The 144,179-nt window shown below is 39.0% G+C and overlaps 7 protein-coding genes across 22 annotated transcripts in view; 6 read left to right on the top strand and 1 right to left on the bottom strand.

The window, feature by feature from the left end:
• LOC124411231 (dynein axonemal heavy chain 7-like) overlaps positions 1-6,055 on the top strand; it is a 10,947-nt gene extending 4,892 nt beyond the window's left edge. The window contains 15 exon segments of the mRNA XM_046890228.1: positions 1-893; positions 976-1,164; positions 1,230-2,311; positions 2,374-2,565; positions 2,642-2,868; positions 2,931-3,301; positions 3,359-3,539; positions 3,610-3,908; positions 3,972-4,136; positions 4,195-4,435; positions 4,501-4,818; positions 4,859-5,101; positions 5,176-5,327; positions 5,393-5,674; positions 5,799-6,055. The exon segment at positions 1-893 is cut by the window's left edge and continues 113 nt beyond it. Of these exon segments, the coding sequence (XP_046746184.1) occupies positions 1-893; positions 976-1,164; positions 1,230-2,311; positions 2,374-2,565; positions 2,642-2,868; positions 2,931-3,301; positions 3,359-3,539; positions 3,610-3,908; positions 3,972-4,136; positions 4,195-4,435; positions 4,501-4,818; positions 4,859-5,101; positions 5,176-5,327; positions 5,393-5,674; positions 5,799-6,005 (5,042 nt within the window). The 3' untranslated portion in view covers positions 6,006-6,055.
• A 23,545-nt stretch (positions 6,056-29,600) lies between these two features.
• Positions 29,601-31,274, top strand: LOC124410977 (class E basic helix-loop-helix protein 23). Its single transcript, XM_046889745.1, has 4 exons — positions 29,601-29,741; positions 29,910-30,154; positions 30,492-30,718; positions 30,852-31,274. The coding sequence occupies exons 1-4, from the start codon at positions 29,601-29,603 to the stop codon at positions 31,100-31,102; spliced, it is 864 nt and encodes a 287-aa protein (XP_046745701.1). The 3' UTR covers positions 31,103-31,274.
• A 2,419-nt stretch (positions 31,275-33,693) lies between these two features.
• On the top strand, positions 33,694-47,361 carry LOC124410976. 3 transcript variants are annotated; one of them, XM_046889742.1, is made up of 6 exons: positions 33,694-33,965; positions 42,436-43,624; positions 44,224-44,510; positions 44,577-44,993; positions 45,387-46,058; positions 46,693-47,361. In XM_046889742.1, the coding sequence occupies exons 2-6, from the start codon at positions 42,457-42,459 to the stop codon at positions 47,140-47,142; spliced, it is 2,994 nt and encodes a 997-aa protein (XP_046745698.1). In that variant the 5' UTR covers positions 33,694-33,965; positions 42,436-42,456; the 3' UTR covers positions 47,143-47,361. The 3 variants fall into 3 exon arrangements, with proteins under 3 accessions (XP_046745698.1, XP_046745699.1, XP_046745700.1); XM_046889743.1 differs by lacking the exon at positions 33,694-33,965 and adding an exon at positions 40,092-40,144; XM_046889744.1 differs by lacking the exon at positions 33,694-33,965 and adding an exon at positions 40,117-40,137.
• A 5,252-nt stretch (positions 47,362-52,613) lies between these two features.
• Positions 52,614-94,724, top strand: LOC124411854 (ral guanine nucleotide dissociation stimulator). Of its 4 annotated transcripts, XM_046891349.1 has the most exons (8): positions 52,614-53,497; positions 65,970-66,333; positions 69,574-69,678; positions 69,791-70,226; positions 70,993-71,618; positions 71,700-72,014; positions 72,569-73,275; positions 94,618-94,724. In XM_046891349.1, the coding sequence occupies exons 2-7, from the start codon at positions 66,079-66,081 to the stop codon at positions 73,241-73,243; spliced, it is 2,412 nt and encodes an 803-aa protein (XP_046747305.1). In that variant the 5' UTR covers positions 52,614-53,497; positions 65,970-66,078; the 3' UTR covers positions 73,244-73,275; positions 94,618-94,724. The 4 variants fall into 4 exon arrangements, with proteins under 4 accessions (XP_046747305.1, XP_046747304.1, XP_046747307.1 ...); XM_046891348.1 differs by lacking the exon at positions 94,618-94,724 and having other exon boundaries at positions 72,569-73,972; XM_046891350.1 differs by lacking the exons at positions 52,614-53,497; positions 94,618-94,724 and adding an exon at positions 60,822-60,838 and having other exon boundaries at positions 72,569-73,972.
• LOC124411853 (whirlin) lies at positions 77,683-119,356 on the top strand. 11 transcript variants are annotated; one of them, XM_046891337.1, is made up of 17 exons: positions 77,725-77,784; positions 77,958-78,225; positions 90,767-91,106; positions 91,243-91,487; positions 94,107-94,118; positions 96,465-96,595; positions 98,816-99,139; positions 99,213-99,454; positions 99,544-99,841; positions 100,271-100,330; positions 104,086-104,267; positions 106,129-106,210; positions 106,485-106,595; positions 114,959-115,171; positions 117,970-118,290; positions 118,876-118,954; positions 119,050-119,356. In XM_046891337.1, exons 3-17 carry the CDS (start codon positions 90,796-90,798, stop codon positions 119,190-119,192), a joined length of 2,754 nt encoding a protein of 917 aa, XP_046747293.1. In that variant the 5' UTR covers positions 77,725-77,784; positions 77,958-78,225; positions 90,767-90,795; the 3' UTR covers positions 119,193-119,356. The 11 variants fall into 11 exon arrangements, with proteins under 11 accessions (XP_046747292.1, XP_046747294.1, XP_046747296.1 ...); XM_046891336.1 differs by having other exon boundaries at positions 77,683-78,225; XM_046891338.1 differs by lacking the exon at positions 77,958-78,225 and having other exon boundaries at positions 77,689-77,784.
• Positions 119,357-125,026: 5,670 nt separating this feature from the next.
• LOC124411709 lies at positions 125,027-140,049 on the top strand. Its single transcript, XM_046890991.1, has 8 exons — positions 125,027-126,147; positions 127,680-127,783; positions 129,922-130,098; positions 130,208-130,390; positions 131,733-131,921; positions 138,639-138,845; positions 139,190-139,274; positions 139,395-140,049. The coding sequence occupies exons 1-8, from the start codon at positions 125,771-125,773 to the stop codon at positions 139,462-139,464; spliced, it is 1,392 nt and encodes a 463-aa protein (XP_046746947.1). The 5' UTR covers positions 125,027-125,770; the 3' UTR covers positions 139,465-140,049.
• A 1,566-nt stretch (positions 140,050-141,615) lies between these two features.
• The window catches only part of LOC124411707 (HEAT repeat-containing protein 1 homolog), an 8,044-nt gene continuing 5,480 nt past the window's right edge, over positions 141,616-144,179 (bottom strand). Inside the window, exons 4-8 of the mRNA XM_046890990.1 lie at positions 143,919-144,179; positions 143,509-143,829; positions 143,000-143,442; positions 142,407-142,866; positions 141,616-142,068 (exon numbers count right to left, since the gene is read on the bottom strand). The exon at positions 143,919-144,179 is cut by the window's right edge and continues 4,072 nt beyond it. Of these exons, the coding sequence (XP_046746946.1) occupies positions 141,898-142,068; positions 142,407-142,866; positions 143,000-143,442; positions 143,509-143,829; positions 143,919-144,179 (1,656 nt within the window). The 3' untranslated portion in view covers positions 141,616-141,897. The remainder of the gene's footprint in view (positions 142,069-142,406; positions 142,867-142,999; positions 143,443-143,508; positions 143,830-143,918) is intronic.

The following is a 144,179-nucleotide window of genomic DNA, read 5'->3' as shown; positions in this document are numbered from 1 at the left end:
CCCACATATCTGAGTACGATATATTCCAAGTCGAGATATCGAAGCAGTACGGGGTGTACGAGTGGCACGAGGACGTCAAGATAGTCCTCCGCAAGAGCGCTGCGACAGACTTGCACGCTGCATTTCTTTTCACCGACAGTCAAATAAAGGAAGAGTCCTTCCTTGAGGACATTAGCAACCTGCTGAATACCGGTGAAGTTCCAAACTTATTCGCTGCGGACGAGAAGGCGGAGATTTGCGAGAAGATGCGTCAGATCGACAGACAGAGAGACAAGACGCTCCAAACGGACGGCAGTCCGGTTGCTCTTTTCAATTTCTTTGTTCAAATTGTTCGCGAACAGTTGCACATAATTGTCGCCATGTCACCCATCGGTGATGGCTTCCGGAATAGGATTCGCAAATTCCCTGCTCTCGTGAATTGCTGCACAATTGACTGGCTTCAACCATGGCCTGAAGATGCTCTTGTTGCTGTTGCTACCAAGTTTCTTGAGAAGATAAAACTGTCTTCTAAAGAGAGACTCGCTTGCATCGAGATGTGCCAGGTCTTCCACACTTCGACTCAACAGCTTTCTAAGGAATTCCTTTCTCAAGCTCGCAGGTGGAATTACGTCACACCTACGTCTTACCTCGAACTGATTAACACTTTCAAAAACTTACTCGCAAAAAAGAGGCAGGAGGTCATTGACGGAAAGAAGAGGTACGAAGCGGGTCTCGGAAAATTGGACAACACTCACAAGCAGGTTGGCAAAATGCAAGAAACTTTAATGGCGCTTCAACCGAAGCTTTTGGTCGCTGCAAAGGAGGTTGAAAAGATGCTTGAAAGCGTTCAGAAAGAGAGCGCTGAGGCATCTGCAGTTGAGGCCATTGTCAAGAAAGATGAAGAGGCTGCGATGGTGAGAAAAAAGTTCCACTTCAACTCAAGCTGATCGGAGTTCATCATTCCTTAATGCAACTAATGCTCGTCCCGAATTTCAGGTTGTAGCTGGAGAGGCTGAAGCGATTCGCGCAGACTGCAACGCGGATCTAGAACTGGCGATGCCGATATTGAATGCAGCGAACGCAGCGTTGAACACACTGACTCCTCCAGATATCGTTATAGTTAAAACGATGAAAAATCCACCGGCAGGTGTCAAGCTCGTAATGGAGGCAGTGTGCATATTAAAGGTAAGGAGATCACCTTACGTGGTGTGGAAGAGACGAAGTAATTGTTGGGTTATGTTCTTTTCCAGGGTCTGAAGCCCGAAAGGGTGACGACAGACGGTATCCACCAGGTGGACGACTACTGGAAACCGTCACTGCGAATCCTAGGGGATATAAAATTCCTGGACTCATTGCAGCAGTTTGACAAAGACAACATACCCGAAAAAATAATGACGAAGATCCGAACCTCAATCCTCACAAATCCGAACTTTGACCCCGACAAGATAAAGAATGCCTCGACGGCCTGCGAGGGTCTGTGCAAGTGGGTTTACGCCCTGTCGGAATACGACAAAGTAGCAAAGGTCATTGCACCAAAAAAGAAGGCTCTGGCGAAGGCCGAAGCTTTGTTCGCTGAGGCGATGGCGGAGCTCGACGTCAAGCGAGCGCAGCTCAAACAGGTCCAGGATAGAGTTGCCGCTTTGGAACGCCTTCTTGCTGAGCGGAAGAAGAGCTACCAGAATATGATGGACGTGGTGAACGACTGCGAGATGAAGTTAATCAGAGCCAAGGAGCTGATTGGTGGACTGGGTGGCGAGTACACGCGGTGGTCAGATACGGCAACAGCGCTTGGACAGCGCTATTTCCGGCTTACCGGCGATGTCCTTATCGCGGCAGGCATCGTTGCTTACCTCGGTGTTTTCACGATGCAGTACCGTTCCAAGCAAGTCGAGTTCTGGGTCAAGTTTTGCACTGGCCTGAACGTCGTCTGTTCCCAGGACTACCAGCTGACTCAGGTTCTCGGAGACCCCGTGCAAATCAGATCCTGGGCCATTTTTGGCCTGCCAAGCGATCTCTTTTCCATCGATAACGCTATCATCGTCACCAACTCCAGGCGTTGGCCCCTCATGATCGACCCTCAGGGCCAGGCCAACAAGTGGGTCAAGAATACGGAGAAGGCCTCCAATATAAACGTCATTCGGCTCACCCAAAATGACTACATGCGTATCCTCGAAAGCGCTATTCAGTTTGGCCAGCCTGTACTGCTGGAAAACGTTGGCGAGGAACTCGACGCTGCTCTCGAACCACTGCTTCTGAAACAGACTTACAAAGCCGGCGGAACTCTTTGCATTAAACTCGGTGACTCGGTTGTCGAGTATAATGAAAAGTTCAGGTGAGGTTTTTGTCGGACTGAACTAATGGATTAGCTATTAATGGGACTCGATTTTTTCTCAGGCTTTACATCACGACTAAATTGAGAAATCCACATTATCTACCAGAAGTTGCGGTTAAGGTTACGCTCCTCAATTTCATGATAACGCCAATCGGCCTCGAGGATCAATTATTGGGAATTGTTGTCGCAAAGGAACGGCCTGATTTAGAGGCTGAAAAGAATCAGCTGATCGTCCAGGGTGCCGCAAATAAAAAGTAATCGACCATAGATTAGGTGGAATGAAATACAAGGTGATGAAAATCTTTCGAAAGAATGAATTACTCTTCGCAGAATGTTGAAGGACATCGAAGACAAGATTCTTCAAGTACTCTCATCGTCTGATGAAAATATTCTGGAGGACCAGACAGCTATCGGCGTTCTTAGCTCGTCAAAAATTCTTTCAGACGATATCCAAACCAAACAAGCAGCCACTGAGATCACCGAGAAGTCGATCGATGTTGCTAGACTTCAATACACCGGAATCGCTGTTTACTCCACCATCTTGTTCTTCACCATTGGTAATACGGTAATTTATTTGACCGTAATCGTCTGAATTTAAAAACTTTTCTTTGGTTTTTAGCCGTCCTGGCTAATATCGATCCAATGTATCAGTACTCATTAGTATGGTTTGTCAACCTATTCAAATCGACGATCGAAAACACGCCCCCAGTGGAAGATCTTGATCAGCGGTTAGCTGATCTGACTAAAAATTTTACGTATTCATTATACGTGAACATATGCCGCTCGCTATTCGAGAAGGACAAGCTGCTTTTCTCTCTTCTGCTGGTCATCAACCTTCTGAACAAGCAGGGTAAGATATCAAACGCTCACTGGATGTTCCTGCTAACAGGCGGTGTCGGCCTCGACAATCCTCATCCAAATCCTACAAACTGGCTACCAATAAAGTCGTGGGACGAACTCTGTCGCCTGAATGACGTGCCTGGATTCAGCGTGAGTTATTCGCGTTCGAAAACGGCTTTCGCTGATTACATATTGTCTTGTTTTTAGGGCATCAGAGACGCATTTGCATCAAACCTCGCAGCCTGGAAAATGATATTCGATCACAAGGAACCACACACTGAGAAAATGCCACCTCCGTTCGACAAGCTTACGTCGTTCGAGAGGATGTTGGTGGTCAGATGCATCCGAGCTGACAAAGTGGTGCCGGCTGTTCATCGCTTCGTTGAATGTAAGTGAAGTTGAAGATGACTAAGACGAATGGGACGAAAAACATCTTATCTTGGTTCATCGTTAATCAGCTGAAATGGGCAGGCAGTATGTGGAGCCTCCACCGTTCGACCTCATATCTTCTTACGCCGATTCGCACTGCTGCGTTCCCCTGATATTTGTTCTCACTCCTGGTGCCGATCCGACAGCAGTTTTACTCAAGTTCGCTGATGACCAAGGTTTTGGTGCCAACAGGCTCTTTTCTCTATCCCTTGGACAGGGGCAAGGGCCAATTGCCGTTCGACTGATTGACGAGGGGGTTAAAAACGGCACGTGGGTCGTACTTCAGAATTGTCACCTGGCCAAAAGCTGGATGAGCACCCTGGAAAAGGTCGATTTTTAATTTTGACATATTTGGGTGATGATACCTAAAACTTTATCAACTTCTATTCAGGTTTGTGAAAACCTCGTCCCGGAAACCGTTCATCCCGATTTTCGACTCTGGCTAACGAGCTACCCAGCTGATCACTTTCCGGTCAGCGTTCTTCAAAACGGTGTCAAGATGACGAATGAACCACCGAAGGGCTTGAGAGCCAACATAATTCGATCTTACCTCCAAGTGAGTCGAGAATTTCCTGCATATTGTCATCCATTGAACAATGATAATTTTTTTCAAGGATCCGATTTGCGATCCGGAATTTTTCGAGAAATCGAAACAAAAGGTTATTTTCAAAAAGCTGTTATTCGGGCTGTGCTTCTTTCACGCGATCGTTCAGGAGCGTCGCAAGTTCGGCCCGATCGGCTGGAACAATCCGTACGAGTTCAACGAAACCGATTTACGAATCAGCGTACTCCAGCTCAAAATCTTTCTTGATCAATACACCGACGTTCAATACGAGGCCCTAAAATACCTGACAGGTTTCCATTATTTTACCTTCTTCGTCAGACTCATCGGATCGTAAATAATCAGCATTGCTCTACAGGTGAGTGTAATTACGGCGGCCGAGTGACGGACGAGTGGGACCGGCGAACGCTGGTTACCATCCTGGCGAAATTCTACTGTCCATCCCTCGTAGAGAATGAAAAGCACCTTTTCGATCCAAGCGGCATTTACTACGTTCCGCAGGTCAGCGAGCACGCGGAGTTTCTTGAGTTCGTTAAGACTCTGCCTCTGATAACGGGACCGAGCGTTTTTGGCATGAACGAAAACGCGGACATCATAAAGGACCAGCAGGAAACGGACCTGATGTTATCCTCGGTGCTTCTTACCCAGGTGAATTCTCGCGCTCATAAAAGTGAAGACGAATTTTGGTCCAAACTTTGATTTCTCTTCTCTTGTTCTGCAGGACACCGCCACGAGCGAAGGAGACGGCGGAAGATCCCCAGATGATGTGGTCTTCGAAGTGGCGGCTGATATTCTTTCTAAGCTTCCGGATGACTTCGACCTCGTTAACGCCCTCGCAAAGTATCCAACCTCTTACGAACAAAGCATGAATACAGTGCTGGTTCAGGAGATGGGAAGGTTCAACAAGTTGCTACAGACCATAAGGAGCAGCCTTCAAAACATCCAGAAGGCCATAAAAGGTTGTCCAAATAGATGGTTTACTATTTAGAAACGTAGAAAGTAAGAGTATCAAACTGAAACTCTGTTTTCTAAGGTCTGGTTATCATGAACGCCGAGCTTGAGGAAGTCATGGCGTCAATAATAACTGGAAGGATACCTTTGGTATGGAAAGCCCGGTCTTACCCGTCCCTGAAACCACTTGGTAGCTACATAAACGACTTTTTGCGGCGGCTCACATTCTTGCAGGTGAATTTGAAGTCAGGTCTTATTTCCTGAGTACGAACTTTTAACTCTCTCTTCCTTGAAATAAGGAATGGTACATGGATGGTCCCCCCACATCCTTCTGGATATCCGGCTTCTACTTTACTCAAGCCTTCCTGACTGGCGCCCGGCAAAATTTTGCCAGGAAGTACTCGATTCCCATCGATCTATTGATCTACGACTTTATACCTCTGAAGGAAACCGCGTTTCCTACACCTCCTGAGGACGGTGTCTACGTTTACGGTCTTTTCCTCGACGGGGCAAGATTCAACTTGTCAACAATGATGCTTGACGAGTCATTGTCTAAAGTTCTTTACGACGAAGTTCCATTCGTGAGTTTATCCTTCGCGATTTTGTATCTGGAGATTGACCAATGAAATTGAAGTTTATTGCTAGATTAAAGAACGAATAATCAGATAGGAAGAATTAATGAAAATTAAATACGTTTCTCTGCAGTTATGGCTTGTCCCGATAACCAAATCGAAGATTAAAGAAAGGCCGACTTACACTTGCCCTGTGTATAAAACGAGCGAACGTCGTGGAGTTCTCTCGACTACGGGTCACTCGACGAACTTTGTTATCGCTATGTGGCTACCGACGAACCTTCCACAAGAACATTGGATAATCCGAGGCGTGGCAATGCTCTGTCAGCTTTCGCAGTAACAATTGTCGCGTGATGTCTATAAAAATTCGTGGCGTTAACACAACGCAATACTACCGTGTACATAATTTGGAGCGATAAGTTTTTTTTTTTCACGATTCGTAACAGTTGAATGGAAAAGTGCATGGAATCGATGGAACTTCTTTACGATTGCATCATTAATTCGAAAAAGTTGTATCTTTGATTTCAAAAATCTTTACAATAGTTGAAATGACATTAAGTTACTAGACTTCCAACTTGACTAAAAAAATTGAAACGATGTCAAAAATTATTGAAAGAGCCTAATTTCACTTGAAATATGACTTTACGTAAACGTGAAGTGAGTTCAAACAACGTTATAAGAATTTTGAATTGATTCATAGAAGCGGCTTTAAGTAAAATTGAAAGGCTGTACGTGACTCCAAGTGACTAGACACGTTTAAAATGACTTTATGACTTTTAGTAGCATCAACTGTTTCCAAAGTACTAAAAACGGATGACCACGAGTCAAAATAACTTCACTCGACTTGGAATCATGCAAAAGACCCATAACAACGGACCAATTGTAGCTGTACACCTGCAGACTCTGCTAAGTCTATTGAACGTTAAAATAAATCGCGTTTCTCTTTGCGGAGAAAAATCGCATAAAATTGACAAAACGGGATGACGATCATGCAGCGCATTTATAAAACCGGAGTCTTGATACAGTGGAAATTCTAAATCTAATGCAAAGAGATAAGGGCGAGGGGCGTTTACCCCTGAGGTCTCGACGCTGATGCTGGTTAAAGCAGCTAGTGTAGAGTCCACCCTCCACATTCTGCGCCCTTGTACCACACATATCGAAATCTCGCTCTGAACACACTCACACACTCCTCGGAGAGGAAGATAGGCGGTGGCGTTATTTGGCGTCCGGTTGCTCGCGCTCACTTCTGCAGCGTGCCAGGGGTGGGCGGGGGTGCCTAGGGTGCATCGGGCTCTAGGCAAGAGAAACCGGGCGGAGGGTTGCTGGCGGCACCCTGTCTACCCAGAGCGCGAATGCCGGAGGCTGGTCGCCTAGCAACCTCGTATTGATCTCCTTTCGTATCTCTCTCAACGGATTTCCCCGCGCCCCTATTTACCCTGAGTCCCTGGGTCCCTTCGTCCTGCGTGGGCTACTGGGTCCAGGACTTTGCCGTACTTCTGTATCCTGTTTTCCCAGGATCTGCTCGTCGTTGAAAGCATTCAAGGAGGTTCAGTTATTATAGTTCAGCTGGATTTAAAGAAACTTCAGGCGCCTTATACTAGTATTGTTTCAACTAAAATCAACGTTTTTAGTTCGAGGAAATCGGTTCAATTAATTGGTCAATAAATGTGAACTAACCATACTCTAGTGTGATGATGAAAATTATCAATCATAATTGCAAGTCTTTTATACATGAGTGCTGCAAAATCACTGCAATTTTCTTTTCCTGGTTACAAAAAAAAAAAAATCTTTTCAATTGACAAACAAACCAGCTTCTTCATAAGATTTGTGAAATTTTAGCATCAGCCTAGTTTTATTACTGAAACTAACCATCGAAAATTGAATTGTAAATTTTGGAATCGTATGCATCAGTTTAAGGGTAAAACCTTCTGAAATATATGTTAATTGTTAGACTGCAAGGAAAATTGGTTTACTACTGATTGATTGACTCTACGCGTGAAAAAGCGCACAGGGAGAGGAGGAGGAATAGTGGAAAGTGGACTCGGACTAGAATGAACACTGTCTGGTTTATTTTGTAGCCGTTTCAGTCAACCAGTGTTGAATTCTGTCGATGATATTGGATGAACCGAACAAGATTAGGAAGCGTAAATTGTTTTCCTTATCTAAACAGCCAAATGGATTCAATCCTATGCGTGAAAATATCTGCGCAAGGTGATCTTGATATCTGATACATCAGGTCACTATATAGATGCATACTCTGCCAGGCCTTCCAAGTTCGCGTGAAGGTCAAGAGTGCGTATTTTCAGCTCATGGAGAAGGTTCAAGCATGCAGAATAGCCGGGACGGAAAATGGGACGAGGGATAATAAAGGGGAGTGTAAATAACAGAAAATCTAGAAAATTTCAGGAGTTAGTAAAGACACGGAAGAAAGTTTGTGAGCTCTGATCTGAAATTTCTATGCAGCTAGGTACAATAATGGATCTATCACACTGTGAATATCATGTTCAAATCATTCTTCTGGTTGGACTGATATACTAAATCAGATAAAAAAAATTGTACCTAAACTCTGCGATGTAAGGACAATCAACTCTAGTTTCAACGGTAAATGAAAATAGCATCGTCAAAGAAGAAGAAGCTGGGATAGAAGCTACGAATCGAAGGTTGAATAATGGAGCGCCATGGCGTCAGGGGTCTCAGATGAAGAGGATGGGAAGGGAAACGTGGCGAGATGCGGGGTGGAGGGGATGGTCCTGATCCTCCCAGCCGGAGGGAGTGGAGGTGGTTGCCACGCAACGAGCGAACCGGTAACACCCCCGACGTCTTCCTCGTCTGAAGCTTCATCATCGCGAAGCCGCCTCTTCCAGCTCGGTCGATACTGCCAAGATTCTCTTTCGCACACGCCCGGGGATTCCCTAAATTTTCATCGCGATGGATAAACCCGGTTTAGGTCGGGTCACGACGCAGACGAAGGCTAGGGTGAACGAAGGGCGGGGAAGGAGGACCTTCGCTCTTTCACCGGACAACTAGTCGCCAAACCAGTCGGCCGGACTTTCGACTTTAGAACCCTCTTAGTCATCTCTGTACTCCCTTCATTATCCGAGGGACGCTTGAGCGATTCGTGTCCAATTTTTACTTGCGCTACTGAATATGGTCAGTGGGAAACGGACCTTCAAATTGGCCGTCCTAAGACCTTGAACAATCACTTGATCGCTAAATATCGTTACGTTTTCGAGGTCAATTTTAACGTGGATGCAAAATTAAGGCGATCTTTTTTTGGCAAAGAAGATGAGTAGCATCGAAATGTGACACGACAACTTCAGAGGAGAATCATATCTTATCACTTATTGTAACAGCGTCATAGCAACATTCTACTGATAGAGATTTCATCTCGATGGGAGATCGAGAGTAAGAGGTCATCGTCAAACTAACCATATCAATTAGCTACGGGAATTAAAGCGAGGATAACGGAGAGGTAAAATACAGAATATACCAGACAGATTAACAGTTCACCGAAGACAATTTATTACAGAGAGTTATTATATACAAAGTACGTCCAGGCTAGGTGGATTAAATTTGGATTCAGGTTCGACTATTTTATCAAACGGAGCCAATTACTGATCTATGTAATCTATTGTATAAAATCCGTTCAACTATTTCTACGCAAAAAATAGAACCAAATAAAAGTCATTAGTTTTACAGTGATAACTCAGCTATTGTGTAATGATAATAATATCGTTTTAGCTATTTTCATAACACATACGGGGGTCAACTCTCGTTGGATGTCTTGCCGGCACAACGATGCAGTGCTGACTTATGTCCGCTCTTGGCATTCACCGCGTGCCTTATGAATTTTGAAATTTTGGCACATGGAAGCCCGCAGTGAACGCAAGGAGCACAGACTCACTCGTTGGCCCACTCGTCCAATTCTTCCTCTGAATTCTTCCTCCTCTTCGTGAAACTTCAAGACCATTATCTTACTAATTTTCTCCTCCCCCGTACAATTCTATTCATCTTCGATTCCCAGATACCTGGAACAGTAGCACGCAATACTTGAACTAAAAATGCGAATTACTGCAGAAATGATTAAAGTTATTCCTTAGATATTCAGATACAAGTACAGATAAAAAAAAAGAGAGCGAGAGATAAAGAGAGAGAAAGAGAAGAGAGGGAATGCGAAAGAGAGTTGAAGGGAAAACAAAAGACCAAAAACGTGGAGAACCATGGGCATTCCGGATCCCATGAGCTACTGCCTCTTCTACCCAAGGGGATGAAGAGGGTTCCCCATGCTTTTCATCGCCCCTTTTCTCGACTCCGTTTACCATATCGACGGCCAAGGGACACGTTTACGAGCCATGCATGTATCAAAGCTGCTCGAAGGGGAGCAGCTGACTGACTAACTGCTGCTGCTGCTGATGGGAGAGTCCCTGGGGTTCGGTTAGTTCCATTGTCTGCAGTTATTCGCATAATCAAGATCCGGGAGTCCCGGCGAGGGATACCGAAAAAGAATGAAAGAGAGAGAGAGAGAGGGGAGTGGTGGGGCGAACGTTGACAGACACATATTGCAGGGTGCTATCGACGACTACACCGAAGGCAATTGAAAAAATTTTGTGGTTTTTTGATTCGAAACCGTTAAATATGTCAGGTGAAAAATTCGAATAAGAGACTTCTACTAGAAGCAGGTCAGTCTTTTACGTTTGGAATTCCATATTTGAAGGTTTGGTTAGGGTGAATGGTCATCGTCAGCTTGCCGAGCACGTTTTTTACTGTGACGATTGGTCTTCGTCTCCATAAGGCATGTCTTCCTAGTCACGGCGGAGCTGGAAAATGGAAATTCGAAGGAGTATAAAATCGGGTGAATGTGAGATAGGAAGAATGATCACTGATATCAGGAGAACTTCGATCTTGATGTGCCATAATTCCTCTTCTTGCAGAGATTTCTAGATAAGAGATCATGAAAGGCTTCCGACGGAGGAAAAGGGTGCTACACATACATGCTGAGCGAAGTGAATGGACTAGGTTTTGCCCTGCGTGGCCCTGTGACGTCACCGAGCAACCACGTGGAGTTGAAGCCACGTCACGTATACCTAAGCTTCTCTCTCTCTCTCTCTCTCTCCCGTTACTGTTGTGTGTTTGTCAAACGGCATAGGGAACGACCGGGCACACCCTCGCATCGATCCCCCTCCCTCTCTCTCTCATTAGGTGTAGGGAAAACGTCCGTCGCGCCCTTCATTCATGCGAAATTCTCACTGACATTACGTTATGTCACTCCAAGTGACCACCGAATACTGATCCACATCGTTGTTTCCAACTCCATCATCATCTTCATCATCATCAATCTGAAAATAAGAAAAATGAATTGATCATGAACAACTCGATGATGGGTTAAATTACTATGCGCTTGTTCTACGAAAAACACTAACTCAACTCTGTTTGGCACGGGTTAGGAATGTTATGATCTATAGTACACAGAAGACACTAACACACGCACAGAGTGTATGTGAAAGAGAGAGAGAGAGAGAGAGATGATAGACAGATAGATAGATAGATAGATACTAGATAGATAGATAGATAAATTGGTAGATAGATAGGTGGATAGATAGATAGATAGATAGATAGATAGATAGATAGATAGATCGATAGCTAGATAGAGGGAGAGAGAGAGATGGAGAAAGAAGGAAGAGTGAAGCGTGGCATTTGTGAAAAGACAGATAGCGTCAGCTGATTACATATTGACAGACTGATAAGGGACTTGTCCATGGTGTGATCGAGGCTCTGATGGGGCGTTGAAATAAATTTTAGGATTGAACAATATGGCTGTAGTTCGATACTAGGCTTGTTAGACGATTATATACGTAAATGTTTTGCTTTACGATTTTCATCATTAGACCTGCTTCGAACATGACTGTAAGATAAGAAAAGATTAAGGATACACCAGGTAATCATCGAAAAGCTTACCGAGCGCCCTGCGCAGGCTGCCAGGCTACTTCGTAGCCATGGCGATCATGCACTACTGATAAAACAACACCGCACATAATATGTACTCGCACGAAAGGGAAACTATCGTTGTATACCGGGTGTTTCCTGGTATCCTCGAGTCAAAATGCGATCAGGAACTGACCCTGTGCTTGGCAAGTTGAAAAGGCAATGAGGTTTGAAACCATGCAGAGAAAATACGATGACGATGGTCAAGGTTTTACAACAGGAGTATCAATCCACCTGCGCTTCCGGGCTACATCAAGAGGGAGTGAACTATTCGGACCAAGGAATAAGCGAAGTCTATGAGCAATATCGAGCAAGATCGCGTGACGACTTACTCGACCCACTGGCTCGCCGTGGAAGTCGGCGACAATCTCAAAAACTACCTGCTCAAAGTTATAGCAGATTCTACCAAGACTAGAGGTCACCGGAAGATCCTTGAGAAGAAGGATCTGAAGAATTCAGACCAGATTTTATGGTTGATTCAACAACCAACACCCACTAGGCAGGATGAAGATGTTGAATTATTTCTGAGTAGTGATAAAGCAACTTTATAAATACAGTATAGAAAACAGCCTAATTATTTTCGTCGATTAAACAACTCAACACTCATGGTGTTGAGTTGCTGATAAATAACTACGGATTAACATGAAATGGTGTTAGACGACAGTAAAAAATAATTACAATAAAAATCATGAATAAAAAAAGTTGCTGAACTTCCAATTAGATGGGGGGAGGGTGAGAATCTTCTAGGCAAGTTATATCGTAACAGCTGTATCGCGTTTCGAAAATAATTTATGAATTGTATGCACGGAATCCACATTTCTATAATATTATGACTACGTAATATCGACCGGGCTAATTGAGCACTACCAGTGTTAAATTGCCACAAGAAACATTGCGATAAGCGCTGAATGGATGAACGGATCAAAGGTTGAATAGACTCAAACCTGTTTCACCTTGAATGGTTGAAATTAATGTCCATCTGAAGTTGTTGTTTAAAATTACCAAAATTAACCCTCAAAGCATCAAGACAAAAGTCAAAATACTTCGTACAAAACTTTTTACAGTATTTTCACAGCTACTAGCATAGTTTTTAAGCAGCAAAATAATCCAGTGTTCAATTAACCTCAAAACGTATCAGCGTCAAGCTACGTAGCAAAAAGAGAAAGCTAATGGCGCGGTTAAAATAATCACAGGTGACCGGTGAACCCTTTAAAACAGGCGGCAAAAAAGAAAGAAAATAGATAAAGCGAGTATTGAATTTTTCTGCACAGTTTAACAAATTGCCAATATTACGACATTGATGATTACCTTTTCCTCCAGAACGTAGAATGGCCAGTCAGATTTTCCACGAATTTGTTATCATTCATCTTGGTCGCGTTTTGTTCAACCGTCATCGTATTTTCTTTCACCATCAGTACAGCTTTGAAAATTTCTCCTCCAGCTGGCAATTGGTCCACAAAAGGGGGGCGGATTGCGAAATTCTAAGCCATCTCGCGAATCGTCGGTTCAATCGGCGGATCGTGAATGCGTGGCATGCGATGAACCTCTGGCAGCGGGCTCGTCGCACCCCAAGCAAGGTTACGCCGCGTATTCAACTTTACAATCAATCCAGCTGTGCGGGGCGCCAGGTGCGTATCAACACCGCCGCCGGTAACGCCAGGACTAAAGAGTGCCGGTTTATTTCCCGGTCCCCAGGCCCCGGATGGACGGATGGATGGATGGTGGCTGGCTGGCCTCCGAGCCGCTCGTGTTCCTGGTTTGATGGTCGCGTCGCTACTGCGCCCTCTCCGCCGGCGCCCGCCCGGCCCTGCCCCTCGACGGCGAAAACCCCGCGCTGCCTCCCTCTGGTAAACCTGGAAAATCTATAGCTCTGTCCTCCTTGCACGCCCCGCTCTACGGCTCAGGGGTTGCGCCGCCGCCCCCCGTAATTCCGCCGTCGGAAACGACGCGCCAGCGCGTGAGTCGCAGTCTCTCGCTCTCTCCCTCTTTCTTTGTCATTCTCCTTGTTTTCGCCCTTCGTGGTTCTCTCTTTTTCTCGTGTTTTCTTCTTCTCTTTCACTCGATGTTCCCTTCATTTCGGGTATCTTTTAATTTTTCCTTCCATCCTATTCTTCATCCTCTCTCGCTCGTTTTTCGACCACCCCCCTCCACCCCCCAACACCCTTCCTCATCTGTTTCATTCCATAGGGGGTTGAACAAATCCGCCGCCGGTATCGCATATTTCTAACCAAGCCATCGGCCAGTCCCCCCCCCCTTCCGCTCCTCCGCGACTCTCCCCCCCGTTTCCCACCCTCTGGAGCCCGGGTTGGACCTTAAAACTCGGCGCACGCGCCGCCACCCTTGCCTTGCCCGGGGGCATCCGTCAAACCCCCTATGATTCCCTCCCCCCTCAGCCCTCGGGTGACCAGCTTCAACGCTTTGGTCTAGCAGGGTGACTGTACACAAAGTACACCATCCTGTGAAGTACGCGTTTGGGTTTGTGTGTGTATAGTCAGGAATTCGCAAATTGCGTTTGCAATGCCACCTCCCACTCAACCTCTCTATTTCTCTCTAAAGGAAACTCCCTCTTTCTCTCAAACTCCATCTTTCTCTTAAATTCTGTCTTTCACACTTTGCCATGTTTCGCAGTATTGAGTAAAGATAAAAAGAAGAAGCAGATGATGAAAAAGTGGACGAAGAGCGAAAAGAGGGTACGTTAAGATAATGTAAAAGGGCTGTGTGTTTTTTGGTTCACTTTCTTTTTTTTTTTTTTTCTTGCCAACTTGTGGGATAAATGTTTTGAACTCGAGGAAATTCCGTGGCGGGAGAAGACGGAAAATTGCATACAGTAGAGAAAGGCACAGCTATTTGTATACAATAAATATGTCACCCGTGGTAAGTCTTAGTGATTTTAAACTGCAGAATTTTTTTCTCCGATTCACCTCCCACCCTCTTCCTGAATTAGACAACGAATAAATGTATGGCTTGGTAGATATACGATTGATTTTGTGGTTCTCGATTTGGCTGAAACAGCCCAAAAGACGTTTATCCAAGTATGGTGCTCATAAGTCATACAAGTGCGTAAAGGTACACCTACCTACTTGGTAATGGATACATATGTGGGTAATAAATAATGCACTTATGTTGGGATAAATCGGCGATGATATGTATAACGGTACATAAGGTCACTCCCTCTGCCTGCGGACACTGCACTTCTTCACCGTCTGTCATATCAAGTGCCAAGTCGGTTATGCTCACTTGTGATGTAACAATATTCACCCCATAATCATACACGCAGACGCGGTCAAGTTATATCTTCAATTCCGACCAAAACCATCGTTTGATTTCTGTAGATCAAGAAAAAGATCGTCAAGCAGACAGACATGCCTATAAAAATTGAAAATATGGTGATCAAAACAAAGATTCCACCATGAAGATTGTAAGGAAATTTTTATGTAAAAAAAGAATATAATGATGAACGAAAAACACCCAGATCACGATACAGAAGAAGACTTTTCACTCTCACGTCCCATTCGAAGACCAAAATGGCCTCGAATATCACGGCGAAGGACATGTCCTTCGGATGTGGTGCCAAAACGGGCATCCGGATAACAAATGGATATCTTGTACGGCGAAACCGGGATCGTAAGTTGAGGCATTAAGGTCAACTGGTTAAGAGAAGGATGAAATAAACCGTTATAAGAGATGCGAGAAGGCAAGGCAAGCATGGGAGTCGGTCGGACTCTGATCGGTTGGGTAATGGCCACCTGCTGCTAGACGACCAGAATCCCTGCGGCTTCTGTGGACGACCCCTGCCTCGCCCGGAGGGTACTGATTCTTCTTCTCATTCGGCCCTGAAGTAACAAGTTTATTGCAGATCCCCCGCAAACAACATCCACTACCGCGGCCGCACCAACGGACGATTGGCTGATCGTCTAATACCCACTACTCAAGTGCTTGGCAATCGATTACGGGCGTCGCCTCTCGTCGTTTCAGATTTTTTCGCGATATTTCGTAATCGAAGAACATTCGGCGCGTTTATTTTCGACCATGAGACTAACGGTTGGCTCGAAGGCTCGGAGTTTGTCGTTTAGTCAAAGTACTTCTTCCTGCAATTCAAAAATCTTTTAACTTCACTAGTAAACGTGAATTTAGGACTGTGAACAGAAATTATTTGACTGAATTTCAAATGACTGTCTGGAGTTGAAGTTACTTAAAATGATCTTAAAGTGACTTTACACGAATGCAAGTGACTTTGAGCTACTTTACAATCCTTTTAACAAGTCGTCATCGATCGATATCAAGTAACTTCAATATACGTTATACAATTATTACAATCTGAGATTAATTGACAACATGATTCGAATGACTCAAAGTCACTTCACATGACTTTTACAACTACATCGAATGCATTTTACATGGAATAGAAATAGTTCTGTTTAATAGTACCTAAATGCGTATCAGATGTGATTTGAAGAATAGTCGATCAACGTCGTTTTGATCATCACGATCTTCATTTTCTTCGACGGTTGCGGTTGTGGTTCACTGTTTTTCACGACTTTATACAGTAAAGGCGTATTACACTGCATTCACACCGATAAAGTAAATAGACAAGAAACAAAAAAAAAAATATATCTCGCGTAAATCTTGCTATTCCGGAATTCAATGAGTTGTAAGATTTCCATTTCAACAGATTCAACCCTAGTTTGACTTTCGTTTAGCTGGCTTCGATCCAACCACGGTTGCAGGATGCATGCTCGAGGTTCACTTTCTCCAGTTGCGATGCCCTCGACTCCTAATTTTCTGGTTAAAAAAAAGAAGAAAAAAAAAAAACTATTTTCCTCATGACTTCGATAAAAACAGATCGCGGATCTAGGATAAATGAATGAAGCGATTGGCAAGGGGCGGAGTCCCAGTCCTCGAGAGATATCCGAGTCACGCTTTACGCCCAGGTCCTTCCTGGCTGCAGCCCTCAACTCGGAGGACCCACGCGAGGCTGAAGAGAGGAGATGAGAAGAAAGGAGAGGAGAAGAGGAGAGAGGATCGATAGAATTCGGGGCACAGGTTCGATCTCCTCACTCGTTTGCGGATGCAGGAGAGAGGAGAGCTCGGAAACTAGGATGCGGGACGAAGGAGGTGCGGAGCCACCGAGGAGCGGAAAGGAAGACGGAAACCCGGCCGCGAGTGACTCTTCGTCGCTAGGCAACCCATCCGACACCGGGACAGCCAGGAAACCCGGGGAAAGCCCAGATCAAGAGGCCCGGAACTCGTTTAGGCTTAGTTTAGCTCATGAACCAGCCTCGCTTTCTCCTTTTCTCATTACGCTTTTCGTTCGTTTGAGTAAAACAATATAACCTCACCAGCGGAAAACACAATTCTGTCAGAGTATCGCCTTAAACAATTGGAAAAAAAAAAAAAAAAATCGTTCTTTTACTCTCTCTAGGCTCTTCGTCCTTTGGAGTAAATCAACGGGAACTTCAAAAACATGGACACAATTGTGACACAATTTCTCGGCGAGTAATTAGAAAAAAAGAATTCGAGTCTATATAAAAATGCAAAAAACAAACAAAAAGAATCTCTCTGTCTACGTTCATCGTTCTTTCAAAGTAAAATAACATAACGTCAAGAGCAAAGAACATGATTGTGATAAAATTTCCATGTTATAAAAACTGATCAAAATTAAATATTGGCACCACCTGTGATTCGCCACTTTGTTACCTATTCAAAAATTATAGATATTTATTTTTCATTTTTTTTTACAGGTTGTGTACTCTAAATGAGAGAGAAAAAAAAAAAATTTCCCCGGAGGGTGAATATATTGTCCGCTGCCCATGCACGTACATATACAATTATTTACACACACACACACACACAATATATATATATATATATACATACAGTGGCCAATTCATCGTCGTGAAAAGTGGGAAAGGGGAGATGAAAATGGTGCGACGGGGACTCAGCGGAAGAGAGAAAGAGCGAGGTGCGCACAGCTGATCCAAAATTTTGTCAGCCCCTTCTCCTCCCTTGCCTTGGCACCCCTTCCCGCGGATCGTCGATGGCCCAGGCCAGGGTAATCACCCGGGTCGGTGGCCCTCGACCAGCGCTACGCAATACCTAGCGAGCAACGCCTCGACACTACGCAACGCGACGTAGCGCGGCGTAACGTAACGAAACACAACGCAACCCAACGCAACGCAACGCAACGCAACGCGGGAGCAACACAAACGGGACGCGATGCGGTAGACAGGGCGACGCCGTAACGTTATATTAAACCCTGAATCCCTCCCCCCCCCCACCCCCCTTCTCCCTTTACCTCTTCTCCACCCTGTTTCCATTCCCTCTGTCTCTTCAACTCCCCCATTGCCACGGCTTGTCCCGTCGGCCATCGGGAACGCAATTTGATTCACGGTAAAATACAAATAATAATAACAACAACAACAATAATAATCATGATAATGATAATAGTAATAATAATAATCAGAGCAATAATGAAAACCGACGAAAATTATACAACGTCGCTGCGAGAGGAAGAAGAATTTTTATATTACAATCGAATTTCGGAGGAACGCAAAGATTAGCTGCACAAATCAAATCAAGAAACAAAAAAAATAGACCAGAATATAAAAAAAAAAAAATAAATAAAGAAAACGTAAATTGAAATTGGAGGAATTGGATTACTGTAAAAGGATTATAAGGAAGAAAGTGATGAAAGGCAGTAGTAGAAAAAAATTTGTACAGATATTATCGATATACTTTATTTAGCATGGTACTCTACATACGTAAAAAATATTACATTTTTTAATCCAATACCATTTTATTAAAGCAAATTTTGATATGTATATTATTACTTATTTTGCGTCAATTTGCAATGGGGACGAATTGCAAGAATAGGAAAGAAAAGAAAAGAAAACGAAGTATAAAATTATTTTAACGGGTAAAAAAATTTAAACGTCAAGATTTCGCCGATATTGGCACAGGCAGCAGTGTCTCTGTATGTACAACCATGGCATGTATCTCGTCATATGTGTTGGGTGGTGTATACCGGGAGTCTCTGGTGAAAGTGACGACTTCGAGCCACGCGCACTTCGCCAGCGCCAGCCAACACACGCACAACCCTTACGTGAGTCGAACGTAGCGGACAAATGTTGCGAGGAAAATTTGTGCAAATGTTAACGCTGGCGGCACTTTCACCAGAGACTCACGGTATACATATGTGTATACTGAAGGGATGACACAACACTGCGTCCGTCTCAAAAAAAAAAAAAATATATATATATAGTCTGTAGGTACGTGTGTGATTTGAGTATGCAACGCGGTGTGCGATGAGATATTATATGTAAGAGGTCAGGATTGGCAAAAATGTGGGTGGTGAAAAAAAGAGACACACGTATAGGTATACGGGTGGCCGTTAAAAAAACGTTCATGCTCTAAATTGAAAAATTTTTAGTTCACGTTGGAAAAAAAAGATCCTGAAAATTTCAATACTCTATTTCACTGTCAAGGGGTGCCGGCAGAATTTAGAAATGATTTTGTTTTTAATTTTTTTATTCGATTTATTCTTTGTTACCATTTCGATTTGTGAAATTTTTTTTTTTAGTCTTCCGCAAAGATTTTTATTTACCAATTTCTAGGCTATGTTTTTTTTTTTTTTTTTTTTTTTTTATACGACATGTTTTTTATTCCGTCATGAAAAGTTGAAAATGTTTGAATGAAATGTATTTTTGATCCCAGATTCATTTGTTTACTGTTTGATTTTTTGTTTTTGAATCGTTATAAGGTTCGAAAAAAAATTTGGGTCTGAGAAGTAATGAAATTTTATTTTATAAGGAAAACGAATATAAAAAAATAATATTTAAAAAATTTGCCGGCACCCCTTAATAGTGAGATAAATCATTGAAACCTTCAGGATCTTTTTTTTTCCAAGTGAACTCAAAATTTTTTGAATTGGAGCATGAATTTGTTTTTAACTGTTTTTTTTTTCAAATTGACTATTTCTTTTTGTTAGTCACCGTGAAAATATCGTTCAATATGACGACTAAAAATTCTGTACAAGTTTGACCTCTTAATATTAATATTAATATTTAAATATCGAAGGTAATTTTAATTTTTTATGTTATTTTGGGATTTTATTACCCGACCACGGATCGGCGTATCGTAAAGAACATATTTTTTGTAGGGAATTGCCCGATCTACAAAAAAGATCTGTCGAAATTTTTTCGTAAATCTACTGGTTCAAAAGTTGATAAAAATATACATTTTGTACATTAATTTACGTTAAAAATTTATTTCTCGTTAAGTAATGGGAAATTTCGGGGAAAATTCCGATGTTTCAGTAAAAAAGATGACATGAACTTTAAAAAATGTTTGTTTTTTTTCATTCTTCAACCATCATTTCATAGTGGAAATGAAAAAAATTGTGAAATGTGACATAACTAATTTTTAACCTTAAATAAATTTTGAATAAATAGATTTACGAAAAAATCGCAAGAGACCTTTTTTGTAGATCGTTCAATTTCCTACAGAAATATATCGTGTTCTTTACGCTTTTTGGACGGGAAATCGAAAATCGCAAACTGGCATCTCTTAATAATAATATTAAGAGCTGAAACTTTTACAGAATTTTTATTCCGTCATCTTGAACGATATTTTCATGGTGCCTAACGACAAGAAATAGTCATTTTTTGGCCCACCCTAATATGTAATATATATACGTATACATATATGTAAAAGAAAATGATACAGATGAACCTGACGCTGAAGACTTTCTTCTCCTGCCCCGATAGGTAAAAAAAAGAAGGTGAAAAAAATTGCACAAGAAAAGAAACGAATGGAGGAGAGCACGGACGAAAGGAAATAACGGCAAAAAAGAACCAAATGCGTGTATAGAGAGAAGCGAAACGGGGAAACGAGTGATCACGATCAATCACATAAGCTCAGCTTGCGTGACCATATATATACTATACAAGACTTATATACACTATATATATATATATATGTATGTATTACATATATTGTATCGTAGTGCGCGTGGTTCGTAGTCGGCACTTTCCCCGTACCATCAAATATACAAGTTTATCTTAGGGAGAGGCAGAAATAAGAGGGGAAAATAAAATCGACACATGATCTCAAAAAATGCTTCTTACCGATTTATAATTTATTTAATCTATTTATTAATTTGTGCTGCATACAGTTGAAAAATAACTTTCTTAATATATCCACGTGCGTTTGTATTTTTTTCTGCTTCAAAATCGCACACCTGTTCAACGTGAAATTTTCAACACAGCACAGCTCGAGTTTTCAAAAAAAAGGTACATAATATAGTCCACTTATATGTTATTCGAATGAAATTATTCGATTTTAAAAATAGGATGTGACGAGAAAAGCATCATCAAAACGCGATCGTTGCATCGATTCGTTTGAATACCTCCACGTACACCTAATTTTCATCCCATAATCTGCAGGTTTTACAATAACTTTATGCATCGTTCTATAACTGCGCCGCTTTTTTTTTCTTCTTCTTCAATAATCTAACTAACCAACGCCATTGTCTTAAAGTTAGCCAATGCTTAATTCCCCACAGTTTTAAGCGCGCTATAAGCTAACGCATTAATGCATGTATATATCGATGCATGTATGCACTCGTGTGTGTCTGTATGTGCATAACGTCGCCTCGTGGTTATAACGAAGAAGGCGGAAAGTCCGCGGGTGTAAAGTGTGAAACGGTAGATATAAAATTGAATAAAGCTTACGGGGGTTGTGCGTGGGAGAGTGAGGGGGATGGGGTGGGGGACGGAGGTGCACAATGTGTCCGGGTCGTTGGCGGTCTCCATGGTAACGCAGCCTCCGCACCCCGTGACGTCACTGCTCCATCGATCTGCTAACCTTACTATAATTCCGAAACCTGTATATATATATATGTATATATATACACACTTATATATATATATATATATATATGTGTATGTACATAAAAGGCACCGCGATGTACATTTACCTGCATGTACGTACGCAGGTGGAGGAGTATATACATATATACATTATATTATGTAAGCTGTCGATAGTTTCGTACGTAATTTCATTCTATATATATATGTATATATGAACACATATGTATGTAGAGGTAATTATATCCAAACACATGTTTGATATGTTATATAACTAAGTGCGGTATAATTTATCTGTCAGATTTATTTACATGAAATCCGTAAAATACGTGTAAGAAGATGTTGCCGATTAACCCGACTAGTCACACCTTGATTTATTTGACGAGGGAGCGGATGAGAGAAAAAATCCTGAAATTAGGAAAACGAAAGAAGAAAGAGAAAAGAAAGAAAATTAAATAAAATTACTTTTTCGGATATAATAGATGTATTGAAAGAATCTTACACCGTCTAATTTACCGTTTTTCATCAATTTGTCTGCATTATTATAGACAAACAAAAAACCTTGCTAATTAATTTTACATTTCCGTTTCGGTTGATTTCTATATTAATTTTATGATTTTTTAATCTACATCGTCACGAAAAGAAACGCTTAACTTGGGTGTAAATTGGCACCCCCAACTTTTTTCTTACGGGAATTTAGCATTATCTATATATTGGGGGTGCGAATTTACATCCGAGTTGGGTTTTTTCCCGTGAGGGCATAGCAGTCAGATTTTATCAAAAATCATCACATCCAATATAGAATATCCTGTGACACATTATGCTGTATTATAAACTTATAATCAGCAATCCACAAAGTAACAATAATAATTCGATATGTTCTCATTTGTGTATTTATAATACTTGTTTCTTTTGTATCAATCGGGCGCCATAAGATAACAATACAATATTACATCATTCAAAATTCTAAAAAAAAACGGAACACCGCCACGTAATGCATCAGAGTAATGTTACACCCGTTAAATAGTTAATTGAAGTAACGACTCTATGAATGAAAAAATGAACATCTATTTCGACTGGTTAGAAAAAAAAGAAAAAATTATTCACTTGCAAAGGAACTGAAAACTTTGAAATTATCTCGTGACAATATATATCTGCGTATAGATTCCCATATAGATACACTTCGGATACAAATGATGAATCGTCAAATCTCAATATTGTCCGCGGGGTGGGGGATAAGCTTGTCCGCTGTTTTACTGCGGCCGATGCTGGGAAAACTGCTTTTCTGCGGTAACCAAGGCACTGAGATGTATAGCTGGAGGGTTGCAGGGAACGATCGTATAACAAGGGTGCGTGAAAGAAAGAGAACCCGCGACACGATTTAAGTAAGAAGAAGCACCTTTCTTCGTCTTTTTTCTTTTCCACTCTTAGGTACGTATGATGGAAGGGTGAGCAAGGGGCGCGGTTGGGGGGGGGGGGGGGGGGGGGAGGCTAAACGAAACTGGTCATCAACTAGCTCCTACTTTCCTACCCAGCATCACTGGGATCATTAATTTCATCTTCCCCATCGTGAAAAACGGCTTGCAGTCGGTCACAACCCCCCCCCCCCTTTCCCCCCTACACACACCCTCCGTAATCCTGTCGAAATCAGCGTGTCGCTTCCCCCACCGTGCATCTTTAAGCTTCCCATACACACGAACCACGTGTATACGCATATAAATATTTTTGTATAGTGCATAGTAAACGTATGTACAAATCATACAAATTTCAACGATTATTGAAATTGATATAAATTGTTGTCTGATATAGTCGATAATCGAAATGGAGAACAACGTGAGGGAAATTATGATATTAAAATTCATTTGCAATTAATTCACATCCGTTACTCAAGCAGGTCAGATGTTATGAAATCACTAATTCAGCGGTCAGAAATGTTTTTTTTTTTTTTCTTCTTTTTAGGAAATTGTAACAACGGCAACGACGAACTGGCAGTAGGTAGGAAAAGGGTGATAAAAAACACTATAAAAAATTTGATAATTTATATCATTACAATAATAGTGGTAACGACGATAACGCTGAACGTAATAACCGTAATACGATAACATCAACAGTAATAATAATAATAATAATAATAATAATAATAATAATAATAATGACAACAATAATAATATCACAAATTACGTATTTTTATAATATTAAACATCAGGAATCATTGTACTCGTACACCTATATATTATGGTCCACGTATGAGTTGACGCGTGCGTCTCTGTTGTCTCTTTCGGCATAGAAAACCTAAGATTGAAGGTCGACGAGGGGTGGGGGTGAAAAAGCGGGGTTCTGGAAGCTGGGGAGCTGATAGTGAAATATTTTTGTTTTCGACTGTACCGAATCGTGCCCCCTGATGCCCAGGCGTACGTTCGAACGTTCGTTGGTGTTCGGGGGTGGATAAAAGAAGTCGCTAGTGGTTGGGGGCGACGGTGTGGTGGGGGAGCTGTGTTTGGTCCGGGAGCTCCACTCTCCTACCGTCAGTTGCGATGCTGTATTGATCTGCCTCCCGCGCGAACTCGCGAGCCGCGCGGACCGTATTATATATATATATATATATAAACATACATATCATGTATATACGAATGTATATTATATATATATATATACATATACCTATATATGTATATAAGGAGAGGACCGGGAGAGTAAAGTATAAGCCAATGTTGGAACCCCGTTGCCTGGAAACGAGTCCCCCTCCCCCGCCCCTCTCTCCGTCGCCCATCATCCCATCCATTCCCTACCATCCGAAAAACCCACCCCATCCTTTGACATCGTGGAACGCCCGACCCTCCTCGTCCTCCATTTCCCATCTCCGCAGTGTATATGTGTAAATGCATATAAAGAGGAGAGATAATTATACATGTCTATACATACATGTATTACAAGTGTGTTATACAGATACATTATATGTATATACGTGTGTGTGTATGTGTGCATATATGTATATATTTACCACACGCATGAGAGCACGTACACGAGCGTGTAGATGTTTTACACCATACATGTATGTACACATACATACGAACTAATCAAATGCATACATGTTCATGATCCTTTGTACCCCTCTATCCCTGATCCACTACGCTAACCGTCACCTTTTCGCTTTCAGAGCTACACGTCCAGAGATCGTCGTTTACCTGTAACGAATAAAAATACATGTGTAATAATAGTAATAAGTATGAGATTATGTATTAGTCCTGTATGTACAACTGTGTACGTATACTGCAAATAGTGTGTAGATTACATATTGCGTACATAAATTATGTTATACTTAGGCATGTGTTACAAACTGCTCTACGAACCGTAGGTGGAATCCACAAGTAGGGATTTCACCGTAATAATCATCGATAGAGTAGAAAAAAGGCGCCAGGACGAGGGTCACGCTTCGGAAACTCTGAGGTCGGATACTGTAAAGACTAGCGAATTAATATTTCAGCATTTTTGTTTATTTTTGTTTATGAGTAGGTGCAACACTAACAATAAGCGTGGAACCGGTGGCGAATTCGACAAGTTACGTGTGACTGAGGGTGGCGGAGATCTTCGAATAAAGGACGACGCGAGAATACGGAGAGAACCCCAACGTGGAGCTCTGTCGCGAGGAAAACCGAGGCGGAGGAGATTCTCGTTTTTGGCTAGCAAACCGTATTAGCCGCGCCGTAAAACACCGGCGTCTCCCAGCATCGCGAAGTCGTCACAGCGCCACTGACGAATCACGGAGCACCGGAGAGTCCTGCAGCCAATCAGCGTGCCGCGACAGCGAACATCGATGTAGCGATGAGCTAGAATTAAAGAATTTCGTTACCCGAGAGCCAATTAGATCCGGGAGATTTTCGCGACTGATACAAGTATAGAATAAAAATCTACAAATTGAGCCTAAGGATGTGGTGTGGAATAAAGTTTCTTGCGTTTCCTGTTGGAGATCAGCGGAATTGACGTCCAAGAATTGATTTGGCGAAATCTTGGTGTGGTTGCGAAACGGTAAGCTCTAATTTCATTCTTCCAAACAAATTTCGAGAGTGATCTAGTTCGGCATACCGATTAACGGTTGGCCATTTTGAACTTGCAAGTAACGTGCTCGAAATTCATTTGCCGATCTTCTTGCTTGCTGGTGGTCATAACTTGAGTTTCGCGGTAATGCAGAGAGTCGTTTTTGTTTACTGAAAGCTTAGAGTACAGAGTCACGGTTTTTGAAAATCATTTAGTTTGTCAATTGCCTGCAACCTATTTTGAAAGTGTCAACTCTCGTCTAGGTTGCGTCTCGCGGTGTGTGAGGATCCGGTTCAGCTGTAAGATTGTATTTTGGTTGATGGATATTTAAATTTCGTATCGTGTTAAATTTAAGATCGTTAAATTGAAAATTACTTTTCTTTCGCTCTTGAGCATCTTGCCAGTAGAATAATTATAATCACGACATTTCAACGCGATCGATCGATATTGTTTTGTTCTATTTTTGAGTATGAGTTTTTCTTTTGTAAGATCGCGGTTAGAAGCAATTAGAGCAGTTAGAATTAAGATTTATTTTGCATTTTAGTTTGGAATCGGTAAGAGCGAATTGAATATTTCATTTCCTTTTTTTTTTTTTTTTTTTTTGTTACCCTTCTATTACAGAATATATGATTTTTTTTCATTTTGATAAATTGCGTAGCGTTTTGAGTGTCCGTTCTTTCTCTCCCTAAACTGACCCCTCCCCTCTCCGCTACTGATACAGAAGCATATAGCCGAGGATTAGCGAAGCTGACGGTCGAGAGGCCAGTTGCTCACACCAGGCGCCTAACAAAATTTTGCGATATTTTTTGCAAAGTCATTTTTTTTCAGCTTTCATCGTGGGTTGCCAAATTGTTGTGAACACGGCAAGTTCTTGGTGAACTTTTCCGATTGAGCCAAGGCCATTGAAAATCTCAGGTTGCAATATATATATACCTTTTACTGTAGGTATGGTACATATAGAATTATGCATTCTTATTGTTTATTATTATATAGAAATATAGAATACCGTAAGATCGTATGGAAGAAGAACTTCAAGGGGAAATCTTGTAATACCTGCGATCGCGTGACGATAGATACGAGGGGCGTGAACAGGTGGATTTAACAAGGTTTAGGGTTTGCATGGTCGTGTAGTGTGTAGAGTGCTTTTTGGCTTTCGATATTTTTTAATCGACGATCTGATATTATTGTGCTTAGGATGATGAACGGGAAGACAGGAGCAGATTAATACTAATCATTGTGGACGTTGGTAAAGTATTTATTCTTCCACCATGCTCAGAATTCTTCTGGTAGAATAGAAAAGTCTGCTTCATCTATAAACTTTAACTTCCTGGTGTAATAATTTGGTAAGAAACCAAACGGACAAATCCATTATAATGTATAAAAATGATTGAGAATGTGATTATAAAATTAAAAGATTGAAAAATAGTGTTCAAACATGTTGAGAAGAATTTTCTTTCCTTTGAAATGAATATTCACAAACGTATTATGACACGCTTGTATGCACAAATAATAATATTTTCAACCTTTCTTAAATAAATGCGATATGCGAATACTTGTCAAACAAATATACGACAAACATGCGTTGGTAATATTTTAGTGAAATTTCGCGCATGTTTGTTGATTCTATAAAATTAAAGAAGAAAATTTGCACGGTTCCAAAAGATCAATCTTCAAGCTCTTGGTAAACAATCCGCGTGTTTTTTCTCTTTCTCCAAGAACTTTGTATTTTTCTCTGCTTTTGATACACCTTCAAAAAAACTTAATCACCATCTCCTTGCATATAGTCAAACGTGTTCAATATGTATGTACATACATTAACGAGCAGAATAAGTCACAATCATTCCAGGAAATGGAGCGCAACTCAACCTCCACGCTGGGAGTTGAACACCCTTGCTTTTCACCAACCTCTCATAATTATTACGAGTCACCAGCTCCAAAATATTTCCGATCACTGCGGTTGTAATCACGTCAAAGTTGGACGTGAAGGAAAAGGGAAGGGAAGAGATGAAAGAGGATACTTGACGAAACAGAGCAATATTACACGTCTGCAATGTAGATATTAGGAATGATAAAGTCATTGATCCACAATGAAAAAAATGATATCAATAATGAAGAACAAATAAGTGAATAAAATGAATGAAGCAAGTGAAACAAAATCAAAAAAACATCTTAATAATCAAAATAACGGTAGTAATAATAAAAGCAATATTTTTATCAATATTTCTTCGTAAATTAAATTCCCAAGGGACATGCATGCAAATTCATTTCGCAAGTATACGTATGTGACATATGCTCATATAAGTACATATGTATAAGGGTACATAAATCTTATATATATTGACAGATGCGTGAGGAACAATGAGTAGGCATTGAACGAGCCATTCTACGATCGATTTCATGCGTATAATACAACCTATGCAGGCATATTATATGCAATTCTACATACTTTCTTCTATGTAGTATATATACTCGTGTATATACGTAAGGTGAGATTCTATGGTGCAAGAATATATTTCTGTTTAATTATCGTACGTCTGGCTACCCCTAAAGAATTATTAATTACATTTGGATTTACGGTCAACTTTCAACTCGCTTCGTATATGTATAAAGAATAAGTGGAAAAAAAAATTTAGGTGGCTTATGTGAGATGTAATAACAATAATTAACGAATAAATATTGATTAATATAGAAATTATAGATAAATAAAAATGTTATACATCAAATTATCTGAAATGACTAAAAAAAAAAGAAATTGAAAAAGAAAATTAAATCGAAAAAAGAAACACCTTTGTTTCGAGTCTTTTCGTTTCGGTGAGTAGGTGTGTGAAATTATGAGCAAGAACGAGGGAATAAAAATGCGAGTTTATCACACAGTCGGTAAGTGATCTCTGTTTCTGAATGGACATTTTGCAATGGACGGTACTAAAGTTTTAGTATAGATGACGCTAGGTGTCGGTCCAGCGCAGCTTCTCGGTGCTGAATAGCAAGCGCTCTCTGGTCGATGGAGATGATACTAAAAAGGGGGTTGGTTTACTTAATTCTGCGTCATCGATGCTGTGGAGTGGGGAAAACGACGAGGTCTGAGGGAGGGGAAAAGACACAAACAATAAACCCTGCCGTGGTGCCGCTCTGCCCGAACCTCATCTCTTGACTGTCCTCTGTAATTTACAATATATTACCATTACAATAATCATAATAATTATTTGGGTATTGAAAAATCCTTTGGAACATTATTTCCGTTTCTTTATAATTATTTTTTTTTCTTCAAACCCATTACAAGTGCGCGGTACTTAGTAATAGAATATTTTAAAATGCGTTCGATGAACCTAGGCGCGCCGCCTGTAAGGATCAGAATTAAACGAAGCACCCCGTGATCTGATTTTTCGATTTAAAAACACACAAAAGAAAAAGAATTAAATAAATCTAACGATAGCAGTAATAATATTAATGATAGTGACAAAAATTTTACGTTAAAATGAAAGTGAAGTGATATACTTAAATGTGGTACATAATATCCTATATATTAAATACATAAACTTAGCGAGGCTTTCATCCGCAAAGCGTCGCGGTTATCTTACTCAATCTATGTATCTATCCTTCTCGAGTCCTGTGATGTTCTATTACCGAAGGGTGGCGTGCGGAGCACGGATAAAATGGCTGTGATTAGCCCCCAGTAGGCTATTTCATCAGTTACAACGGTGGAGGTTATTTTTTCCACCTCATGCGAATATAATCCTGACTATTGTCGCAAATTGTAAAAGCTCACGGGTCGATTGAAAGACGAGAAAAAGAGAGAAAAGCAACGGAAAGAAATAAATAACCTAAGCCATCAGATGAAAAAATTAGGGAGAACTGGACGAGGCGGTGAGTAAAAACAAAACATTGCTGTACACAATTTCTTATTTATTGCAGATAGTATAATTCAGTTATTATTTGTGTCTTTTGTTTCAGATCAGACTGTTAACACTGGTTTTCAGAAGGGTTAAACACTACAGAAGATATTCTTTCGAGTAATTTTCGTTTTCTTGGTCTTTTGCTCCGTTTCGTTAATAATGAGGTCCTACGACGGTGAAAGCAGCTCGGGTGACGAGGACGATCGCAGGGAGGGAGGTCCTCACGATGCCCACATTCAACAAGGCACCTGGCAAAGGTCTTCGTCCCATCCAACATGGGCGTGGGATCATCGAGCCGCTGTAATTAAATTTTCAAACCACTGTGCCTGTCGAAAATTATGCTGAAAAAAGCAAGAGCAATTTTCGGCCTTACAGTTATTTTCTGTCCTGATTTGTCAGGTGTTATAAACCCTGCGAATTTAATGAAATATCTCGATCTCCATTTAATTTAAACCAATTTCTTCCCAGCACCAGCTGCCGTCTCAGGGAACAGGGTCACTTGAGTCGATGGGATATCCGCCCCCCGGGGGTTCGCACCCAAGTACAGGGCTGCCCTCGTCGACAGGCTATTCCTCGGAACACCCGCAGGGAACAGCGGGTCGACGAACACCCCTGGGAGCTGTGGGTCTCGGCGGATTTTACTTCCAGCAACAGCCGCAGCCGCAGTCATCCGCGGCCAGTTTGTCCGACGAGAACAGACCTGACCATGAAAGGTATTATGCTATTGTCCTTCAGTATTCTACTTCGGAGTAAGCCGATTAAACGCTATAGAAATTTTAAAGAATTCTTAGATTATGGTAACTGCGAGTGCGTCGTAAAAATGGCCGGCATCGTCCACCTCGCGTTTTCAACATCAAATTTTGGTAGCCTGCGATTGAGTTTTCTCATTTCTCTTATTGATTCACCATCTCCAGGACTGATAGAAAGACTTACGATGTTAGGTCGTACGGTTTTGACCTGCAACTGAAGGAAAAATGACTCGCGGAATCCTAGAGGAAGAAAGTGGCGTATAACTTTATGATACGGTAACAAAATGATACTGTTTTTCAGACCTGGTGTATCGCGGCTGAATTGCAGTCCGCCGAAAACCAAGACAACAAGACAGGGGAAAAGCGTACGCCTGAACATAAACGCGAGGGAACGACGCAGGATGCACGACTTGAACGACGCCCTGGACGAACTTCGTTCCGTTATACCATATGCTCACAGTCCGTCCGTGAGAAAGCTATCGAAAATCGCTACCTTGCTTTTAGCAAAAAATTACATACTCATGCAAGGTAAATTTCTTATTTTACTAATTTTTTTTTTCTTTTTATTATAATATTTTTCTGCAGAGAATTTTTTAATAATTTTCCCCTAGCCACAAGGGAAATAACGAAAACAATTCTATCTTTCGTCGTTGGTGAATAGGCAATGCTCTTGAGGAACTAAGACGTGTCATCGCTGTTCTCCAGTCACCGCATGCGCACACAACCGCCTTACCACCAACCCCTGCATCGTACGATCTTCTGCACGGTTTTCCAGGAAAACTCTTTCAGGGGGTTCAAGGCGTGGTTCAAGGAACCGGGACGGTGAACGTTTCCACGTCGAATTCTTCTCAAGCAGTAAGTGCTGGCGGAGGGCTGGTGGACAGTGCCGGCGGGAGTGGCGAATCGACGTAGAAGAAATATCGCCAAGAGAAATGAGAGTCGAGTCGGAAAGTAGAGCCGTGGAGTGAAGTATAGATATATTATGCGCTAGAAGTTATTTAACAAAAGCATATAACAAGATAGAAAAAATTAAAGTAATCTAAGTCAAAGACGAGAATTTTTGAATTTACTAACTATGTACGTGAATACACGTGAATTAGCTGAAACCGAAGAAAGTACTAGCTGGTAAGAAAATCTAGTCAGTAAATAACAATAACGATAACAATAATAAGAAGAACAAGAACGTATAGCAATAAGACGTCCTGCAAGAACCGTCGTTTTTAACCAATGCCGTATTTTTTTCATCCGCGATTGATATTCCAGAGAAACGATGGATAAAAAATTCTGTCATCTCCATCGAAAAAATTTTATTGAACGAGAGCTTCCATGTTGGGTATTATACGCGACAGTTTCTTCTTGCTTCTTATTCAACTATTCTATACAGAGTATAATATAGTCAAGGAATTGTTGAGTATTCTAGTCTTGCATTATTTTGATTTTGGCATTAATACCGGTGAATTGTGTGATCGATTCGAGAACGAGGTTCAAATTTTTTATAGCTTGAAAAGTAACAAGAGAGAATGAAATTGAAAGTATTATCTATTTTCTAGATAAACGTCCGTCTGCAACACGATAGTCAATATAGCATGTGATATATGTCAAAGTATTCATCATTATTGTGTATACAATGATAAAGGTAACAATACAGTATTTAATAATATATTATTATAGTGTAACGTTTTAAAGTTTAGCGATGAATATACCGAAGTTTAACGGTATATCTCCAATAGTATTCAATAAAGAGTTATCATAATTTATACATCGATATAAATAATATATATCTATAGATAGAATATTGCAACAAAAAAAAAAAAAAAAAAAAAAAATAATAATAATAATAATAATAATATGTACACGAAGTAATTATCATCGGTTGGATAAAGACGTAGATTTTAGATATAAAATGAATCGTTGTAGAATATTCTAATCAAACGGCCAACGCATTTTATATACATATTACCGTGCAACAGACAGCAGGTAAGATGATTGACAAGTATAAATATTTTCCCTTGTATCAGCCACAATTTGCTCTCGCTGTCTTTTTCCTTCCATGTGTATCGAACATCGACGATTCTGGGGCGTGGATACATATGGAAAGCGAAATAAAAATACATAAACAATAATAACCTGGTTTTCATACGAATCGTACGATAAATATTGAGTGGAAGATGTCTGCGTAAAATCTTTGAGAATCCTTTTATAGCGCAAATCGTAGTCAGTGTCGAGACGAATGCAACGAGCCGCCATTGGTCACATTTGGTTAAACCGATCGCGAGATGTCGAACGTTTCAATTTCAGATTTACTAACGTATCGCTAATTATCTAACCAAGCAACACACGATACCAAGTAGCGTAAGTCGCTCTGGAATTTCAAACTCCGATATCTCCGGATCGGCTCGTCCAAAAGCGACGAACGAGGACTCGTTGTGTTCGTCTCTATCAACGCTAACAATTTCGTAAATCATAGAACTCGAAAGCTTCCACGAGAACGCAGTTAAATTTGCCATTATTGAGTAACGGTTGATACACAAAAAATTCGATTCAGAGGAGCTGAGTAAATATTTTGGGAGTATGTAACACAAAATGCGTTAAACTGGTGCCGATCAGGGCAGTATATTCATTGACTGAAGATGTTTATATTTAAGAGGTCAATACAAAACACTGCGACAGGTATCGCATGAAGTGCAGCGACTAATACGGTGCATTCTCTCAATAGGGCCGCTTCCCCGCTACCATACTCGGCTACCGTTCCCCACGCTTTAGCTGAAGCTATGAAAATTAAAAAAAAACTCTCAATAAGACCACGCAGCGTATACAATGTTTTACATACTCGATGGTGACTGGCGGAGGATCTCCGATTCGTGGAAAATCGCTTTTCCTCTTACCCCCTGGCGGGCCTATTGAGAGAGTTCGCTGTGTAACGGTAAATATGAAACAAAGTTTGAGAAATGACTTAAATCGGATTATCATACATACATAAATAATACTATTGTTTCTAGATTGTAGTAGATTTCACTGTCTCGTGCTCAAATAAAATATATTTAACAAAAATCCGGGGCTAAGTTTAATCTCGGTCGTGACAGATATTTCTACTCTGTAAATAAAATCTGTGAACGAGTGCAGTTGTGATTTGCAATATTCGAGCTCGAATTTGAAATTAAAAATATCAGCGAGCGTCTGCGAACGGATGGAAAGTCAAAGGCGCGCGAAGATGAATAATTTGAAAATTGAAATATCGAACACGGCGACGGTTCGTCAACGCCTGCGTGGCAGCCACCGAACGTACACCTAGAATGCTGATTGTGAATTCTATTCCGATTGCCGACGTCGAACGGTGTCGGGAGGACAAGGCGGCAGCAGGAGCTTGTCGTCGACGACTCGGTTTTCGGGTCGTGGTGGTGGTAGAATCGGGACGAGGCGGGGGAGGGAAACGATCGCCAGCCGAGAGGCATGAAAAGGAGGAAACAGCGCAAGTGCGAGCGGCGAGTAGCGGCGTTGGCGCTGGCGTTGGTGGGATCCAAGATGGCCGAGAGTATCTGCGTCATGGACTGAATTCTTGAGCCCCTGTGACCGAGTAGACAAAAAAATACGGTGTTATTCAACGCTTCGACTGATAGAGTACCTGCCGTTTTTCGGCATTCGGTGGCTGGCTGATAACGGCGTAACGTCGGTCGTCTATACGCTCGAGAGTGTGTGCAAATTTATGTACACATGTGTAAATAGAAGAAAAGGAAAGATGTAACTCAACGGTGGTTACTATAATAAGGTTATAGAGGTGAGTTATGCTCCAACGATTATCGCTACTGCTAATATTTTCACCCCCTTTATTCACCGTTCGATACTGTGTTCAGCATCGTTCCGTTTTTTGAGTTAGAAACTTACGAAAATACATATCTTCGAGATTGTCCCGATAGGTTATAATAACCCTGAGCGATGACTGCGTTGACTCTGTCAGTCGCCCTTCGTTTTCCCCTTAAACTATACCGACAATCAGGAGTGTTGCTCGATCACTTATCAACTTCTCCAGCCTAATCGACAACAAAACTTTCACATATGTACCTTCCTTCAGTCAACAGGATGAGGCTCCCTCACGCTATTCCTCGCATTCTTTCCTCCTCTTCTCTTGTTCTCGTTTTTCTTGGTCCTATTTTTTCATTTTTCTTCTTCTGCATTTCACGCTGGATGAATAATGTGATCAGTGCCCTTGTTTACTGTCCGTATATCAAACACCACGCTCGATTTGTGTCTGTCTGTTCGTGTATATGTCCGTCTATCTACTATCTAGTCATCTTTTCGTTATCTTGTGCAGTTGCCATATTATTTTTCATTTATTTATACTTCTAACCGTTGTAAGAAACGATTATGACGCTCTCGCTGACCGGTATTTAGAATACATCTGCCCAAATATGTGTTTTTTGTGATCTAACTAATTTAAGAAAACTATTCATCATCGTTTATTTTTGCCAGAAACTTATATTTATAATATATGTTCGAATGCAGACCGTTTAGTCATTTTCTGTTCACTGCTTCGTTTCACCGTGTCATATAAGAACTCTATAGCAAACTTTTAATCCATTATTATACAAGTGCACAAGAAGATGATAAATATTAATAATATATTCATAAATACCTACCGCCCCAGTTTTGTTTCCATGAATCACGCCAATTGACTTTACAAAATAATAATCACAGAAGCGGGTTAACTTTTTGTCGACTGTAATTGTTGACAAAATATTTTCGACCCCGAAAATCATAGGGATTTTATTAACTGATCAGAAGGCTAATTCTTACCCTTACAAATGTTCTTTCAAGCGAAACCTGATAATTTATATGGCGTTGATAAATAGAAAGCCATACAAAAATTTCATATTTTTAACGAGAATATCACGTGACCACATTTTAAAAGAAATTTTATTTCTGTTCCGTTTGGTATTTTGTTTTTGTTTTGATTATTACCTGTATAAACAGGTGACGCAGGGACTTTCCTTGTAAAACGATGATTGTACCGAACTTGCTGACGGTATTCCGTAAGCAAAACAAATAGAAACGTATATATTGGACATAGATTTATTATTCCGAACCAAAGAAAATATTATCGTTGTTATTGCTACTGGAATTGTTATTATGGATATCTAGCAATTACATAAAGTACAGAGAGATGCCTAAAATGGATTACGAGATTAGGGCTAATAGCAGCTTCAGAAATGAGTATCCCCACGACTTAGTACATCGTATCTATACTTTTTTGAAATTGAAAGATGCATATTAGTACATTACGATATAAATCCGTGAAGTATGTGATTCTCGCAGTTTTTCGCCCCAGGAAAGTGAGGGTGACAAGTTACACATGAGTCCGAGGATCACGTCCGCGCACGCGTATCGTATACTATTTTTTTTTTTTTAACTCAGTTACGAAATTCAGTAAGCGAAGTAAATTATTCTCCATCATTCAGTTCGCTAAGTAGTTACTGCGCGTCAAAATGTGTGAATTGGGCACTTCGTACACTACCAACAGGTATCAAAAGTCGAATTTCACTTTTTCGCGCTTAAGCTACGTGGAATTCGATATTTGGAGATATATGTATACGTCAACGTCGAAATCGACAAAGGCACCCCCTTAAAGGCTTTAACTAAACCGTTGAAACTGCGGTTTGATTTTTTTTTAAATTCTGTACCTGATTCCATTGTCTAGATATCAGTATGGTTCCTTAGTAAGTGTTGAGCAGCGAGTTTCTTAGGGTTTCAAAAAAGAATGTGTAAAAAATAAAGATTCAAACATGAAAAAAAAACGAGACATGTCAGTCAAATTTTGTACAACTAATAACAGCCCTTACGGAAAAACCTCAATTTTGCGGTGAATTCGAACCCTTACCCTCTTACGGGAACTTAGCATTACCTATGGGTTTAGGGTCCGAATTCACCCGCAAATTGAGGTTTTTCCCGCAAGGGAGATTAGACTTCGGCAGCGAAGTCACCATGTACAAATAGTTTCTGACAATCCGGATGATAAAAAAAAAAAAAAGAAAGACACCGAAAATACCCAGACATAATGCAAATCAATCCTAATCAATTGAAAGAAGCAAATCCAATAACAGTAACAATTGTGTATAACCAATGTTCAAATTTAGGCGCCAAAATCTACTGCGCAACTTCAACAATCTGTATAGGTACACATGTATATTTGTATGTCCATCGATATGCGTGTGTAAAATAAAACCCATGCATGTATAACACAGTTTGGTGAATAACCGTTCATTACAGTGTTCTCTTTCTTTTTTTCTAACTTAATTCTTTCCGCTACCCCTTGTGCTTCTCACGTTTCCTCCTATCACTTGGGTCCTCCGTAGTCCAGGAGACATGCAGTCTCAGTCCCTCCAGCTTCTGCGAAAGTCCAGACGCAGTGGATAGATGGTTGATCTGGTTGCTGAAAGGTGGTGACACGCGCGTGGAACACGCTTCGTCAAAGCCCCCCCCCCCCCCCCCCCCCCTCCACCTACCCCCTGGGTGCCACCTCTCTTCACTCCGTCACGCTTCTGCTTGCGCGCTGAAAGATCGGGGCGCGAGGGTTGCCCTGGCAACCGGCGGCATTGATTCACCCCTCGATCCGCGTACCCCGCGGTGGTCACGCACCCAGCCCCCCCCCCTCAAATGAGTGCCCTAGCCACGGCGGTCCTTCGCCCTCGTCCTTGTCTACCCTATACATATACAGCTATAACCTACGTCGGCTCCTTAAGCGCCGGGAATATACATATAGGTATTTGTTTGCTTGTGTGCTTGTGTGCGTGTTTGTTGTGTGCGTTAATACATACGTCACTAGTTATATACGTATGTATCTACATTGTGTGTATGTATATATGTATTCATACATATACATTTCGTCGCCGTGGGATCGAGTAGAGTGGATTGCTCGTTGCTAGGCAACTGATATACACATTGTGTCCATTGTTGCGGTTATATGTGATGTGTCTATGTATGTATGCACTGTCTTGTGCCATATACCTTGGAATATATACAATATATACATAGATATTCGTATGAATATTTGACGCCGCATTTTTTCTTCTTATCCATTCTAATCGTAGCGGACGTTATGTGTATGAATATCATCTATACGTTACATACTTGATATACTGGCATGCATCGGTATATACACCTACGCTATGAAAAAAATAATGTTGATAAATTTAACACTACGCGTGAATTCTTGTATGTATGTACATACATGCTTTACACGCTGGGTCCTGAATCTCTCTTTGCTCTTTGATTTAACCTTCGACGTTGCGGCAAATTTGCAATTCCACCTACAAACATGTTGGAATATCAAAGTAGTATTTTATTAATGAAAATACATTTAAAAAAAAAATCTCATCCTCTTGTTCACACGCCGAGCTACTTTCAACATAGTTATTATAGGTTAGATCGGTTTTTATAGAATTAAATCGGCGTTAGATTCAACGTCACATTTCTAACATGCACACAAAAAAGATCAAAAGAATAACGAAAAACGAATACATTCTTCGAGTTTTTACGATGTAATTTTGAATTAAAACACGGGTTTCATCCCTTTTTTCACGATGTAATGCACGTAAATAAATATCAATGCTATGTGTGTGCGTATGTGTTTTGCCATTAGCATCAATTATATGCATATCATCCGTGCATGCAGGGATGGATTTGTATGCGTATAACCAGTGCACACGCACCATGAGACGCTGATATTAGGAATGGTCAGTTCCAGAAAGATAGGGCGAAGGCGTGGGTGTGAGGCAGCAGGGAAGAAGGGTGGGCGAGTTAGGTGGAGGTGGAATAACGCGGGAAACGGGATTCGCGCCGTAGCGACAAGGACGACGCTATATTGACGCAAGTCGTCGCGTCGCCGGGCTGCTACTTCATGAAGTCTCGGATGACGAATAAAAAGAATGATAAGAAAACGTAGATTCGAAAGACGTAGTCGACTTCAATATTCTATGAATGCGATATGCGATGTAATCAAGTAAACATAACCTGCATATGCAGAAAGCTAACATGCCCAGATCCGTTCGCACATTTACAAAAAACTATCGAAAATAACTAGCAAACTGCCGAGGAACAGAGAAAATGGACAAAGAGTAGTGTCTACAACAGAATCTTAAAGGGTGCATTCTTTGGATCCCTGGCCTTCCGATCATTTTCTTTGAAAATCTCATAGCATCCTTTGATTCCGTCTCTCGCTCATTCTTCCACCCTCTCTTTCCTTCCACATTTTTTTCCCTTTCTCTTTTTACCTATTTCTTTTCATCGCTTGTTGTTTACAGCCCTTCGCTACCTTGTCGTATGTATGTACCTAATATGTTTGTAGATACGTAGGTACATTAGGAAATAACACGTAAGTGTACATATTCATAATCTTTTAATGGCAAAATAACCCTAAAAATTTGTTTCCCAACTGGGATGAAGAAGAAAAGTGGCGAAAACAACTAAGTTCCGGTAATAAACGTCGATTTTTTTTCACCCTGATCTTACGTGGAAGAGAACGGACACATAAATGGAAAGGATGGAATATGGCACTGATTTAAAACTTTAGTTATCGTTCGCATGTTTGAAGAATCTTTGGATACGAAAATATGATAATGTGTAACGGCATAAGTGAGTCCGCCAAAGAGATAAGTCCCAAGCTTAAATGACATATCTAATAATACATACTTCCCTCGGTAAATGTTTTTTCAGTATCATTAGGTCCACGTACCATATGTCGTGAGCAAATTAGAAAGAAAACAATGCCACGAATGGATTGTATTTTGATATTAGTACTGTATCTTACCGTTACTCGTGTCACAGACTGTACGGAATCGATTCCAACCAAATCCTCGCAGGTCAATATCGAACAAACCCATGGCAGGATATTTCCGTTCAAAATTTTATGAGTGGTACGATCAAAGCTTGCAAGCTTCTCTGTCCGCTTGCAGCTTGCAATAGTGGCGGTCTCTCCAACCGCAATATCTGCGGATCTGTCCTCCAGAAATCGTCAGATAAGGCCTGTTGCATCCGTCTCGACACCGGCTTCAAGATGAACCGGTTAACGAATTTTCAAAACAACACGTTTCCAGATTGCCTACATTGCAAAATTCTTTCTCTTTGCAACCCATACGATACCGTGGAGTCCTCTCGATGGACATTTCACGGCTCCGTACCACCATCTGCATAATGTAGTAGTAGTGTACGACTGTAAGCTACACAGTATGACCCTGCCCATGCTGCTGAAAATAGGTCGATTCTTTCGCCGCGGGTTTTCGAGTATGCATGAGTACCAACAAGACAGATACTGTTGAAGGTGAACAGGAGTTGACAGTACGTACACCGAATATAGAATTGCAGAAAACAAAATCGCGTAATAGCGGCAATAACTGAAAACATGATCATGCGGTTGTCGAAAGGGTAAACTAAAAATAAGTCAGCGATCCTAGTATTCTGAATACTTTTCTTATCCCGTTGAACCTCCTTCCAGGTATCATATCCATGTTCCACCATCCCTTCGACAGGTTTCTCCGGCGCCTCTAGCTAGGTAAACAACTCCTTCGACCCCTTTTCGACTATGCGTCAAAGGTTCGAAGAAGGAAAGAGAGACCAGCGTATCGGTATCGCTGCGCAGCTCGTACGGTCGCTCGGTGTCCCCGTCGCCGCTTCCCCTCGCCGCTATCGTCATCGTCGTCGTTATTTTCCCCGAGCGAAGGGCAGCGGCGCTCATCTCGCATGCGCGAGCTCTGCGCATCGGGCGTTGCGCAGCGCTGGTTCGTTGACACGACACCGCGCCGCGCCGGCACTCGGGGTTACTACACGGGGAGGAAGCCCGCGCTGTGTGCCACCCGGCACCCCGTGTGCGGTGCTTAGCTCATATCACTGGCGCATTCCATTCCCGTTGCATTTCACTCCGAGATCTCGAACGCGTCGCACATAAGCCAGGAGCAGCGGTACGAAGTACGAACTCCTAGTAGTCCATACGTCCAGTAGTATATTACACCGTCATCTCGAGCCTTTTTCTCATTTCACCCCCACGTAAATCGTCGACAAGCTAAATGGAAATTTAAAACAAAAATAATCAGCCCACCAGTATCAGAATTTCGTGTTCAGGTCTGAGAAAGCGATAACTTTGATTTTATTCGGCGTGTTCGTCACTCCGTCGTTTGATTCTGACAAAAATTCGAACCGAACTTTGTTCTCAGACGCAGATCGAGATCGTGATTATAATAAGGAGTTTGTTTGGAGGCTGCTTGCCATGTTTTGTTTTTCTATTTTCATTCTCGTTTTGTTCGTGTTGCTGTCGCGGTCGGTTTTATCGATTTGGCGGGAATTCAGCAATACCGCGGCTACACTCTCTATACATGAATTATACCGGTGTATATCGTAATAATGCAGTACAGTATAATATTTCATCGAGTGACACGGTATTACGAAAATTGATTGGGAAAAAATACTAGAGAGGAATAAAAGTATAACAAGTATTGCAGAAGAGTAGAATTTTTATTTTTTTCACGTCAATTTGAAAAACAGAAAGACAAGTCCTACACTATTTTGTAAATTAGGTAATAGTAACACTGTAATAGTACTAATGACAATAATGATAACTACAATTGATCAATTTAACCCTATAAATTATACCAACATTTATTTTTTACAATATAGGATCTCAATAATAAAGCAATATATATATATATATATATATATTCTATACACACACGCACACAAACGCGCGCGCGCGCATACATGCACACACATTCAAACATACGTTTGTATAAACATATTCAATTGCGAGCACGTAACAAAAAATAACAAATGAAAGATAAGGAACTCAAAGGACGCATCGAATCAAAAAATTCCGATCTTTGATGATATTGCGCATCCAGTGAGGTAGAATAAATCTGGGAATGAGGAAAGTTGTTTATGAACTAAAAGAGGCGAGGTGATTCAAGTTCACAACGGTGTCAGTATCAAACAGCTAATAATAACGAATATTTTGGCAAGTTGTATACGTATAAAAATTCAAAACAAATATCAAAAGTACTGAAAAGAAAAAAATGAAATGACTTTCAATTTGAAAAAAATCTATGTTGAATCGCTTCATTTTGTTCAACTTCGTTCGTGTTTCTGCGCTTTAAAAAATACTTTACGTAGATAAATAAATATCGATATGTATTCCCGTAAATCAGGCTCTACGTGTTTTTTGATACTGTTTACACCACAGAACCTTGACAGAATTTTCGAAAGTTTCAATAAAAAGAAAATCTCGAGTTTAGGGGAAAAAAATATCAAAAATGAATGCAATATGTATATAAGTTGGCAAAAGAATATATTTGTTTGAGGATAATAATGATGATAAAAAGATTACTTGAAGACCAATATTAAAGTGGACAGGAAATAGGAAAACGAAGGAAATAATTAGGAGGTTCTGTATCGTGGGTTTTTAAGAAGCCGACCAGCCAGAAATTGTAACAAATAAACGAACTCCCGAACGTGCAAACAAAGAAATAATCAAATGTTCCGAATTTTGCATTCTGTCGAATCACCACTAATAAACGCGAACACATAATCAAAATGCAAAATAATAAAATCGCGAGTACGGTATAATATGCACACAGAATTCTGGCGTCATAGTACCTCACTCTCATCTTCCCCTCCTAGAATCAATAATCTCTCTCAGTCTTAGTCTCACCAACTCACCTTCTCTCTTTTCCTCCCACTCGCACACTCGTGGCTTGAATTAAAGCGCGTGTTAGTTGTGCAAACGTATTTTGATCTTCAGTGAATTGATTAAAACAGATCAAAACTATGGTCCGTATGCTCTCGCGTCCGTACATGGAAAGAGGCTTCTCCTCGTCGAGTTCCTTTCGAAGAAAAAGAATTGAAAAAGGAGTAGGAAAAACTCCCAGTGAGTTATCGATATTCTTTGTCCCCAGTACCGTGAAACGCAAAACGAAGCCGTGGCGGTGTATCACGTTAAATTCTACAACAAGAGTCTTGCCTGAGAGCAGCGGGAAACGTGCGGCAGTGCCGACTTATTGATTCCCGTCGTCTCCTTTCTCGGGGGAAAAAAGACAGAAAGAGTTTCGGTGTTTATCAGAAATTATTTTTTTCCATTTAATTCGCTAATCTTCAGAGGGAGAGAGAGAAAATCGATGTCAAAAAAGCGCTTTTCCTCACCGAGGCTCTCGTCTTTAATTGTTTCAGTCCTGAAATTTGAGGGCTCATGATGGTATTGTGATCTGTTTTAGTTCTGCGCGATCCAAAGCGATATGGAATCGCCACCGGCGCCTGATCGTGTCGTAAACGCGGTCCGAGAAGATGCGACAACATCGGAATCGGGTTCGTCTTCGTTGGGATCGACGATAGCCGAAGAGAATCCTGGAAGTGTGACGACCTCGTTGGTACTTGAACCGAGTAACGAACATCAAGCGATTCCAGTTCCAGCCGATTTCTTGCCGATCAAAATGGAGATAAGGAAAATGGGGGTTGAGATATCGGACGAGAGAGCCGAGCAGTTGAAGAACGACGTGAGAAGACTGTCTCCGGAAGTTGTGAGCCTCAGGGAAAGAACCCTCGGTGAAATATCCCTGACACCGGATTCCTCCTTCTGCGAGATAGCGGGTGAGACGAACGATGAAGAGGTTCCAACCGAGCAAAAAGTCTCAGAATCGACATCCCGTAGTGCCGAGAAACACCTGGTCACTGAGGATGACCTTCGAGTTCGGCTTTCGAGGCACCAAGAAACGGAGCATGAATCGTCCTCGTGGTGGTCGCGAAATGTAAAGTGCGATTCGGAGGTTGTTAGTGGTGAGGAACTGGTGATGGTCGCGAGAAACGATCAGAAGGTTGAGAATAGTGAATCCGGGAGTGTTGGTGAAGTCGAGAACGGTGTTGGCAGGACTGAGCAAACGGCTTCGAGCCCGAGGGCTGTGATTCAAAAGCTCGCCGAGGGTGAGGAGATAGTCTTTGCCGGCGCTGACGTCGCTCGCGTCCAACTCCAGGCCTCGCCGATGACGAATGGCCTTGGCTTTATCGTCGCCTGTCCGGAAGCCAGTCCTTGTAGCACGACCGAGAGCGCTGAGGACCCCCTGAGGGATGCCGAGACCGAGACGGACTCGGACTGCAGCTCTGAGCCCGCCGCGATTTGTGCCGCGACGGAGCCCGTTGAGTCGCTTCAAACTCGCAGCGACTCGACGGACATAATCGTCGACTGCGACATGGTTCAGTCCAACAGACCGCAGACCTTCACTGAGGACTCGGCTGAGAGTCTTGCCCTCGCCGCCGGCGCCGGGGACGAGGTTAGATCTGATGGAAGCGACTCTGGACTCGGCGGTGAAATCGCTGGCGAACCTGGGCCCGCTCCTGCCCCAGAGAGCGACTCGGAAACTTCTTTTCTCGACAGGATACCCAACGAGATACTTTCTAATAAGGATAAAGGTAAGTTTCGAGATTTCAGGGATGGCGGCAGTTGCTAAAGCAAGTGGACATTATGACGCGGCTTCTGCGCAGAGCGAGGAAATTTCTTTTGCTAGTCGTGATCTTAGTAGCTTTTGAAAATAATTGGTTAACATTGTGTTTGATTGTATCAGAATTCGAGAAGCTACCAAAACTCGGATCCCTTCTTATACGAAGATTGGCTTTGATATATTACAAGCCACACTTGCGAGGTGGGCAGTAACTTGAGTCACGTCCACCATTTTGTAAAAAAAAAAAAAAAAAAAAAAAAATGACTCAACTGCGAGTCAGCTTCGATAAATATTATATGCAACAGATAATTTTTTCCTCGATACCAACCGAATACTTATTCTGTGGTAAAGCTTCGACCATGTTTGAGGCCCTCCTCAAATTTTATTTCGATGAAAAATCAAACGTTCAACCATTATATCCCCAGCGAAAATTTTTCACATAAATAAGATGTTCAAGAAAATTTTCGTGCATTATCTCCGACACTTTACCTAATTGGCCAAAGAAATTTCTTGTGCGCACGACTACATGGTGCATATAGTATAACGGATTCTGCTTTTCTTCCTCCCAAGCGTCCGAGCAACTGGATACCTTTGAGCCAGTCAAAGGAGACGCGGAAATGATGTCTGGATCTGAGGTGCAGAGGCCCGACCTTTTGGCAATCCCAATACTCCCCACACTTCAAAGTCCGCCGAAAAGCAATCTAAAGAGGCGATTGACGGACTGCATGGAGGGCGAACCAGACGCGAAGAGGTTGAACCCTGACGAGTCACAGAAAAAAAAGCGGAACATCCAATTCGACGCGGTGACGGTTTACTATTTCCCGAGGGCGCAGGGTTTCACCTGCGTGCCGTCACAGGTTAGGATTATTGTTTTATTTCTCTTTTCGGTGAGTTACAATACCCGTGAATGATGTCTTTATCAGGGCGGAAGTACGCTTGGCATGAGCGCGGCACACACGCACGCTGAGAGGTTCTCGCTGACGGAACACGCGGCTGAACAGCGCCGGATTCACCGCGCCAGGCTGGCTCAGTTGCGATCAGAACGGGCTGCGAACAACGTTGTTGAAGCTGCTTCGAGCTCCGAGGACCCCAGCGATGACACCGACGAGGAACCAAGTGACGCCGAGGAACTCGACATCGACAGCTACTACTTCCTCCTCCCAGTTCCCACCTGGCAGAGACGGGCCCTTCTCAGAGCTGCTGGGGTGCAAAAAATCGACACTGTCGAAAAAGACGAGTGTCGTGACATTCGGGCCAGTAGGAAACACTGCGGATGTGGTTGCAAAGGATATTGTGACCCTGAAAGCTGCCCTTGCAGTAGGGCTCACGTTAAATGTCAGGTAAGTGAATTGACATTATTATACTGATGTGGTTGTCGTTTTCATCGTCAAAATATCCATGAATCATCGTCAACCCGACCGGAAATGATGTGGAACTTGCAACCCATCAAATCGATCATGACATTACTTGGGGAGTGACCTCAAACTTTTGATACTACCTCAAAATCACTGCGGGATTATCGGTGATGACGTTGGAATGATCAGATCTCATTCAATGTCACATAGCTTGAATACCTCAACAAGTGCCCAAAATTTGTGCGACATGTTTGAAGACCTATAAAATACGACTGCGAATCTGACTGCACAGGAAATCCTAAATCGGTTGAAAATTGAATGCAGTTCGAATCCCAGAACCCTAAAATAACTTCTAAATAATATTTTAACTACCCACAGGTGGATCGTGCCGGTTTTCCTTGCGGCTGTTCGCGCGACGGTTGCGCGAACAGTTCGGGCAGGATAGAGTTCAACCCAGTAAGAGTTCGGACGCACTTTATTCATACACTGATGCGTTTGGAACTGGAAAAGAAGCACCGAGACGAAGACTGCGCTGACCTCCGTGACCTTGACGCGCAGCGTGGTTTGCCAGTCAGCATGGAAAGCGGCGAAGGTTCCTGCGCCGTGAATGGAGGCGGGTTCACGACCCTGCACTATACGAACCCACCACCGGAAGTCGGCTCCTGTCAGCAACCTACGATACCGGGGACCAGGGAAGACAGTCTGGACTTGTACGCCATCCGGGATGACTGCTACCAGACGTGCGGTGAGGATACCGGTGATAGCGGAGCTCAAGGTCAGCCGCAGCATCATCACCACCACCATCACCACCATCATCAGAGAAAGCTTCTTCATCCAGCCGAGTTCGTGGATCCACCCTTCCAGCAGTTTTCCAACGGCGGAGACGCGGCTCATTCCGTTCAACAGTTCCAACAGAACACCTACCAGGACTACCAGTCCTACCAACCACTCCCGTCCACTTCCAGGGGACAATTTCATCATCAATTTCAATCCGTCAGTCACACGCCTCAAGGGTTTTCTCACTATGGCGGCTACGTCACGGATCCCATGGTGATCACCAATACAATATGACTATCAGTGTAATCGGCTGTCGTCGAGGGGGTAACCAATGCTCAGTAGCTTCGCAAACCACTTATAATAGCTATTTTTGTGGCATGCCCGTAAACCGCCTGTTTTTTTGGCAAGGATAAAGATTTCAGGACGAGCTGAAGGCGAGCCGGAAGCGAGTACTGAAATTATCCGAGCCAAAAAACGGTTTACAAGCATGCCACATAGAATATTTTTTACGGTATGGGCATTGAAAAGCAAAACGAAGAGTGAGGTTATGTCGCGATCTGTTCGACGAAGCTCCTTTATTCGGTAGTTTGGGATGCGCACTTCGAACTGCGCATAAAAACTGCGGAATAAAGACTTTATTCCGTAACTTTGTTCGCTGCCGTATAAAGCGTCACTTGACGGAACGAAAACTGCCACAAAAAGTGGACTTTTTAATGCCCATACCGTAAAAAAGAATTTTTTGATATCTTGTAAATGTTATTTTTCGAAGCTCAGTAAATTATCGAAGTTGCGAGGTACCTGAACCCGAGAAACGGTCACTGTGGTTAACCCTTCTACCAGTCCAGAAAGCATCACTTCACAAAACAGCTAGATTTCGAAACTAATCGGGGTGAATGTCATTTTCCAGGGTGCCGGTAACGTGGTGACATCGATGTCGGTCGCTTGTCATCAGCAAGCGCCATCTAATTACGAGACAAACTACGTCCAGCAAGACGAGGGCCCGCCGTCACATTATACGAACCTGAATTCTGTTCAGCAGCCAACAATGAGCTCAGTCCACCATCAGCACCACCATCAACATCACCAGCAGCTCGGAAAACTCGAACCTTTCTCGGAACTCCTGGCGGGTCGGTATTCGTACTACGGCGAAGTGGAGTCGACAAGTCACCAGGTCTCGTACCCGACAGTGCAGCAGCCTGATAAAGCAAGTGCAGAGGGTGAAAAGTCGCTGCTGCATCAGCAGCCTGAAACCAGCCAGCCGCAAATGTCAGGGCAGCAAAACAGCGGCGAGGATTGCGGCGACGAGAACTTTGGTGAAATTATAAAAAAATCCATGGTTGAAACTGTCTCAGCGTAAGGTCGTGAAAACTACTGGATATACGAAGGATCTTAGATATTTTTGTAGGTCGCGTCGCTTCGGGAATTTCGCCGCCTGTTATGAGCAAACGACTCGACACGGATTTTCTAGTATCCGATGACAAAACGTTTCGGAAGAAACAAAATTGACGTCGTAAAAATAGAATTTCAAAGGTCGTGCTTCAGATCTTGACCCCGGACGCATTTTAATGATCAAAGATGTCAGGTAAAGAATTGTAATTTTCAATCCCTGACGCTGTTTTCTTGATGTAGACATCAACTTTATTTGATAAATGAACCATCGTTGAAGTTTTCTGTAATTCCCTGCAGACGATACGATATTTCGGTATTTATTTATGTTATTTGCTTTGTTCTTTGGTATCGTATGTTATCGGCTTCGATGTCACAGTTTCGTTATTCTTCCTGTTGATCGGGTTTTTAGCGTTCTTTCGTCTCAGAGAATTACGGTTGAACATTTTGAAGTGAATAAATGTTGTGATTACCACATCACGGTATAAAATGATGAATGCACTCACGCGGTTGTTACATGGCACAAATGAAAAAAATTATATTCTGCATCCGTCAGCTTGTTCTTGTTTCTTTTTCTCCGTTCATTCGGTAAGTAGGGAATACAACAAAAATAAATAAATAAATAAATAAATAAAAGTTTGTATAATAATAACGGTAGCAACAATTAAACATACATAATATATATTATATAAACGATCAGGAGGGCAAGTGCGCAGTTTCAGCAGACCAACTAAACATACGACTTGGGATCACCATATTATAGATATATACATATGTAACACGTGTATATAGGTGCATATATACATATATTATATAGCTTACAGTTTTTTGAATTTGAATTAATATTGTACTTGCATACATAAAATACCTACCTACTGTAGGCAAAAGGTCGATCATGCATTCAGACACTCGTTGCATGATCATGAAAATTTATAAGACCGATAATCCGTTTCGCATTTGAAAAATATCGGTGTATTTTGTTTAACCGAAAAACATATTTCATTCGTTTTCATTCTTAGCCGTACGCATTCTATTTGCTCCTCAAAATTAACAAGTAGAATCTCGACAACATTTTTCAAGAATAAAAACTGGATCGTAGAAAGATTATTCTTGTTTGTTTTTGTTTTTGTTGTTTAAAAAGAAGATTTGGATTCCAATTTTTCAAAATGAAAACGTCATTACCTTTTTTTCTCGAATATCGTCGTTCCCGTTTTGGACTGGTGATAAAATTTTTCGTTTTTTTTCAAGTAGTGAAACGCAGAATCATAGGCACAGATAATGACAAACTATATTATATACATTCTATATCAATTTCCACGGTTTTAAATACCAAGTCGTGTACAATAGCAATGATATTAATAATGAGAATGGTAATTTATTTTTACTGCACCACAACTATACGTATAAAATTAGCGTGTTGTGATGTAAAAAACTAACGAAAACCAGAAAGCTATAAGAATCCAGAAAAATTTAATCACAGAGTGACGCAGTTTTATTCTCTATTTGTACAATGTGACAATCGTTGAATACTTTTTTTTTAATACTCGTAAAATATGCCACTGACAAATTTGGTCTTAAGAGGACGCTATATTCAGTCTGTACCGACCGAGTGAATTATCTCTTGTTTTGACTATTACCTACGCTTACGTATTACTAACGCAAAAAAGCTACCGATGGCGCCATTCTACATGCAATAGCAAACAGGAAGTGAACCGAAAATTTTTTCATTTATTCGAGAATAACGTTGGGAAATGTATACTTGCAATAAGTCGTACCTTTTACAGGAATTAATTTCCTGAAATTAATGTTTTGCGTAAAACAAAAGTTTTTTCAGATATTCTTGTTTCGCATTGCATGAAGAGTGGCGCTTCCGGTAACTCTTATGCGTTAGTGATGCGTAAGCGTAGGTAATAGTCAAGTAAAGACTGACTAAAGTACCTTCGTAAAATTGTGACAGAACAAGAAAACAAGATTGGTTTGTTTTCTTTTCTTTGCAGCCAATTTTTGTTCTTCGAAAAAATTTCGACCGTTTCTGTATTTCCGGAAACGTTCTCATGCATGTTTTTTTTTTTTTTTTTTTTTCTTAATTTATATCCTTGTTTCTCAAGTATTTGAGTGATAGATATTTATACGATAGAGATTTATATCTACAGTACATACAGAAAACAAAATAGGGAGAGAGTGAAATCGCCGAAAACTCGACGACGAATCAATTTTGACTTGACACGAGTAAAAATATAATTAGAATTGAATAATAATGATGATAACAATAACAATAATAATGTTAGTTATTCAAATTATATAATAATACATTATAAGTAATATTAATAGAAATAAAAACGAACAATAATAATTATACTAGTAATAATGTTACTAACTTTATACGATTCAATGTATTTACATTCAAACATGCTGCACACAATCACATTGCAAACGCATACAATATTATTATACATGCAGTGATTGTCACTCGTAGAAAAAAATTCCCATCCCATAAAGAAAATAAATACTGCAGATAATAAAATACTAATACTTAGCGCTATACTTTGCTGATCCTCTCAGCAAGATATTAATAATAATTTGCTCTGGTTCTATATAATAATAATAATAATAATAATAATAATAACGATAATATTAAAAAATAATAATGAGAATAATAATATTATGGTAATAATCGTATTAACAACATTAATAAAAAGAAAATAATAGTAACTATAGTTATAACCGTAGTGTATTATAGGTATATGTAAATTATATAAGTAGTTGTAGCAGTATAAACGATATTGTATTTATATATATATATTATTATATATATATATATATAAATGAATAATGTTACAGACAAAAAATCTCTACTATCGTGTCGACGAAATAATTCGGATTCTAATTATATAATTTTAATTACATTATATTATACTATATTGATGAATTGATGATGATGATGAATACAAATATTACATATGAAATATATAGGTATATGTATGCATATACATATAGCCTAGCAATTATATTGAGATAATTATGAAATTGAAATTATGAGAATACTGGTATGAGTGCGAAGATAACTTGAATTCACGATTTATTATAATTATCATTATTATTGTCATTATTATTGTTATGAATAAATATTAATAAATTGAGGCGGTGCTATATATAATACAATTATGTACATACGTATGTATATATCGCTCGATATATATGTGGAGTTAAAACTTTGTCCCGTGTGAATTGATAAATGAAGAGATATTGTATATTACGTGGGTATATGTATGCGCATAAACATGTTTAATTTAGGGTGTCCCTTGATGTTGGTAAAAAGAATTTTTTTTCTCTCAGCTCTTAAATTGTCTTGGAATACTAAAAAATGATTTTTAAAAGTGAAATCCGCTCTTAATTTTAATATTAATCCGTGCCCCAAAGGCATTTTAAAGGAGTTAAAATCGATTTTGTTTTATCAATTTTTTGATCAATTTGTTTATATACAATGAAATAACATTGTGTGGTAACTCGAACTAATCTAAAAGTAATTTTACTGCATTCCACACATTTATCCGAATTTTGTAAGGCGATACAGACATTAGAGCAATTTAAAGATAAAAAGCTGAATTTTTCGATTGAATCGCTAATAAATACGTATAAAATAATCAGTTTTGATTAGATAAAATGAGAGATTATTTAATTAGAATTTAAGAAGCAGGTATAAGGAATGTTTTAAGGAAAATTTTTTATGTGAAAAAAGGTGAAACTTCTGTAAAAACGAGCTGGAAATCAATGCAACATCTCCGAACATAATTATTGCCGATCCAGCGTTGTGGTTGTTTGATCCGATTATTTTTCGATTTTCTCGTAACTATTTCATGTCAAAAAATTAATGCTTTTGATATACGGATAACGGCATTGATTTTCGCAGGAAAAACTACGTAAAACTTATTTTTTTTATATTATTTACCCTCATAATCACTCCCAATTGATTTTAACTCCTTGAAAGGGCCTTTGGGGCACGAGTTAATATAAAAATTAAGAGCGGATTTCAGGTTTGAAAATCATTTTTTAGTATTTCGAGTTAATTTAAGGGGTGATAGGGAAAAATATTTTATATAACCAATATTAAGGGCCACCCTAAATTATATAAATATCTGTACATAATGAATCTAATGACGTAGGTTTTATATTTATGATGAGCTAACAGTACACACACCCTGTTCTTATTCATATATACATGTATTCACACATTATTTTCTTTTACCGCCATTCATTAAAGGATGAAAAAATCTGAAATAATCACGTTTGGTATAGAACTAGAATAGAGAAACGAAAAAAACTGAGAATTGGAAAATTAATAAATGTAATAGTATCATAATAATGTTAGTAACAATCAACCTATAGTTAAGCAATCAGCAGTCGATGAATTCGTCAATGGTGATGAAACGTACAATTGTTAGACTCTTCTACAACATTAAAATAATTATGTGTTTAGGTTGAGCCTGCGTATGTGGTTCTCGCGTTTTTTTAATATCGTGTTTTACGATGACTTCTATGCCATACGTGATTGTTTCAAATTGAAGTTATTTAATCTTTTAATGTGATAGCGGTAAAAGAAAATAAAATCCAAACAAAAAACACAATAGAAGCGAAACCAATAACGAAAAGAATGTTGATGTTTACCATGAAAATGTGAAATAAGATATCTCACACTTATTATTAGCCAGAGTTTTTCAGGTAGGTAGAAAACATTTAAAAAAACTCAAGTCAGTCAATAGCTTTATTTATTCGCTGGATTTTACTAATTACAGTAATACTTTCACAATATTTAAGACTTGGATGAGTGCTAATCGTAATAATGATCAAAACGAAGCTCAAACTACGGGTAAAACTCCGGAATTTAATCCTGCGAAGAGCTATACCCTACGGAATCGTTCGCACAAAGAATTTTGCATAGAGAAAGCAAAAAAGCAATGGATTATCGAGTATTAATTATTAATATTCCCGGGATTTGTGAGCCGTAATTGCATATTTATATATTTATACATCGGGAGAAATATGCCTCGCAATAATGTTGGTAAAAAACGAGATATCAAATCTGCGAGAAATTAAAAATTCTTTGAAAAAATTTACAATATCAAAGCTGAAGTAGATGTGACAAAAATTGAGGTTACATGCGATCGTATGTGTAAACGGACAGACACGGGTCGTTTGAGGAATATTTTGACACTACCAATCTACTGTTATCAATGTAATCAATGATCGTTAACATCAAGTATGTAACAACTCCTGAAATGTGTCGCTACATCATCGCGTACACAACCAAGAAGAAAAAAAAAAAGAAGAATCCAAGATGGCGTTGCAGCAACGCAAAATGGTTGCCGACGAAACGAAGAGATGGCGCTGGGATCGCGGAAATCAGCGGCGAGCGGTGAAAGCCTGAAAGCAGCGATCGTGCTGTCGGTCAGCAATACGAAGCGTATATAATAACGGGAACTTCTGCATAGAAAAGCCGGTGGAGAGGGAGAAACCAAACGTGGGAATGGCGTCGACGGACAGTTCGGGAGTAGCAGAGCCGACGACGGTCCGTCGACTTGAAATATCGGGCGACAGCGCCGCCAGTGGTTTTCAGTGGTCGAATTCAGTCGCGTCGATTCGTGCTGATCGAGAGTTTACAGGGTCTGTGCTGTCGTAGTGATCGAGGAAAAGCAGGAAAACGACCGACCGACCGGACTGATCGCGAGACTTGCAAGTGTCGTTGACGTTCCTCGGCCACGCGTAACTCGCATTTCGTGTACTGCGGCACATCCTTTCTTGAAAAGGTGCACAATAATTACGAGGATGGGTGCCCAGTGCTTGGCTTCCCGGTCATAGTGATACTCCATACCCACATTCGGATGACAGGTGTCACCGGCAGCGAAAGCAGCATTGATCCTCTCTCCGTATGTGCTCAACTGCGAACTGCATGCCCGTTATTTTTTCCCGATGTGATCAACGACAGTGAAATGACTGCTGACTGCTTCTCGATAGGCCACATGGAACAGCGAGGAGCAGGAGCCTCACTATCGTCGTCGCAAGAGTGAAGCAGCAGAAGTTCCAAAGAAGAACGGACGGCATCTCGCTCTTAAAATACAGTGGAATATGGATACCATTATAATGTCGGAGAGACGCAGAGTGCTAATTATTGTCGAATCGTTGAATTCTTTAAGTCCCGGTTGTTTCGGTGCAGCAGGTTGTGAGAAAAAATTGGAGGAACCTCCGCGAAGAGTCGACTGTAACAGGCGCCCGCATTTACTACGAAGAGGATCTGTGCTATGAGTGGTGAAAATGCTGACGACTCCTTGGTAATTTGATTGAAAAAAAATAATAATAAATGAATAAAACAAAATAAAGCATCCGGGAATATAAGGAAGACAACGATTATTTTTTCATATCAAGTTGATGGCGGTTCTCGATCAGCTGTTGTCACGCATACTAACGCACGGTCTTTAATTACTCTACTTCTCTTCTTTTGTACAACAATTATTTACTCCTTAGGATATTCTTTAATAAACTAACATATCCTTTATCGTTGGTTTTATCTGGTATAACAATTTCACACTGAAAATGTATCTAGTTTTTCCTTTTCATCCTTATGCGCGCTAGCTATGTATATGAATTTTTTGTGTTTGACTCTTTCGCTTTTTTTCACTAACAACTACTGCACTCACACATATCTAAACAACGAACAATAATATCCACGTTGAAAGTATGGAGGTGAACTGGAAGCGGGTATGAACTACCATAACAGTAAAAGCCTACCGCCTTGTTGGGCCAGCGTTGATTTGTCGTTCACGAATTTTGAGTGTTCATGTGTCATTCGAATCGCGAAAGTCTGCATGAGCAAAAGGAACGCCTCGAAACGAAACTGTAGGGAAAAAATCTTGATCCTAAGACTTCGGCTAGCAAATTTTCAAGGCTAAAACACACAATATATACGATTTCCATGTACTGTTCAAGTGGGACTTATTGTCAATACTCTTGACAATGAGGAAAGGAGTATTTGAGAGGAGAGAGTTGAAACGTATTAAGGGGGGAAAATACACTGAAACGTACGAGAGAAGGTGAATTTTTATGCAAAAGTATAATGCATGATATGGCCTCATGGTCGAGTCGCTGTCTCCGCAGTAAGACCTTCACCTTGAAGAACGTTTCATTCGTTTAATATCAATTATCGCTGGACGTGTGAAGCTCTGAACGGTCTGAGTATCTATCGTAGCATTGCATACTTAAATGGTGTGAACTAATTTCTCTCGAGTCCTCGGGACTGTTCGGAATTGAGATGACACTAAGATGGCCCAACAGGATAAATCATGATCAGACTTTGCCTGTCTGCCTTGCTGCGTTTTTGGAATGAGTAATCGCGAATCAGGAAAGGCTAAAGCATCGGTGCAGGATTCGGGAATTCCGTGAAATTAGGATGAACAGTGAATTGCAGGAAAGCGAGGCGGAGGATACCGAAGACGAAAAAAACTATCTAGACGCGCGTAAAATGGCATGAGAATGCGTTCTAAGGATTGCAGATTTCCTTTCTATATTCTCGTACCGTGAATATTTCTAAAGTCTGCGCGTTGTTCTCCCACGTTACGCGAATCATCACGGCAGTGAAATAAAAATAATGGCAAAAATTTGCTCAGTTTACAATATAGAGAAGACAAAACCGGAAAAAGCTGTATGTGTGCATCAATTTTTTTCAGTAATGTATGGAAAAAAGTAATCATTAGAAATTGTTTTGTTTTTATTTTTTATTTTCGTTGTATCAAGCTTCTTTCGAAAACTTGACCCGTAAAACCGGTGCAATACTGTTCCGTTATGCGGTTAAAACGATCTCTCCCACGAAAGTTGACTCGAATTTGCAATATAAATTATCACTGTCTTTTTTGCGGACGCGGAGTGTGTTCCATATAATGTACATGTACAGATACGCCGTGACCCTGATATTATAATAATATAAATAATCAGCACTCTTAAGGCCGTCTATACCTTCGAATCGTCACGAATTCAGACTGAAAGTTCACGCAATTCAACTGAAACAAACGCAAAAGTTGACGCTGAGAGCATTTCGATAAACTGATAAATGAAACAAGAAAAAAAAAAAAAAATGATGGGAAAAAAGTTTGCACCGTTCGATGATAATTTTTGTTTGAAAAACGGATCTTTATAGTAGCATCAGCTCAATGAAAAGCAAAATAGGTGTTTCCCTGAGTTTTCAAACGATTCAAAATTCTTCCGTGCCGTTCGTAAAACACAGCTGGAGTACATCACGAATGGCATATCTTATTCTAAATGTGTCAAGTTTATACGCGATAACTGTACGGTCGAAAGAAGGTAGGCGCGTCGATCGAGGAATGTCGAAGTGAGAGAATCGCGTGTATGTACATACGTGCACGCGTTGCGCACACCGACAAACCGGTGAGCGTAAACCGTGAACACCGTACGTCATACACGCCTGAACTTCCATACACTCGTTCAGACAGCAGCCGCTGAACACGACCGATTCTCTTACCGAGCAGCGACAGCGCCAAGCTGTTCGCCGAGTGACCGACACAACCGGCCGGTCGACCGCCTGCTGCCTACGTCCGGTACAGTTATGTTTTACCAGAGTAAAGGCCTAACTAACGTCGTAGCATCGACCGATCTCGAGCTAAAGATGGTTTCGATCGAGTTCTCAACTTCCGACGCGTTGCTTTACCCAAATTCTATGTGAAACATGATGCTCCAATTATGGCGGTCAATTTGGAACGGAGATGCAAAGATCAGGCTATCTGCCATGTGACTTTTCACGTTTCACATTTTCTCATTTCCAACCATCCAAGCATTCTGATTTGTTGACTAAACTTTGCAAACCAATCAGAATGCTTGGATGGTGGGAAATGTGGGAATATGAAATGTGAATCTGATCGCTTTCGACTTACAGCTGATGCTTTTAATCTAGCTTTCAGAAAGCGATGTGCTCGATTGCGTATGACTGAAGTGAATTTAGGCAGTTTCAATCTGAGGATCGATTCGTCGCTAAAATATAAAGTTCTTTTGCGATAATGGCGTAACGTTGACAGTTCTCGAGGATTAGAAGGATTTTTAATTGGTAAAGTGAAAATTTTCCGCGTCTTGGAAACGGTTCGTATTTTTTCCCTCAAACTCCTTTAAAAGGAGACTGAGCCTGAGATATTTATCAGGCATTCGGTGACGGAATTAGCTGAGTCACACTTCCCTTAATTACATATGGTATTACTTATAAAACTGTAATCTGAAGTGGAATCGCTTCCGACTAACAATAAGTCCTGTTTCCATTTCCCCGGTATAAGATATAGAATAATATTCTATCGATGGTACGTAAAGCTTATCTAATCGTGGATTACGATTTTCTGCTAAAATTTTTATTCTTGCTTTGCAATAAACCAAATCGCGAATAATCAAGTTTCATTTATGGAACACATGTATCACACGTTTTCTGTGTTCTGTTTTCTTTATTTTTTCATTCAATATAATTTTCTTATTTACATCATTATTTATTTGTTTTCTTACTTCGCTGACGAGTGTCAGATCTGGACGGTCTCGATTCAGTCCTGTTGAACAGGATCTTTCAGTAGGGAGTCCAACTTTCTCAAAGAAATGTACGACTCTGTGACATGTGAAGAAACATACATAGGCCTAACTGAAATAATGAAACGGACAGATAGCCAGACCAAGATGAGGCGCTTGACCTCCCGCTAAATTAGATTCGCTAATCATTGAATAGAAATCAGCCATCTGACCAAGAAGAGTCAGATTTTAACGTGTAGTGTGGGACAAGGAGGTTAAGATAATTACGAGAAAAGGCAGTTGAATTGCGTATCCTATTTCGCTTAAAGCCCCCCTCCCCCAACACGGCAAGAAAAGACGGTTAAAAAATAAGATCAATGCATTGTTGAAACTCTCTGCTTCCAGAAAAATCTGTCTCTATTGCTAATTTTCTGTCAAGATAATCAAGTCTCGTTACAGATTTCAATTTACTTGAGATTTATTAAAACACTTTACGATCCTTACTAGGTAATTAATATCGTATACAGTTGTTCACCAGCCACGGAAAGTCGATATTCATAATCATAGGTCATCGCCGCTATGTTTCTCTGTTATTTATCAGCAGTCGATAAATCAGTTACCGTCAATAGGATGAGATTATGAACACAAGATTATTTTTTTTCTTTTATTTTGATAAATATAACATCCTCTCTCAGGGAAATACAAATTCATAACTGATGAACACGAGAATAAAATGCAGTGTAGCCGTGTTTGTCAGAGAATTTGAATTCGTTTTTAATAATAGACTTTGAAAAATCATCAAGAATTTTATACGTTAGTGCAGTAATAATTTGGCAACGCGTAAAAGACACATGTGTATGTATATATACGTATACGACGTACATACATTATACGCAGATCAACGAACTGCACCAGCAGCACGCTCTCCGTTATAACTTTCACTTAAACTGTACACATGTAGGAATAAACCTGGCTACGGAAACTCCGTGAAACGATGCCGACAAGTAAGAAGGAAAGAAAAAAAAAAATAACGAGGAACAAAAACGTACATATACAAAGAATACGTGATTGTGAAACATTTCAGCAGACTAAGGTGTATTAAAAACTCCACCGTTGGTTTAGACCTTCGAATCCTGTACCGTAATAGAACCACAGTGTTGAGTGATAAATTATATTCTCCTTCCAGACAAAATGTGACGAGTTTAAATACCACGACCGGTGTTCGCACATGTTTGATGCTATTTTAGCCTCATGGGAATCCCCATTACACATAGGTGATGCGCATTTTTCGCCACCCTGTGTTGCTGCAGTAACCTACCAGGGTTCTCCGCGCTTGATCATGCAAAGACTCAGTCAGCGACGTCTCGACTTGGGTATTGTCAAAGGTGGATCGCTGTGTGAGACGTCACACGAGAGTTGATGCACGTGTGTAAATGAAACCGGATAACCATGTGGTGCTTGAGTTAAGGGTCACACAGAAGGTCAAGGAAATCTTTCTTTTCATCTTTTCCACTTCACGGAAATAACCAGCCGATGAATGTTGCCTACAACATAATTCAGCCACAGGCTGTATGGTTTTTAATAAACCGTAAGTCAAGTCATACCGTAGAAATTTTGAAAGTTGAAATGAAACAAACTTCTTTGTCCAATGTTCAGAGAATGTTTTTGTACTAGGGGGTGGAAAATGGAGGAACGGAAAAACTCATAATTGAGCAAAAAGAATTTACAACTTGTGAAGAATATTGAATCGGAATAGAACACTCCGTATGGAAGAACCGCACGTGTGCAGATTGTGAAATTCTTCATTTGGTGCGGCTTGTACTCCTTGCCACTTGCAGGCTCACTATACTGCAGCCCCGAATAGGGGTTGGGCTGGCCGAGGTCTAGGGGTAGAGTTACAGTTGGTTGCACAGCCAGCCCTCGCTCCTCTACACCCACGCCGAGCAACGACACTCAGCGTTGAGCAAGGGGTGACGTAAAATCGATACGCCTACAATTCTCAGCGTTGTAAATGGAACGTATACCCAATTCGTTTTATAACCCACTCCGTAGGATTTCCAAGAAAGGCAGTTGGAGAAAATGCACCGTGGAATAAAATCAAGAAGAGCGAAATAAGAAACTACATCAACGTAGCCCAGAAAAACAAGAAAAAAATTTTCACTCAGTCACTGCGATGATTTAAAACAAGTGTAAACCGATCTTTTTTATTACCGACTCAGTGGAAAGCGACTGATGGTAAAGAGGAGAGAGAAACGTGATATAAAAAATTGAGGTTCAGCTTCGGTAACTCGTCACGCAGCGCAGGATATATTCACGCATATATAAGTGTTAAGTGTGACGGTATCTACGTCCGCATTACGTCATCGAACGGTCAGCAATTACGTCAGAGCTGACCGTCAGCTACCTTTAGATGCACATCCTACGTCGTTCATATGTGCGAGGTCGAGTTGAACGGGGAATAACGGTTATAAAATTGCACCATGTTCAGAACTTTTTAACCGTTTTATATAACAATATAAAAAAAAAGCAAACAGCAGACAAAAAATTTCAAAACCGAGGTACAGAAAATGAGGAAAGTTTTAACTCGAGAGTTATATGATGAGACCAATAAAAATTTATAATTTTCTTTATCAAAATTGGCGATTTATAAAGTAAAAAAACAAAAAAAAAAAAACAAGTGGAAAGAAATAAATGTGACTCCGTAATTCGAATAGAGATTGTACATACCCATGGCATGTACATATATGCAATCGACCCCTCACCCTCAAAAGGATCGGAGAGAACGTATATATGTATTTATAGGGGAGCTGATTTGATGACTCAGTTTTATCCCTTCGACCAATAATAAATACAGAGGGGTAAAATTCAACGCGCTTGGCACACCCTCTCAATATCGTTGTGAGTTAGATGGCGTGCTTAAAACAAAGAGAAAGGAAAAATAGCTGACAAAAACGTGACGCACTCATCAATTCCCAGTGACATTGTGTCATCTGTTGGTGTTCTTCGCAATGTTTCCTCCTCGCTGGATTTTATCATCGTTGTACTTTTCCGAATTCTTAGCCTACGAAGAAACGTACAAGCGATCAGAATCATTGAAATGCTTGCAATTTCAAAGGTTCAAAGATCGGGTTTGAATCACGTATGTTTTGTTCTCAATTCTTTCTTCAGGAAAACAAGGTGAAGCAAAAGTTGCGTCACGATGAAAAAGAAACGGTGGCACACGTCGTATCTCCATTCCAGATCTTCTTTCAATATCGAGCTGTGGCCCATTTGAAAAGGCATAAAACGAACTTCAAAATGCTCTTTATTAAATTAAAATACATTTAAGATATCGTCGCGCTTTTGTCCCTCGAAACTTTCCTAAGGAGACAATGTGAAACCAAAATCCTGTTAAATTACCAGTTTTTTTTTAATTTTTTCACTATACCGAGTTACGGCTCATTTCAAGTATCAAGAACTAAACTTACAAATAAACTTTGTTCGAAAATCGTACGATTTTTACCAACCGAGATAGAGTGCGTAAAAAGAATGCAGGTGTCTTGCCGCTTTTATCCCACGAGACGTTCAGCTGTCAGTAGGGACCGCGTGCCCCAACTGCGCATGCGCACTTCGATCAGTGATAACGAAAGGTATGGGTCGGCCGCGTGGTTCGGGCAGCGGCGGCGGCTAGCAAGAGCCAAGGTACAGCAGTAGGCGTGATCAAAACCAGTACGACTCAGACGCCGGAGGCGTCGTCACGCGCCGCTTCGTTCCGACGATTCGTTTCGGGTAACCGCGTTGCAGTTCTCCGCTTTGTTTTTAGGATTTATCTGCGAGACGAGGTCGCAGTTTTACTTCGGATAAATATTCGATTCTGTGATCAGTTCGTACCGTTGAAATATTCATTCTTTACCGTCTGTCTGCTGCTCGCGTAGTCCTCGTAGAATAATTTTGCAGCAGCTTACTTCAAAATTTAACACCTTGGGTGTTTCTCTGGTTTTTTTTTTTTTTTTTTTCTTATATGGTGGACACAAATATGTGGCTAAAAGTACAGTGAACATCGATCAATTATTTGTGAATCTAAATATTGTGAAAAGTTTTGTTCTTCTGATTGATACACCGTGACATCCAGATCCAGCTTTTTGGTAATGCAATTATCTTTATCCCCATAGATATATTCTTTTCTATAGGTATGTCCGTAATTACGTTTGTCCCCTTGGGGCTCCTCCGCTTTTCTTAGTTTGAGTTTATCCTAGATTCTTCTCGTTTTATTTTGTCGGTTGTTAGTTTGTGTATCTTTTATTTCTACTCGTGGTTATTTTCATTGTACTTTCTTACACAATTTTATTCTACTACGTTTTTAGGTAATTTGGGTAATTTTCTTACCTAATTGAGGGTGATTTTAATACCGTGTTTACGAAGCGTGCACTGCTGAGTTTGCTTTGTCGTCGTTTGACGAACCCTGAGAGTCTCAAGCCGGTTTACATATATATACATATATTATAGATTTCAATCCTATATATATATGTGTTGTATGTTATTACATATATCGTGTGTAAAGACTTAAGACAGAGACAGAAACGGTAATGAAAGAAACTGAGATTTCACATGCCGTCAATCGTACCTAGGACAATACAAGGAGATAAAAAGGAAAGAAATCAAGATATGGCGTTTATTTTCCTGAGGGAAACAAAACGATTTTATAGATACTTCAAAATATTGACAACAGTTATTAAGTATTAAGTAATAAGATATTGGAGTTCGTCACACAGTAATTTTCTCTTATACCTACACTTAAACTTCAGAAAACAGAGATTGTATATTTGAATGAAGCTGGTTAATGTTAGTTCATTAGCGTAATCATTAGGATTTAAATTTTGTCCAAAGAATTTCTCTAATCGTGTTTAGAAACGTGATTATTTTAACATAACTACCTCGTGTTCAATTTCACGACAATATGTACATCAATGTTAATGTTCTGTTATTTTTTTTGTCTTTTCTTGCTGCCTACACATTTCACTTATTATTGGTAATAATATTTCTTTTTTCCCATTATTCGCAACGGATGGAATGCGATTAACCAAGAATTATTCACGTAGTTTATTGGAAAAGGTGTTTTGATTCACGTTTCGAAGGTTACGTATCGCGGATTGGAATGGTAAACAAATATTGTTTCGGTCCGGTATCATTCCTAAGAAACGATAAGAAGAAAAAACAAAATGAAAGTTGATGAATAGTTTCGCGAATAAATAGGTATCTTTCTTCACTGCTATATTATACGAATATAAACTGATGTGCGATGCTGCTAATTACCGTAGCAGCGATCATCCGTTCCAACGTGTTATGCAGCTTAGTTGTGTACAATATCTCGTTATATATACGTTGCATAAATACCTTTGTATATTGCCCATATACTTATACACGTATATTATGCATTTACGTATGTAATAGGACAAGGTTGATAATTAACGGAGTACCTAGCATACCTACATGTAGTGTGTATACATGCGTAAAACACGTGCTATTTTGTCGACTTCACATAACGATTATGTTACGAGTCATACCGGTATAATCTGGAAACTTGTTTGTTTTAATTTAAACTAATTATTTTCTTTTTTTTTTTTTTTACCCTTAATTTTATTCGGTATACTCTTCTTTTATTCATCCAGCATTTTCGTTATTTTTTCCTTGTGCGTCAGGTTGAATATTAAAATCCAATCGAACCATCGATATTGGACTAAATTTACTGCGTATCTATCGAGGAGGAAATAACTTCGGATATGAGTGACGTAATAATTGTTTTCACTTGAATTAATTAAAATTAATTTATGTAATTCAATTTGATTTTTCTTATTTCGAATCAATTTTTTCAATTCGGATTAATTGGTTTAATTCATTTTAATTCATGAATTTCAATTTTTTTCTCTCCATAGGTAATTCACTTCAAGTGAGGTAATGAAACAAAAATTGTATTGATATTTTTTTAAATTTTCTGTCAGTTGAATTTTTTTTTTTTTTTTTTTCAATTCAATTTAATTTTTTTCCCTTTCAACAGATAATTCTGGTACGAATCCAAACTAATTCATATGTACTTGACTTAATTTTCCATAATTGAATTCTTTCTGCGTCAATTCTCGTTATTTCAGTTAATTGTTATTATTTCAGTCATTTGAAATCAATTCGATTTTTTCTTATTAATTCAGTCATTTTTAGCATTATTTCATAAACTTATTGACACATCAATTCAGCGAATTATTTTCCCCTCGGTTTTCTTATCCGAAACATGAAATGTTACAAGTGAAATAACAATTTAATGACGTTTATTTAGTTGTATCTGAAGTTCACGAAAATTAGATGAACACAATATCCTGCAGAGTAGAGATCCGAAAGGATCTATCTATATATCTATATATATAATTTCCTAGTCGCATCTATCTACATATATTCATATCGTATTTCCCTTGAGAGATAATGATGAAAGGAATCGATCTCTTTTTTCCCTTTTTCTCTTATCTCAGCCGCACATGAGCGTATGTTTTCAACCTCGTGAGATAGGGAACCTCGATTATTCTTCCAGCTTCAAATATCAAGTGTATCAAACGATCAAAGTGGAACACATATACATTTAAATTCAGCCGCTGCGCCAAAATGTTGTCGTAATTCGATTTCAGTTCAATTACACGTATTTTCTGGTATAAAACTTGTTTAAAAATACAGTCGACTCTCAAGAGAGACTCTCAACAAAGCGTAGCCGCAATTTTGTCAACAAAAGTGCAATGTTGCAAGAAAATAGCGTACTTGTTATGGAATTTTAACCGCCCTATTGCGAGAGTCTCAAATCAAAGCCCCGTAAATCCACGTCGACCACGTTGGTGGAAGTGTGCTAATTCTCATAAATATCCTCCCCTACACTGTTTGAAAAATTTAACTAAACTTAATTTCCCAGCAGTTCCACTTTATGTTTGTGTTATTTATTACATTCCCGTTAGTTAATGTGACACAAATTATTGTAATTTTAACGTTTAAATTGTCATATCAACATTTAATTACTACCTTGTACTTTATTTTTCACTTTGTAATACATTAAAAAATGGTTAAATCAATCTTGAAAATTTTAGTGGACATCCTGGGATGATTTTTTTATAACCGTGTACACCCCTATGACGGCCCTATTGAGAGAGTCGATCCAAAAAACATTCGACTATAATACGTAACAGGAATATCAAAAAGTTAAATTCATAAATTCCTCTCTCTTTTTCGGCAAAGTCTTTTTGCTAAGTTCGAAATATTTCGCTAATAAATAACGCGATTCATGTCTTCTGCTTTTGTACGTCTTTAAGTTTCCTAATTTAAGTTTGTTACACCGGAATCTGTCGAATATAACAAATTTTCCACCGAAAAACTTCATCGATATCGTTTTGAATGCAAACAAAAATATTCCATGAAAAATGTTTTCCACGTCTTCCGGTCGGTATTTCGTGGATGAAGCTTTACGCGTTTATTATTACATGTATAGTCTGTCCACTACATCTTATCATGATGATAAGAAACCGCGCAATCCTCACTTTAGGGTCACTTTAAGTTCTTCCCTCTGTTCATTCGCTTCAGGCAAGCGCAAAACATAACTATACATATATATAGTGACGTAGAAAACCACGGATGAAAACGGAAGCGAACGATCACGAAGACTGTGAATCACGCTACTCATTACCAGCCCATGACGATGTTGATGTGGATTTTCTTCGTTGTTCTTCTCTTTTTGGAACAATTTGCTTTCCTACTCTTTTCACTTCTTCTATTCATTCATTACGACATTAAAGAATATCACGTCTGACGTTATTTCATTCAGAAACTATCGAGGAATTTATTCTTCATTACTCGTGTAACGAACGTCATCGTTCATGATTGTACTTGCAATTTTCCTTGTGTAAGATAATGCAGACTTTTTCACACTAGTTGTATATCTACGCTGGTAGGTATTTATACCTTATATACGCGTGAGCACGTATTTCTCCGTATTATTGTTGTTGTTTTTGTTGTTGTTATCATTATTACTATCCTCGAAACAACGCACGTCAAATTACTTGTAATATACAGGAAGTGCGTTGTTCCAACCGCGCAACGGACACGCTTACGTTTATTATGTTTGCTACAGTAACGCAAACTACAAACGACGATGAAGCAATGCTACTACTCACGCACCTACAATTATTTTTATTATGTTTTTAGGAATCGGGTTTCTCATTATTTTCAATTTTTTAGGTTAGGCCAAGTTAGGTCAAGATAGGTTAGGTTATTAGGATGCTATTGGCTCGATCAGGCTTTGATTTATGTAAGTTTCAGTTAGTTTTTTAAGTTTCTTTGTTCTCCTGATATGAGTTTTCAGTTTTTTTGGCTTCTTAGATTTCTAGGTTTATACTTGAAAATCAGTTTTTTCGTGTTCTGTTCTCGATATTTCTACAAGGATTTATAGGTGTCTATAGTTGCTTGTTCTTACAATTCTTCTATGTTTCTATAGATCAGTTATGATATTTTTAGATCTCTGGTGTTTTTAGTTTCTCGTTTTTCAATATTTTTTATTTTACAGTTTTGTGTATACTCTGATTTGCAGTTTATAAAACTCTCAGTCTCCCAGTTTTTAGATTACTCTGATTTCTGGATTACTGGTTTCTAAGTTTCACTTCACAATAATCGATCTATACGATCTTCAAGAGTTTCGGCTTCTTCGTATACACTTACAGTTAATCATACAATTCCTCGATTTTTCTCAACTCATTTTCGTTCCTAAACATTTGTTCAAACTACAAAATGAAAAACTAAGAAAAACGTATCTGCGGTTGCAATCAGAGACTGACGACAAAAAAAATATAATCAAAACTAAGTTGTAAGATCAAATTGAGGGCAGAGTTGAATGAAATCCCGTTAGAAATTGGAAAGAATCGATTTGATTGCTGCAAAGGGTTAAAATGAACTAAAATCTCATGAGAAAAATATAATAAAAAGTAATGAAAAAATGAATGTGAGAAACGTATACTATTTGTTTCAATTTTGAGAAGAGATTTTGTAATTAAATTTTTATAATTGTTGATTATTAATAAAAATAGATCGTTTCTTTGCCAATTTTAACCAAACTCTTGCTATAAAAAATATTTCGTAGGTCAAAAAGCAACGTAAATAAATGAGCAAAATAGATAATTTTCCAAAAACCGCCAAAACTTATGATACGAAAAGTTGAAGGACGGGGAAGGAATGACGAAAAAAAAATTCGATAATCAGTTTCAAGTGAGGATTGGACTGCGCCTGAACCGCAGAGGTGGAGGAAAAACCAACTGTAAACTCCATCGTCGTGTGAGTGTGAAAATCGCACAGCGATAATCCGGCTTGGATGCTGTGGCCGGTTCTCGGTGAGGATGGGCTGAGGCCTACAGGAGGAGGTTTGGGACCGCCGCCAGCGCTTCCTCCGGCTGCTCCTGCGCCCCAATCCTTGAAAGGAGTCTCGAGATTAGCCCCACTGCTATTGTGCGCCCCGTGCAAGCCCTCCTCGCAGTATAAGAAAAATCATAATTACCACACGAACAGCTTCATCGCTGGTTCGAATCTCAACGCCAACTCCACAGCCACGCAGTGGTACGTGCAGCAGGTAAAAATGATCGAGAAACGAGCGAAAAATATGAAAATTAAATACCAAAATAATTATCATGAGAAAATGCCTGACGAATAGTAGAATTGTTGTGTCGATGTCGAATTGGTTGAATTGAAACCTGTAGTCTCAACGTTTGTCTTGTTGTTGTTGTTGTTGTTGTTGTTTTGCTTTGGTTTCTGTTGTTGCAGGGGAGAGGCGGACAAAATGGGATACCTTTAGAATTTTATAAGAAAATTTTGCTTTTCAAAATGTTTTTCAAATAGTCAAAAGTTACTTCTTAGAATTAGTTAGAATTTTTAAAAAATTTTCTTTTCCCTGACATCTGAAAATCATTTGTATTTTCTTTGGCTAGAATCGAAAGAAAAAAAAATAATCGAGTCCTCGAAAACTAAGTATTTCTTTAAGTACCCCGTTTTGCCATCCCCACCCTTATCTATAAACGTACGATACACTAAAATATATCCGCTTGTAGTTTTTTTTCTTCTTTCCAAAAATATTGAAATTTCGGTTGTTATACGTTAATACGTCTGGAAGTCTTTCGGTAAGTGAGCAAATGACAGAATATCAAAGAACATGTCCGAAAGAGTTCCCCAAATAATCCTGCCAAGTTTCATCGTTTGGTCATCCCCTTAAACCTATCCGCCTGTCTTAATTATTGACTATTATCTGCTAGTTTCAACGTCATTCTGCGATGTGAAATAATGAATTTTTACAAGATGATGCGGTAAGATTTTGCATACAGAACTTTCGCATTATACGAATATAACATATCATATATTATACACCGAAATATCTCGAAAATCATAAATATTGTCGGTGAGAAAATAGCTGAGTTTTTTTTGGGTTTCGAGTTAGCCTAAATCAAAGAAAAGAAAATGATTATAGAACAAATATTCCCAAATTCAACCGCGTGACGATTTTTATTTTCTGCACAAGCTGCTGACTTTTGATATAAATTTTTTTTTTCTTGTACAACTCGATGCACGGTTTGAAAATTTTTCAGACCGTATTTATAATTGTTGAACTTTGGCACGGCTTTTAATACACTATTTATTACGCATTATAAGATAACGAGAATGTTATTACATTTAAGGATGTTTGCATGGAAACTTCTTTCTGACAAAACGGATGTGTGCAGTCTGCATTGCCAGATAAAAGTATTGCGGATTCGTTTGGAACATGATTGCAATATTTGCGTCAAACAATGATACAGAAAATTTTTATCAATGTTTAAAATTTTCTGCGATACTTCAGAATGTTCAGTTTATTTAATCATAAAATATGAATGATTTTTAAACAAATTAAGAAGCTTGTAATAATACGAGATTCGATTTGATCTTGAAAATACATAATGATTACAAATTCGTTACTGTTAATATTGGCTGTAAGTATTTCCTTGTGAAAAAAGGAAACAAAGCGATGTAAGTAAAGTTTGTCAGAAAATCTTTGCAGAACAAGATTTGAAATATTTTCTTCTCACGAATAATTGAACAAGTTTTTACTTATCTGCTTATTTTCGAGCGATTTCGCAAGTGGATTTGTATTGACGAGATTATCGCGTCACCTGCGATTTACACTTGCATCGGTGACGTAATGCTTCGTTATATTTTGCCCCTTGGGATAAACTGAGCTAAGACACTCCAATTACTACAGATATGTTACATAGAACGCGCTTACGTGTATATCAACTGCTTGCAGTATGACTCGCCACAACATATCACGTGTATGTATGACACGAAGGTGTTCAGGTCTAATGGACAAATGCTTAAAAACAACACCATGAAATACGCTGACCTGACGCAGATAAAGTAAAGGGATAAATATAGGAAACCGGAAGTAACGAGTTCACAAATCGTCTCTTCAATTTATTACTTGCTTTTAGATATGTATGTCACGTTGAAGTAGATGCATGCTGAGAGAAGATAATGAAACTAAAAATCGAAAACAATACGCAGGAAGTTCATCCATTTCATCGATTGACTCAATCACTCATTACTCCATCATTTATTCGTTCTAATAACTAATTTCCTTGCACTTAACGCTGAACTAACCGATCTAATGGAGAAATGCATGATTGATAATAATTACTGCCATGGGCTGCTGGCTGCGCACCGTTTTTCATTAACAATTTTCATTTTCTTATATATATACCTGCAGGATTGCATCACTGTAATAAAATGAAGATTCGAAAACGTTCGTTTATTCATTTTTACAGTACAATACGTGGCATCATTTGAACTTGAAACTTTCAGTTTAGAATCAAATGCGATGCGAAAGTAATTGCTTTGTTTGGTATCTCTTTTACGAAAATGAAATTTGAAAAGAGTAAAATAAACGTTAGAGAAACGTAAGGAAATAAAACAAAGTAAAAGGATTCGGATTTCAAAATTGGATTAACGAAACTGACGCATTAAACTTGTATAACGGAGCGAACGTTTCAACGCATGTGTAACATTTGTATATCGAGTAATCCGCGCCTTGTCTGCTCGTATATTACACGTTAATTTATTTTTTCAATCTACGGCCAGATGCATTCCAAACTATTTTCCTATTGCACGTATACATTATGTTGTTTAAATAGCTACGCATACGTGCGTCGAATAGAATGTATATATAATACCTACTTGGAAATAATTTCAATGTTTAATTATTCAACTCGCCATCCCTCCTGTTCAGATTTTCATATCTTTCGTGTACTTAGTGGTGAATAAAAATGCTGTGGGTTCATTGAAATGGTGATTTTCAACAGACTTTTTCCAAGATTTTTTTGCACTCGCCTATCACTAATCTGGCAATACCAGAGAGTTCAGAGATTTATGAATATATATATATAGGTATACAGCGGAAACGTTGACCAAATCATTACAGTTTCTACAGGCTTTCCGGGAATCTATTATTGAAGATGTTTAACCGCTCTGTTAATAAACTTGAAGGAAACTGGGTTCTTTAATTTTTTTTTTTTCTTCTTAAACTTGCTATTGCGAAGTGGTAAAGTATTTTCATCTCATAATCAGGATAGAAATAACAATAACAAACGAGAATTCAAATTTTATTCTTCAATTTTAGATCTTCTGATTCCCGTAGTTCGTTACTAATATCGATGCATGCCTGTGTTTTTGGTGTTAGAAAGAAATAGAAAATGGATACTTTTGTAGACACCTTTTGTGTTTTTATTTACCTTTTCACTTTACCGTGAATCAAAGAAATTCGTTTGAATGTTTTTTCCTCTCTTTTCAGCCCACGTGGCGATTATGGGGCGAGGAACGAGGTGACGGGGTAATTTACACGGTGTATTTAAAGAAAGTCAGGTACCACAGACCAACGAGAAGCCTTTCGACGTCGGTGAGCGTTTTGAATGATTAATGAAATCAACCAAATAAGAATTAAAAAATAAAAGACTCGATCATACTTCTGTGTGAAATGAAATAACAGCCTTTTTCCAAACATCGCGCAGGACTCGGACGACGAAATATCGCATCTAGAATGGGAAACGGTGCGGGTCAGGTTTTTAAAGGCTGGCACCGTTCAACGGCTCGTCGAGAGTCTGGCGAACGACGATGGGGAGCTGGAGTCGACCTATATAAACGTCTTCCTGGCAACTTATCGAGCGTTCACAACGCCGCGGGAAGTTCTGGAGCTTTTGCTCGCGAGGTACGATGCTCTAGAGGAAAATTCCGGGGCTGCACCCGCTGGCGAACAGCATCGGAAGACCCTGGTTCAGGCCCTCCATGTATGGTTGGACGCCTATCCCGGTGACTGGAAGTCGCCACCGACTCATCCCCTCCTTGTCAGACTCCTCGACTTCACCCACCGGCGACTTCCGTCCTCGGAACTCGAACTGAAGGCCAGGCATCGACTCCACTGCTTTCAAAGAGCAGATCAGCTCATAGGTATTATCGAAAAAATACTTTTTGATGCTTGAAATCTTTATTCAATGCATGATTGATGTTGTCAAAATGTTCGTTTATGTTTCGTCAACATCCATTTTTGCTTGAAAGTTGGCCGAGTCACATGGCCAGGCTTGAAACACGTGCTTGAAGTTTTGAGTACTGCTCTTTTTTTTATATTGATACTTCGAGTCTGTTCCAAATGTTTTTTTATTATTAAAACGCACTCTCGATGTGCTCATTTGTTTGTTTTGTGCTCGAAACGTTATCGGAAAGATGCATGCTTCAAAGGTGTGGTTAGATTATTTGGCCATCTTGTTATACTTCTGGAATAAGTTTAATTTGATACTTGGTGTTCCGAAGAAGCTCAAAATTCGTAAAAATGATCTATTAAGCTCTTTGAAGTTATAAAATATATCCTGAAATGATTGATTCTTGCTTGAAGAAATTCAAAAATGTTTTCTTTCGCTGTGGTACGATAAAAATACAAGGAAACTGTATTTGAAGTACTCATTCATATTTGATACGAGCTCATCCAAGGTCGATCAAACTTCAAAAACTTATTTCATTTTTGAAACACGTTCTAACTATGCGAAATATTGAAAATATCTGTCCAAGCTCGTCAAAGTTAAAAGTGTATCAATAAACGATTAACGATTTGTAATTTACTTAGAACGAGTTTAGAATATCTGTTCAAAGGTTTCCACGTATTTCACATTAGTTCAGATGAGCTCGGAGGCGTTAAAGTATAAACCAAAATTCTTCGCAGACTCATGCCTGATGTACGAAAACGGTCGTCTGCCAGTTCACACGTCAGGAGACAATATCGGCGATCTATGGCCGACCTACTCGTTCCCAGAGGTGCCGCATCGCCATTTTGCCGAGCAGCTGACGCGGATGGACGCTGAGCTGTTCAAGAAGCTCGTAGCTCACCAATGCCTTGGTGCTGTCTGGTCGCGTCGCGACCGTTCGCGGAGTCACGAGGCCGCAACGGTTTTGGCAACCGTCAATCAGTTCAACGCCGTGTCGCTCAGGGTGATAACGACGATTCTGATCGACCTGAGCTTAAAGCCTCAGGATCGTGCGAGAGTGATCGAGACCTGGATCGACATCGCTCAGGAGCTGAGGGTGCTCAAGAACTTCAGTAGTCTCAAGGCCATCGTCTCAGGCCTGCAGAGTAATTCCGTTTACAGGTTAGAAAAGTGCTGGCAAGCCATGCCCAGGGAAAAACACGAGCTTTTTCGCGAGCTCGAGAGGATATTCTCCGAGGAGAACAACGCCTGGACTCAAAGGGAACTCCTCATCAAGGAGGGCACTGCCAAGTTCGCTGACACAGCTGGGCGCAGCGATCGTCATTTGCAGAAACTTTTTCAAAAACAGAACACTAACTCTGGGGTGAGTCGAGGCAACTGATGATCTGTTGTTTACATTCGAGAATTCTTCACTTTTACTGTTTTCACATTCGTTCTGCTCTAGAATATTAGCTATGGCACCATTCCCTATCTGGGCACCTTTCTCACCGATCTCACTATGATCGACACTGCGATACCAGACACGATAGCCGATGGTCTGATCAATTTCGACAAGCGGAGAAAGGAGTTTGAGGTCTTGGCCAGGATCAGACTCCTTCAGGGTGCCGCTAACGCCTACAATATCAGCTCAGACCCCATTTTTGAGCGGTGGTTTCATTCGGTACTCGTTCTCGATGACAGGGAAGCCTACAGAATGAGCTGTCAGATCGAACCACCTCCTCCGGGAAACACAATCAACAGTCGTGGTAAAAAGAAACAGGTATTGAATAAAATAATGAAAGATCCTTTTGTATGGTGTTATCGTGAAGTCTGACTCCATCACGTTTCTGTGTTTCGACCAGGCTCGAAAGTTTGAAGAAAAATTTTATTGCACAGCATTCAGCTGATCATTGAAATGTGAAATTTGTACATTATTTTGCGAAGTCGTAGTCACTTCACTTTGAAAAATGGAAGAAATTGATTGATGAATGAATTTGATTGAAAATTCCTTCCATGTGTTTTTTTCTTCTTTCGATCTCCGAATATCTAGGTAAAATTTGAAACGCTTGTTCGTAACACATTTTGAAATCCAGCCCTTTATTATTTATGCAAAAAATCAAACGCTGACAAAAAAGGATGAATGAAAGAAAAACACGTCATATCCAATAACTTCATTGCCAATACATCGCAGTGGCTATACAAGACATTCCATCCTGAATCTACACTTCCAATCCAACAGACAGACGCATGTAATCACCTGAAAATCTAAAATCGTCGAACACGAGCTACAGAATAAAAAATATTTACGCCGATGGCCGATCGTGTTTTTTTCAGGGTAATCCAGGTCACCGTAAAAACGATTCGATAACGTCGACCTCAAGTTCGAGCAGTTCTCAGTTCTACTGCGACTTGGAATCGTTACCGAGCTCGCCGCACAATTCGTTGGACCGTCAAACCTCACCGTCGCAGATGTCTAGCTCGTCATCCAGCTCATCGCTTCCGTCTCTCGACGTCTCGCTGAGCTCGGGGGGTGGAGCGAGCTCGGGTCATCAGGCGCGTCTTGCGCCGCCATATTCGAGCTCAGGATCGAACGGCGCGCCATCGGCGGGAGTGACGGGAAACTCGTCGAGCCCTATGAGCCCGACTCACTCGCACAAGAGCTCGCCGGATTTCTACATAATCAAGGTTACGATGGAGAGCGAGAGCGTCGAGACGGAGGGCGTGGTTCTCTACAAGTCGATAATGTTGTCTAACAACGAGCGGACTCCTCAGGTGATCAGGAACGCCATGCTCAAACTCAACGTCGAAGGCAGCCCCGAGCATTACACCCTAGCCCAGGTGCTGCCCGACAGGGAAATGGTCCTTCCGAACTCGGCGAACGTTTATTACGCCGTTAACACTGCCCATAACCTCAATTTCATACTAAGACCGCGTCGCGATGTGAACACTGATGGGAACGTTGCGGACAGTCCGAGGAACAAGAACGGCAATCAAAATCACAAACGATAACACGCGGGGAATTTTTTCATATGGAATTCCTGATCCACTTTTGAGTGACGTTGGGGTAACGGGCAAAATGGCGGTGGACTCGGGAGGCGGCGGGTGGTTCGAAATTCGAAAACACAGTCGATGAATCTATCTCTTTAACCATGACAAACCCGAAACAAGGAAAGATATTATTTTCAACTCATTTTTTCTCTCTGCGTTCTTTCGTTTCTCATTTATGTTTGTACGCATTCAATTTTTTCACCGTCTATCTGTGGTCCAACTATATTCCTATCGATCACTCGTATTATTTGGCTAATCGTGAGGTTTTTTTCCTTCATTGAAACCAAAAACGGAGAACAGAAATAAGAATAACATGATTGGAAAACTTATGAGGTAACGATACAACAGTAGTAAAAATTATAACAATAATAATAATTGCGATTGCGAATACAATATTAGAAAAATGGACTACACGAAAATCGATTATAAAATCTGAGGAAAATGAACTCGCCAATGATATTTTTTTTTTATTCTTTTTATTTTGTATATGTCGGAATTTTTTTCGTATTGCCACTGTTTTTCATTTTTCCCGAATTATACATACTGTGTGGGATTTAGCGATGAAAAAAAAAAATTATTTACAAATTCATCCATACCTATATACTTATCATGCATAATGTGCTATATACATTTGAATAGTACCACCAGTGAGAGAATGCTTTTATAAAGAAAACAAAAAGAAAAGAAAATAGGTAGTAAAAATGAAATTATCAGGAATAATAATAATAATAATAATAATAATGATGATAATAATAATAATAATAATAATAATAATAATGATACCTAATTTACGGTGCATCATATATCAAATCGTCGCGATATATGTGTAGTAGCTAAATATTGGTGGTAATAAATCCGATAAAAAAAAATCCGATATTATATATTCTGTGATACCGGGTGATCTAGTTATAATAATAATATCATTTTAATATAACCGTGGTAATCAGTTAAGTATTTAATACAGCGGTATGTATTTATATATACGTGTGTTGGGATCCAAGATATACATATTATACTCGAACATTACGACGTGACTTTTGTAAGCTGTTAAAAATGAATAAATTGTCAAAAGATTTATAAAAAAAAAAAGTTTTTCATCTTGCCTTCTTGTCAGAATAGAGGTAATTATATGTATCCTGTACCCCGTACCTGACGGTTTAAGTCCAAGGTGCGTACACTTAGGCCGTTTAATTTTGGATCCCAATAGTGATTGCATAATATGCACTTATAAAATACAGACAGCGCGGTTATACAAATGGTTTTGTAATACACGAAATGCAAATAGAAACGATGATTTGAAAAAAATAAAAATTAAATTAACGCATCAACCGAAAACGGACAAATTAACAATGGACTTAAAAAAATAAAACGAACATTGTAGACACAGCTACGAATAAAATGAGTAAATAAATGAAATGATATAAGGAGAAAGTAGAGGACGAAAGACGAACTGGATAAAAAAAAGATTTATATACATGTATACACAAACACACACCCATATATACATAAAACTCGCTCGTGAATCAATACTCATTGTCAGAAACGAAAAATATATTTATACCTCTGTATATTTCATGCATAAGCATGTAGCAGCTGTTTGTTTATGTGTGTAGATACGTAGATACGTCAAGTACCTACGTAAGCAACGTAACTCGGGACACTCGAAGTTGAGAGTCCTGGCGACACATAAGCAAATATATATACATACAGACACATGCAGCGTGCATGCATATATAAACTTAGGCACTTATGGAAATGAAAATTAATTATTTAAGCCAACATGCATACATATTTAGTATATATATATATATATATATATATACATGTATATTTATTGATCTCGGCCGTGGAATACGTAACGTGTTGCTGGTCGGGAGGAAGAATAATATTATACGCATGTAAGGATATTACTATCTGAAAAGAGGGAGAGAAAAGAGTAATTTGATTAAATCTAGGAAAATTAAAAATAATAATAATCGTTAGAATAATAATAGGAATAAATTAAAAATTGAAAAAGAAAAGATTTTTATACCTAAAACTTATACACCCCTGATAACGTAATTCCGTGAAATGTCCAAATGTCGGCAAAAGCATGTGCGCCGTTGTTGTTTTTTTTTTTTTTTTTTTTTTTTTCTAGTTTCTGAGATTTCAAATATTAACACTGTTAAATGGACAAAATTATTGTGGTAGATATAATTCACGGAGACAAAGAAGAATAATGAAAAACGAAAAAGAAACGGAAAGAACCGTTGAACCGAGATATATAACAACTTAATGAACAATTTTTCCACAATTTTCTCACCTAACAAGTGAAAAGCTGGAAACGACTTGTTTTTTTTGTTTTCTTTTCAAAATCGCGAAAAATAAAACGCCATCTGCTTGGTTGTCGGATGCAGTGAAACGAGGAAAATTGAAAAAGAAAGAAAATTCAAACGGTCATTAGTCAATCTTATACGTTAAGGGCGAACCGTTCAGACGCCTTTAGCCTGCAGAAGCATATATAGCAGGTCTTTACTACCGTTGATGAGTGGGACTTCCGTTATGGGGGTACGGTTCAGGGGTTCCGTCACGCGAACCTGTTGCTCCAGGTAGATCAACCAGTTTCTGCATTGATTGTGAATGGCGCTTCAGGCTCACCTTACGAATTTTATGGTTTAATAAGTATTCCGATAAAACGAACTTTAATTTTTCCAGACTACATATTTCCATCCTGTTCTTTTCTTTCTTACCCTTTTTTGTCCTGACGAAACTTTTCAGACCGGAAATGATAATGCCGATTTTGTTTTTAATCTCAAAGCTTAGAAAAAAAAAAAAGGAACGCGTGTGATTTGAATCGTGCACTCGGTTATAGACTCCATCGAGTCTCTTGGCTTGTTTCAACTGTAATTATCTTTTGAAAACACAGGTACTGCAATCATTTCGCTTGTATGATGTAAATCAAAATCAAATCCTGTTATCAGAGAATGAAACAGTTCAGATCTTCCGAAACGGATCGCTTTATCAGTCTATCGAGTGCCTGTGATTATCGAGAACGTATAATAGATTGTAATTTCAACAAAACGGATGATGTACGATTACGATTCTTCGTAATAACGGTTCGGTTTGTCGACGACTTCGATGTTTGATTCTCTATGAAATGAACCTATCTGTGTAATATCGTATAAAGAAACTACGTTGATAAATAGTTGTAATTCTAACCTAATATACCGCAGCTTAATTTAACATTAAGATAATGACCATCGTGAAATAAACCAGTTATGATTGCATACAGATGACTTCGATTTAACTCGAATGCATAGTCTGGAGGTGAAAATAGATTTATTTTAACCCTCCGAAGTGAAGCCTGCTAGGCACTTTGGCTCTGATCTAACCTAATACCCAGTTCATTGTTGGATTTGATAAAATTAATCGATAATCAGACATTAGTTCACATTTATATATATGAATAATTTTACACTGGTTAATACAAAGTACAATTCGATACAACTAAAAAATTGGTATTTTTCGTTAGAAGGAAATAAATACGAGTAAAAGCTTTGCACGTTTAGGGTGAAGAATTTTTGCACGGCTTCTTAAATCATTTCGAACAAATTCGGATCCATTCGGTTTTGCTAATGACCCTTTCACTTTTGTTGAATAATCAGCCGCCATTTTTCCACTACAGAAATGTCAATTTTCAAGCTTATAGATTCGAACTTAGCAAATCGAAATGTAGGCAAGATGCGATGTATGAAAAAAGGAATAAAACATTCCTCGAAATCAGAATAAACCCTTTTAATATTATGCAAGAAGAAATTAACCTTAAAAACAGATGGTAATTCGGAATTCGTGTATGGTTGAAAAAATTTCCACAATTTTTCTGAGATAAATATTTCCACTACTGATTTATTTTTCGTAACTCGAATGGATAATTGTATTGAGGTTCAAATTAAGGGTGAACCCGTTGAGATTGCGCGCGGCGTTGGCTGCGCGAGGTTTTTAGTTTACCGGACATCCGCGAGGGGCGTTTAAGGAGTGTTCCTAACCCTCCCCCCCCTCTTCCTCCTCAGCCGTAGTGAGGTTTGAGGTACGAGGGTGGGTAGGCAGCCACACTTAAGTGTGCGGCCTGGCTGGCAGTGCCAGTTGTAGATCAGCCTTGGCCGGCTGTTGGAAATGCGGGAATATTATTTACTTCCGGTGTTTGGAAGTCGCGCTGTTTGTTTTTAGTGTTGTTGCTGTTCGTGATATTTTTTTTAATTTTTGCGTCACGTATAGTTAGAATTTTTTTCACAATATGTCGTTCTCATTCCGCTATAGTGTGCAACCAGCCCTTTGCCTAGTGTAATAATTAACTCTTTTGCTGTTTCTTTCCCACACGTCGTTTTTTTTTTTTTTTTTTATCTTTTTATCGTGTATTGAGTAAGTTTTCACCATCTTAAAAAAAAAAAAAAAAAGTTTCCCAGACGGGTGGAAGAAAAACTTAATAAATATTGATGTGATAAAATGTCATCATGCTGAGAAACGTAAGTGCATTGATAAATTTTTCGAGCTTTGTTTGGATTGTACAAATATGGTGTGAGAATCAACGCGTGTCACAAAATGGATAAAAGTAAACGGAAATAGGAAAAGTTACAGAAAAAAACTGTCGAAACATCAACAGCTCAGGTTAATGTATACATATTGAACACGCGTGCAGTGCTACCACATCTGAACCACGACCCGCCACCACGGCCCGAAGACATTGGTGCAAATAATAATAATTCACTCGACACCCTGTCAGCGAGCCAAATAACCCCACATCGCACGACCCCAGAATTTAGTAGTAAATTTTGAAAAAACAGCGAAATGTGAAAACGGTGACACTGAAAAAAGATCTGGAAATTTGATGTGGAAGAGATTGCGAAAATAAAAGCTTTGTGTCATAGGCTTGCAGGTGACCTTTACCTATGTTCCCCTGAAACGAGGTATTGTTTTTTGTCTCTTTGGTTCATACAAAACAAGGGATAAAAAAAATATCATTCAAGAAAAAGTTTGATTACATATTTTTTAATCTCCAGTCACAGATATTATTTACTTACGAAATAAATACGAATGTGATGCTAGACGCGTACGTATGAGTTTCTGTATGTCTTTAACGAATTCTCAGTAGATTTCTGGATACAGATTCATTGCGCAAATTTAACGGGGTTGTCATATTTATGATAGTGTCATGTTCGCTAGGCAATGATTTTTAAAACCACTTTTCTTTGATTTTGTATCAAAAATTGCCTTCGAGACACTTCTTAGTATCAATACTTCTGTTCATATTCCTAAAGTCTCAAAACATTTTTCGAGTCTCTCGGTCAGTATGAACTGATATTTGATACGGCTGAAAAGTATTTTTCATTGCGACCGAATTGACGACAACAGTGTGATAGTGTCCAATGGGTCTTAACATAATTTCCAGATGTCGGCAAATAATGGTTATTTGAACTAGTAATTCACTAATTTCAAATAATTTCTGTAGATTCATTTTTGAGCTGAATACCTCAGACATATGAAAATATCATTCATTTCGACTTCTGAAAAGACAACTAATATTTTTCACGTTTCAAATAATTCCCGGAGAAGGATGAATGATTGAAGACTGCAATTGTTCGTGATTTTAAAACATATCTGAATCGATGAAATTAATTTTAAGTGCACCTCAAAGACTCACAGAAACCGTCTAAAACTTAGCGAGGACTGACATTTCACGTGAAGAAACTATAAATTCTGTACCAAAACGTCGGGAATGTGTATTTTCAAATCTGAGAATGAGCCTACTTTACACTTGAACGATAAAGAAATAGTGTAAATGGAAAAAATACTCGACCGTAAGATGTCTTAATAAAAATATCCCGCTAGACGTATAAACGTATGAACAAGGGCTGTCGGCTCGTGTTTTCTCGCTTTAACTAATGTGCTTTTTCTCTTTCGACCCAGGGCTTCGACCCTTGGTTCCCCCTGTTATTCGCGAAGGAGTTAAGGAGCGGCCACGCGTGGGTATGAGACGCGTATCGCAGTACCTGTGTGACAAATATTAACGTACGCGACTGGTCTAACCGTTCGTTAGCTATCTACCAGCCTGGCTATACATCAGCTGCGACCTAACCTAACAAGGACTCGCGTGCCAGCGAAAATCCGGTGCCGGTTCAAACCACCCCTGCAGATCGTGAAACGGGTAAACCACCCCCGCTCCCTGACACAGTGCCAACATGTGGCTTGGAAAACGCGCTCACGCGACCCATCGATCGTCTTTTCACTTTTGCTATATATATTGTACATGGCACCGCGCACTATGTGCTCGGCTTCATCATTCGTGATACCTGTTCTTTGTTTACTCTCAGATTCTAGATTGAAAAAATGGAAAATTGCCATTTTCGATTCAGATTGCGAAATCGTTGAGAAATGGTTTTTGAAAAGCGAAAAGTCGCAGAATCAGGTTAGAATTAAGGATTCAATTGTTTGTCCACTCTTAAAAGGACTGCCTTCGTCGCTTTCGACGATAACGTATATATCTCCGAATATCGGTGTCCACGTATCTTAAATTCTTAACAACCCCATTCTATACACAATTCTGAACAAAAGAATTCAATAGATTTTTATTTGAAGTAGAAATAAAGAAATGGCATGTATAAACAGACCACTGTGACTTGAACACAGATAGTTACAGATGCATTTGTAAATACAACTCTATAATAAATGGCTGTTTATTTATTTAGTCCAGGTCCGTAGTTTCGTACTATATTGAAATATACGTGGGTCTATTTATAAAAAGAACACGTTTCGTGGGTTAAACAAACAAGTGTGTTTGTGTGTGTGTGTTTGTGAATGGGTGTACGTATGCTTGGCTCTACGGCAGCCCACCATAAACTTATTGTACAACATAACTTATTGATTCAACGTTCACATTCGAACCGCATAAGAGAAACAGCTATCTTTATCATACGCCACAACGGTTGCCGTCGTCTCTCTTGAGTTTCTGTACGATTAAAGATGCATTTGAATTGTATGAATCACGATTGCGAGAGCCAAAGAGGAGATACCGATAAATAGTATATTGTGTAACAAGGAGGAAAACTCGGCCTTTTCGGGCCGAGCGTCAGTTTGAAACGAAGGCTAGTATGCTTGAGCCAGCCTGAGACGAATATTGCGAATACCTGAGGCGAAAAGACCGTTGCCTCCTTTTTGCACACGATTTTTTATCTAACAAGAGTGTATTATGCGTTTTTTCACGAAGCATGAAATTGAGGTTAAGATCGCGCAATGTTAGATTAATTTGCGACAGCACATGCGTGCAGTGCATAAAAGACTACTTTCTGTACTCCGCGCATGCGCATTCGCAGACTGACTCTACCGTCAAAGAGACCGGTACTTTGCGTACGGAAAACACGCTGGCGTTATATAAAAGTTGATGCATTACTCCTAATAGCTGCGTGAGTGACAAAATTTGTTAGAAGGACACACCTGACAGTTGCCTTCAATATTTTATATGCGTTGCACGGCTTTTTTTTAGCTTAAATAACTGTACGGTAAACGGTAAGCCGATCAATTCTAATCTAGGAACTCAAACGAATCAGACTATTGAATTGACTCGAATCAACCGAACCCATCCGAAAATAGAACTACGATCGAGGACACGAAAAATAAAGATTTAACAAGAACGGACCGTAAAATATTCCTTTCGGGAATTGAAGACGTCTTTCACCAGTGACTTTCAAGTAAGAATCGTGTGAATTCAATTTTCGAAAAGTGAGACTATGAATTTTGTCAAAAAAAATCTCATCACATAGAGCGGAAAAAACCCACCGCACGACACTTCGATTCAAAATAAAAATCATTTTCCCTGGGGACAAAATGCGATAACGACAAAAAACGGATAGCGAAGCGCGGATATTACCGGAGGGTGTATCAAATTCAATATTCCAATTCCACCCCGAAATCTCCAATGAATCGAATCGTTAACCTAACCCACCTAACCTCAAACCGAAACCAAATTCATAATTCAGTCTATTCTTTCGTGATTCATACGACTGGAAGGCAGGTGGGTTTCACATCAGTGAATCGCTTTGACGAGCATTGGAGTGTTTTCGTCGTGGTTTCGAGGCGACTGCATGTTAGTCTTCCTCTGACCGTGGCACAGGGCTAACCCTAACCCTAACCCTAACCTAACCTAACCTAACCTAAGCGAGGAGGGGTTCATAAAGGTATCAAGTTGGTACAGGGGCGATGGTACATGGACTCATAAAAAGAAAAAAAAGGTATCAAGTCACCGATACGGGAGACAAGGAGACACGGGATTTACCGGTTGGCAGAAACCGAGCCAATCAAGTCTCGCATTTCCCGGATAAAAAGGCTGTCAGCCTCAGAGCGCGGATTCAAGGTACAAGCCAGAACCAACGAAACAGATTCATCCGTATTGTGTAACGCCACCCCGCTTTGCCCCGTTTTCATCAGCGTTTCGTTGCAATATCTGTGCTATATCACGTGCAGATGTACATTTAACGTGACGAGAAAAACGCCCCCTTTTTTAAAAAACCCTAACATGTTTCTTTTTTTTTCTTTTCGTTTGTCTGCACTGGAATGAAAAAAAGAATGATTAATTTTCCGGCGAGCATACGCTGCAAAAAATGTATAGTTGTGGCTACTTTACAGTCGTTAATTGTTTTCAGTTTTTACTATAACCAAAAAATATATTCACTTAAAAGTTCAGCATACAAAAAGGAAGTCAAGTTTTCGTGGTGTAGCTAGAAAATCTAGTGTCTTTTATTAATGAATTCTTTTTGAAGATTGTCACTCTCACATACTATACTTTCTTGTAACTATCGCAAAAACTTAATTAATGTTCAACTGAAAAACTTTCTTGTTGCCAAGTATAGTTGCACTGCCAATAAATGGTTACTCTTACATTATTTTTTTGTAATCCTAAAAACATTTAAACGCTTATTATAACTATATCCATGCAGCTAGAATATTTTAGTAACTAATAACAAATGAAATTCGTCTCAGTGTATCCAACCTGGCAAAAAATGGTTTATAATTTTCTGAATATCAACTTTGTACGGGCGTATATTGTAGATTTCACGTACATACCGATGTGCCTATATTTGTTTAGTTTTAACTTATGGTAACACGCGACTCTGAACGACTGTAATCCATAACCCGCGGACGTCGGCGTCCGCCTTCCATGACTGCATGAATAAACCGTTTCAAGCCGACGCGACGCGACGCGATGCCGCCGTCAAGCCCCTGAATTAGAAAATTAAACGGGATAACCTTCGAGTCGGTACTTCTCCTGATTGAATAAGTGAGCGAGTTAGTGAATCCGATATACATCATCGAAACGGAGTAAAGAAGAATTATGGGGCAAGAGGCTCACGTCAAGTAAATTAAGTCATCGTAGTAAGTGAAAATCATCTACAGCAAGAGTTCGAATCTACTTTGACTCACATACGCGTTGATTGATTCGTTAAAATGACTCTTCAACTAACCGCATTATTTCAAATCTATTCTGAAAATGTTAAAATACACCAAAAAGGAAAAAAAGTTTTATAAGTACCTAATTCAAGTTGCAGTCATTTTTATTCACTGCAAACTTTTCTTGGCTTTGTGAAGTTTTGGTGAAAAGTTTTTGAGGTGTCTATCAGTGCTATTGCAACTTGTCCCCGCTTTAAGAAAATTTATAATATTTTATAAAATTTAAATTATAGCGTATGTGTATGTCCATGGTTTTATTCTCCGAATCGCATATTTCTAAATTACATATTTCTTAAATTCTTGTGTATATTACTCGCAAGTAGGTATGCATATAAAACTATAGGGTGCAGGCTTTATGCTTACCTAATTCCAGCTTTTGTTGTGAATAACAATATTGGTATAACTCTGGTAACGGAGACACGCAAGTCACGCCAATATACTTACTTACCGTTGACCATAAATTAAGCTAATAATACGGACTACGTGACTGCTATGCTGTGATCGGCTGTGATATAATAAATGAAGAAAAGAAAAAATCGAAAAAACAAAAAACGTCAACAAATCCTTGAAAGAATTTTTCTTACTGTTTTTAAAAATTGTTTTTCGTCTGCTTTTATTTATTTAAATTTTTTCACAGTTCAACGTCCTTTTCAATTCACTATATACTATCCTTTCGTCCCTTTTGAGACATAAATATAGTATGGTAGGCAGTAAAGTATATATAGCGTAAAATCCGATCATTATTCATGTATTTATATTTATTCATGTCCACCAGCCGGATAAACCTCTCGACGTCGGAACTGTCGTACCCTGTCGTTCACGGAACTAGCGATTTCATCGCGTGATTAGTTACCATTTCATTTTCAACCTAGTATCGCTCACCTTCCCGTATCTTATATACATATACATGTGAGTCGATAGTTTTGAACGATAAAATATTACCCTTTCTATACAGCTATAACAAGTCAAATCTCAAGCTCGACGAGTCGTTTTCTAATATCCCTAGTTTGCGTGTGGTCTAATAAGAATACGAAATCAACATCAATTCCCAATCATCGGCTACGAAATGTAGTCATGGGAACGCAAGGTTCTGGGGGGCGCCATTTTTTGATAAAAAATTTTCTCAAATTATTAATTTTTTGAAGATATTAATCAACAACTCACACAACAAATTCAATCTAAAATGTTACGGTTAATATAACCACGTGACATAATCTCTCCAGTAGGAGTAAAGATTAGGCGTCTTTTTCAAATAATTCGAAAACAATTGCCTAATTTTTTCAAATTTCTACCTCAACTCTGGGATAGTCCGTTTTTTGATCGAAGTTTCTTATGGAAACGACATGGAAAAAACTTGTTTCCTAGGTATATATTTTGTTGCAATAGTAATAATATTTAAATAAAAATCTGTAACTGCCAGGTTTTAGTTGGCATTAGTGCTACTATTTGTAAACAAATTTACATCACGATACCAGCAAATCTAGACGAATAGCACTTTCTCTAGATAAAAAAAAAGTCAGATTTCTAGGGTGTGCAATTCGTTGAGATTGCCTGGTATGATTATGTGAATTTTTTTCTCAGACAGTAGCACTAATGCCGACTAAAACCTCAGAGTTACAAATTTTTTTTTTAACACTATTACTTTTACAATAAATTATATACTGAGAAAAAAAGTTTTTCCCATGTTACAAGTCCCACAAAGCAGACTATCTTAGAGTTGAGGTAAAAATCTGAAAAAATTAGGTAATTGTTTTTTAATTATTTCAAATTCCTTAAGTGGGCACCTGATGTCGTAATTCGGGCCTGATTATTAAGTTCGCAAACAATAACAACAAACAGAAAGAAAAGATATTTTAACAGAAACTTCCGTTGCCTCTTAACGAAAAAATATCGAAAAATTTGACATGTACCGTTATGCTTAGAAATGATGAAAAATGAGAAATAAAAAAGTGCGATCTGAACACGACATGATTTGCTTTGCTTAGCGCAATGCGCATGCACTGTTCCGTTCGCCGTTGTGAGACCACAGTAGTAGCGCCGCGTTTGTGGTCAGGCACATGTAGCATTTATACCTCGAAGCAGCAAATCTGTTGGGCTGTCGAAGAAGGAATCCATTACTATTATTCGTGCTATCAATTCACGTTTGTTTTTCCTTGTCTAGACCTTTTCCTTTTATTTTCTAGCTTAGCATGTATTTCTGATCATTTTTGAAGCTGAAATATATATGCGAAGTATCGAAGAATTTTTGCGGAGAGAAAAAGAGTATGTAGAAAAGAAATCACGCGACATTCAATTGGAAATTAAAAATACTACCAACTGCGGTAATTCGACTGAAAATTTCAATTTTATTTTTGATCAGAACCATTCCAAATGATTGCAGGACTTCTTTTGATTCCATTCAGGCTTGTCAATTGGAATTTATATTAATTCTAATAAGAAATTACCTTACAATACATGAGCATTTGTTGATTAGAACGATATAGACTACAGTCATCAAATAAGTTGTTCCAATTGATTATTCAAACACTACACTGAACTGAATGTTTAGTTGCTTGTACTTAGCTGTGAGTTTTCTACTAAATATACAGCTCCGTTCACTGAATTTTTTCTTAAACCAACTGAACATGATCAGAAGTAGAATAATCAGATTAATAAAATGCTTTTCATATTAAGTAGATAATACAGATCGTTCAACTTGCTATTTCGTTGACTGTGCATCCTCGTATTTATGTTAAATAATAATTAAGTCAACGGAAGTATCTTTCATTTAGTTTGTGTAACTTATAAATTGTTGTAATAACCAAATATTCGTTTCGCCGCTTGAGAATTCCGCATTTAGTTGATCGAAACAATTTTTACCTTTTTTTTTCCATTCAACGAATTTTTCTCACAGTGTACGGTTATAATGTTTCGAACTAAAATCTTCCCACGGTAGAAAGAGGATAATAAATTTGCTACAGATAATACAAAAGACAAAGAAAAAAACTGTATAATGGATAAAAACGAGTCCATGTAAAAATTAGAAACTTACTCTCGTTTTAAGGATGTGTTAGGTTTTCAGGTAATTTATACAAGACTCGATGAAATTCCTCGTGGAACACATTCACGACCTTACTTTCCCTCGAAATTTTTGTCCTTATCTGCGTGAAATCTTTGGAGTGAAAAATTTTTCAACGATGTGCCCTAAGTGACTATCGTTTCGTCTGCAAGACGCCGTTCAATGTTCTTACTACGGATTTGAAGTTAAATAGAAAGTAAGAGGGGCGAAAAAGAAAGGTGGGGGGGGAGAAAAGTGTTCAATAATCTCAGACCGATCGCTTAGAGGGTTGCGGATGGCTTATTTCCACGAATTCGTCTATTCGCGCTATAGATCATTCTGTTTTACCAGCGGGTTATCGATCGGTCGGTAATACAGAGTGTTGGAGGACCGACAACACTCGAGATCGCGTCCACCTGACCATGACCCTATATTCTATGCACGTTTTAAGGATTGTCAAAATAAGAGAAAATAGTGAAAATTCCCTGGACCTTGCATCACGTGAACCCTGAAGCTTTCAACTAGACTTCGATCTGTGGATCATTGACTTAACGACGGGACCGACTACGATGATTCGATCGAAAAACAGGTCTAGTTATATCACCGAGGGTGTAAAGCGAGTGGCTGAGCGGTTATCGGCTGACGAATACGCCGTCGTGGACCTAAATAACAAACAGTGGCAGAAGCTGAAGAAGAAGAGAGAGCGAGAGAACGTGAGAACAGACAAGAACCAAAAACGAGACCCGTCAGAGCACCTCGTGAATGAAGCCGGCTTCAGGGCTGCAGTATTGATCGCCCCACCCTCGGGCAACCCCTCTTCTCTTTCTCCTTCACCCCGCTACCCCTTGGAAGGCTTTCGCGAACCGAGTAGTCTCGAGTCGCGAGGCATCGCCGGGCCACCTATACCATCTACCCGCTGTCCTATCCTATAACCATCTTCAGACCCCTCGCTATCTCCGCTCCTTGGTTCCTCTTTCTCGCTCGACGCCAGCCGCCTGCAGGCTGCAGAACAATCGGCCTCATATCCCAGTGTCAAGGTTGGGTCACCGGATACCTACTTCACCGCTAAGCTCGTAATACCGGCATAAAGCGAAATGTAATAATTCTCGGTACCTGCTCTACTTCAAGGGCGACCAGTAGATGTTCCTTAGTTTGACAAATGGAGAGAACAGCCTATTGGGGATTAGAATTCGCTCACGTGGTTGCAATTACTTTTTCAAGTGTCAGGACATTATTATGCGGACATGCTTTTTACAGAAACTGGAGAAAAAGCAAACGTTGCTTAAGTAGTGTGAGTAATCGTGAAGAGTTGCATTTTTTCACTTTTATTGAACTTTTTGTACAGTAATTTGACGTGAAAAACTCGAAATCTAGTCAATCCAATCTATTCTGATTTTTCCTGTAAACATCAGTTGAGTTTCGACAATTAGTCGGACAAATAACTTTGAATTGAATTATTGTAACGTAATCTTTCCTAGCCTAGCTTAAGTTGACTCGACAATTAGTCAGACAAAACACTTTAAATTAAGTCAATCCAATTGGATCTGTCCCAACCTACCCCTAAGCTTACTAAAGAAAGTAACTCAAATATGTATGAAGCTAAAACAACCAGCCAAGGTTAGCAGCCAAACGTGCCAAATTTCTCGGAAATCGAAAACTAGAGTTCAGTTTTATACAAGTAGGTATTCGGGGTTCAAAGCATGTCACAAAATCTTGATTTTCGGACCTTATTACCTTATTTGAATGAACAATAAAACATTTGGTTGCTGATTCTTTCTCCTAGCTTCAGCCTCGTCAAATGTGTGGCTTGTTTTCTGTTCGTGCAGCTCTGGGAAAAATGCAGCATGACGTGTTGTGGCCGTGTTTCATTGTATCTACTCACCGATTTGAGTACCATAGGCATTGCTCACCTATACTTGGCCGAAGAAATGACCGGAATGAATTTTCATACTCCGTTTAAACGCCCCCGCGGCTTCCCCAGTCCTTCACCACCAACCACCCGAGCCTTAAAATCCATCTTGGCGATCTGTTATCGCGTTTGACTACCGGAACACGAGGCTTACCGAGTACTTACCTCCGGAAATCGTCCAATTAGAAAACGTTCTTAGATTAAGGATCTCAGATCTAAACCCGATGCCTATTGTGTGCAACCCATAATTTCTAAACGCTTCCTGCAACTGCAAGCTGCTCAACTTCAACTTCACACGTTTGAATTCACGTTCAATTCAGCATTTCAAATTTCATGTTGAAGCCCATTTTTTAAACTGTTCTCTGTGTGTTGTAGGTTCTTTTATTCTCCTTTTTTTTATACCTTCTACGGGTCATTTAAATGTCACTAAAGGTCATTGACACATGACGCATGGCATGTGTGGAAAAATGGTATGGGACTAACCCAACCGATCAATTCATGACATGACAATGCCGAAGATCAATTTGAACAATTTTACCTCTTCATTGAGTAACAGACATTGAGTTTTTTTTCCCGATCCACGATGCAAACCAGGTATCATGTTGCATAATATAATTGCGTCATACCGATCGATTGGAGACAACTTCTTTTCGGACCACGTGTACAGTAATGTTCATTAATGCCTCTTCCCTTCCGGCTACCTTGTTTTCGGTCCGAGTCATGATGCGAGTTCGATACTAGACGAATTATGGGATGATGACTTAACTGAATTTGCATTTTATTTCTGACCGAATTTGCAAAATTTTACAGTGTCGTTATCGCGTGTCTCACAGGTAAATGCAATTTCATGAAGAAGAAGAAGAAGAAGAAGGGGATGGAAAAAAGAAGATTTTTTTTCCTTTCTCTTTGAATTCCTTATCTTCCTTTTTCTTCCCAACTCTTGCACGCACTCACGTCCACCTCTTTTGTTCCTTTCAAGATGTTTCTGGTTGCTGTGAACTACTTGAGAACCCTGAGAGGGCTTATCTTCAAACCAAGTCTTTAGAGCCAAAGATTATCTTACCATACAACATGAAAGGAAAGTCCTAGTTTTTGTACATCGTTAGAATACCGATTTGTCCAAACGAACTCTTAAAGATCTCTACGGATCCAAGTATAATTCTGAAATGTTAGTTACAAAAATGATGACCAATTGTTTCAGTATCTTGTATTTGAAACATTTTTAATTTTCACACTAGATTACAATTCAACGATCATCAGAACCTCCAGCCACCCAATTCTACAATAACCTAACAAATTTTCAAAATTATCATTAATTATCATAAATTATATAAGTAGCTAACATCATACCAAATCATCAACATATGAATGAATTATCAAAGCGATACTAGTTTCTAATGACTATGGCACTGAATCGTCAACTCAGTACCGATTTATCAACAACGTGGCACTAAATTATCAACATAGTACTGAATTGTTGTCAACATGATACCAAATTGTGATCAATAAAGTATTGAATTACCATTATCAGAATTATCATCAACAAAGTCCTAAACGATGATGAAACAATTATTGAACCACGATAGACGTAGTCCTGAATTGTAACCCATAAATAAAAAAAAAATTGATTATGGTGGCATTGAGGACATTTGTAGTACACAACGCAAAACGAACGTCATCTCGTAGTACCGTGAATACATCTAATTGTAAGTAGAGTAGATATACCCTACGTGCAGCTGGTATATAACAAAGATCTGTTGGCCTCCATCCCCTGTACATCAAGTGACCCTGACCTCGTGCAAGCCCGACCTACCAAGAATTTAATTCGGTTAAAATGCCTCGCGTATCGGGTTGATTGATCCGTCGATACCGCCGCCCATCTTTTGTATATCCACCATCAACCCTCCGGGTTCCGTCGATATACATTTATTCGGCTATCCGAGGGTACGATTTTGTGCTGTTATTTCTTCTCTCAGTCTTGTGTACCATTTCCCATTATACAGAAATGAAAAGGAGTCGAGTACCCCTTCGATTTCTAAAAATTTTTCTTTTTTCTCATTTTCTTGTTCGCTCGTCTCTCGTCTTGAAGAATGCGAACCGCACGTATCACTGACCATCGAGGTGAAAGAGAAGAGGTAAAACTCTGTCAAATGAAGCCCTGTCGTGGTGACGTGGCGGTAACAACCCAATCACCCAGAAGTTGACTCTATTACCCGTCCTGCAGTGCAAAATATATTTATTCATTCTCATTCGCACGTTTAGAATCGCAGTCAATAACTGATATCGAATTTCCTTCGTGAAAATTTCTCCGCGTAAACGGTTTTAGAACTATACACCGAATCGAATTTAACTTCTAGCCAATCAGAGGGTGTGACGCAATCGTTACCCGTAACGCATGGCAAGCTGCGATTCATGGACTTTGACTCAGCTCTCATTTGAAAACGATTGGCCCGTCGACATACGCGCTGGACCAAAATTAGAGTAAATTCTGAGTATTTTGGCTAATATTTCTGCCGGTATTTGTCGTAGGTCAAATCTGTGGCCATATTTTTGTTCTGTGGTTAATTTTGCAATAGGAAACCGATTTTCAACCACTTGGTACAAAAAACCTCTGCGTAATCAAAAATAGCCACATTCAAGTGAAAGATGTGAAAAAGAAAAGAAAAATGGCTCCGACTCAGTCAATAAATTTTTGCGGGATCTAATATTTTGGCTTTTGACTAGTCTCTAGGTGGGTAACATGCCCACAAAAAATCAGCCAAATTTAACCCTTAAATGGTAACGGCAGGTCACTCACTGAAACCGTGTCCCCTTTTTAGATTCTCTACGTTTTCCCTTGTTTATATGATTACATTGTTTAAACAAATGATCAAATCGTCAATATCGTGATTGGTCCTTATTCTAGGATAATTAATAAGATTTCATGAATTTTGCAGAATTTTTTTTACCACTTTGGGGTAATTTTTAAAACACCAAGTTACCATTCAAGGATTAAAGGGTGGTGTTTTCTTAAATAATTTTCTTCGAGACCTTTTCTTCCTTCAACACCATGTTTTCACAGACATGACGAGAGCCTGAGACGTTGTCGTCATGGCTAGCAGCACGGAGGATTACGGCTCCGAGTTACAGGAACTGCAGTGGGGCGGTGGAAGCGGATCCAACTTCCTCAGGAGCGGGTCCCACTTCCTCAAAACAGGATGCTACGAGGCGGAGGACCTCGAATCGACGAGGCATCACGCCGGCCAAAACAGGGGCTACTACAGCCCACCGGGTACCAGTTACACGATAGTCGAAAGGCCCCCGAGTGCCCCTCACCACCATTCAACCCACACGACACCTTACCGGAAACGAGGACATGGGGTAGGCGGAAGCGGAGCGATCTCCCCGGAGCAAGTGCTCAGGTTAGTTCTACGTCCGGTTTTGCCACTATTGTAATCGTTATGCAGCGCGGTCTTAACGGACCACGGAAGACGCTTTTTTACTCTCCATGGGTAACTGACAGCTGCTCCGCTACTTAATGCCCGGTTATTGAGCCAGGCTCTTCGGCAACGGTGTCAACGAGAAGCGGCAGACGGACAGACGGACGCCGGCTTCGAGTCCCGCCAGCGTTGCGGCGCTACGGAATTCCGCAAGCCAATCTGGACAGCAAAACCTTCAAACCTCCCCTCCGCCGCAGCCCCCAAGCCTCCAGGAACTCACTGTCAGGACCATCACCATGGCCAGAGATCCTCCTGACTCGCATCATGGCTTTGGGATCTGCGTGAAGGGAGGTAAAGACGCTGGTGAGCTTCACACGATTACTTTGATACGTATATCGGGTATAGGGGAGGGTGGGGCACGACGCCCCCCCCCCCCCCCCCCTTAGCCGGTTATTACTTTTTGTGGCTTTTTACCATTAAATGAATTTATTTTTCTTCTACTTTGAATAAATTCACCGAAATTTTATAAATACTCTAAAAAAATGAATTTTTTTTTTACGCGGCATGACGGCTTGCCACAAAAAATGGTACGAAAAAATTTTGAGAGCAATTTTTTTTTTTTTCTTCAAATTCCATTTTTCCCAAGGTATGGTAAATTGGTGTGAAATAGCCCGAGTGGATGAATACTCTAAATTTACAATATTAAAAATTGAAACAAATTTTTGAATCCGAGTTTTTTGGAACGTCCATTATGCCCCAGATATCTCACATTATTCTAAAAATGAGCAAATACATCAAATTTACGATAGTTTATCGGTGAACAGAAAAAAAAAATTTTTTTAGCCAAATTTTTGAGGGGGCTGTCATGCCCCACCCTCCCCTACTTGAACCCTAATCGCTTCGTGTTTCGATTTTCTTTTACTTTCATCCTTTCTCAGTTTCTTGTGTTGTTCTTTTTTTTCTTCTTCCAGATTACGTTTACCTCAGATCTTTTCTTTACTCTAAACTCAATTTGAAAATTCCATCATTAAGGGAAGACTTCGGTAAAACACTGCAAGAAATTTCCTGCGCATACACTTTCATCGCACGAGGTTGAGATTTTTTTTTAAATCATATACTACCATTATCCAAAAATTGTTGAAAGGGTTTTTTTTATCCCACTTCTGATAAAGATTTTAAACATTTAACCAAAGTCTCTCCTTAACCGACACTCTCACGCCTCACCCGACGACGATCATTTCAATTCAATGAAAATCGATGCAGATTCATCAATTTTTTTTTTTTAATTCTGAGATTCGCTGCAACTTAATCATTGATGAAACGTAAAACAAAGTCACGTGGCCAACGGCTGCGACAACTCAGATGAGCACTCATCTCGCGACTTGCAGTTATGTCTTCTGGATAACAAAATTTGATATAAAAAAAATTTCAAACTTCGTCAATTTCCTGAGTATATAGTTTGAAGTTTACACATCCTTCGGTTTGGAGACCATTTTTTTTCTTTCTTCGCGACATATCAATGCGAGTTTTCCACGCAAACGTCGGTTCGAATCATCTTTCTTGACTCATCTTCACTTTGTCTTTCTTCCGTTTTACAAATGCTATTCAAAAATCTATTTGATGGTCCATCGTTAGTTGAGGTGCGGTTAGTACTTCCAATTTAAACTGGGAAAGCTTTTATTTCTATTCACCAAATTCAATACCACGTTTTTACATCTTTCCTTATTTTTAAGTCAACTTATGCATCCGTGCACCTATAACTAGTGCTTAATCCAATCAGTTCTGACTCAAATATGTGCATATAACTAAAATAAAAAAATGGTAAGGACGATCAGCGTTTGTATAGTAGAGTGGTCCTTATTAAGGGGTCGGAAAATCCCCCCCTCCCCCCTCATCGAATCTGTTTCAAATCATTTAAGAAAACAAAAAAATCTGTATAAAGTTTTAAGCCGCTACGTCAACTAGAATATATGCATGCCTCAACGTGATTGAATTTTCTCATTTCGTTGAAATAAATTACCCTTAGCCTAAATTACCCTTGATTTTCGGGAAGATTGCAAAAAATTCTATTCGAAAAATCGACCAAGAACCGTGCTCAAAGAAATTGAAGGTCTAATTTGTTTATATTTTTACGTAACGATGTGAATTTGACCAAAAAATGTTCTTGTTGGCCAGAATTTCTTTGTGTTTACTCGTCTGATTCTAAAATTCTAGCTCCTATATCAATTAACGCAGTGGCTTGAAACTTGAGGCAGATTTTTTTTTAATGATTTAAAACAGATCTGCGAAGAGGGGGAGGGGGAGGGGGAGGGGGGGGCAATGAAAATTTTTCCGTCCCCGAAATAAGGACCACCCTAACGTATATCTATCCATCAACGACTGAATACCTCCCGAGGGATGAATAGAAATGTCAATTTTCTTGTTACGAGGCTCTTATTATTCCTGTTGATTTTTTCGTTTGATATCCAAAACGTTGGAAAGTTTATTTGCGACGATATCGATTAAAATTATAATTACACGTAGACGTTGTTAGAAAGAGAAAACATTTATTCTTCTCGAACCGATCACATCATTATTATACAAGTACAGCCCCTTAGGTTGCATAAATATTCATCGCAAAATAAGTTTCCTCGTAGTTTAAAAGAATAATGATAATGATAATGGTGATAATTCATTCCGTGCAAGGTTAGAATTGAATATGACAATTGATAACCGCGGACTCGACTGCATTTGTACAATTTGAAATAAAATTCAGGAAAATGATGGTTCATATCTCGTATAATTTTACTGCCCGTTAATTTATTCATCATCATTTCCTTACTCATTCATCGGATCATCTACGCGGAGCGGTATTCAGCCTAAATGGTACAATCATGATGAAACTGAATGAACCGAATGAAAAGAATATCAAAAAAAAAATTGTCATAAAATAGCAGTTTGCGTGACTCGAGAACCTTTCTGTCTGTTTCGCTGTACCATCAGAAGTGCAGTCAGGTAACGAGCGTAGCCCAAAATCCATCAATCATATGAAACGATCGTAAAATGACGTTTAAACTTATCGATTTTCAACTAAACCAAATAATAACATGTGTGAATAAACAATTTCGTAACAACATCCAACGCAGCTTCTGCGCAAAATTTTCAACGACACTTAAAATTCTTTCTTTCAAGTTAGACACACTTCATTACTCATGCGATCTTCGATATTGATGGTTTTTGCCTAGCTATATGGATGTTGCATGATGTTTTGTATTGCCTCGTGAAATTCCCACAAAACAATCGCACGCACGCACACGCACGCACACACACACACACACACACACACACACACACACACGCAATTTTTTCCATCCCTCTAGTCTCTCGCTTTCGGGTAGAGAAGAAATATCCTAACCTAAAAAAATGAACGAAATGAAAGCGGTTCTTTTGCTATTTCTTCGCGATGTACAAGATTTTTTTTCGAAAATTTTGAAAATCTTAACATTGATACATCATCTGCGTTTATTAGGTCGAGCATTTGGCAGCTCATATTCTATGCCAGATCAATACATCCGTCCGCAACGAATTCTATACTATCGGCGTCACAGGCTCGTCTGCTTCCGTTTTTCTGTCCTTTCCTTGAAACTCGTTGACGAACGATACGCATCTAAAAATCTGTAAAAAAAACAAAACAAACGGAATTAAAAGTTTAAAGTGGATTTGGAATTCTTCAAAATTTACCGAAAATCAAGATTTTCCTCCGGCTTTCAAGGTACCGGTCAGCGAAAATGAAAAACGAAAACACACAACGTAAAAAAAAAATTCAAATTCAACGTTTCATGCAAGGGTTTGGCGACTGATCAGTTATTTAGCCCGCGGCAATGTCGCTGCCCCACGTGCATAGACCTGCAGTGGCGCATAGATAGCCAAGTTTAATGTAAAAACTGATCACGCGCGCGCTGTGGAGTTCACAGAGTGAAAACGGATAGTCTCGATCAGACTCGGTAATATCGCTGCACTAGACGGTTCATGATATATAAACAGCCATTTGCTTATTTGTTTCCGTCTCTGACTTTCGTTTTCATATCATTATTATTATTATTGTTGTTGTTGTTGTTGTTATTGTTATATATGAGACATTTGTCGGTACCATGTATCGAGAAATCGTTAGTCACGAGTATTAAAGCCTGTTACGCCCAAGTAGCTGCGGGTTGAAAATGGCGGTTGAACTTTTAATTACTCTTTATCGTTTGTGTGTGCGTGTGCATGTGTGTGTGTGTGTGTTTGCGAATTTTGTTTTTAGTTCATCCAGTTTTCATTGCAATTCATTTATTTTTTCAAGTTAAGTAAAATACACTTATGTTCGCACGTAGTGTAATCATCTCATACTATGTATAACATGTTAATTTGAATATTAATTTATATTCCGTATTCGTGACGTACGTTCGTTTCAAAGTGCATAATTTATACAAACACAAATCCCTTTGTTTTCACAATAATATCTTATTTACACACACGTGCACTACATACACAGAAAATAATATCTGCACCCGATGAAAAAAGAAATTTAGTCATCACCTCAATTTTCGATGCTGATTTCTTCTCTCTCTCTCTCTCTCTCTCTCTCTCTCTCTCTCTCTTTCCCTCTCTGTAATTGTTTTTTTCCGTTTCTTCCTTGAAATTCTTGTTCTAGTTTGACCATTAATTTTCCATGCTCTATGAATATTTTCATGCGTATATACCTATATACTACACACATATCTTTAGGTGTATAATACACATAATATCGTTGGCGAATGCATTCCTTAATATTATGAATTCTCCTCAAATACCATGAACAATAATTCTTTTTTTTTTCAGCTGTTGTCAAGAATAATTATATCGATTCGGACCTCTTTTCTTTTAAATGCAATTGACGCTGGAGCGAAAGAAAACAACAGCAATATCAGCAAGCTATAAATAATTGTACCATAAAGTCACTTTACTTGTTGAGATATATAGGTACATGAACATTCATTCACGTACCTTTTGTTTTTACAAAAATTTTCGAGCACTTTTTTCAAACAGCAAAAAATATCAAACCCAATTATGGGGCTGAAAAATTGGAAGATTATAATAACAACGACTGAAATTAGTTTTCTTTCAAGTTCTCAGATGAAGCTACGTGAATGATTTTAAATTCTGACAAGGAAATATCTTAGTTGAAGAAGAATTGTTTTTCTTTCGTCGCGTATTGTTCTTGGTATTTGATTGTCCGTCCCTTTTTCTGTTTCTTTTTTGTTGTTGTCGTTATCGTCGTTGTTGTCGTTGTTTTTTCGTTGTTTTTTTTTTTTTTTTTTTTTTTGAAAAAATATTTTTTAGGTGTTGGTGTATATATTTCACGTGTCGAGGAGGGTTCAGTTGCCGAACGAGCTGGACTCCGTCCCGGCGATACGATTCTCGAAGTGAACGGTATCCCATTCCGTGCAGTGACCCACGAAGAGGCTCTCAAGGTGAGCAAGGGCTTGAGAATAAAAAAATAATTATTAACATTTACTCAATATAAGTATTGCTGTATTTTATTTGAAATATTTTTAGCGAGTAATTTATTGCCCCGGTAATTTGAAAAGTAATTGCTCGTGAAATCGGAAGACAGAGAAAGAGAGAGAGAGCGCGAGAGGGGGGGGGGGGGGTGATTCACTCTCTTTGGTGAAAGAGAGCAGAAGATTAGTCGGGGGTCGATGCCGGAGTGGCTTCGGAAGACTGATAGCTCGAGGAGCCGCTATCTACCCACTGTTCATATACTGATGGCCCATTGTCGGGCTCTTTTGTCTCTGGCCCTCATACAAGCGTCTGCTACACAACTCACCTGCTCGCTTGCCTACCTTTGGTATAAGAGAACAGCGAATGAGAGACTGACGAGCGTATCGGCAGCCCTCTAGCACCGATTACCGACGCTTAAGTGCCAGCAGCCATCCCCGAAACCGCGATGCTATTTTAGTTGGGACTAGGGGAAATAAACCCCAACCCCGAATGGCTGTCCCTCTTTCTTCTCTTCGCCGATTTTCCTCCCTCTAGTTATACCCTCGAAAAATTTCAACCCTCGAATAATAATATCGACTGCAGGAGGAATTTTCCTCATGCTCTCAGCTTCTGCTCTGTAGGGTAGTTTAGTTTTACTGTTTACAGCTTCTCCTACGGTTTGGCGTCTCGGCGCCAGTCGTCTCGGCGCCTAGCGCCCCCGCGTTGTTTATATATCCTTACACCACGGGCTCCCGGATAACGGGTGGCGGCCGCGCACTGGACCCGTCAGTCGATCTTGCAGCGTGATTCCTTGATCTCAATCGCTGTTTTATGCTGTCTTTTTACCATCAGCTTGTAGCATTTGTCGAGACGAATCCAAGGACTCCTTGATCACCTGTTTCCGACAACTGAATGCCGAGATATTGCAAGTTCAAACTTCGGCGAAGGCCGTGCTAGTCTAGCATGCTGGTCGACCAGCGCATGCTAGACATCTTAGAACCTGCACTTCAGCCCAAGTTCAAACCGCAATATCTCGGGACTTTATGGACGGAATACGACGAACAAGGAGTCGTTGGATTCGTCTGAATGCCAGCTTTCACGTCGTACAGATGCGAAAATCTGAAGAATTGATTTTCCTGCAATAAGTAATCCACGTTTAAACACTAGTCGGTTCATACACAACGGTTACAAATTCATAGAAACTATACCTGCTCGCCATAGAACATAGGACACCCAGTGGTTGATCACGGGCTACCCGTTTAGGCTACAAACGTTAACCCGGTCCTCTTTTTACCATGTATAAAGCTTCCTGCAGGGAGGTAAGATAAATATTTCATGGTGTTCAAACACGAGTTTCCTTACGTTACAAACTACCAACTCCGACCTCATATACCGTTGAAGTCTAATCAAAATTGAGCCTTGATTTAAGTGCGGATCAAATGCTCTACAGCTCGACGGTGTCGCGTCGATATCACTGAATATTTTTTTTTTTGTCCGATTGAGTATGCGACCATTGATAAAAGGTAGAACCACATGAACGGAATTTAATTCACATGCCTATTGAGTTATCCAGTACTCTTATAATCATAAATTCACAAACCTAAATAGGATGAACCGCATAATGATAATAAAAATCTATAATCCGCGGCAAGAGATAAAATTTTTCCGTGGAAATTTAATGAAATATTTCATCGCAGAGCAACTCGCTTCAAAAGCCCTTGTTCCGCATTCCTTGCCATACATATATATCTATATATTTACATATAGGCATATACATACATACCTAGGTAGAATATAGATATAAACAATGTATGTCACACACCTACCTCCTCGTGGTATCTTGACAGAAGAGTCACGAAACGCGAAGTGAAATTACCTACCCCTCTTTCCTGTTCGGTTACTTACAAGTATATTCGTGATTAAGGTAAGCTTGGAGCAGCTTTCATACCATCATTCCATACAAAGTCGGGCACACGGCTAGGTTCGCCGTTTTAGGGGAGTTCAGCACTTTCCGTAGCATAGATATCGATCTGTACGCTCCCCGTGACGTCATATCCTGCTTATCCTTGACCGAACTCAGGCTCATCCTTATAACCACTGCGGCAGACACCGTTTCTACTTTTCTTCCTCATCATTATGTGTCTCACTTCAATTCGCCTCTCCTCATCAACCTATATTACTTTTAACACGTTATTATTGGCTCATTCTAGATGCTCAAATCCTGCCGGACGCTTAGCATGACAGTTCGCGGGCCCGCATTGGACCCTCGATGTCGAGGAAGTCATCCCGGGTGGTCGGCTTCCGGTCGGCAGCAATCCTGCAGCTGGATGGACCGCCAGGGTCGTCCGGCTTCCCCTCCGCCTTTGCACAGCCGAGATGGCCGCTACGCGGCCCATAGAACGCGGAAAGTCGAGCTCTGCATCGAACCTGGACAGTCCTTGGGACTCATGATTAGGGGGGGCCTAGAGTATGGTCTAGGAATCTACGTTACCGGCGTGGATAAAGATAGCGTCGCGGATCGGGCAGGACTTCTGGTAAAATCCTCGTTTCTTATCACCTCTGACCGTGTGCTCTTCTCTTCACGGTCTTTGGATTCAACCTTTTCAGATTGGGGACCAAATCATCGAAGTCAATGGTCAGAGTTTTGAGGAGGCGACTCACGACGAGGCTGTCCAGATACTGAAGACCAATAAACGCATGAGTCTGGTCATCAGGGACGTGGGAAAGGTTCCTCACTCCTGCACAACTAGTCAACCCGTCGTCGTTCCTCCGTCTCGGTACCAGGAGCACGATCCTCTTCTACTGGACAGTCCGGCCATCCATGGAAATCATCGGCCGCCCAGTCCGGGGTAAGAATATGAGGTTTCATTTCAGAATCACAAGCATAAATCAAGTCGTCTGATCAATATCTGTTCACAATGTCAACACATTATCTCAGAACCGGTAGTGCCGAGTGGAGGAATCGCGCTCTTCATTCAGCGACTGCCGCCATGGTAGAAGAGAAGGCCAGGGTAGTCCTTGCAAGGAGTGAAAGAGCTGCACTGTCGCAGCTCCTTGGCGACTACAGGAGTCGCCGGTTGACCATCGAGGACCTCGTTGCTAGTCTGGGCGACCTTTTGAACACCCATGAAAAGCTCACGCTTCTTACCGAGCTCAGAGAACTCGTTGACGGAAAGGATCGAGCTGCCTTTGATGACCTCGTTTACAGACCAAGGACCAACGTGACACTCGGCAGGGTATGGATTGCAAAAAAATGTGATTGTGATACTGGCGATGGATCTCTTTCTTGGAATAGAATACTGCACTGACTGTATTGTCACCTTTCGTTACCTAAAAGTGTTTCAAAGGTTTGAATACAGTCAGTGCAGCCAGTAAAGTTTGATAAAAATTACTGCGACACAGACTCGTAGATTGATTGCTTTCCGAAAGGTCCTGAGATTCAAATCCATGCTGACCAAATTGGTACAAAGTCATTTTCTCAATCAGATTTTCCAGAAACTTCGAGTTTACGCATGATGATGATTATGAAGAGGAAATTAGTCTCATTCAGCTTTGACTGAAATCACCATGCATCATATTTTCATGTTACTATGTAGTAATATTTATTACGACTTCGCCTTTAAAAAATAGAACAATGACGGAGAACAGTTGATTTTGGATTTCAGAGGAAAGGTGATAGGACGCATTCTGATCTCGTTGTGACGCCGTCGATTCACGATCTTCCGGTGAGTAATCCCAATCATTCTATATAATTCTAACACCCGATATCTAGGAGAAATTTCCCACATGTTTTTAGGTAGGTTAAGAGTGGACCATGAGAAATCACACTTCTTGTAAGCTTGTTATATCTGTTCTTGCCATTATTTGACTCGAATTGATGCAGTTTTTGGCAACTGGAAAGTAACAAAAATTAACCTATCACCGAAATTAAATTCGAAGCGCGTAAAACGGCGGACATATTGATTTCATTAATCTGATTTTCATTCCTCCTCGATTCCGTTACAACAACAACATCACAAAGGATTCTCAAAATGGCTGTGATACTTCCGGTAATTCTTAAACGAAGTCCTTATTCCGCTGACATGAAAACACGGTTCATTCCTAACACTGAGATCGTAAACATACTACTGTCGACTATATATCTACCTGCAGCAGCCATTCGTATTTCTGTCCATATACGATTGTCCGCCTATATTATGTACTACACGCTCTGTAGTAACTATCTACTGAACTATTTATCTGTTTATTACATGTTACGTATACGTATAATACATATTACGTATACGTATTGTATACTGTATACCTATTACTGCAGTGTTAGACCTATTTATCAGTCTTCTCTCTATTCAATGTATACTACCCTATTATATATACTAAAAATTATATACTAGCAATGTGTCCCTGGCACTCTATCCGTTCATTTAGTTTTTTTTCTCTCTCCGTATACTTTTGCCGTTTATTTATCAATTGTTATTATTTCTTTCCGTTTCATTTTTATTATTATTATTATTATTATTATTATCATTATTATTGTTAAACATGTTATGAACCCGGTAGTGTCCCATATTTATATACTTATTATGTATACATGAAAAAAGTTTGGTCAATGTTATTTTTTTCTCTCTTCATCTTCTTCGGCTTTTTCAAATAATTTTTGTGTTTTTGTATTTACTTATTCATTAGTTTTTTCGAACTTTGAGTTTTCCTATGTTCGATGTAAAATTTTTGAAAATACGACGATTGCCTTGTTTCTAACATTGACCATTCTTTCAATTGTATATTAGGCTCGATCTTATAGTTTCAACTCTTATACTCTCTGTCTTGATAGATGTCACCTATCAGCAATATATATATATATAAAAAAAAAACAAATTAAATCAAATGGTGAACGTGAAAAATAATGAGAGAGTGAGTGATCGAAAGTAAGAAAGAAAGAATGAAGCAGCGAATAAGAGGATGGAAGATACAAATAAACGAATAAATATCTAAATTGTTATTCAGTTTTGATAATATTGTTATTATTATTATTGTACTGTATCCAAAATTCGTTATGTTCGTCATCGTCTGGAGAGGTGCACGAGGGGATCGAAAATATTTCATAAACAGGTTACATGTTACAAAATCGAGGATAGATCACGGCGAAAAATTAATAAATATCGAACCTCCGGAAATTTATTGCAGTTTTTTAAGGTGGAATAATAAATTAGTAAGAAAGAAAATGAAAATTCGTATCTGACTTATCACGGAATTGACTATAATGACAAGTGACAATATCGACAAATGACATTTCAAAATTCACAGTTTCGCATAGTAGTAAAAACCATTCTTCCTTATTTTTTCTCACGCATAATATCGGTACATCGTATTCATACGTATAACTATGTATATCATACATATACATATACAATATACATAATGCCTTCGCAGTAAAATAAAGCATGCAGTATATTTCTTGCATCATCTGTCCAATTGTATTGTATTTAATGTTTTAGCTCACTGTATTCATTTTCATATTTACTTTTATTATCATTATTGTCATAATTCTTAAAACGGTTGTTTACAATTTTTCTAAAGTTAAAACAATAGTAGGTATTCAACTTCTGTAAAATGTGAGTCAATAAAACAAATAACAAACTAAACCAAAATGACTATAATGATAATAATTATGGATAAAGGATACGTTGTAAATTGGATGCATCCAGACTTACTCAATAATGCTTTTTCTGCTTTCATGTTTTTTTTTTTTTTTATTTCGTCTGAAAAGTTCTTTATATCTTCCTGAATCTTTTGTCAACATGCCGCATGTTTCCCACCCTCATTCCTATAGTAGTTGGGTACTTGGGTAATCTTTTAGCATATAAAAAATTATAGCCCATAGCTATTGTAGTATTTCAACCTATTTATTATATAATCCTGTTACATATAAGATCGTGATAGACAATCATCTATACATAGTACGGTGGCCGTTATTTTGGTAAAAAAAAAAAAAAAAAATTCATTCAATTTTTCAAAAAAATCAGTGTAAAGTTTGAAGACGCTCGGATAATTTTAACTTGTGTCACCACGGGATTGAAATCTTGAAGGAAAAATTACCATTCTCAAATATTTATTACACAAATAATAACAATTGACAAATTCAGAAATTTGGCACAATCATTGAAAAACTCCTCGGAAAACTTGAAAAATTGAAAATACTTATATTTATTATCTTTGTAATATTTATAAGTAGAAAAATCACAGCTTAAAGAATTTTAGATTTTTTGGATCATTATTATGTGTGTAACAAAGGTTTGAGTATTAGTCATTTTTTATTTAAAATTTTGATCGCCGGGTGGCACAAGTTCAAATTATCCGAGCGCCTTCAAACTTATAAACATTTATTTTTCAAACACCTTTATTGAATTTTTATGAAAGGAGTAAAAAATTTTGTTCAAAGCTAAAATAACCCCAACCCTAATTCCATAGTACATGAGGAACGTGTAAATAGATTTGCCGCATAAATAATCAGTTATACAACAACAAACGATAGAAAAAAATATTATACTTCGCATATACGATCACGTATATAATTTGTGTGTGTGCCCATTTTTTATTTTTTTCTTCATCAAAACTATTTCAAAACAACTTCAAACATCAGTGCTTTGGTTTTCGTTTTCCAGGAAAGAAAAGAATTCTTTTCTGTTTTACACACCAAGGAAAAAATACCGTTTTTGAAAATCGAAATTCGAGTTTTCATTACGTTGAACAGATTTTTATTCGTTTACACCGGTTACCTGAAAATTTCACGTGACAAACGAAATCAAGCTCAAATTGACCAGTTACTCTGCATTTTGAAAATTCTTTCCGCGGGCCATCAACATATTATATACGACTACTACATTTTTGACTACTACAATTTTTTATAAAACATTTTTGATTATTCTCTTGGAAAGAAGTAATATATATATATATATATCAATCCCTTGCCATCCTCGCAATCTACGCGGCGTGTTGCAGTGTGCCCGAGCTTTGCTGTTTCTTTTTGCCATTCGTTTATTTTCACTTTTTTAAATCATGATCTAATATTTGATTCGTCATTCCCGGTATGTTTAAGTCCATAAAAGTGTTATCCAGATTTGTGTGACATCGAGAATATCTACAAAAGTATCGGTGGTGAATTGGAACAGAATGAAAAAAAATTCTCTTGTCACAAACTTGTCTAAATTACGAACGCATGTAGGAGAATTTAGTTTATGGAATACGTCTAAACGAGACATGACCGAAGATAAAGGAACTAGGCGTTATGGAAAATTAACAGATAATGAAGAGTAAAAAAAGGAAAGAGAGAGAAAGAAGAGACAATGATTCAAACTCCAAAAAAGAAATCCAAAGCTCTGGCTCTTTGCGCGGCCCTGTAACCCCCCCCCCCCCCATCCGGTTTCCCAAATACCGTACTTGAGGAAGACCGTGTTTACCGGATATGTGATGTAATTTCTCGCAGAGAGGCGGCGGTGGTGGCGTTGGCGGGAACGCCACCGGAAGTTGTTGTCGACCTGCGAGGCTCGTGGACGTCGAAGGAGATCCCCTAGGAGTTACGGGACCCCTTATACCGAGGGAGGGCCAGGGGGAGTATAGGTCACCGAGCGAGGACAGCGGCCTCGGAGCAGACATGCCCAGGAGCAGGTCGAAATTACATACAAAAATCAAAACACAATTAATCAAAGAAATTTAGCTCCCTCATGACACTCAGTTTTCCCCTTTTCTCATTCACTGATCAAACCATCGTCATATTTTTTGTCGCAAAAGAAAACAAAAAACATCGGGCCGTTTTGGACTCTGTTGAAACACAAGAGTAGATATAATATGACAGTTTTGGATTTGGTTCAAATTTTCGCCACCAGAGGACACGACGAAAAGTTTCCAGAGAATGAAAAAAAGTTTTCCGAAAATAAAATTCCTGTTTCATTAACGCATGAAAAAAGTTTTCGGAATACTTTCTTTCATCTCTGGAAAACTTGTTTTCATTTTCTGGAAACTTTTTGTTACACCCTCTGGTGGCGGAAATCGGAATTACATTCAGAACTTTCTATTATATCTACTCACAGCTGACGCGGTTTTGGACTAGAAATACTCCAGCTACTTAGTCAGAAACATCGGGTTATGAAAGCGTTGAAGCTTCTCGGCGGTCAAAGTTGTGGTGTGAGTATACATGTTGTGCCTAGAACTCCTACGGACGCCCCTTTATTCGAGGTTAAGGTCTTCAAGTGAGATGTGTACCAACTGTCTAAAGAAATCCCTATATTGCTAGGGAATTATTTTTTTGGCGGACGCTACCCTGCTCGGTAATGTCATCATGTATAGTCGTGGTGTGAGTTATTTAAAGTCCCGATAATTTTTTCCCCTCGCAGAATCAACCTCACAACAATTAATCACCACCGATTTAGGGTATTTTAGCGCCGTTGGTACACAACTTACTTAAGTCCAGTCCAGCGCGAGAGAGAAACTTTTTTGGAGAAAGAAGCTGCACTTCTAGGTACACCGTGTTATATTCACACTATGGTCAAAGTGGACAGAAATAACACTGATAACGAAAAAGAAATCGGACGAGGTAAATCGAAGGTCGCTTGTTATCGACAGTCTGAAGTCGGTGAATAATCGCTGTTGGTTAAATACGGGCGTTGCGGAATATGTCACAAATGTATGTATGTACCTACATATGCAGACTTATTTCGGGTTCGACGAATTGGGCCAAAGCAAATTATTATTAAATCGATCGGTACGAAGCACTGTGTGGGTATGGAATAGGGTCGAATGTGGGTATCCACAATATAAATACCCGCCAACCAACCCTGTCGGGCACATGTGCCTGGTTTGTTACTCGTCACCCGGGTAACTCGACGAAACAAATAGATTTACCCGATTCTGTGCAGTCGCCCCGTGGTCCTACGTACCGAATACCACGGTTTTGAATTACCAAGAGCTTTACATTTTTTTCCCGAAGCCTACCCAACCACTACTTATTTATTCACTCGATCCTGCTTCGTTTAATTTTTCACCATCCATCCATTCATTCGTTCGATCGAATCGTTCTTACATCGCATTTCCCGTACCACGCGGTTCATTGAAAAACGTACACTCATGGAAATTCGATTTTAATTTTATTCTGATTCTGATTCCTATTATTTGAAATTGTGTTTTTTTTTTTTTTTTTTTTTCTCACGTTTACTTTTTGCTTGTTCGATTATTTTATCAAGACGTATGTACCTCGATATTGCAGGGTTATCTACATCATGTGCTCAATACTGTCCCTTTATACTTTTACCGGGTGAGATTATGACGATCACAATAGAAGTAGTCAACGCGACAAGAATTTTGAAGAGAAATAAAAAAGCTCGATGAAGATGTATTAGAAACTGATTATTGAATTCGTTAAAACATTTGTAAGCTATCTAAAAATGAAAGCAAAGATCGAGCGAGGGGATAAGAAGTAGTTTAGGTGGATAGACAGACGACGGGGACGGAGTAATAATTTTGGGTATTGCAGAGCTGGCTGCAGACGAAGCCAACAGCACCAAGTCGCAACCTCAGACCTCGCCCTCTCCAACGATGACGAGTGCGACAATCAGGTATAAACTCCAATAAACAACAACAACAACAACAACAACAAAAAAAGAAAGAAAGAAATGAAAGCAATAGCATTCGTTCATTGTTCGTAACTAGCGAGACGTAAATAGACTAGCGAAACGATGTATAGAAAGTACAATCTAGTCTAGACATAAGATAGTCTTCTAACATAGCCTATGAACATTTGTAACAAGCTTTATCCCAATCCTGTTTGCTGCTATTCCTTGTTACTTCTTTCCTTGGCGTTTGAAGAGTAATAGAAATTGATTGTTGCAGGACTACGAGGATGAGGCTGAAAATGATCGAGGACGAAGGCACAGCTCACCTGGAGGTTCCCGAGGGAACACCAGGGACTTTGGACACCATCATTTGCACGCTGATAATTTGGTGAGTCAGTCTGCTTCCTTCTTAAGAATTATTTCTTCAGTTTATATTTTAATTCCTTTGATGGAAATGGGAAAGTGTGGAGAAAAGTAAATGTAAACAACCGGCGAAAAGTTTAAAAAAAATATGATCAAAAATCTGGTTCTAACGTATAATAGCCTATGTGTATGTATATGAAAACAAAGCCATAGTAGAATTTGATGTTATCATTCATGTGTTTTTACGTACATTGAATTCGTTGCAAAAAAATAAAAAAAGATCGAGAGTACGGTACTAACAACAAGCGTGAGGCGCCTGCGCCTCTACCCACACGGAACCTAACCTCTAATAAACGTACCATGGAAATCCATGATGGATATGGAACACCACCGGATTAGACATCCGTTTGAATCGAAATGAAATACATTTGAGTTCTACTAGCCCTAGAGCGATAGACTGGGGGAGATGAGAACCTTAAAAAATGAGGTTTTCGCTGATTTTCATAACTTTGTTTGTCGTCGAATGGATTTTTTGCCAATTAAACTTCGATGAAACTGATTTCGCTATGCGTCATTCTCTTCCTGATCAAAAAACGAAAAGATTCATCTACTTCCGAGTCCCATTATTACTTTGGGAACGATTTTACGAACAAGACACGTGTGGTCTGTCGTTTTAGGGTTAGAAATCCAAATGTCCGCGTGTTATACATCTAGTAGAATTCTAACCGATATCCACACGGATATCCATTAGAGGTCTTAATGGATGCTCTTCGTGTCCATTATTTATGTGCACCTCGATCTTGTAAGATTTTACAGATCTTGTAGATCTTCTATATGTAGAGTTCTACTATATATCCACTTAGATCTTCATTTGAAAAATCATGGATTTTGTGGAGTCCAAGTAAATACATTCAATCGACGTTACTTTTATATCATCCACCTGTAGTACCTTCACTCATGTGCATGGATTTTCATGGACATTCAATGGATATCCATCACCGGTTTTGATCTGACCGTAGATATTGTGGATTTCTGTAGATGTCTATTAGAGATCCACTATGGATATAAGTCTTTTATGGAGTGTGGGTAGCGGCGGCGTCTCTAACTACGAAGGACATTTAAGCGTTCGCAATATCAACAAACTGTTGTTTGAAAAGTTATTTTTTATTCTCGTGTTTAAATGCGATTCGGTTTTAAAAAATTTTCATCATTCATTCTAGAAGAATGCCTATTATGCATATAATTATCACATAGTATCATCCCTAGGGAAGTATAACGTAAGCTAGGCAGTGTTGGTTATGTGCTAAGGTTATGTAGGCCAAATATTGTCATACCATCGTTACTGCATATTATTTATAATTAGAGAGTTACCCCCTACTTAGTTAGATCGTTGAGTAAATAAAAACAATATTAGTAGATAAGTGAACACGAAATTTTTATTTTTCATATTTTCACAATCGTTGATATAAATGAGTTGAAGAATAATTTAATGAATGTATAGCTTTAGGTAATGTAAAATATATTAGCTATACTCGTTATGATATAACGCGTACCGTGAACCCTTGTGAAGTTGACACCCCATTTTGGGAAAAATTATTTTTGGAAATTCTTTTATTCTTAGACATCTTGAATCTTCTAAAAGACTTATAGAGTTCCTGATAATTTTCAAAAATAGTTCCGGTCAATAAGGGTTTAACAAAATAATCCCAAAAATCGGGTGCCGACTTTACGGGGCACCTAATTCTCGGAAAAATGAGTTTTCTTTCGAAGTTCTGGATAGTACTTGTATAATTCTACAGTTTTACGCCCGTATGAAAAATAGTTCTAGTTATTCACCACTAACAATAAGAAAATTAAGAATAAAAAAAATGGGGTTTTTAAATAATGGTGTTCTAGCATTTTTTTTTTTTAAATCATTTTTCAGAACTATTTTTCATATGGGCATAAAACTGTAGAATTTTTCGAGTACCATTTAGAACTTCCGAAAAGACTAAATTTTCCGAAAGTGAGGTGACCCGTGAAGTTATCACCCCATTTTTTGGAATTGATTTTTGGAACCTTTATTGGCCGAAAACATTTTTGAAAATTATTAGGAACTCTTAAAACTCTGAGAAGATTTCAGAACTCTTGAAATAAAAAAAAAAAAAAAATTCAAAATGCGTTACAAACTTCACAGAGGTGTACTGTAAAACAAGCGACAATCTAACGATAACTTGAAAAAAAAAAAGTGAAGACGTGAATTATGAAAGTTGAGAAAAATCGCAAGATTGTCTAATGCAACTTGTACAAATACAAAAACGAACTTCGTGCAAAAAATCGATGACTTACAATACGAATTTCGTTTGTTAATGTTATTCGTAAATTTTCAAAATCAGCTACCCACCGTGAAAATTTTCACGCTGCCATAAAACGTACGTAAATTATGTGTCTTGCAGGTAAAATGATTATTTTTAATGTAAAATGCTACGACTAACTAACAATTAGTTCAATTGATTGCGTTCAACTTTCATCTACCGTCGATCGTAAGAGTTACTAGAGAAATTCAACGGCGACGATCGAGCCAAGCGTAACGAAAGCAAATATTTACAAAAAATAAACAAATAAATAAATAAATAAACAACACTGGAAATGATACAAATTTTATGAAAAATATGAATGTAAATACGGTATATAAGAAAGCATATTTGAATATATGTTGAAAAATGAGAAATAAATTTTACAACAATTTGAAAATATCTTATCATAGTTACGATTTATCGGAAATTTATATTTTCGCTTCTCTTAATATTCATCACCCGGCTTTGACGATAATAATTACAACGATAATAACACTCAGAGTTTATGTATTTTATACTTTTTATTTTTTCTTTTCTCAACAAACTTAATATACATTCAGGGGTATGGGAAGTATTTACAAGAGTTTTTTTTACGAGTATCGTACACATAATTATGAATAATATAGCCTTAAATACATAACGAAAGTATTTTTGATCGTCAAAATTACACATAAAACAGTAATACCAGAAACAATAATGACAATAATAATAACGCCATGTTATTTCCGTGAAGCGGAAATTAAACGTTGAAGCGGCTTGAATTGAAAAAAGACAAGAGAATTCTCAATCAAAGACTTGAGAGTAAAAAATGAATACGAATGCCAAAGTATAAAAACAAATCAAGAAATTAACAACAATCTGAAAATATACAATTTTGACCTAAGTTTCTATAAATATTATATATTATATACCTAATATACGTATATAATTCATACCTGGTAAAAACTATAATCATCGCGATACCGCGATTCAGAATTACGATTTTTGAAAATTTCTATTTGTTCTTTACGTTATTTTTTTTTTTTTGTTTTTTAAGTCTAATTGTAAGTATAATAACAAAACCAAGATCGATTCCTAGATTCATGATTATCATTAAAGCTTTTCCTGAAGCGCTTGCCGCAGTTCCTCCGTGGCTTTAGCCACATCCTGTAATCCTTGCCGGGAATGATGATGATGATTATGTTCAGTCCTGATCGTGACTCCGACGGTGTGTTGATGAGCCGTCGAATTCGATCTCCTCACCGAATTGTTGGTGCCAAATTTCGGCCGCGGTATCCTCACACGTTGCACGTCGCTCAGCCAGGATTCCATGACGTTATTCGATGAAAATTTGCTCTCCGTTGACGTTCCTCTGCCGAATTATTTCTGCGTTATGAAAAAACCCGCCGAATCTCCTGGTAACGTTTTATTATCCAATATTTGCCAAAATCTCGTGCCACAGACGCTGAAAAAGATAAAAATGATACAATTTACAACAGAAATTGAGTAAAAAATATTGTCAAATCTTTGCAAAATTTCATGCTATACTGATATTGAATCTGGAAAAAGGTTTTCAAATTTTCTGTTCACATTATTGTTTGTTGTTAGATTTTGTTGTCAATTTAAGTCTAGAAGAATGTTTCTAAATTTTCTACGATATTATACTATTTGTTTGCAATTTTTCACTGTTTTAATATTATAATATTGACATGATTTTACTGTTCGCTTGAGTCTAAAAAGGTTTCTTTAAATTTTTTATCGACTTCATTATTTGCTTTATATTCACGTTTTCACTATTGTTATATCCTATTTTCCTGTTTTGTTATTTGCCGGATATTTTTGTTCCTGTACGCGCGATCTTCAAAGCTAAGGCGGCATCATAGCTTAAGGATGATAAAGAAATCTGGGTCGAATGGTCATGCGGAGTTGCAAGAGGCTAAGGCATGACGAACGAACGCGGCGACGATGTCACTGGGGCAAGACGCGGTCTGACAAACAAGAGGATCGGTAGCTGAGTGGCTCGAGGAGGGGAAATCGGCACTGTAAACTACGTGCGTGATTTACTTAATTTCCTGTTTACCTTTCGTGATTTTTCAACTTTATGTTTCTTACAATTAGTTTTGGTTTCTCATTCGACTGACCTTTTTTTATCGCTGCCAATACCATTGAACTTTTTTTTTCTTCACTACGCGTATAAGTACGATGATGACATTCACCGTGAATTCTCGATTCGTTTTATTGCTTATTACGTTTCGTTTCTTTTTTTTTTTTTTTTTTCCTTTGTGAACCTCTAATTTCTACGTTTTTTTTTCTATGAATTTATTCGCTTCTTTTCTTTTTCTGTCTCATTAATGGTACAGATAATACTGATCGAAACTATAAGCACGCAAATATGACCTGGTGATAATTAATAATGGTAATAACAGTAATTGTAATAAAAATTGCTCAATAATTCGAATGTTGAACGCGAAGGTTCCGAAGAACAAAAAAGATCGAGACCTAATTTTACACACACGACAAATGCAGCAAGAAAAATATCGATCACGATCCTAAAACTGTTGGTGAACTTTCGTTTTTTATTACCATGTTTCTTAATTATTTGTTATTTTCATATTTGTATTTTATTTTCTTTTCGTTCTTGGTGAAATTTTTTAAGCCTACATTAATTATAAAATGACTAATAACCAGACAACTCTCGCAATTCGTGAATAAAATTAAAATCGACAATTCGAAGAAATAAGAATCAAGAATAAAACAAACAAAATTCGGAAGAGGAAGAGAAAAATAATCGCTAAATAATTTGCAAAACAAGTCTTATACCGCATAACGACGCATTAGGTGTTTAATATTTTGATATGTTGCGAAAATTTCAATCCGTACTCATATGTGGTTACGCAAGTATCTTGTATTATACACTATACATATGTACATTGGATGCGTTTCCGGTGTGCTAATATATCGGTATATAGACATACATTTATTTACCCAGCACACGTGTGACGATCAATGTTTGGATAACGGCCTGCAGTTTCACTGACCTAAGATCAACATGAATTCTGGCATACGTACAATATACAAATATATCCATGTGTATGTGCTGTGAATCTCACATGTAATATTAAACCGTTACGTGGTTGAGTTGAAAAGAGACCCGAAAGAAGAAAAAAAAAATCATAAAACATATAAACAATGTTGATAAAAAGTTTAATGAAAATATGCACGTCAGAAGCAAAAAAAAAAAAACAAATTTTATTACAACGAAATATATTATAAGTAAATCTGTATAAAATTTACGTCCATCAAAAAGTTTTTGTTCAATGAGAGAAGATGATAGTTGTGGTTTTAATTTCAAAATGGCTTTTTATCCCGATAAGTCTTATACGCAACGTTACAATTATGCGTTTCTATTTATATATACACCGTAAATAGATGATGCCATTATTGGGATCAAGAAAAATTTCATGCAAAATATACACGCGGATAGATGAGAAATACGCAATAATCGGTTACATTTCTATTTTCTCAGAGATCGATTAAAATGGTTATCATACAAATGCAATTGAATCTGTACCAAAAAAAAAAAAAACAAAGAAACTGTTATCAATCGAGAGAAATTCAGTGAATACCTGGTTACAGAAAAATGAGCGAAACTTAATGCGTAAAAAACTGACTTGGAATGAACTCATCAATCGCTCCTTTAAGAACAGTGTGCAAAAATGATTTCATCGATCGTAATCTCCTTCGAAACGGTAAATCGGTATGATTCAAGATGCGATCGATATCCTGCCGATTTTGAATAGTTTCAAGACAGTTTTCGTGTGGGATTGCAGGATGATGCATGCACGGCAAAGAAAATCGATTCAGCTTACTTCTTTCGTGGTAGAAATCCAACCGATCCCGTTGCCGATCTCGCAGCCGCAATGAACGTATGAATCGTGTATTTTTCGAAAGTACAAAAGCCGAACCGTTCCCGACGAGGATGGCGCAGCGACTGATTCGTGGCCGAGCGAGACATGACCGATCCGACGATCAGAAACTGGCAGCAGGAGCAGAGCCACCGGGCTGGGAACACCAGTCCGTTCTTTCGTTCAGGGCAAGCTGGATGACTTACCTGATCAGGTGCAGCGCCGGCGAGCGAGGTGATAGGGAGAGAGCGAGAGCGAGAGCGAAAACCGGCGGATAGACGAGGCTAGAAAAGAGAGAGGCTGCCGGTAGTCGTCAGGTGGGGGGCGGGGGGGGGGGGGGCAGGAAAGCGCAGGCATATGGCAGACTGACAGCGTTGCCAAGCCTTGTGTGCCTCCCAGAATCATTAGCCAGTGCGTATAAGCTCCTCGTCTTCTGCTCAGCCCGAACCGGAACGACAACCGAGAACCGATTCCCGGATCAGTAGAAGAAAAGAAAGAACTCATCACCGATCACGATCTTTCCGATCACGTACCGATTCCGGAACGTCACCGGAACCGATTCTCGAAAACGCTGATCGCGATCGGATCGGTAATACCGAGAAATCGGCACTCGAAATCGGGTGACATTTATACATAACTGCGTATTCGTGAATAATAAGAGGAAATGGAACGGGACTGGCACGATGCGACTTCCGCGGATCGGTTTTGAGCCGGTGATCCGAGGTCACAGCGGCACCCAACTTTCTTCGCGTGAGCCACTAACGAGGAGAGATGGCCATTCCTCAGCGGGTTAGTGACCGATACTCCTGAAAATGGGCCTGAATGATCCTCCCTCGGGTGTATAATGGAGTTGTGTATTCCTCTGAAAAAACGAGTTACTCACCGATCGAACCGATCCCAACGGTTCCGGCCCTCCTTTCAGTGCTGGCAGACTCGTAACCTATGTAGGTTACTCGGCGGAGGCAGATTACAACCGCAAAACTGCGTTTCTTCGTCCGATTTGATCCGGTTGCGAGAAGAATCGCGGCGGCCGGTATCTCCGATTATCCATCCGCAATCGGTGTCAACCTGCAATTAAGTTTCCTTGTTTCCATAGAATGGCCTTTATTCCAAGAACAGCAATTATTCGCTATAGCAAAAACATCTTTGCGGCTATTAACCGATTTAATAACCTTATCCTCCGTTGAAAAAAAAAAAAAAAAAAAAAAAAAAAACGGAAGTAACAGATCAATGGTTGAGGTATAATTTTTTTTTTTTTTTTTTTGCGAGCTATGCGCAGTGCATACAATAATACAGAACGTTAAACAGCTGTGAATAGAAGCCAAGAGAAAGTTCAGAGGATAACGATATATTGTCTCATACAATATCCAACCGCATAATTTGAAACGCGCTCGATCGTCGCCACGGCCGTGACAAGGTAGAGTTTTAGGTGAAATAATAATTAACAAGTTCATAAAAAGAGGAGCTAACCATTATCCTAAGCAGCTACGCACATGAATTCTGAGAACTTTATTTCCAAATGGAAGAAATCGACGAAAAATCTTATTCTAATCTTCATTCAAAAAAATTTCCATGTCACATATGTCCATGAATAACTTCATTAGATCCGACAAGATCATTCAGCATGGTTAATTGTATACCGTAAATTTTGATTACTGAACATCGGTGTGAATGACGTTGCTCAACCTCAGAGCTTCAAAAAACGTTGAAGAATCTGAAAAACTTTAAATCACTTGAACACAAATAATTGCAACGGACTGATGATTCATTTTACGAGTTCGAGTTAACTCGCCATGACTGCAATTAACCCTGTAACTTCAAATTACTTCAAAGAGCTGAGGATATAACTTGAAGCGACCCTACAACTTCAAAATTTGAGGTACATTGACCTGCTTTGAATATTGGTTAACTCCTCTTGGACTGCGAAGGCTCAGTGGAGTTTCTTCTGGTCATGGTACGGAGCAGGACGTGAATAAAAGGAGTATTCGATCAGTTTTCGAACCCTTCCGTATACCGTTGATTAATGTGCCGATGAAGTCTCATCGGGACCATGTGATCTTCGCGAAGTCCGAGCGACGAATTTATCGCAACGCGTATTAGAACGCCTAATGGTAATCCCAATAAGTCGGGCTAACAAGGACTGGTATTTCGGGGTTGTGTTGTGCTAGGAGAGCGATGGCGGTTGCGAGGGTAGCGACTCCGAGATGATGGGAAATGGGAGACGCGGCGAGAGGGATCGCGAAGAGGATGATGAGGACGAAGAGGGCAGGGAGGAGAGGAGCTCGGAGAGTGGCGGTGGGGGTTTCGGTGGGTGGAGGAATCACCTTCTCGGTGGCCTTACGCAGCGCGTCAAGTCCTGGTACTGGGGCGCCAGGCCCCTAGTAAGTTACAGTATCTAAAACAGTTGCCATCAATAAAACCAACCAACCAACCAACCAACCAACCAACCAACAAATCAACTGACGGCCAAAACTCTCAACCAAATATTAAACACGGCCCAGAGAAGTCTCGGCTCACGCACACACCAAACTTTCGATCAAAGGGTTGACCATTCAAGAATCCAGTTCACATCTGACCGCAGGACTTCACAAAGTCACAGGACTCGACATGATTTTAAATTACTTCAGGTCCTTTCAAATGACTTCCTCAGGTCTAAAAGCTTCATTTGCATTCCCGATTACTTCAATTTAATTAATATAAATTATCATGGCTTCGGATGGATTCCCGTGACTTCAAATGACTTCACGTGAATTTACCTGATATCAGATCAGTAAAAAAGACTTGAGTTAATGTGGATTCGTGTGGCTCCGAGTGACTTCGTGAAGTCGTGATACTCGAGTTAAATTCCAATGACTTGAGGTGACCTCGTATATGTTCATCTTATTCCAGGTGACTTCATTGTGAATTAAAATAACTTTTTCCTCAAGTGCAAAGCTGACTTCAAGCATGGTCAACCTATCGCTTTCGATGAAACTTATGGACATACCGTCACCCGCCGGCACAATACCACACACACTAAAACAGAGTAAACCAAATCACAACCGACATCAGACCACAGAGAAGACACTAATTATAAGGATTCTGGAGGGTGTCTCTTCGTCCGATTTCATCGATTTTATGACACTCTCTTCGAGTATGTCAAGAGAACTTTTACACTGTTTTACCCTCCAGTTTCCTCTTTGACGGGAAATCGTGATCACAGAATTGCTCAAGTATCATTGTCAGATGAACGGGACCAATTCAAGTTAACTTCTGTAAATGGGGCATGACGGATGACGTTCATGGTTCAAAGATACTTAGTGGTTCAAATTAAGTGAACGTGATCACTCGAATCGAGACATCTTGAATTATTACGCATAGGATGATGATATTGATGAACAAAGACACACGGAATGGATATATAAAAATTTAACACGATATAGCATGACTTCACTCTTACTATTAGATGATGTTTAGTTTTATTTTTCTTCTTTTTTATATTCTCAAAATTTATTATTATATATTCTTGTGCTATATAGAGATAGTGAGTAATACAATTTTATATACATAGTAATAGAGTGTGTTCGTATCGTTAGATGTCTTGCACATTTGAATGATAATCATTCAGTTTTGATAATCTATTTAAAAATATTATATTATACACCTTTTTAGCACGGTACTAGATGTCTTGGCATGCACGATAATAATTAAAATATAAGTATTAACAATTACTGTGAAGAGAAAGAATCGTGATAATGAAATCTCACGTCAAATCGGTTCAATTATTAGCATAGTTGATATAGTTTCTGTGAGACAAACGACGCGACGTGAATTTGATAAAATGAGAGAGAGTGCAGCTCAGTTCGCACCTATTATTATAATTCTGTACGTCTATAGACTATTGTGAAATTCATTCCCACGCATTGGAACTTTCTCGAAAAAAAAAAGAAAACGGACTGCCTCCACTGTCTCATCGAAAAGAGGCGCAACAAACTCTCGGGAATTTCACCATGCCGTTTCTTTGATTTTCATTATATATTGTGTATCTTGAGACTCGATTCGTTCAACCAGTTCGCGGATCTAGCGGAGAATGACTGATCGAGAAAGTATACAATTTGAATACATACGTTGAACCTGTTACTTATGTCATGCTACAATATGATAAAGTGCAGTGTGTGTTAGAAAATTCACGTTATTTCGCAGGACTCAAGGAGATCGAAGTGCGTACAAAGTAATCCAAATATCATGAAAATAAAAAATGTCCTAAACCGTATGTGTGAAGGGATGGACGTCAATTAATATGTATTATAAAATGCTTGTATATTATTATATATACGTGACACCTTCACTCTCCGAGCACAACCACACCCCACCCACCAACCACCATATAAACAGCCAACTATACTATATCTATGCAAGCATGATACTTTCATAATTTTATATTATATTGATACATGAATATTGAATATTACGTTGTACTAATTAAATGACTAATGAATATTTTTAATGCGTGCAGTTCAGTCTTCTAATGGATCGGTTATATTGATATTATGTATAATATATTATGTATACATACATACATATTCGTTTGTGTGAATTCAAATTTACATACAAGTATTTATTTAACGATACGGCAGTTTTCACCCTGACGACAAATTTTCCCTAATAATCAACGAGACATTTTTCCAACACACTATACGTAACCTGCGGTTTTTTTTCTTTGAGATTGTCTAACTTAACCTAAAAATTGTAAAACATTACTTCAACAAACTACTTAAATAATTATCTATAATAGTTACATCTTTCCACATTCTTGTAAAAAATCTGTTCTTTAAATAATTTAGAACCATTGAAATCTGATGAAACCTTGTAAATATTTTCGATTTCTGATGTGTTTCGGAACACTATTCGAATCCTTCGAAGTCCACTGGAATAATTTCAAATCGAGCGGATTCTGACGGTTATATAAGGTTAGAAAATAATTCGAAAATACTGAAATCGGATGGATTTATTCAAAATGTTTTTCCGTTATTCTGAAAATAATGATGTAGAGTCACTTCGAGTAAAAACCCTGTCATTTGGACCCTTGAATACTTCTCGTAGATTTGATTTTTTGGAGAAATCTAGAGCGTCGAGTGAGTCTGCCGATACTTCGTTGTTCCGCGAGCTGAGATACGTTGCGACGTTGGAAAACGTGTAGTTAACACCTTTGCAGGAACTCGCGCACAAACTATCTCGCAGCTTCGATATGCAGGAGGCACAGTTGCTGGAGGAAGTCGGATCCGGAAGCGGGACAAACGGCAGCGCGGGGTCCGGGCGTCCCCCAAGGCGTCATCACAGCGCCCAGCGGCTTGCTCGAGGTGACATGGCCGCCGGAAGAGAAGACGATGGCGCCCTCGTCGTGCCCGACCACCAGGGGAACCTTCGCATCACCGTCAGGAAGACAAAATCGATCCTCGGAATCGCTATCGAGGGTGGCGCCAACACAAAACATCCCTTACCCCGAATCATCAACATTCATGTAATATCCTAGTAATCTTTACTAATGAAACTAGATATAACGGGCAAAATATTTCTCACAATTTTTAATCAACGTAAAGAAAATTTCGTCACTTTTCATTATCTTTTACCCAATTCAAACGAGTTCAGAGATTTGGTAACAAGTTTGTAAAGCCTTTTCAGAGATCTAAACAAGCAATCGAAATCCGAGATGAATTTTCGCCGAGTAATTTAAAGTCAAATCAATATTTCTTGAAACTGATTTCAGAAATGTTTTGGAAAAATTTCAAAGAATTTGAAAACAAATTGGCTGGCTACATGATTATTATGGTAAATTCTGCCGACGTTTGAAAACTTTTTATATAATCTTGATAAAATCGCCACCATTGTTTGAATTATTATTATAATTAATAAAAATTAAATCTGTGAGTATATTTGGATTTTTTTTTTCGGCAATAGAGTGAGAAATAGATCTCCACCAGGAAAATAAAAAAATCAACAATTGCTTGTGTCGATTAGTGAAATGAATCAACTTTTCGATTCGTTTTATGTTTGGACAACAAAGTCAACGAGCCGATATCATTTTGTTTTTTTCTACATTACGTAGGATAACGGGGCAGCTTTTGAAGCTGGAGGACTTGAAGTTGGCCAATTGATCCTTGAAGTGGACGGACACAAAGTACAAGGTTTGTCAAAATAGATGTAATAATTTTTTGACGGCAATTTTAAAAACTAGAAGCAGAAAAAGACTCAGAATAATTTCCTTTTTTTTCAACGTCAGGGCTTCACCACCAAGAGGTGGCACGACTGATAGCAGATTCGTTTGCAAGAAGAGACCGCAACGAGATCGAGTTCCTTGTCGTCGAGGCGAAGAAGAGCAATCTCGAACCGAAACCAACAGCGTTAATATTCCTGGAAGCGTAGCAAGAGTCCCCCACCTCTGAGCCAGAACCTTCCTAGCTCTAAATATTGAAGGACGAGTGATTAATGCGTCCAGAAATCTCCTGGGTGATGAAATTTCGAAAAAAAATAATTTGGACAGAAGAAAAAAGGATTTAAAGAAACAATAAAAAAACAAATCGAAAATCGAATCACACCGGAGAGAAATTCGCAAATCAAAACAAAATTCGTTGAAAATATTCACTCGTTCGGAAGAATAACATCATCAGAGCTGGCCCAGGTGGTGGGGCTGCATGAATAATAATAATATAACTGTAATCATTAGATGAATTCAATATTGCACGGGAATTAATACATGCATAATATATTCTAAAATCTGCACTAAGTACGCTACTATGTTTACGTGACTGCGAAAAGATCGAAAGAAAACTTGAAGAACATGGTTGAAAAAGTGGACTGAGAGGTTAGAATTGAGTTGCAGAAAACCAAGAACCTTATTTACTGATGATTTTAAAATTACACATAGTGTCTGTGGATTGAAAAAGTAAACAGAAACGTAAATCGTCATAGTGTGATACCATATAAAAAAGAAAAGAAAAATGACAGAGAAGAAATCAGGCAATGGGTCGTTACAAAACAGCCATTTTCCCCGCCTCGCGACTTTACCTCACGGGTTTTTTCGATTGCACCCATAATTCGTTGCGATTTCAGTGTCAACAGCTTCTCTGTTATTGAAGTTAGTGAAAAAAGGTTTGTTACACGAATTTCGGAGCATCAATTTTAACCTTAGATTAAAAATAACGTTTCTCGCTTATGTTTCCAATCCAAAATACCAATTTCCTTGCACGGCACCGAACATATAATCGTTCATCGATCGAACCAAATTACCGCGAACACCGTTGAATGCGCTAAAAAGAAGGAAACAAAAAAAAAAAAACCTCTGACATATTATAGTTGATCGCTCCGGATTTTTCTCAGTATTAAAAAAGGTTTAATATAATATACCTATGTATAGTATAACAGATAAGATTTAAGCGAGGTACAATTGTTGTTGCATGATAAATATATATGATATGTTTCACCAATTATCAACACAACTTCTGAATATAAAAAAAAAATCAACTTCAATAATCTACAAACTCAAAATGATAGTGAAATTCATTTCCTGTCGTCCAGAAGTTGCGCTGAGAATAGGTCTAGTTATTCATATTTATGCAGATAGTGTGCCAAATAATCGCGATGTTTTCTATAAACATGGAACAAACCTGTTTATTATTAATACTATTATTACACAATTAATATAATATTATACTTACACGGATAAAAATAATATAAATAATAGTAATATACAACGTAATACGTAAACTGTGAAATATTCATACATATACATATAGATTTATAATGTTATATTATATATATGGACACAAACAAATTATAGATCAAATGTACCTATCAGGCGTTTATTTAAATAGCCGTAGAGTCACCGGAAAAATACAAGTGTACGATGAAGTAATCATGCAGCAAAGAAAACCAACCGTGATTTAATATTAACAAAAGTAAATATACAGTTACAATTAATATAATATTTAATAATTATATACCGAGTGAAATAATATATTATAAACTGTACACATATACCTAAAACTGATATAAACAATAATAGATAATATTATTACTGTTGACAAATGTGTTACACAAAAAGTTGATAAAAAAAAAGTTGAAAAAATATATTGATAATAATGATAATATACAATATGGTTGAACTGAAAAGAAGAAAACTAGAGTGGAAATTGACTTGAAAATCGCGTTGTTAAATTGATATTACTTATATTAATACACATTATAAATATTTGAACAATCAATTATATTTATAATATAATCGATGCGATGAATTTAACTATCTTACATGCTTTACCAAATAGATGTGAATGCGTATAACCATAAGTAAACTTTAGGCTACGTAAGGATTACGATACTATATACTACTATACATGTAAATTCATATAGACGCTCGCAAACTGTATAATATATTATATTTATAATAACGATGATATATAATATAATAATAGAGACTTTAACGGGAATTGTTGATGCTTAAAGGTATAATTATAATATTGAATACATATATATATATATATATAAATCAGTGACACATGATACATTATAATAATGAACATCCTCTGCATTGTTGCTATTGAAAGCAATAAATGATAATAATGACATTAACAATAACAATAACAATATTGTTACAAACATATTATAAAAGTAATGAGAAGAAGATGACAGCCTTCAGCTGGATTTCTTTAGAGCCGTTGACAAAACTGAATAATTTCTATAGGCATGGGTCTATATTGTACATAAATATATGGTTCAATCATCTCTTCGCATGATGATTTTGATGAATATGAGCGCGTTACCATTATTAATATTGTTGGTTGTGATTATTATCATTACTGTCGTAGGTAACGTCTGTATCAATCAGTGATTGTTGCACTCGCAGAACTTGAGTACATACGTAGATAGGCACAAAATGCGTGTGTATAATATTAATAATAATTTGTAATAAACCAAAGCTTGAATATTTCCTATATAATACTAATTTTTATTCAAATTGCATGATTAGTATCTACTTCATATATTAATTGTACATAAAATATTGTTGTACGTTTGTTTATTCTATGGTTTATTTACTTATTTATTTATCTGGTAATTTCAAATCTATGTAATTGCGGTAGGTACGTGCCAAACGCGAAAAATAATACCTCATACATACATAGAAACAAATAGCAATAACGTGAAATATACATTTAATTATCATTTTTCATGTTCTATTAATAGAGGTAATTGTAAGAAGAAGAAATCGGTTATTCACAAAACAATTTATCGGCATGAAATTCATTGTAATTCAATTTTTGAATCAATGATACTTATTATTATTATTTTTGATAATGATTATAACAACAATAATAACAACACACATCGATGATAATATAATAAATGACAGTATATTAGAGTTCTGAAATGTCAAAAAATAAGTGAATAAAAATGTATTGCCTGATGCACTTTACAAGAGATATGAAATTAATATAAAATTGTTATTATTATCATTATTTGACTCATCTTCGATTATCACTATTCTACGTATGACTTGTTTAATAATAACACCAACAGGTATAACGATGATAATAACAATAACAATAGCAATAATAATTATGTATAATATACATTAAAAGTGTTCATCATATATCTCATAATAACTCGCGTCCATTCTGTAATTTGAATTTGTCTTAAGGATTTAAATTGGCATTATCAATAACTGGTAAAACAGAAATGCTATACTATGTGATTACATTGCATGCTCTCATGATAACTCGGCTATGAGTTGCGCGGAAATTCGCCATACCTACTGTGCCGATGACCGATTACCGGTAAGGATCGATGAGGAAATACGATCAACGTAACTTTTTACTTGTGTGAAGATGGCATGCAGTCTTCGAATATCTTGAAAATTTTAACTTTTGTGCAATTTCATAGCGACCATGCGAATATCGAGAACAAATTGAATCTTTTTTTTCTTTTTCTCTTCGAATAAATAAAGTGAAGTAAAGGTGATGCTTAACACTACTTCACAGTGATTACTCGTTCCTTCCTTGCATAAGACTGGTGCATCGTATCGAATACCACATATACAGAAACCGCACTTTAGACTTCCATGCACTCATACAACATCTACGGAAGAAAAATATCGATTAACGCATTCTACAGACGTGCGGTTTGACACTCAATGTACTTGTAATTTAAATTTACCTGTGAAAATGAAATTTATTTATTCGTATCTGATTTCATTGCTTATATTTTTAGGTAAACAGAAATAAAAATTCGGTTTGTCATACAGTTCTGGAGATGTTTAAAGTAGCTTGAAAACAATAGGAGTCGTGTGAAATTTGAAAAATCAGACAAAAGAACATGCGGTAATATCCACAACATTTTGAGCTTGGCGTTATACCTGTGCGAATTATGAAATGAACGCAGTTTCTGGTAAATTCTCAAAATATTGCAGACAATACCGCGTCGAAAATTATATTCGTCAGAACTCAAAGGTAAGGCTGAGAAATAATCTATTTTGTTCTCACTCATCAGCGCGAGAAATTTTTTCCTGTTGAACTACGCTGAGAAACTCTGAGCTTAAGTATATAATTAGCATATTTCTAGACGGAAGCCTAGAGTAAGAATTACGGAGGTGTCGTCGTGACGCTTGTATTCCGCCAGTGAAAAGAACGTCGCTCATCCTCGGATCACTAAAAATCAGAAAAGTTTTTTGTGACTTTTCCTGTTTTTGGTTGACTCGAAAAGATTTCTCACACAAATGTCTATCATATTATATTCAAATAAACACTAAATGCACTTAGGCTTTGTAACATTGATCAAAACTAATTATTCATAGCCAACGTTCTTTGTTCTTCAGGTAACAAACGAACTGTGGACGTAGCGACGAATGCACGAACGCCTCCACATCTGCCATCAGAAATTTAACCAAGTCTAGGCTGGTTAATACAAAGAGGGTGAATTTTAAATTGGAATTCAAATAGGAAATGGTCGTTCCGATAGAATGGGTAAAACAAACACCTCAGACTTCAATTTCAGCAAAACGTACTTGACAGACAAATTTCGTTGTCCAATTAAATTTGTCTTACTCAACAAGGAAAAAACTGTAAAGATGTATGAAATGATGAAAGTCACAACAAAATCTGCCATCATAGAATCGAGAATGACGAGCCAAAATTACTCAAAGTGCAACGAGATTCACGCCACTGGATTCCGAGAACCGATACTTGTCTACATCTAAGAAACTTCCTGTTGAAGGGCAGATGCAGGGTGCACTCTGCGCGTGATGCGACAATGCACAACGAACGATCAAAAGAACCGATGGTGAGAGGCACAGGCGCCAAGTGGCCTCAGTGTCTGCCGCTTCTCTAGAAATGGAGTACAGCAGATTTGAGACGCGGCTTTTTCTCACAAACGAAAAAATTTAATGCTTCTACACTATTGTTTGTAAAAGAGCGGTAGTAATAATTTTGTACTCATTGTTTTATACTTACTTACCTATCTCGATCACTGTCATACGTCTTGGTGAATTCTAAAACTTGAATCCCGAATTCTTGCGAGTATAATTTACAGTTAAAATCATAACGAATCTATTCTTGCCATCATCTTGTATAGCATAGAATAGTTTTCGATTCAAATTGAGTCCTGGTAACGATCATACAGTCGAAATAAAATTGGAGGTGGGAGAGAAACGGCAGCCATACTGTTTTTATGCTCGCGCACGAGTTTCAAAGTATTACTAGGATGAAAATTGCCGAAACAAATTGTGTATTCGATGTTTTTATTGAAGACTTCTACAAAGATCAAATAAAATATGCACATTTTTTATAATTTCGATTTCTTGACTGCGAATCGCTGCGCAGTATCTGGAATGGCAAAACTGTACAATGAAGGTCGTCGAGCCCCTCAAAGCCGTGGTGACCCGGACCCCAACCCCTGTAACCCCAGTTTCCCTCACCGATGGTAGTATGATCGCACACGTGCCGCGTTCTGCGGATAGGCGGCCCCAGGGGTTTCCTAGGGGAGGGGCGCCGAGTGGGTATAGTGTGAGTTTGAAGAACTGATCGCGAACGATCGGTGGTCCGAGGGTGCATAGTTTTCGTAGTTTAGCAGTCTTCCCCTCCTCTCTGCACCTCTGGATGTAGGCTGTATTACAGTTTTGTATTGAGTTAAAGGTGGGTAGGTAGGTTCTGGTGCGTATCTCCCCGCTCTCTGTTCCCTAGTTAAGTCTTCCGAACCCGTGGGTTACGTTCGGCTTCTCTCAGTGTCCGGCAAACCACCAAACCGCTTCGACGTCGACGTCCGACGTTGTTTTCATTTCATCATCGAGGTATCCTAACGACTGCTGGATCACCTTGACAAGAAATATGCTCTCTACGTGTTTTTTTCTTTATTCCGCGTAGCACTTCTCCCAGATCATTGGAGCTTTGTGAGTGGGTGTCAAGTTTTAAAAGGTTTTTTTTTTCGCGTATCTTACACGTGTGTTTATACATCCTCTGGAAGAGAAACCCTGATTGATCAACCTGAGTGGGATATAAACAGTCCAGACAGGATTGGAACAACAATTTTCCACCACCCACGCGTCGTCCATCAACAGCGACAGCGTAATCTCGAGGAACAGCCTGCCAAAGAATCATCAAACATCGTTGTATATTCTGCTAAAAAGTCGAATACACGTGGCGCTGGCTTGCTGAAGTCGCAGAAACGGACACCGTCATCTGGAGAACGTCAGCTCCCACCACGAGAGGAAGCAGGAGAAAGAAAAAAAGAACAACGATATGCTCCAATGATGAAGAGCTTTTCAAAATCACTTCAACGATGGACTTGGTGTATTTATAACACAACGCACTGCATCGGGATATAATACGCAGCCGTAAACCGAACTGCTATGCTTCTTAAGTGCGGTTCCAACTTCACAAGTGTGGTTTGGCCTGTCGAGTATCAGCGTCTGCAGCACTTGAAGGACTAAATTTGAACAGTGCCTGTAATGATCGGTGATGGCAGCAGGAACCCTGATCCTCGTTCCGATCATCCTGACGATCGCGGCCCTCCTGTTCGTCGAAACGACACCCGTTTCGTCGACCCTACGCCGGAGGGTTTCAGCCTTGAAACTCAATCATGGTCATATGGAACTCGTGGAAGAGGAAACCTGCTCCAATCGAACCCTCAGGATGACCTGCAGGTCCCTCAAAGCCGTCTTAATTGTTCTTGAGGCTGCGTACAAACCGAACGACTCGAACCTGTGCGGTGAAGTCGAATCCAGAGGATCTGAGGAGATCAAGACCATACGCCGCATTCAGATGATCAGAAATCTTTTTAGTGATTACGAATCGAGACCTGACAGAGTGGACTTGAAACTATCCATAAACAGAAGGTGAGTTCAAACTTCCTTAAGCTTGTTCACGTACTCATGGATAATTGTTCTACCATTGATCTTGAAACCCTCATCATCGCGCCTCTCGAAAACAAAAAAGTAGGAGTGAATAGTTCAGTTCCGGGGTTTCGGGTTACCGACTGAAACGGAGTGAGCTCGTCTTCAGCTTCTTCGCGTGGGGAAGAATGGGCCTCTGAGAGGGTAAGAGTGCGTGGAGGAACGTACTTACGATTAGCGTCTTCCGCAGTTCCGTTTCCACAGTCTTGAGAATGGAAGCGTACTACGAGTAGCGGTAACCCGATACACCGTAGCACCTGCAGCTTGGCCGGTCAGAATTCAGCTGTAACGACAGCAGGGGACCGTGTAGAGAGAGTTATTAACCGTCTTGGGTTTCTACGTGGTCATAGAGGAGACTGCCTTCGAGGCTGATTCTGGTCAGTTTGACCTGACCGCAGCGATAAGTACTCTTGCGATATTCGGGACACGAGTGGATTCGAACTTTTAATTTGCTCTGTAATTCCATGATATAAGTATTTGTCTATCGGAGATGCAGGAGAGAAATAAGAAGGATAGCATCAATGTTGTATAATCACGTTAAAAGAAGCGCTGGCACGGATGTTCAAACGATATTATATTAGCGACCATACTTCTCGTTTCACAGAAACGGCGAGGCTCATTTCATATCCACGATTGTTATAGCGATAAAATTTACCGACGTGCCAGTCAAAGTCTATTGCTATCGACAACTTTGATGTGTCAATGCCAGGAAGTGATCGAAATAGTCTAATAGCAGCGCATAACAGCTTGACCGAATGTTGCTTTCGGTCTGGCACTCCCACGAATTCTCGCCCGTCTCGATAATATAATCAAATCGTTGTGTATATTTGAGTTTCAACTACGTCATTGAAAGTATTTCCATTTGCTTCGAGGATGCAGAGGCCATTATTGACGCGCTATATTTTGGTACAAGGTGCACAGATACAGCTAGTCACAATAATAAATGGCTGGCCGTGAGCTTTAGACGCCCCCGTGTTACGCGGAAGGGCTGAATCAACCCTTGTGCCAATTACAGTTCACCCTTATAGCACGAGCTACTGTTCGCCGGAAGAATTACCCGTCATTCGATAATCGGACCTCTCACTAGAATCATAACGAATCGCAATGGAGTATCGCTACTGACCTTTGAGACCTCGCGCACGCTGTCGTCGATATGAAATGACCTAGCTCAGATTCCGTTATCTCGAACCGCTTTGCTCGATGGACCGATAAGCTTTCGGAACCACGCTACGTTTTTCGATCAGCAACCTTGGCATGTGTATCAGTAATTACATTGTTGTGTTCTCAATTGGAAAAAAAGTCGGAAAACGTATCCCTTGAATCTTGTTGGTAACTTCGAACCCAGTAGAATGTGAAATACATTCATTATAATTAAACCCAAGATGCAGATTTGAGAGACGAAAATTTAAACTGCACCGTCAACTTTACAATAGTTTTATCTATTACGACCATTATTGTTCACCACTGTCGAACAGATGCTCGGGACTGCAGCACTGTCGTTTCAACGCATTCTCGGACCACCCTGAAGCCGAATTCTGGAGCCCGGGGAACGTGCGGTTGAAATATGCCTGCATCCCAGGTAATCATTGCAATTTTTGTGCAACATATTCAATTTTTCTTAGTAATTCATCATTTTTTACGTTTTTCCTGCTTCACTGACAAATTCGGCAAATCGTAGTTTCCCGTTTCCGGGTCAATAAGAAAACTTCTTCAAACTTCAGACAATTATAAAGTTTACGATCTTACTATCGATTGTCATCAAGAGAAGTTCGGAAGATGAACGAAAAAAATGGTGAAGTACAATTTGGTGAATTTGTCAGTTACAAAACTTGAACTTACGACATTTCCTTAGTTAACCTCAATCATTATCATATTGTACTCTTTTATTGCTTACTAAAGCAAAGATTCTTCGCTACTTTGATATATTTTCAATCACCAAGAGTGTTTCGTTACCTATTGAATCATCTATTTCCGAAAGAGTATGAAATGGAACAAAACACTGATAAAATATACCTGCATAAATGTACCATATAATTAATTCGAAATTACCGAACAAAGACTTGCGCATGGAAATCGCGCAATGAAAATTGTTCGCAAATTCTTTTCACAAATGACGCTTATCTCATTGAAGTGATAAAATCCGTCCAACATTTGTGAAAGCGGAATAAAATTTTTGGCAAGGGGGGGGTGCGCTGAAGGGTGATTTTCGACACGTGGCACGTGTTCCCGTGGCAAACATGCGATTGACGCAATGGGGTGTTTGCGATAGGAATCAGGGCTGCGTGTATGGGCAGAACACGACAGCTGCACCATCGTCGTCCTCGAAAATGAAAATTCAGGGTGCGGAATGGGGCCCCATTTTCCACTGGCCCTCAGCAGCCGTAGGAATCACTCGTCTTGCGCTGCGCATTCGACGCACCCTTGGCATTGAATGGCTGAGCGACAGCCTGAAAACCGTGGGTGCGAAGTCGCAGGGAACGTTCGTGAAAATTTCAATGCTCACAAAAAACCTGCGCGATTACGAATATAGTTAGCGCACGAACCAGCAGGGATAAAAAGCCTAGGGATCAGGGACAGGCTATACAAGTCCCAGAAATCCCCCCCGACTCATGCTTATTGTAGGTTCCCGTAACGCCGCGGAATGTGCTTCGTTTCGACATTTTACTACTCTTCTGCGCACTATTTTGTAGAGCTCGATTCACTAGCGTTATGCCAATTCCCGCCAATTTCTTCATACCTCGCGATTAGCTAACTTTAGAGGTTATCAAAAGGGTACCCTGTTATTTTCAATTGCACATGTATATTTGTGTTTCGCTTAAATATATAAATTTTTTTTATCGCCGATATTGTTCTGTGGTTCAAAAGCACGATGAAATTCGTGAGAAACTGATGAAAAATAATTTATGTCAACGACGAAAGTGCTAATTAGTATTCTACACAGAAACAGAATATTTTTTGCCAATTAGAAGCGAATGAGTAATTTTGGATTTGAATCTATCGAAAGTCTTCATTGATTTGAATGACTTTTCCCACGCTTGTTTTTCATTTTTTTAGAACTAGGGATCTGAAATAGAAATTCATAAATATGATAGTGATCTTCTTACGAGTTTGTTTTGCGATTGAGCATCATATCGTTTGATAAGATATTATCCAAGTTCAAGATTCAGGAACAAAATATTTAACTAGTAACACGTCTTGTAAACCTTGACGAGTAGTATTTCCAACAAAAATCTGGGAATAATTTATCCCTTATTTTGAGGAACAACAACGTGATACCGCAGGCCACTTATACCTTTAATCTCCAAGCACTCGGTCTCTATAGGGCATCATAGTGCCGTAATTATCATCAATCAAATCGAATGTGACTGCCTTGCGCCCTTGCCCTACTTCTGAATTGTGAAGCGCGCATAAGCTGATCCTCCGGCTGTGAGTTAGGGGCAGAGAAACAGTTCGCAGATGCGAAGCTGGTTCCCATGGACAGTAACATTCATAAATTGAACAGCTTCCATCAAACAGATCTGTAGCTTTGAGCTCGATTCCAGTAGAGTATACAAAAAATAATCGACAGTGTTGCCATAACTCGACAATACTCGAAATGGATTCACAACTCAGGTACATCTAAGATCATCACAAGTATAAACACATGCTTGTAACCATTCTCGATACTAAGAAACGATCTCATCATATGACCAATCGATCATTACCGATTTTCCACAGAAGCGGCGATCATGAAGTACTGCAACAGGATGCTGCCGGTCATTGGAGGGGAAGAAGGCTTCCTGAAGAGTCCGGGATATCCGCTCTTCTATACGGGAGGCAGCACGTGCGGCTGGACTTTCAAGTCACTGCCGGGTCAGAGGATCTCCTTGACCTTTCATGACCTGGACATACGCAGTACGTACGTTATCGTTAGCATCCCCCCTCCCAGAATCTGACTAGAGTTCAACGCCATTATCGTTCATCTTCTCCCTTTTCTTCTTCTTCTTGTTTTTGTCCAATTCAGGTCCCGAACAGGATGGAAGCTGCGTCGACGTCATCAGGATACGAGAGAACAGGGTTACCCTTTTTGAGTCCTGTGGATCTGCGGTCGGTCTTGAGGTGCTCTCCGAGTCAAACGTCGTCACCTTGGACCTGATTGCCTCAGGCAAAATCTACCCCTCCAGGGGATTCTTACTGCAGTATAAGGGTGAGATTATGAATACTGGTTTCACAACTTACGCGTGACGACCCGTTAACCTTCGTATTCGTTTGCTAACTTCTCTAGAAGAAATTCTCTAAGAATTCCAAAGAGCTTTAACAAGCATTCCGAGGGGGGTGGTCTTATTTTTCTCAAGAAAGTACGTTTACGTTGTAAAAAAACATGAAGTTTGAATATTTTTCACGTGCTACTGTAGCTGTTTAAGGTGCCACAACCATCCCTAAAGCTTACCCGTAAAAATAAGGGATGTGACCCCTGAGGATACAGACACTGCGCACATTATCGTCTGCTGGTAGTGAATAATGTCCGATAGGTGTTAACAAAAAATGTTACATCATTAGCAAGAAATCCTTAAAAATCGATGTTTAGAGGTTATATTTGGGGATGGCGTTGAGCCCTCAAACTACCGAATTACCACGCGATAAAAAATACGTATTCAATGTTTTTTGATAGGCTAATCGTAGACCGTGTACCACGGATGCAGAGTACGTCGTTTTACGTCGAACGTAAGTTTGCAATATGAGACGTCGGCGAGCGAAGATGAATATTGCAAAAGAGACTTTGCCTCTGTGGTGCTTACGATACTTTGAGTAACAAAGTGTGGTTTACAATTTTATTATTATCGCGAAGTACAGAAAGATGTATTTTAAGTACCATCACTGTGTTTACATACTTTGATGCTCTTTTCTTATACTGTAGCAAAAACGATTACTTTACATACGGAATGCAGGTAAAAAAAATCGAGTAAACCATACTAGTGTGATGTAAAACATATTACAGAATAAAGAAAATCGATGCGGTGAACCTCAGATATTTTCCTTACTGGATCAAATATTCATTGAAAAGTGTGATTTTTCAAGGGTGCGACATTAGAAAAAGCGTTTTGTTCGAAAAAAATTTGCTCAGAGACAGAATTCAGATAATTAATTTTCGTTGACTGAATCTGGAGCTTATAAATAAAGCGATAAGTTCTTGCTGTTTCATTGTACATATTCACCGCGAACAAAACTGCAGTTTATAATCAAAGCCATACAAATTCTGTTACATGAAATGGTGAATAGTGAACACTTAAATAAATTTACACAATCAATTGGTTGTCTGATGTCTACACGTGTTAGTTGTTTACTCTGCAGGGTTCTGCGTTAGAATTAGTCACATTTTGGTATCTCTTGCGCAATTGTTTGTACAATAACAATATGGGAATAGCTGGACTTACGAAAATGGTGGTTATCTTCAGTTTTTGTGATATGTCTGCGTATATTACTCCGGATGTACTATAGAGAATGTCTTTTCGGACATAATTTTCAACGTTTCTTTTTCGATGTTGCAGCTGTTGGTTGTCCGCATGTTCAACCTCCAAACGGAAGCTACGCGGTGAACGAAACTGGCGATGCTAAAACCTTTCTGTGCAAACTGGGAACCGTATTCCCTGACACCAATACGAGAACCAGATTGATTCAATGCAAGAATGGGATCTGGAGCGAAAACAGGCAAAAGATTAGCTCACAGAGATGCGTTGGTGAGTAAATAGTTCTTTCTTTCGCATGATACCGGCTGTACAATTCGCAAATTCTCGGATTTCTACGTATAAAGCAAAACCTGATATCTGATTGAAGTCTACCATATTAATAATATAATAGCAATTACACAGAAATCTGCCAACTTTTATACGCAGTTTGTAGTGCTGTGTAAGAATAAAATGTGAAACCGTGTACGAAGTACGGAAAGTCTCGAGTTATTTGATGAATTGGCGTTTAGCATCGCAATTGCAAAACTTTAGGTAATAAGTAAAAAGTTACGCCCTTGGAATCGTCGTGTCGTTGTCCTAAAACTGAAAAAATACGGCAATTCAATGCAAAAAAGACGACTCCCCAAAATAAGATCGACGTAAAACGATTTCTGATTGGAAGATAAGGAAAATTATCGCTTAAAGTATGTTTAAAACCTGGCTGTAAACAAATGTCAGCGTTGAACACCTTATCTAAATTTTTATTACGACACACGGCAGCAGAGTAATATTATCACTATGAAGGTTCTTATGAGATAATGATTGTATGCGTTTATATTGTTACATTTCTTGGGGAGATAATTATGCGTGTAACATTAATAGAAAAAAATTGTCACAATCAAAAATATATTTCTTTGCAAAAAGTAAAACAAAAATGTTATTGATCATCACAAAGAAATATGTTTTGCTACACCAATCGTAAGAGAACATTTTTATAAGAATGAATTTGATGATTAATTCTAATTAGTCGCACCACAGTAGATTCGCATAACTGTCACACTGGGTGAAATTCATCTTAGATCCAAAAGTGATATTCTGCTTCGACAGTAAGCTCAAAAAATCTACAAAAAATATCTAGGTATTGTTTAAAGACCGCAGAAAGAGGTCTCTTAGTTTTCGTAGCCAAAATTGATTGTTTCAATATTGTAAAACATTGGCAAAGTTAACGTAAAACGGAAAAAAGTTAACAGAATTCACCCAGAGTGACCTATTAGGGTTAAAAGAATAGGGAAACATTGGACTGGGCTCAACACTTGTAAGCGTCAATATTTCGAATGGCCGATATATCGAAATTTTGAATGTGCGAAAATGAAATAACGAATGATGAATTGTTCGAAATCTTGATTTTTGAAAGTGTTACTGATTAGAATGACTACTAATCAGTAAGACATTCATAAATCAAGATTGCGAACAATTCCTCTTTCGTTGTTTTATTTTCGCATGTTTGAAATTTCGATACATCGGCCGTTCGAAATATTGACTCTTACAAGTTTTGAGCCCCATCCGAAACATTGAATTCATACAACTGACTAATTCTGACAGCATTTCTTGTGAAAAATATTCAAAAATCACGGGGCAAAAAAAAAAACGGTGTATTAAGAAAAAAATTATATTTATTTATACAAAATCGTATTTCTCTTTTATTTCCAATTTCTCTCGGTGATCTATAACTGTATAAGTAATAAGGAGAAAAAAATTCAGAAAGAACACTGATTATTATAATGTTGAAAATCACGAGACAGAGTAATGATCGGGAAGTGACGTCAGCAGCGTCACTAATAAAAGGTTGCGGTTCTAGCGTTTGTTGTAAGTTTGAGTAATCTTCTTGGGGATAACGAAACCTCTTCCACGATTTATTACTCTTTCCAACGTTCTCGTTCGACGACAAGCGACCACGCCACTTCGTGTTTTATCTTCCGCCCCTCACCCTGCCATCCGTTCAATCTTATTATCATTTGTTTATTTTCTTTTAATACACTATACATTCATTCATCTTCTTCTTGTTCAAGTTTCGTTCTTTTTTGACCTTTCGACTCCCAATCGACAACTATTCATCTTCCACACTCCGTTTATAACGTAATTCGTCCAATCTGGCCTTCTTTTTCATCACCTCTCTCGACATTAATCTTTTTTAGATTGTAATTCCAAAAACTCATCAGTTTTCTTCAACTTTCGGGTTAGGTTAGAACTCACGGGTTGTGTTCCGAAACCTCTGAGATGAAACGGTTTTTAGAACACATTCCATACCGCATAAACCATCATCTCCTTATCGCAATCACAGAGTGATCAAGTACATATCTATAACAGATGGTCTGTTCCAAATTCCTCAAATAATATAATTCGTGTACTAACTTTTTCGTCCATAAGGTATCGGCGTCCTCTATCTTACGCGTTACATTTAGACTTTTATATAGGATAAAAAAAAAAATATCAAAAAGAAGGGGAAGCAACGCGCATGTATGTACGAATAAGCCGGAGATAAAGACGGTAATCTTGAGGTCAAAGAGCACACAATGTATATATACATAACACGTATCGTTAGTGCGCATGCTTGAAGAGATACCGTGCGTCGTACGTTACAATACGTGTCTATGCTGCGCCGCAATCGCTGCCTCCCTAACCTCACTTGACCCACGGCGACGATAGCGATGAATAAAGTTAGCCTCGCCAACGACTGGAGGTTCAGTCGGGCTGACAGCTACCAAGACGGTTCAGTGTTAAAAGTGAATCGAAATAACGTGTCCAAAAATTCTATGACTTTGAATAAGACTGAAGAGAAAAAATGAGAAAAATAAAACTATTTTAGAGGACAAGTGAAACGATACTAACAATCATAATTCTGATCTGAATGAACAAGCTTTAAAGTCAGTATTTGGTTCAACTTGACAAATATCGGTTACACAATAAAGCGCGGGAACTAGGCAGACGCATTCGATTCTTTCGATTATAAACTGAATCGAATACTGTAGGCTCTATCTAGCCCTCGACGGCGGTTGGACATTGGGATTTAAGTGGTGGATTGGAGAGGAGGAGAAGGGAGGAGAGGCGCCTCTTGGCTTTCTTAGGATTCACAGTAATAACCGAGACGTCGGACGCGTTATACAAAGAACTACGGTGTTTCTTATTGTCTTTTGAAACAATCAAAACGTAGTATTGAGTGTTAAAATTTATATACCTTAAAATCGTGCATTTGATGATAAAACGAGGAAAGAGAATTTTCCTTGTTTAATTATCAGTAAATAAAATTTGCCAAAACGTGGCGAACCAAGGACTAATAAAAAGAAAAATTTAAGGAACGTGTAGAGACGATAAAAGAAAAAGAGAAGCCAACGGTCTGGCCGTACGTCAAAACGTAAGTCCATAAAGTACGAAAACGAGGCAGACGAGCCGCGTTCAAGCGCGTGGTACTACCGACGTATAGAAAGGGATAGTCGCACCCGAAGAGCGAGAGCGAGAGAGAAAGAGAGGTCGGTAAGCCTGTGTTAAGTTACGAGACGTGGTTCCGTTGTCATCGTGATGGTGTTGGTGATCAGGAGCAGCTGACAAAGGAGTAAACAATATTTGGTAGTCGAGCGGAGCGAGATAGGAGTGGAAAATAGATACCAACGTACAGCCCCGAAACGCCGGCAACATGGTGCAAATTTTCTTAGAAAGCATTACCAACTGGATTCGTGAGTATTTTATTATTTTATAACTTAGGTACTCACATCTCACGTTTCCATTCCGTTTTAAGGCGCTCTCGTGGTCCCATTTGTACTGACTGAGCGTAATTACCATCATTACAGTTTTTTGGAATTATGTATCGGCACGCTGTCAGTATTAATCTATTGTCGATTTTACCACGAGGTCAGGTGATCTGTTAAATGTAAAACTCAATTTGTGACCCATCTCTAATAGTATAAAAATTGTGTTTCTAAGTATAATCATTTTGCGATTTTCCCAGCAGAAAATTTCTCGAGTTTTTTCAAACGTGGGCAAATGGAGTTTCACTTCAATTCAAAATATTATCATAGTTTTCATTCAATGGCTACTGGATAAAATCGATTATTACACTTTCATATCTGTAAATAACATATTAGCGTCGAGAAATTTTGTAAAAGACTATATAAGGGGTGAAAGTAAATATATTTTCCTACGATATTAGTGTTTTCGTTTCTTCTATATTCAAAAAATTACTACTCTTGAATTAGCCTATCACGTGTTATAATTAGTACCGTCTCGATGCTGAAAAAGAAGACACACGTGCTGCCGTAACCCAACCCAATCTCAAGTAGCAGTTGAAATATTCAAAAGTCGAACGATACCTTAAAAATTAAATAATTCGAACTTTTCACTTTTCTCGGTGCAGGTATTTCTTTTTAACGATGATCCTTGGGTAGGCAGTTGTACGTATTTAGACTTAGTATGCAAAAACATCTGCATTAGTACATTACAAATATGTAATTGCTTAGCGACTCAAAGTTCCCGTCTTCAAGTATTCCATCGTCGTTTGTTTATGCGTAGTACATGGTCCATGCTTTATGTTTTCCACATCGTTTCGTTTCCTCATTTTTCGGTTGTACGACGATAGCCCTCGCAGTGTTTTGACACGGACGAATTTATAACTCGCCCTGCTCGCGCAGAGAAACAGAAACGATGCCATCGCCTATGGCACCTACCAATAAGGCGGTTATCAACGTGCAGGGACTACGTGAAGAACGACACGAGCACCAAACGTCCTTAAAACTGAAGCCGTAGAGAGAGAACAGAGCCGAACAGAGGAATAAAAAATTCAGTGGTCCTCTCAGAGTTTCTTTCGCTATTGCAGTAAAGCAGATTGATCAAATGCTGGCAGCTTCGATTCGCGAATGACTGTATATCACAAGACATTGCAAAACTAAAACCGAAGTTTAGACGTCCTTAAACGTTTTGGAGACATTCTAACAGTTAAAAATACCACCATTTTAGGATGAATTACTAATCGAAGAATCAAAAAATGTGATGAGAAATCTTTATTTTTCTTGTTTTTGTGATTTGGTAAACTGTTTGATGGAATGTCGAATGTTCTGAGGGTTTGCCGACGTGGAATATGTGTGGACTGTGGAATGGTTCATAGTTACTATCTATGCTTTTCTCAATAAAGGAAACTGGAATCTATTTATCGGATCTTGTGTCTTTTGTAAACACACTTCAGACAATTAATCGCTTGATAATATCAGAAGCAGCAAACTGTCAAAGTTACGAAACTCTTTACATTACATATATAACGTATACAGATGACCGAAACTATTATCATTTCGTGTACGTATGCCTATTCGTGAGTGTATTTGAATTACTCCAACTGGCTGTGTTGAATAAAGGAGAGAACGAATAAACGAATGAATGGATTGATGAGTCAACTCATAAATATTCCCGTTTTGATATATCGTTGTTCAAATTTAGAGACAATCTTGGTCGGAAGACGTATAAAAGACCCCTTGATATGGCATCCAAGGAATTTGTTGACCATTTCTCGACATCATCTTTACACAAACCCTAAAAAATTTCATGGTTTTCATAGGCCGAAAATATGATCTCTAGGCGTCTTTGAAAAAGAATATAGTTTTCTTTGGACATTCTGAACGAAAATCTTATTCCAGATTTGAAAAATTATATCTACGAGTCTTCTTTCCGCTAAAGTACAGAGCGCTTTCGGGAAAAATGTTTAATCTTTTGACAGGTAACAACTTCACGGAATTTTGGCTTTCAATTTTTACCTCAATCGTCATAAGTGTTAATGATCAATTAATACCTATACTTACTAGATGCGCGTGTACTTCCTCCGCACAGCAGTGGCAGCTATATCTATACAGCTCTGCTCCAATTATGAAAGTTCGAAAATAACCAGTGGCAGTATTTCACGTGACAGACACGATATCGTAGTCCAAAAATTCACCGGTATGCGTGCACGTCTGATAGCAAGTTCTTCTTTTTATACGTCGCGATTTTTGCTGACCGTGTGTTATCTCTAAATAATGTACATACATATATTTTTATAAGTATGCGGGCACATGTTACAGCTGGTAACCGGCATTGGGAATTTATATTCTCGATGCCAAAAATATATTATACGTATACAGCGTGCAAAAGGATAAAAAGAAGTCCATGAAAATTCCCAGAACTTTTTACTTTCGGAATAACCTCCGCAAGCTAAAAGGCGTTATCTGGAAAAAATTGAAAAACTAAAATACGTTGGTCTGGTTTTTTTGTCTGATATCAGGATTGGAATTAAAACTCAAATTCGATTATCAATTTCGTACTTAAAAATAGCACAACGCCGTATATATTATTTGAAAAATCCTAAGTGTAGAATTTTACTAACAGAAATGTTATTTTCAGATAAAATATCGTGATCGTTGTTTACGTTAATGGACAGGTAATATTTGACGGAAATTGAAAAATTACTAACAAGAATCAATTGAATTTCTTTACAATTCCGAGCCACAAATTATGAAGATTTAATAAAAACCGCATTCTTGAACCCTTGAACGCCGCGATTCGAAATATATCGTTTTGAAGTTCCCGCGCGCGGCGAATTTGAAGCTAGGTCGAATTGCGTTTAATCAGAGGTACACAGCGCCACGGTGTAGTAGGGCCGAGCACAATAGAGCCCTACGATTGGCGCAAGATGACGTAACTCTCCCCCCACCTAGCGACATTCCCTATTTCCGAGCCCCGAAAACGCTTCGTTGATTTTGCCGTCGCGCGCCGACATCGCAGCAGCGAGATTCCGCCTTATCAGCGCTTTTGGTGGAATCGTCTGTCGCGTTGCATGTCCAGAGGGGTGAGAGACTCATTCGTTGAACTTTGAAGCACGTGTCCGTCTGCTGGTCAAGTGCATGCAGAGAATCGATTCGAATATTCGTCACCTCAGCAGCGTTCGAGGCACGCACTTCTGCTAAATTTTACATATTTTTCTTCGGCTTTCAGTCACGGCGTCTGAGATTGAGAGGAACGCTGGAACGCGACGGTCTGCGGCGTTATCAAGCCTTGCGGAAGAATCGGGAACAGGCGGCAACGGTGGACTTTTTCCCGTCAGTGGTGTCGTGGTGAGGTCGCATGACGCATTGGACTCGATGAGCTCAACCGCAGAACCAGGAAACGCGGCCATGGTGAAAAACGGAAACTACGTCGTAGGTCAGTCTTATCAATTCAATAAACCAATCCAATTACTCAATTACCTGCTACTCCTCCCATTGAATTAATAGTTTTTCAAATTTCTCTGCGATGCGAGTTTTTCGTTTGTTCGAATCCCGTCCTTCTTCTAGTAAAAGGGGTTTCTTCACATTGTGACATGGTAAAATTAAAAATAGAACTCGTAATGAAATTGACAACACTGTCATGCTTTTCAGACTCGTTTGTAAATTGTTTATAAATTTGTAATGTACTACTGTAAGTCGCCATCGATTTTCTTCGACCGCTGAAGTGATCTTCTTTTTCTTTTTCTTATTTCTCTAAACACACGTGAATTCTATTTTCAGATTTCGTTCTACCGACCGCCCTAATCGCCTTGCTGTTCATCGGTAACGCGATCATCGTCTGGGTAATATTCCAGTACAGAAAAAGGTGAGATCTTAGGCGGGAATGCAAAATTGTTATGTTTCGTGTTCCAAATTTAACTTTGAATTTGATTTTCGATCTCGCCATTTCTCGAAAATTCTCACACAAATATTTTCTGTCTATCAGGAAACAGCCAGCCATCGAAGGAGAGGAAATGGCACTGCGGCAAAACTCGGAAGAGCTTCCGCATGTGTGATAATTTTATTTTTACCTGCATTTTTTTATTTTTTACCATTTTGTAATTTTATTTCGTTTGTAAACTCACCTCTTAGAATACGTGATTAAGAATTATATTTTATATGTATTTGTGAAAAAAAAAATTGAGGGAGAAGTGAAAGTACGCCTATAAGAAAATAGTATATTGTGTAACAAGGGACGAAAGTTGGCGATTGCAATGAGCGCTAAATTTGCACCCGAGTGAAGCGAAGGCGGCTATCACACGAGTTGCGATCATCAACTTTTGTTCCTTGTCACACACGATAGTTTTTATAACAAGTGCATGAAAAGTGGTCGGGCTTTGCGGGGTAGTTTCACGGGATGCGAGCGATCAATTTTTTTTCCCTAGGGACGAAAGTGATCTCCCAAGGAACGAAAGTGATGCAATTGTGAACTGCGCATGTGCGAACCTAACCTTACAAAACGGAGATGAAGTTCGCGACTTTCGTCCCGCTAAACTGCGACGCAAAGCCCCGCTTTTCATGCACGTGTGTTAAAAAATATTTTTAACGACTTAATTTTAAAAATCAACACGCGTTTTCGCACATCCGCACTTCTGAGGCTTACAACTACGTGTACCATACATAATATATTATATAAATAATAATAATAATAATTTAACTATCAATGTTAAGACCCGCCGGCCTAAAATGAAAACAGTACGCAATGAGGCACGGAAAGAAAAAAATTGAATTCGCGAAACATATTGTCTCGAGTATATTAACAATAATAATAATGAGAATAGGAAGAATGAACAAAAAAACACGAAACGAATAAAAAACTTGACCAAGTTATTTTCAGTAAAATGAATGTATGATCCCAAATGATTAATCATGTTGTCACAAACTTTCATATTTACAATTTCCTAGTGTTTCCCATACTATTTTAGAAGCGATGGTACAAAAGTCTGTTTGATTTGACAGAAAATTTCGACGGAACTAAAAGTAATGGATATTCTAAAGTTTTCGATCAGTATCGTAGAGAAATCGGAAGTTTTCGGAGAATTCTAGCACAGATTTAATCTATAATAACCCAAAACAGTTCTCGGGAAACACTCGTTAGCCGCTTTAGTTGAAATATTACTTGATGAAAATCGAAGAGTGAGTTCGAAATTCCATATTTTAATAGAAATGAGAACTTTACCCAAAATTGGGCGATTAAATTTCAACGAAAAATATCTGTTCCGGAATATCCTTACGTGAAATCGTATTTATTATCGAAACAAACCCGCATATTGTATGTAAACTTGAATGTATGTATATTGCATTTGTATTGCCTGAATCGAGGAGTTAATAACAATGCAAAAGTAGTGTGCACTGATCAATATTACAAATATCACAAATTTATTTTAATCATTAAAGAGATTACAGAATGATTGCAAAGATTGCAGCAAGATTACTAAGCATTACAAAGTTTGCAAGGATTACAAAAATTACAAAAATTGCAAGGATTACAGAATGTTACAGGCATTACTTGAAGATTAAAAAATTTACCGAGAGATTTCAAAAAGATAACAGAGAATACACCTTCATTTTTTGCATCAAATCACATAAGATCATAGTAACTAGTGTACACTAGTTTATGGCAGTGATTAACCCCTGGGCCTGAATATAATTATATAGATGTAACAGCATAATGTATGCGTAAATGTATTTTACTTATGTAATTCGATTACGACGATGACGTTGACGATTGGTATAAGGAAAATTCATCGAATTTTGTCAATTTGTTGTTATTATTATATTGTTATAGTATATATGTTCATATATATACACATGAGTCTAAACGTATACATCCAAAGTTTACATATACGTGAACACACATAAATAAAAAGATTGAGTAAGAAAAATTATATATTATATCTACATATAGCGTACGTAAATGCATGGCATATTATATTTTACAAAGATGTATTATATAATATAATAATGGTATATATGAAAAAACATGGATATATAATAGGTAAATATTAATATATTTCGTCCAAATAATAAGAATAATTTCTATTATAGATTTATGGATAGAACATATTATCTATAAGTTGAAGTAATATTATACCTATATAATATATACACGCCTAGTATATACAAGCCAATAATAAACCGAAGTTTTTGTACGGTTTCGAATTTTGTTTATTATCCGTGTTTCGGATTGATACATGTAATATCTACTCTCACTCGATGCATCCTAAAACGTTCCAAATAGATTTTTATCATTATCATCGAACGAGAAATCTGTGTATTTATTGTAAGTACTAATGGGTTGGGTTAGAATAATAACACAATTGACGATACGTATAACCGACAACAGTTTTATTACTTTCAAAATGTATAACGCATCATTTTATTTGTAAATTGAGGCAGACAAGGTAATCGACGAAATGTTGATGAAAGTAAAATAAACTTCAGGGACCCTAGAAATATTTTTGTAGAGGTTCGTTTAGGACCTCTTCTAAAGTCCGGACAGCGTCTTGTGCGAGTTTCTCTGTCTCCTCATCTTCGTCTTCTAAAAGCTCGGCCAAAAACGGTACGGTTTCCGGTAAAAGAGGCAGGAAATCGTCCCCCAATTTTCTGGCAATCTCCACCTGTGTAAATTGAACGTTTTGGTACCGATTAGAGTCCTCTGTTTGTACAAAGCATTACGAGCAGACGTCGATAAAATTATAAAATGGCAACGAGAAGAATAAACTATACAAAACCTACCAGTCACGAGAAAAAATAAATGAAATTCTAGAACCAAATCAGTATGGCCACCGCTAACGTGTTTCGAATTTACTATCGACTATAAGATCACTTTCAGCAAGTGTCATTCGGCGATCGGTGTTTCACGTTATTCATAACGGCGGTGAGAATTGTCCCGAGCATGTTTCCACCTTTCTCAAATGCTCAAAAGCTGTGAAATTAGTGTTTCAAAAATACTCACTATGGAGTTAAGAGCGCTGCTCCTGACGTAAGATTTAACGTGTCTGGTTTTCAACAGGATCTGATAGACGAGTTGTTTATGGAGCGAGTCGTCCTGAATAGCACCAGCAAAGCTAGCGATGCACGGAATTATGAGATCCTCGGCCCTCTTTTCGTATGCATCTTTACCCCCGATATCGTTTTCCAGCTGATCAATTATCGGCTGTGCAAGAGTCTGGAATCTCTCCTCGGTAACAAAGTTTCTGGGATCGTACAGGAATATCCTGTATAAAGTGAGAAGAATCCCTTCGACCAATTCTACCTGGTTTACTTCCAGTGGCATCCTCAGACCATCGGCCTTCTTTTCATCCTCGGTCACGGAGGGATTTTGACTCGCCAATAGCGAGGCTGCGTGTTTCAGGAAGTGACCCGCAAACAAAATGAACAAAGACTTCAAGGACTCTGCTATATTCGCTGTCAACCTTTGGATAAAATTTTATACAAGTTAAACACGAGGAATGCAGGAATCACGTAGCAAAAAAATGCAATCATAAGTACTTCCACGTTTTTTTCAACATTTCTAAACGTAAGCATGATTGGACAGAATCACGGTACCTGTAAAACGTGATGTTACGCAGTTTCTGATTGGGATTTCTTGCAGCCCAATCGTAGAGGCGATAGAACAACGGTCTGAAGGTGGCTTCGCTGAGCTTGAGAACCAAGGTAACGAGCGCTTTGCTAGCACTTTCCTCGACAAGTGCGACATCAGCCAGAGTAGCAGCATCAAGCAGTCGATTCTGGGATATCAGATCTTCACGGAACTGTAAGACCTTAAGGAAAAATCCAGCCAAGTCGTGTATGGCAGCGTTAAGATCATTGGACTGAGCATTCGAGAAGGAATCAGCGAGCACGTTCATTAGCGGATCAACACACCGGTAGAGTTCCTGTTTGATTAACTTCTCGTAGGTTTTGGTTACCGTCGGTAGCAAGACTCGAAGTGGTACGGAAGCCGAAAGCTTCAGCATCGTGGTTTTCAGCCGCTGAACAATCTGCGCTATCTGGAAGAAAATTTGCGTTCGACACAAGTTGACAAGAACAAAGACCCTTGGCCTAATGTACCCCACCTTCATATGGTCGCTGTCGCTGTATCGAGACCTGAGCTTTACCAGCTCAAAGAGGAGCTTGTCCAAGTGTGGCGACAAGAAGCTGGAATGGGATTCGACGATCTTTTGAAGCGCAGAAACCACGCTGAGGACGACAATTTCTGGACAATCGCTTTTCTGGCATTTTTCTTTGAGAATTCGTAGTATCGCCGGAATGAACGTGTTCAACGAATGAAGGGCGTGTGTTCGCATTGTTCCGCACAATTCCGCCAGGCATAATACTGCACTAGCCAATACTGGACCATCTCGAGACTGCACCAGATTAGTCGTCAGCTCGAGTACCTGGATGGGTGAGAAAAAAAACCCAAAACTTGAGAAACTCCGTTCGACTCTTGGTGAGTTCACGTTTGGGGACAGTCGATAAAACTTACTGGTTTGAATACAACAGGATGATCTGTTGCTAGGATTTTCGCGAGTAATTTGAGACTGATGAGGGCGAATTGTTGAATAACTTCGTTCTCGAGATGCGCAGATTTCTGTTTTCCCATGCTGGCGAGTCGCATCAATGGCTCCATCAGGGTGAAAAGAACATCGCGATCATCTGGGCCGAAGTTCTTCTGCAGAAGTCTTGTGTTCAAAAGTTCTAGAGCTTTCTTTCGAATGAGCATAGAATTATGTTGCATCAGCCGTTC

The sequence above is a fragment of the Diprion similis genome, chromosome 10, assembly GCF_021155765.1.
Source record: "Diprion similis isolate iyDipSimi1 chromosome 10, iyDipSimi1.1, whole genome shotgun sequence".
In the NCBI taxonomy this organism is placed as follows: domain Eukaryota; kingdom Metazoa; phylum Arthropoda; class Insecta; order Hymenoptera; family Diprionidae; genus Diprion; species Diprion similis.
The sequence above is the reverse complement of the archived record's forward strand: the minus strand, read 5'-3'. Positions and strand labels throughout refer to the sequence as shown.

Excerpts from the sequence above, each read along its gene's own strand:
- LOC124410976 (XM_046889742.1), top strand. The coding sequence starts at position 42,457 with ATGGAATCGCCACCGGCGCCTGATCGTGTCGTAAACGCGGTCCGAGAA. Across the intron at positions 44,511-44,576 it reads TCACCTGCGTGCCGTCACAG|GGCGGAAGTACGCTTGGCAT; the intron begins GTTAGGATTATT and ends TGTCTTTATCAG. Across the intron at positions 44,994-45,386 it reads GGGCTCACGTTAAATGTCAG|GTGGATCGTGCCGGTTTTCC; the intron begins GTAAGTGAATTG and ends AACTACCCACAG.
- LOC124410977 (XM_046889745.1), top strand. The coding sequence starts at position 29,601 with ATGAGGTCCTACGACGGTGAAAGCAGCTCGGGTGACGAGGACGATCGC. Across the intron at positions 29,742-29,909 it reads CGTGGGATCATCGAGCCGCT|CACCAGCTGCCGTCTCAGGG; the intron begins GTAATTAAATTT and ends ATTTCTTCCCAG. Across the intron at positions 30,155-30,491 it reads AACAGACCTGACCATGAAAG|ACCTGGTGTATCGCGGCTGA; the intron begins GTATTATGCTAT and ends ACTGTTTTTCAG.
- LOC124411854 (XM_046891349.1), top strand. The coding sequence starts at position 66,079 with ATGCTGTGGCCGGTTCTCGGTGAGGATGGGCTGAGGCCTACAGGAGGA. Across the intron at positions 69,679-69,790 it reads CGAGAAGCCTTTCGACGTCG|GACTCGGACGACGAAATATC; the intron begins GTGAGCGTTTTG and ends AACATCGCGCAG. Across the intron at positions 72,015-72,568 it reads GTCGTGGTAAAAAGAAACAG|GGTAATCCAGGTCACCGTAA; the intron begins GTATTGAATAAA and ends TGTTTTTTTCAG.
- LOC124411853 (XM_046891336.1), top strand. The coding sequence starts at position 90,796 with ATGGCTAGCAGCACGGAGGATTACGGCTCCGAGTTACAGGAACTGCAG. Across the intron at positions 100,331-104,085 it reads CGTCGATTCACGATCTTCCG|AGAGGCGGCGGTGGTGGCGT; the intron begins GTGAGTAATCCC and ends AATTTCTCGCAG. Across the intron at positions 115,172-117,969 it reads ACTGGGGCGCCAGGCCCCTA|TTAACACCTTTGCAGGAACT; the intron begins GTAAGTTACAGT and ends GAAAACGTGTAG.
- LOC124411709 (XM_046890991.1), top strand. The coding sequence starts at position 125,771 with ATGGCAGCAGGAACCCTGATCCTCGTTCCGATCATCCTGACGATCGCG. Across the intron at positions 127,784-129,921 it reads GAAATATGCCTGCATCCCAG|AAGCGGCGATCATGAAGTAC; the intron begins GTAATCATTGCA and ends GATTTTCCACAG. Across the intron at positions 139,275-139,394 it reads ATATTCCAGTACAGAAAAAG|GAAACAGCCAGCCATCGAAG; the intron begins GTGAGATCTTAG and ends TCTGTCTATCAG.